The sequence below is a fragment of the Urocampus carinirostris genome, chromosome 20 (genome assembly GCF_059441175.1).
Source record: "Urocampus carinirostris isolate Australia breed hairy pipefish chromosome 20, RoL_Ucar_1.0, whole genome shotgun sequence".
Taxonomy (NCBI): domain Eukaryota; kingdom Metazoa; phylum Chordata; class Actinopteri; order Syngnathiformes; family Syngnathidae; genus Urocampus; species Urocampus carinirostris.
The window spans coordinates 5,314,065-5,431,189 of NC_142368.1; the positions used below are offsets into that span (position 1 = coordinate 5,314,065).

At 40.1% G+C, this 117,125-nt stretch overlaps 6 protein-coding genes across 8 annotated transcripts; 2 read left to right on the forward strand and 4 right to left on the reverse strand.

Annotated features, from left to right (window-relative positions):
• Nucleotides 1-2,894: 2,894 nt before the first annotated feature.
• Nucleotides 2,895-24,166, reverse strand: mmut (methylmalonyl CoA mutase). Its single transcript, XM_088325349.1, has 13 exons — nt 24,071-24,166; nt 19,182-19,592; nt 17,789-18,156; nt 14,968-15,125; nt 11,833-12,004; nt 11,520-11,768; nt 9,721-9,832; nt 9,538-9,653; nt 6,829-6,944; nt 6,586-6,717; nt 6,111-6,258; nt 5,053-5,220; nt 2,895-3,209 (listed from the first exon to the last, which is right to left on the reverse strand). Exons 2-13 carry the CDS (start codon nt 19,558-19,560, stop codon nt 3,081-3,083), a joined length of 2,247 nt encoding a protein of 748 aa, XP_088181475.1. The 5' UTR covers nt 19,561-19,592; nt 24,071-24,166; the 3' UTR covers nt 2,895-3,080.
• Nucleotides 24,167-26,694: 2,528 nt separating this feature from the next.
• On the reverse strand, nt 26,695-42,711 carry fkbp1b (FKBP prolyl isomerase 1B). Its single transcript, XM_088324757.1, has 4 exons — nt 42,444-42,711; nt 39,591-39,638; nt 30,157-30,269; nt 26,695-27,245 (listed from the first exon to the last, which is right to left on the reverse strand). The coding sequence occupies exons 1-4, from the start codon at nt 42,478-42,480 to the stop codon at nt 27,117-27,119; spliced, it is 327 nt and encodes a 108-aa protein (XP_088180883.1). The 5' UTR covers nt 42,481-42,711; the 3' UTR covers nt 26,695-27,116.
• wdcp (WD repeat and coiled coil containing) lies at nt 42,019-51,656 on the forward strand. Of its 2 annotated transcripts, none has more exons than XM_088324756.1 (4): nt 42,019-42,067; nt 47,563-49,636; nt 49,890-50,010; nt 51,426-51,656. In XM_088324756.1, exons 2-4 carry the CDS (start codon nt 47,846-47,848, stop codon nt 51,611-51,613), a joined length of 2,100 nt encoding a protein of 699 aa, XP_088180882.1. In that variant the 5' UTR covers nt 42,019-42,067; nt 47,563-47,845; the 3' UTR covers nt 51,614-51,656. The 2 variants fall into 2 exon arrangements, with proteins under 2 accessions (XP_088180882.1, XP_088180881.1); XM_088324755.1 differs by lacking the exon at nt 42,019-42,067 and adding an exon at nt 45,771-45,905.
• A 2,912-nt stretch (nt 51,657-54,568) lies between these two features.
• LOC148346078 (uncharacterized) lies at nt 54,569-63,627 on the forward strand. The gene is made up of 7 exons (XM_088325584.1): nt 54,569-54,709; nt 56,242-56,369; nt 59,170-59,262; nt 59,348-59,436; nt 59,519-59,679; nt 62,883-62,999; nt 63,060-63,627. Exons 2-7 carry the CDS (start codon nt 56,245-56,247, stop codon nt 63,180-63,182), a joined length of 708 nt encoding a protein of 235 aa, XP_088181710.1. The 5' UTR covers nt 54,569-54,709; nt 56,242-56,244; the 3' UTR covers nt 63,183-63,627.
• irak1bp1 (interleukin-1 receptor-associated kinase 1 binding protein 1) lies at nt 59,061-71,711 on the reverse strand. Its single transcript, XM_088325582.1, has 5 exons — nt 71,397-71,711; nt 66,913-66,994; nt 66,135-66,265; nt 65,765-66,067; nt 59,061-59,641 (listed from the first exon to the last, which is right to left on the reverse strand). Exons 1-4 carry the CDS (start codon nt 71,666-71,668, stop codon nt 65,785-65,787), a joined length of 768 nt encoding a protein of 255 aa, XP_088181708.1. The 5' UTR covers nt 71,669-71,711; the 3' UTR covers nt 59,061-59,641; nt 65,765-65,784.
• Nucleotides 71,712-75,272: 3,561 nt separating this feature from the next.
• Nucleotides 75,273-116,710, reverse strand: mfsd2b (MFSD2 lysolipid transporter B, sphingolipid). Of its 2 annotated transcripts, none has more exons than XM_088325580.1 (15): nt 116,584-116,710; nt 113,317-113,636; nt 98,822-98,947; nt 98,620-98,744; nt 88,358-88,481; nt 86,305-86,383; nt 86,046-86,227; nt 85,583-85,673; nt 82,109-82,230; nt 81,906-81,989; nt 78,332-78,415; nt 77,602-77,711; nt 77,387-77,530; nt 77,097-77,273; nt 75,273-75,885 (listed from the first exon to the last, which is right to left on the reverse strand). In XM_088325580.1, exons 2-15 carry the CDS (start codon nt 113,617-113,619, stop codon nt 75,846-75,848), a joined length of 1,791 nt encoding a protein of 596 aa, XP_088181706.1. In that variant the 5' UTR covers nt 113,620-113,636; nt 116,584-116,710; the 3' UTR covers nt 75,273-75,845. The 2 variants fall into 2 exon arrangements, with proteins under 2 accessions (XP_088181706.1, XP_088181707.1); XM_088325581.1 differs by lacking the exon at nt 116,584-116,710 and adding an exon at nt 114,652-114,899.
• Nucleotides 116,711-117,125: the final 415 nt, after the last annotated feature.

A 117,125-nucleotide genomic window follows, 5' to 3' on the forward strand; every position in this document is an offset into this window, starting at 1 on the left:
AAAGATCTTTTATTTCCTTGTTCTTAAATTATTTTCACAAATTCTGTTTATTTCTGTTTATATTTTGTTGCCAAAACGTTGAAAAATCAAGCGGTTTCATCAACACCAGCTGAGGAAAAGTAGCCATTCGGCAAATGCGCATGCGCTGATTGGTCAGTTGTTTATTTTATTTATTTATTTTTGATAAACTAAGATATTAAAAATAAACATTTCAGGGAAGATATTATTGAAAATGTATTTTTATTAATGTCCCATCCATCCAAAAGCAAACTTATATTTAGAAGAAATATTTGTAGTAAACCCTCTTCATGACGCAGTTCGTTTTTCACCGTCTGGCAACTTCACTGATTAGCATCGTGTAATGCATTCTGATTGGCTAAACAGTCTTTATTTACCGAATAGCATTATTTAAAAAAAAAAAAAAGAAAGAAAAAGACATGTTAAAAAAATGCTTGTTTAGAGTTTGTTAAATTCATGATTGGCCATGTAAAATGGTTTGGGCTTTGGGTTGAGTGTGTAATAGAGTGTTTGATTGTCCAATAATTGGAGAAAAAGAAAATTAAAATAAAGTTTTCTACTTCACAAATTTCCCCCATCTTGGGTTCTTTTTGGAATGTAACTCCCGTGAGAAAGAGATCAGATTAAACATGGTAAATGGTCTGCATTTATATAGCACTTTTCAAGTCAATTAAGACGTCCTGAAGCGCTTTACAATGTGCTTCACACTTACCCATTCACACACACATTCACACACCAATAGGGAGTCAGCCATGCAAGGCGCCTACCTGCTTATTGGGGGCATTAGGGATTCAGCGTCTTGCCCAAGGACACTTCGACATGTAACACAGTAGAGCCAGGAATCGAACCTGCAACCTATTGATCCCATGAGCTAAAGCCGATTGTTTTTTTTGTTTTGTGATTCAAATGTTGCGATCAACTCACTGATATGTTTGTATACAGTATGAGTATTTAAAGTGATATCTGGGTACTTGATCATAACCTGTTCGGGATTGGTGTTCAACAGCCAGATTTTTGGGATATTGAACCTTTTTTCCAATACGTAGTCATACTATTTACATTTATACCCTCATACACATTCTAAAATATGAATATAACTGAACCAGTTCAGGGTGTCCCCTGCCCACTGCCCGAAGAGAGCTGGGATGGGCTCCAGCAACCCCGCGACCCTACTGAGGATAAGCGGTGCAGAAAATGGATAGATAAATAAAACTTGGACCGGAACAACCATAAATACCTAAAATATCATAAAAGGGCTACATCAGGGGTCAGGAACCTTTTTGAGCCACAAAAGCAATAATATATATATATATATATATATATATATATATATATATATATTTTTTTATTTATTTTTTTTTTTTTAATAAAACGAAATTCAACAAAACCGCTAAACACGCTGTACGGACAAAAGCTAATTCTTCAATTTATTTTATTGCACTGTGTATTGTTTGATGATTTGACAAAATCTAAGAAATAATGCCAGATCCTGTGTCCCATGTCAATATAAATATACCACTTAAAATGTGTCTCCCTTCGGCAGTTACTTAACAGAGTTACTTAACATTTTAGTCCTAAATAATGGGTTCAAAAAGGTGCAGGCAAAGTTCTTCTGTGAAAATGTCACAAAATACTGCAAACAAGGATACCGATGTATTTACGTTCAGTGCAGATGGCTTTGGGTGGAGAGGAAAGAGGGCCCTGTGTATAGCTCCACCCATTCTTACAGCTCATGCAATCAAATTGCTCAAGGTGCTTTGCTAGAGCTTTTGGGTGTTTACAACATGTTTTGTGGCTTTTCATCATTGTCTCAAAAATGAATATAGATTGTTTGATAAGCTTCCATCTAAAAGATTGTCTAGGTATTTACAGGCAAAACGGGGTATGCGGGTGTGACACCTTGACTGTAAACTGAAGTTAAAATGATCTCCTATATATAGTATACCCAACCCTTTAAGCAGTCAGTATCGTCCCGACTTTCATGTGAGACCATCAGCTCCACACGTGACAATACATTAAATACTTACGCCAATTATATTTTATTTTTGAGTCATATGTACTCATGACGGCAGGGCAGGGGTTAGAGCGTGTGAGGCACAGTTTTGAGGTTGAGATCAAACCTGTGTGAAGTTTGCATGTTCTCCCCATGCTTGCATGGGTTTCCTCAGGGCACTCCGGTTTCCTCCCACATTCCAAAAACATGCAGTTAATTGGTTAATTAGGTTAATTGGCCGGTCCAAATTGTCCCTAGGTATGAATGAGCGAGAAAATTGTCTGAGCGAATGAGTTGTCTGTCCCTGTGTGCCCTGCGACTGGCTGGCAACCAGTTCAGGGTGTCCCCTGCCCGAAGATAGCTGAGATGGGCTCCAGCACGCCCGCGACCCTACTGAGGATAAGCGGTGCAGATAATGGATGGATGTACTCATGAAAAGAACCATAGGTTCCCAACCCCTAGGCTACATGAACAACGATAATTATTTAAATGCGTAGATAATAAATAAAATGATTTAAAAGAAAACAATTTGATCGCATTTACTGCAACTTAGAGCACCCGTTGTATAGGCAGACACTCTTGTATTTCACAATCATTTATTTCACTATTTTCTTCTTTTGCTTCGCTTTTGGAATATTATAGGCAGGAAAAGGCAATAAAACGCACCAAATCACAAGTAGTTCTCAACTCGTATTGTACGACTGAGTCCGCCGGAATAATGCTAGCCAACTCTGCTCGTGTAGCCAAGATGGCCACTCATCTCACTTCAGGTTTCGCTCTTTTGTTCGAATACCGTAGGTAAAAAATGACTACAATATTTGTGTTGAATACTGATTTGAGTACAGAGGGAAAACTCCATCTTACTCAACTGAGATCAAGCAAACACTGTTCTAGCTCTTTTAATTCCAAAAATATTTACAATTTACACACGATTGCTGAAAAATGCAAGCACGTTTTCTCGGATTCTACTCGTTGTTACTTATGTAAAACAGTCGCTTCGTAAGAATGTCATAAGAGCAAGTGTTAAATATTTTCTTCCTGGATTGAAAAAAAAAAAGCGGGCCATGAATCACATGGCCTGTCGGATATTCTCCAAGCTCTTGTGGATGTTTTCCACCACGTCCACGGCGGCCTGCGGGATCCTAGTACCCGGCCCGAAGATGGCGCTCACGCCACTCTGGTACAAGAAGTCGTAGTCCTGTGTAAAAAAAGGAAATCATAAGTGAATGACTGTCTTATAACTTTATTATTGATTAAATGTGTTACTGCAACAAATGACTTTTTTAATAGTCGTCTAGTAACCGACTATTGAAATGATTCGTCAAATAATCCGATTATTTGTAATTGTTTCTCCAATTTAGCATGAAGTTGATTAAGTTATGTGTCAAATGACAATACACACAAGAAAAATGGGTAATACATCCTCTATTGAACATATCGAGGATTCATGGGATGGTGGGTGTAATGATCCCTTCACCACTAAGGAGGTAGGGGCATTATTTCCTGATGTCTGTCTTGGGCAAGTACAGCCAGGTGGCGCCCATCCCTCTCAGGGTTTCAGTCAGTAGAGAGATCAATCCATAAATAAACCTCTGTCTATTTAGGGACAAGAAAATAAATGATGAATTCAAATCAAGTAAACATTTTTTGATCTCTGGTAACAAAGAACAGGCCATTACCAGCAGGAGTGGATAGAACAAATATTGTGTGCATTTATTGAAGTACATTCAGGAAAGTCTGTAACAAAATTAACAGTTTGAAATCAACAACTGACTTTTGTTCACAGGGTTTAAAATCCCTTTTTCAGACACAGTTTGGCAAGATATAATGTTCAGGGATCTCTTAACCACACCACTTTCTGTGGTGTGCCTTGGGCAAGTACAGCCTGCCGGGGCCCATCCCTATCCAGGCCGTTTTTTGCGGTAGGGATTTGCTTCCCCACATGAAACAGATATTCCTGGTTTCCATTGTTTTCAGTAACAGTATAAAGCCTCCTGGTTTGACTCAGATACAGCACTCTCATCTTCTGGTCGCTGTTGTTTTTCAGTCTAAAGCATCATTACGCTCTTCAGAGATAAGCATAACTTCAGCATTGAAAGGGAGCGGCGTGGGACAATATCACAACTGGGAAAAATAATTTTCTTCCGAATTTTTGAGTGTCACATCGCACAATACGCATTGCATCACGTCGGACTTTCATATCTTGTTGAAAAACCAAACTTTGAGGCAATGCAGCTACGTAATTTGCTTCAATTACATATTAAAAGATCAAAGGTAAAGTACTCTGCATTTTGTATATTCTTATATCTGTATTAAAATGAAGTATGCATTCGAATGAATAAATAAGTATGTGGGTTAAAGAATGAATTGGTTCGATCAAAAATAAAATAAATCATTTGAAATAAGTTACAAAAATGCATAAATAAATAATCCAATAAAAATAAAAATACATAAATAAAATGTTCTAATTAGAAATACCTGAATAAATAAATACATAAATAAATAAATACATGTGAAATGAAAACAAACTCAATAGACTCACACGAAATGTGCAATGCATCAAAACCCGATTGAATTGAATGTTACCTGAATCTTACTGAGGCAAGTCAGACTCGATTCTGTTCAACTGTCAAACGTGCTTTTTCTTTAAATGTTTGATACACATGGTCTGCTTTTCAATAAATCTTTTCATTCATCGTATCCAGGCTAAAACTCTCCCAAACTTTCAAGTTTTTGCCCGCGTACTTGATGTTGACGCCGCCATTTTGGTATTTGACTGCTCGACACAGCGATGCTATTGCGCATGAGTGACTCTCAGCAGAGATTATAATCATGCAAGATGCCTCACTCAGTTGGGAAAACGTGTTTGGTGACAATATTCGGTTGGATCACTTTTAACCACAAGGGACATAGGAGCACAATTTCCTGTGATGTGTCTTGGGCAAGTACAGCCTGGTGGCGCCCCATCCTACAATGGAATTCAATGTCCACTCTTTCTATTATCCATTGTGTCCGGTTCATTTTTGGAAGCCTGTGGTTACCTGTGGCGGGATAACGCCCCCGCAGATGACCAGGATGTCCGGTCGCCCCATTTTGCGGAGCTCCTTTACCAGTTCGGGCACGAGGGTCTTGTGGCCAGCGGCCAGTGTGCTTACGCCCACACAGTGCACGTCTGCGTCCACCGCCTGCTGGGCAACCTCCGCCGGTGTCTAAGGGGAGGGAGAGTTATCCAACTTTAGCAAAATTTGCTACTTCTTTTCTCTGATGCATTTTAAAGGAGCTGTACAAAATTTGGAACTTTACTCGCGGGCCGCAATCCCCTGACTGGTGTCATCATTGCAGCCCCTGTCAAAGTCTTTATGTTGCAAATACGAGAACTGGTACGTGCATTCCTTAGATGCCCTCACATAAGCTCTTTTTTTCCCATCCTTGAGTTGGTGTTTGGACTCTACTTAAAAGTAACCTTTTCTTACTTTCACCATTTTCATCATACACTAACAACTAGAGACAAAATAGATAAGAACAGGCATGATGTTACTCTTCACCCCAACCCCTGTGCACCCATTAATCCAATCTAATGTGTTCAGCCCTGGAAAGTTTTGCTAAAAGTAAGATAAAACCAGGTAGGTGTGGTGGGGAAAAAATGACACGGAGTATTTGAACTTAGTTGGGCATTGTTTGGATTCTGTTATAATAATCTTCTCTTTTATTTTTAAGACATTGGAAATTGAAGCCTATACAGTGCTAGGCACTGAATGTGGTGTTTTTTAAAAACTGCACTATTTTCTAGTATGAATTATATATATATTTTTTAAATATAAAATTCAACACTAAACATTGACATCTATACCCGTTCCTGGTACTAATTGTGATTGTTTTTTTCTCTTATTATTTTTTTAAATTATCCATATTGGTTCAGTGTCATTTTGAGGCGGAGAAAAAAATAGCCCTAACCTGAAAAAGCAGACCAATGTAGAATTTATTTTCAAGACATCATTATTATCGAAAATTCATGTTTACACTTTTCTTTTTGTTCCGTTTATTTGTATTTATTCATCGTGGGTCTGTACCATTTTGAGGAGAATGGAATTGGCCAAACCTGAAATAGCGGCCCAATGTCTACGTCAAATCCCAGGTCGGCAAACCCGGTGGCGATGACCTTGGCTCCTCTGTCGTGACCGTCCTGACCCATCTTGGCCACCAGGAGGCGAGGGTTCCGCCCCTCCTGGCTCTTAAATTCAGCCACTCTGTGAAAAATGATTCGGTGACGAATTATTACATGTCTGTAAAAATATTATGCTGTCAGAGTTTTGACATGTATCCCTTAACCATTATGGTCATAGGGGAGCCATTTTCTATGGTGTGTCTTGGGCAAGTACAGCCTGGTTGAGCACAACCCTCTCCAGGAAACATATATTTCCACCCACTTTTGACATAGCTATATTAATTTCCGTTGCATTCTTATGTTACTAAAAAAAATCTACAAAATTTCCCCAGAAAGGATGACTCACCTTTTTATGGTTTTAACGGCGCTTACGTAAATGTGATATTTTGAGCTTGTTAGTGCGTCGTACCTACTGAGAGCCGAAGCGATTTCTTGGTGCTCGCCGTACTCGCTGCGGTAGGCACCGCTCACCATGCGGCTGCTGGCCTTGTGCTCGCCGAAGACTTTCTTCATAGCGTCCGTAATCTCGCCCACTGAACATCTGCGCTTGGCATGGGGGAGAATGACATTTTAAACTGAGATGGGCTGTCGGATACATGTAATTATTTTTCTTGAAAGACGCATTTAGACGAGCTGTTATTTATTTAAAAACCTGGCGCGTGCCGCCTCCACAGCCAAAGCCAGCAGGTTCCCCTGGCCGGTGCGAGCACACTCCTCGATAGCGGCCAGGCACTTGTGAGCGGCGTCTGGGTCCCGACTTTCGCGCACCTGACACGTAAATGGCAAAAAGATAACTTTATTTAGCCCTTGATCACAAGGAGTCTCAAAGGGCTGTACAGTCCACAGATTATTGCAAACCACAGACTCTTAGTACACCATCACCTGATCTAAAACCTTAGCGAGGGCAAGGAAAAACTCAAAACCTCAGCATGAGGAAAATGAAGAAACCTTGAGAAGGGACAGCCCTTGAGGTAATCCCCCTACCAGGATGACCAGGCTGCAATGGATGTTGCAATAACAAAAAATACACAGATATTGTCAACATGAAATATAGGTCATTCATAAGCTAGAGAATAGTGGTTTAAGCCTAGATTTAAGCAGTTCCACTGAGTTAGCAGATCGAATCTTAGGGGCAGAGCATTCCACAACACCGGGCCCTGGATGAAGAACACTCTCGAACCTGCGGATCTCTTCTTGGCTCTTGGGATATAAATGTAAGAAATAGTCTATATTTTTTTCTATATGTAGAAGCAAAATGGCATTGCATTCTAATTGAGCGAGGTTGTCATTGGGGAGTGTCAAAGAGCAGTATGACCGCAAGCAGCTCCAGAGCCACTTGTACACGATAGGAACTGCTTATGGATTTTGTTGGTATTTATTGGGGGAGCCTTGAGACAAAACCTAGCTAAAGGCTTTAAGTATTATCGCATAGATTGTCACGAAAATCGGTTCAGCCGTTTTATAGGCTATAAACCACATACTAACACACAAACATAACCAACAAGCATGCAAATCAGGATTTATATAATAGATGTCTTGAGAAGAAAGATCTAGACTAGATACATTCTGTTTACTGATTATTGTATTATTTGTTAAAAATAAATAACCTTAAAAGTGAATTTAATAAGTCTGTTTTGATGTTGGTATGGTGCCTATACTACAATAAATAAGAAAATTGATACAAATATAAAGCATCATGTACATAAAACATATAATAAAATGTTAAAACATGAATATTTTGAAGTTTTAATTCTTTCTATACACTATATTTATATTTATATTGTATTATAAGCATTTATATTTACTGTAATTTGTTATTTTTATATTTCATGATATTTATTGATATTTACTTTATGATTTATTGCATTTGTATTTGATAACCTCCATTGTAATATACTTATTGATTCATTATATTCATATTTTGTTATAGTTATATTTACACTAAGATTTTTTATATTTTAAATATTTACTCTATGATTAATTATATTTTTATTGTTTAATGTATGATTTTACTCATATTAACCTTCTCTTTAATTGTATTTCCTATCACTCGTTGTGGCGTTGTAGTTTGTTTCTTAAGATATGTCACAGATTTTTCAGCTATTTCTTTTAAACGTCTCATCTCATCTCATTAGCTACACCGCTTATCCTCAGTAGGGTCGCGGGGGTGCTGGAGCCCATCCCAGCAATCATCGGGCAGTGGGCAGGGGACACCCTGAACTGGTTGCCAGCCAATCGCAGGGCACACAACTCACTCGCTCATTTACACCTAGGGACAATTTGGACCGACCAATTCACCTGAAATGCATGTTGGAATGTGGGAGGAAACCGGAGTGCCCGGAGGAAACCCACGCAAGCACAGGGAGAACATACAAACTTCGCACAGGAAGTCTGGAGCTGGATTTGAACCCACGCAGGAGGTTCCCAAGACATGAACTGTGCCACACATGCGCTAACCCTCTGCCCTCTTTTAAATGTCTTTATATATATATATATATATATATATATATATATATATATATATATTTATTGTTACTTTAAATTTGAACATAAAAGTATTTTTAGGTTTACTTTACTTTTTTTTCTAGGTAGGAAAGTAAAATAATTGATATAAGTTCTAATATCAAAAGTTATTTAATTTTGTTTTAATAATAATCTAATGTCATTTTTTTAAAAATAATTTTTTGCTTGTTTTCTTCATTTAAAGGTGTATAATTTTAATATAGGTCTATATTATTTTAAAGACTGTCAATGTCCTTTTTTTAATTTATTTTTTATTTTACTTGTCTTAAAAATTAAAACAAATTGGTCAATTAGTTTTCATCATTATTTTTATAGATTTATTTCAAAACAGTGCACATTTTATTTCTTAGCACATTTTATTTCTTATAGGGAAAGTGTGAAATATTTAGTGCCTCCTAGTGGTACAACAAGAACTTCATTCAGTAAAAAAAGAATAGATTTGAATATTAGGCAAAAACACATGAACTATCATACCATTTAAATAAAATTTTTATTAAAAAAAAATCATATGTGAAGAAATTTGTATTTCTTTTTCATAGTGGATTCCCTAAATAGAAGTCTCCGCCATGTTTGTCTGGCATTTTGCTGCTACGCTGTGCTTTTGGCAATGGTTTCCGTTGGCATTAGAAAATACAGTGCCATCTAGTGGTCAAATATTACACACTTGAACTTTAAAAAATATATATTTTAAAAGTCTGTTCCTTTAAAACCTCAATTTTTTTTTCTTTTTCAAGTCCAAATAAAATGAAGCCAAACATAGAAAAAATGTCTTGGTGATCTCTGAAAAGCCTTCAAGTTTTTAGTATTTTTAAAAAGACGTATCCTGCATTTTTCTTACCTTCTTCAACTTTTCAATTTGCTTCTGTCGTACCAGGGTATTGTCGATGGCCAGCACCTCCACTGTCTCCTCCTTCTCCAGGCGATATTTGTTGACCCCCACGATAACCTCCGAACCTGGGCAGGAAAGGATGTCATTTTCAACTCGCTTCACTATAATGGTACGCAGCGAGAGTCACCCTACGTGAGTCGATGCGAGCCTGCCTGCGTGCCGCGCACTCTTCGATCCGGAGCTTGGGGATGCCCTCGGCCACGGCGCGAGCCATGCCGCCCATTTCCTCAATCTCCTGGATGAACTGCGGGCAAAGATGGCAAGGGCAGGGTTATTTTCTGATTTAACGGTGTAAGATGAAGTATTTCATCAAGTCACATTTATTTGTGTAGCTCCTGATCACAAAAAGTATCAAAGGGCTGCACAGACCAGCATTGCAACATCCGCTGATCAGAAACCTACAAAAGGACAAGTAAAAATTGAAAAAACTCCCCTTCCAGGATGACCAGCAGTCAATGGGTGTTTCAAGGGCATCAACAGAGAATACACAGTCAACATTAAATATAAGTAATAATAGATATGATGCAATAAGTCTAGTTGACAGTCACAAAAAGTCTCAGGTCAACAAAACTTAACCAATAGTAAAGAATCATATTAAATTCATATTTAATGTACTGTAAATCATATTCATCTCTCCATTTTCAGCACCACTTATCCTCAATAGGGTCACAGGGGTGCTGGAGCCCATCCCAGCTCTCTTCGAGCGGTGGGCAGGGGATACCCTGAACTGGTTGCCAGCCAGTCACAGGGCACAGAGGAACAGACAACTCACTTACTCAGTCACACCTAGGGACAATTCAGAACGGCCAATTAACCAGACATGCATATTTTTGGAATGTGGGAGGAAACCGGAATGCTCGGAGGAAACCCACGCAAGCACGGGGAGAACATGCAAACTTTGATCCCATGACATCAGAACTGCGCCGCAGACGCCCTGACCACTTAGCCGCCGTGCCGCCCACATTAAATTCAAAGAGATGAAATATCAACATAAAAATTTTCTGGGGGGCATTTTCGGTCCACTGACAATTTTAAGGTGGACCACAGCAGACGTAAAAAATTGTGATTGCTCAAAACAACATGTTTTACAATGCAAATAAAGTATTCCCAATTTTTAAGTAAACAATTTTTTATTTCTCTAAAAATATTTTGATAATACATTTTTGTTAGAACTTTGACTCTGAAAAAATATTAATTTATTGATTGTACAACAAACAAAGGGGAGAAATTGACTCAATTTTCTGACAAATTTTGATCAAAACAAACTCCCCAAATTGAGTGAATTTATTTTAAAATAACTTGTTTTTTTAAATTATTTAAAAATAACTTTTTAAAAAAACAGGCCAATTTGTTGAAATGTTAGTTTTCTTAAAATAACATGGTGGTCCTTTTTCTACCACGTGTTTAACAACAACCAAAATTGGATCATTTTGTAAAACTGATAACAATAATTGTAGAAAACAAACTCTCTAAAATCAGTCATATACCCTTGTTGACAATTTTCGGACAAAAAGAAAACACAGCATAACTTGACTATTATTGCACACTGTTGTTCGTTAATTTTACTATTACATCTTGCCGCTATCAGACAATTATGTTGCTATTCTTTGATTCTCACACCCATTAGGGGAGATCTGCTTTCGTAGTCTAGGAGATTACTTAAAAAGGGGGGAGTCGTAAAAAACAGGTTGAACTTTTGTTTCTGAATGTTTCTATCCCTGTCCTTCTTGCTAGTTCAAAATCCATTAATGTTTTCTCTCCTTATTTTGAGTGTGTCTACTTAACTTCAAACTTATCACCTGGTTAAAAAAAACCTTACAATTTAAACATTTGAAAAAGGATCCATTATTTTTCTAGTTTGCTATCTAAAGAAATATAAGATTGGAATTCCATATGAATTGAAACCAAATGAAACATTTGAATGCACTCACCTTCAAGGCAGTGTTGTAGAGATCATCAGTGAGCGACTCCATCATGTGCGAGCCCCCCCAGGGATCGGCCACTTTGGGGATGCCCGACTCCTCCTGGATGATGATCTGCGTGTTGCGGGCAATGCGGGCACTCTTGACAGTGGGCAGGCCCAGGGCCTCGTCGAAGGAGTTTGTGTGCAGCGACTGCGTGCCTCCAAAAACAGCCGCCATGGCCTCGATCACAGTGCGGATCACGTTGTTGTACGGGTCCTGGGAACGTCGCTTTTATAAGTTAACAGTCTGGGAAATAAATCCACGTCTGTTCAAGACTTACCTGCTCGGTGAGGGACCAACCGGACGTCTGGCAGTGAGTGCGTAGGAGGAGGGACTTAGCGTTTTGCGGCTGGAACTTTTCTTGCAGTAACGTGGACCAAAGTTTTCTGGCCGCTCGCAGCTTGGCGATTTCCATATAGAAGTTCATGCCGATGCCCCAGAAGAACGACAATCTGAGGATAAACACATATATAACTACTGTAAACACACATGCATACAAAAATACTAAAAATAGGTAAGATCTTAAGCCCGAGGCTGGATCGAAATTGGATCGAAATTCGGGTCGGGTCAGGCCTAAAACGTCAATCATTGCATTTTTTTAATCATCCACTCATCTTTTTGTTTCTCTTCCTTTGAGGAAGATCCGCGCAATGGATTTCGTCCAACTCTCGCGCGAGGCCCCTCGCGTCCACGCGCTCGGACGAGCAGCTCATTTCTTGCTCACAAAGAAAATATAACATTTTCGGTTTGCTTCAGGCTCAGTCCCTGAAATCGAGTTAATTTGTCAGGCTGGGGTTGGTTCGTGCATAAATACCCGCGGGCCATGTTGAGTCGGGCTAGCTTTTTTTTTTGGGACTCAATCTTACCTCTAATATATACTGATACCAATTTTGGATGTGAGGAATGAGTACCTGCAACAGGGACTGTTATCACTATTAGTGGCTTTTTTACAATCAGAAATGAAGGGAAATATTCATATATTTTAAGAATCCGTATTTGGTATTATTGACCGTTTAAAAATTGAGCACGAGTCTGAAGTATCGAAAACACTATAAATATGCTAAATGTGAAATGCATAATACTATCAAAGCTTTTGAAATATCAAATAGACATATTCATACTTAATTTTTGAACGAACTTGTTTGAACCAGTAGCTCTACATATAAACTGCATAGCCAAGATACATGGAAATTCATTGAAAGAAGAAAAGTGCCATCATATTATATCATCAATATACTTGGCATGAAAATGAAACTAAAATAAACATTACATCTTAGTGAAATGGTAATTATTACAGTGTTGTGGATGGATGATGTTATGAGTGCACAGCAGGAAAGCGGTCTAAATCTAGTGTTCTTGTTGGTGATAGGAAGGAGTGGAGAGTTGTTGTAAAAGGATTGTGGGATTGTAGACGTGTTCTAAAGGATGGGCTGGGCACCCATATGATGCGGCAGGGGTAAACCAGTGAAAGCTTTCCGGCCCTGCTGTTGAACTGAAGAGTGTGTTGTGTCACCCTGAACCGAGTGACACGGCTGCTTTCTTGTGTCCCGTTTCATCTGGAGGGACGAAAGCATGACCAAGTTAGGTGCCAAGGTGCTTAACTTGTTTGGGGATTTGGGTTGGCCATGGTACAAAAATGTTTGTTTTTTTTGCGATTTTTTTTCCCTTTTTTTTTAAATTATTTTCTTTGGTATTGTATGTGTTTGTCTTGCTGTCGGTCACCCCTCTTGAGGGATATGACGTAGGTAGGTAGGTAGGTAGGTAGGTAGGTAGGTAGGTAGGTAGGTAGATAGATGGATAGATATATATTTTTTTTTTAATAAATTTATAGAGAAATCTTAATTTAAACTCGAAATACAGTGCTTAAGACATTCAACTACAATCAAATACATGGATAAATAAACAACTTTGAATATAACCACAAAAAATAATTGCAATAAAAAATTACACTGTACACATTAAATAATAATTCTATACTATGATAGCAGCTATAGTAAAATATGGTTACAATTTCATACTGACATGATCCATAAACGGATAACAAGTATGTATGACTTACAAATATATAAATATAAGAATGTTTTACTTGAATAACATTGCAATTTAAATTCTAAATTAATATTTAATTTGAATTCATAAATTAATTTCAATCATATGTAAACATCTTCTTACTTAGTTCTAATTATAATTGCTAAAATTCGGCCTATGCCGTCTCAGCCAGATGCGGGGATTATAATTGTTACCTCTCGTCTCGATTACTGTGATGCACTACTCTCCGGTCTCCCGAAGTCCAAAATCAAGAGCCTTCAGCTGGTAAGAAATGCTGCAGCAACATTTTTAACTAAGACAAGAAAGTTTGATCACATGACCCCGATTTTAGCTAACCTGCATTGGCTTCCTGTTAGCTTAAGATGTGATTTAAGGTTCTGTTGGTATTATACAAAATCATGCATGGACTTGCTCCCTCATATCTTTCAGATTTAATTCCCCTCTATTTGCCGGTCCGAAGCCTTCGCTCTGAAAATGCTGGTCTACTAGTGATCCCAAGAGCCAAGAAAAGATCCGCAGGTTCGAGAACATTCTCCATCCGGGCCCCGGGGCTCTGGAATGCTCTTCCCCCTGAGATTCCATCAGCACCCTCAGTGGAAAGGTTTAAATATAAATTTAAAACACACTTAGATTCTATAGCATATGAATAACCTATAGTTTATGTTGACAATATCTGTGTATTATTTGCCCTCATGTAGATTTTAGATCAGGGGATGGTGTCATAATAGTCTGTGGTTTTCAACTATCTGTGGTCTGTGCAGCCCTTTGAGACTCTGTGATAAAGGGCTATATAAATAAATATGACTTGACTAATTTAAACATTAAATTGAAACAAATTAATATGAAAAATAAACCACAACGTTATTAGTTATTCTTAGATCAAATTTAAAATGTAAACATTGAACTTTTTATAGAAAAGTATGTTGAAATACCATTACTTTAAAATATATTTTTGTTCATTTTAAAATGAAGGGCAAGTTTTATTCAGAAAAAAGAAAATAACTATTACTTATGTGTCCCTGGAAGACTTTGTGGAGAGGAAATTGCCCTTAAAGTTGTCTGTGTCTCAAGTGCGGTCTATTAAAAGCGCCCTGTCTATTGAGAGACCTCACGACTGGCACGTCTGGCTAAGGTCGCCTGTTGAAAGGCGATAATTGCTTAGGTGAGAAAGCTTTTCACTGGACAGGACGTCCGTAAATCGACTGCAGCCTCGGGGAGCGCCATCCCTCATTTCAATTGCAGCTACTGAATGGTGGAGGACTTTGGGATGAAAGCAATTCCAACTTTTACAATTGTCACTTTCGCAGAAACGTACCGCTACGAATTTAAAGCGAATCTCGATTTAGAAAATATCGTGTCACTTCACCTTGGCGCGAACTCGTCAATGGTCAGGCCGGCTTTGAGTCCGGTGCGACAGTATTCCAGCCCATTGGCGATGGTGTAGGCCACTTCCAAGATGGCGTCTGCCCCAGCCTCTTGAAGATGGTAGCCGCTGATGGAGATGGAGTTGAACTTGGGCATGTGCTGGGAAAATTCACAACAGGTCGGGCATTTCATTTCTTAAAAACTCACGGCATATAATTATATCCGGCCCGTGTAATAATTTTATATGCATCTACTATAATGGCTCGGCAGATAAGTCCCATAATGCAGCACTTCAGCTGCCTTGTCGGGGCAAGACTTTCTCGGAGATGTTCCCGCATCGATCGAGTTAGCTAAACAACACAGTTGGAAAAAAAGACCGAGAAGGGTCAGGAAGCGGAGACCAGCTTTTATCCATCACGATGTAACTAGCGGAAGGCAAAACGTAAAAAAGCAGGGTGACCTTTCTCTTGCTGTGGATTACAAGGATGGTAAACCCTCACAGTGGCCTAGAGACAAAATTGATTGAGTCTTTAAAAACCGATGGGAGGCTAAATACTGTATATGTTTACTGACATTGTCGATAAACCTATGTGCTAACGGGCCCATAATTAAGGAATAAATATAATATAAAACTACGAGACAAAACATCAGGATAAGATGAAAAAACCTGAACGCAGTTAAAAAGTTAGAGAAGAATATGAAAATCCAGCCGATGTTTTTCACCAAGTTATTTCACGTTTAGGGTTGTTAAATCTGAAATAACATTCCTGTCTTTTTTCAATTCATATATATGTTAAAAAAACGTCAAGTTTGAGTTTATTCAATAAATATTTATCCTGTTTGGCCCGCGACCGAAGGTGTGGTTTGTGTTTCGGCCCTCTGCGCAATTTAGTTTGACACTAGAGGAAGCCCATGTGCCGTGCTTCATGAGCCGGGTTGTTATAGTGTTTCTGCATTTTACAGACTATAAATCGCACTGGAGTATTAGTCTCGCTAGATCAAAATATGCTCAATTGTGTATATAACAATAAGAACATACTCAAGTCGCATTGGAGTCACACTTTTTTTGTAGCTAACCTAAAGATTAAGCTAAATGACCTAAAAAGACAGCCAAAATCTTGCAATGCTAATTATTAATGTAGAAAAAGAAATGCGAAAGAAGTGTAACAACTAAAAGATTAATCCGCTCCTAAATATAAAATTAATTGACTACTATTTTGCAAAAACAATTCTTACAATGCCTTTTAAATTAGGAATCACACAAATGTTGAGGATTTCATCTTCTGTGAAGTCCTGTTGATAAGACCTATTGTGTTGAATCCAAATCCAACATTTTGCTGAAAGTGTTGGTAGCTTTCATTATTGTTTCAGAAATATAAAATACGAGTCAGTCCTCTAATTTTATACATTAGTTCATATATTCATCAATTAATTTGTATGAATGTCTTTATTCCTTTTTATGTATTCGTTTTGATGTATTTACTTCGAAGTTTATGTGTTTGTTGTATTTCATTGACCATTTAGATTTTATAATTTATTTAAAAAATGTAGACCAATCTAAAGTGTAAAAATTCTACATTAGTATTTAAACATTTTTGGGGTCTCTTTCAAAATTTTGTTTTTATACGATGAACGGATGGACATGAAAATATTTGTAATTTATCCGATTCAGCGATTAACTTTTATATTAATAAACCAACACTGCAAAAATATTCTTGTTCCACTGGTATATAGTTTTGCCCAATTGAAGCGGTATTTATTTTAATTTGAGTATATTTTAACTTATTTTAGTAGTAATATTGAAAAAAATGTTTTGGCAAAATTATCTAAAAAGGCAATGCAGATCATGTATTATTTATTATTATTTTATGTTTACATCTACTTTTTACTGATAAAAGGCTAAATAGAATACAATTTAAAATATGTAAAATATATGTAAAACGAGCTAAAACAACTGCCAGTGAAACGAGATAAAACCAATGAAACAAGACTTGAATCATGCAGGTTTTGTACACATTTTTCATGGCCAAATTCAAGCAATTTTAAGGACTTTCAAATGAAATGTTCTAAATTTTCCTGTACCATTAAAATGAGAAATCCGATGGGTGTTTAGGCGATGACGCTTTATAGAATGCCATACAAACTAATGGTAGCTGCCGTTAATCATGAGGAAAGAGAAAATGCAACGGCAAAGGAGCCACCAGAGAGCGGTATCGGTGTCATTTTTAAGCAGAATCGTGAAACGACGATGTCAAGCATTGACAAGCACTTCGACTGAAATCTAAGAACTTTTTCAGTCTTTGTTAACACAACATTAAGATTCAAGGATGGCAGGGTTCCTACATCTTAAGACAAGTTAAAGTCAAGACGTTTTAAGACTTTTTAAAAGACTTTGAAATCAAATTTAAGACCAAAGTGTCACAAATATTTTTTGAGTTTAATACTCGGTGCTTTGTACTCATTACTTAGCATAGCTTTAAGTTACGGCAAAAACGTTAGTCAGATAGCCACTTCTCATTAAATGTCCAACTTCTGGGCATGTTGCAAAGAAAACATCTCCAACCCAAGTTGCTGTGTGAATCGTGGGTAGACCTAAGACATGCGTCTGCATCAATGTGTTCAATTTTTTTATGACTTACGAAAATTGGATTCAAGACACCTTAATGGCAATTAAAGCATTATTTTTGGATGTTTCAAGGATCCGCGGGAACCCTGCAAGGATTTCAAGCACCCGTACGAACCATGATCATGTGTCAAAGGGAGCGGCCAACCCATGAAAAAGATGTGACTCATAATATTTAAAATAAAACCACCGTACTTACCTCAGACGTGTATGCAAAAATGTCCGCGATGGCGTGCATGGAAGGTTCCGGTGGAAAAATGTAGGTATTCCGCACCATGAACTCCTTCAAAATGTCATTCTGGATGGTTCCCGTGAGCTTTGCCTTGGACACGCCTTGCTCCTCGCCCGTCACGATGAACATGGCCAGCACGGGGATGACGGCCCCGTTCATGGTCATGGAAACGGACATCTTCTCCAACGGAATGCCGTCAAAGAGCATCTTCATGTCCTCCACCGTGTCGATGGCCACGCCCGCCATGCCCACGTCGCCGTGGACCCGCGGGTTGTCCGAGTCGTAGCCGCGGTGAGTGGGGAGATCGAAGGCCACGGATAGCCCCTGCTGTCCCGCTTGGTAGGAAAAATAAGGAAGGTCAGAAAATGAGTACAGTAGAGCCCCGGGATACAACAATCAGTTCTAAGCTGGGGCAAAGTGAAATTGCCATAGAGAGAGATAAAAACCTTTCCTCGATAAAAGGAGAGAAAGTGGTAAACTAAGGCGGAAAGCGGTATTGTTACTGAGTATGTCTTTACGAAGGATATAAGATTGTGAACTGATTAGAGAGAAAGGCATTGTGGGAGGTATTTTAGCCAATAGCACATATTTATTTCATGATGCAAGGGCGAACCGAATAACAGACCAGCATTTTACAGACGTAACTTGTCATAGGTATGAAAGAAGCAACCTTTAAATTTTGTAGGTTTTTGCGCTCTTAAATTAATTGGTTATTGATGCTCTACAGTGGGGGTGTCAAAAAGGTGGCCCGTGGGCCACATCAGGCCCCCTAAGGGATCGAATCCGGGCTGCTCTCTATCTACTCTCTCTGTCTTTTACACTCTCAGTCTCTCTTAATTTCTTTCTTTGTTCTTCTCTGTCTCTTTCTCTCTCTGTGACTTTTTGACCTTCTTTTGCTCTCTCTTCCTTTTTTTCCTTTTCTCTTTATTTTCTCTCTTTCTCTCTCTCTCTCTCTCTCTCTCTCACTCTTGCTTTCCTCCTCTCTCTTTCTCCCCTTTTCTCTTTGAATTTCTCTCTCTCTTTTTTCCCTCCTCTCTGACCATTCCTCTTTTTATCTCTTTTGTTTCTCATGCTCTCTTTTCTCTCTCTCTCTCTTTTCTCTCTTTCTCTGTTTCTCTTTCTTTGTCCCTCCCTCTCTACTTTTCTCTCCCTCTCTTTTTGTCTTTTTTTCTTTCTCTAATCAACTAGTTCGGCCCCAGAGAGAATGTTTGTTCTATCGTGTGGCCCCCCGAGTTAAAAGGATTTTGACACCCCTGCCGTAAAGAGAGGCCAAAAAGAGATCTTATTCCACACCCTGAAACGTTGTAAAGCGGGGTTACCATATAATGAAATGTTTGACACGGCCTGCAGTCCCACTTACCTTTGATGTTATCCCTGTAGAACTTATTACTCTCCTCCACGGTGCTGAACCCCGCATACTGTCTGATGGTCCAAGGCCTGCTGGTGTACATGGTGGGATAGGGCCCCCTGGTGTAGGGAAACACCCCCGGTAATTCGTCTGCGCTGGCTTCCGAGTCGGCCTTGGTGTACACCGGCTTGATGTCGATGCCCTCGGGCGTGTGCCAGATCAAGTCTTCCGGGTTCTTCCCCTTTAGTTGCTTCTTGGCTAGGGCGACCCATTGGGGGTGAAGGCCCACCCGGTCCCGATGTGCGGCAGACGTGTGGATCCCACCACTGCTGTAGAGCGGGACCCTGGCCAAGAGGCGAGCGGCGATGCGCGCTCTTTGTGTCGATAGCATGCTTGTCCTGGTCTCAAACACGCATGGGTGACCTGAAGGAGATGAAGCGGACATTAGGTCGGGGAAAACGTAGTTTTTATCCATTGGATTCCCGTAAATGGCAACAACAACAACAAAATCCTCGTAAAGGACTCATCCGACAACTAATTGGCAAATTCAAGGGTAAATTCAAGGACAAATTCAGCAAATTTGAAAAGAAATGTAAAGAATCTCTAGAGAGAAATCCTTAAGAGAAACTGTTTTTAAAATCCAACATTAAAATTTGAAGATAAATTAAATCTCTATTATGAGTATAGTAACAGAAAAATCAAAAGAAAAATCTTAAAAACAAACAAACTGTTTTTAAAATCCAACATGTTAAGATTTAAAGATATCGTGTGTCCGCTGAAGCTCATAAAAAGTTTCTGCTGTTCTTAGAGGGACAGTGTTTATATGTGTTCACTAGATGTCGCTGTAGTGTAAGGTGCAACCAAAAATGAGTCCAAGGGAGACTACAAACTATGCAGACTGAAAGTGGGCAAAAAGCAGCCTTTTTCTTCCAACGTTTAACCAGTTTTTCTTAACGAAAGATAAAAAAAAAAGGAATATGTTTTTTTTTTGTTAAAAAAGAAAGAAAAAATAGGGAGAAAAGAAGAAAACTGGTATAAAAAGAAAACAAGGGGAAAATAAAGCAAAAAGGGAAATGGAGAAAATGAAAGAAAAAAGAAACGAAAAAAAAAGAACAAGGACAGAAAATAAAAAATTTTGCTTTTTTCTTTGGATTTTTTTTTTAATTCCCATGTTTTTTTCTTTTTTAAATTTTCTTTATTATTATTTTCTAAAGTAACAACGTGTGTTTTGGTCACTCTGAGTCGCCATGTTTTGTCTTCTTAGGATGACAGAATACAGCACCATCTAGAGGGAAAAGAATACACCCTGTCCCTTTAACTTTCATATTAAGGCGGGAGCTTCAAACTATCATCCCGAGGGCCGCAATTGGCCCCTGGGCTGCAAGTTTGAGGCCCCTGATTTAGATCATGACCTTAAAACTGTCCCTACTTTATATCAATTCAAAGAAATATATAATATCCGTATTTTGGATAAATATGCTTAAGAAAAATGAGACAACCGCAGTTTCTTTGGGTGTTAAATATATTAGAAGAGTCACTGGCAATATTAAGTCTAAAATGTCAGTCTGTTTGTTTTCTAATTTCTCAATTGTGTGTTAAGGTTCAGTTTTCTTGTTTTGATTTTGAAGGTGTTGGTGATAGGAATGAGTGGAGAGGTGTTGTAAAAGGATAGTGGGATGTTTGGATGCGATCTAAGGGATGGGCAGGGCACCCGTATGATGCAGTGGGGGTAAACCAGTGAAAGCTGTCAGGCCCTGCTGTTGAACAGAATAGTGTGTTGTGTCACCCTGACCCAAGTGACATGGCCGTTTTCTTGTGTCCCGTTTCATCTGGAGGGACGAAAAGCATGTGCTGAGGTGCTTAACTTGTTTGGCTGTTTGGGCATTTGGGTTGGCCATGGTCTACAAAATTTGTGTGTGTGTTTTTGCTGCTTTTTCCGTTTTTTTATTTTCTTTTTTTGTATGTGTTTGTGTCGGTCACCCCTCTCAAGGGATATGACCAGGGTAGATAGGTAGGTAGATAGATAGATAGATTTTGAAAGAGAAAGTGGAACAGGTGTAAGAACTTAAAAGTTTTAGCTTCGGCCTACTCCCTTTGGGCCGTTTAAGCTTCGGCCTACTCCCTTTGGGCATATCAGATTCAGATTCAGATTCAGATCTACTTTATTGTCATTCTAGTACACGTGTATACAGAACGAAATGTCGATGCATCTGACCCCCACAGTTTCCTTGAATGTACAGATATAAATAATGTTGTATTGTATTTTGGCTACGTTTAGTATTTTACCATAGTGCCGATAGTGCAAGAAGAGTAGCTAACCAGATGTGCAATATGGGCAGTCAGGTTAACAAGTCAGGTACACAGTAACATTAACACTGTAACAATAACGCTGTAATTACAATAGTGCAGAGAGCAATGTGCAAGGAGTGGCAAGCTATAAAAAAAACTGCCAGTAGTGCAAAAGTCAGATTAGCAGCCGTTTAGATTTAAGTTAACTATATGTTAGATTGACCATTTAACAGTCTAATGGCCAGGGGGACTAGACTATTGCGGAGCCTGGTGGTCCTGCACCGCACACTGCAGTACCTCTTCCCAGAGGCTAGCAGAGTGAACAGTCCATGATGGGGGTGAGAGGGGTCCCCGGTAATGTTTTTTGCATGGGATAGGCAGTGCTTCTGGCCAATGTCCTGAATGGAGGGAAGTGTAGTCCCGATTATTTTCTCTGCTGTCCTCGTTACCCTCCTCACACTACCCCAGTCGGTAGCGCTGCAGCCTCCACACCACACAGAGATACAGCTGGTCAGGATACTCTCTATGGTGCCCCTGTAGAATGTAATGAGGGAGGGTGGGGGCAGGTGGGGTCTCCTCATCCTCCGCAGGAAGTATGATATGATAATGTATTTTAATATTTTATTGCACAACTGTTTTTCCGTGCATTTATTTTCTTTTTTTTCCTTTTGTTAATTAGTAGTTGATGTTGTTTTTTCGTGCCGTGTTTAATTGAAAAGCCGCAGGCACACACAAAATAAAAACAAAGAGGTGTAAAGTCTGAATCTATGTGGATGAGAATCGTACAGAATCAGGTACATAAATTTAAGCAAAACAGTCATTTGAACGATCTTCTAAACCAGGGGTGTCAATCACGCGGCCCACGGGCCAGATCAGGCTGCTAAGGGATTGAATCCGGCCCACGAGACAACGCTCAGAGAAGCGCAAGAGAAAAACGAGCTGTAGGTTGAAACAGGTCCACCTAATGTTGCCAAAGCCAGGTGCCTCTCACAAATGCGCTGTACTTGTATCCAACGTTCCCTGTAATTTTCCACGGATCTGAGCGTTCACACAAAGTTGGTGAGCAACGCTTGAAACAACAGTGAGCAACGGGAATCCCATGTGTGGCAACTGAGTCATTATTAAACGTGTCCAAAACTTGACATCACTTTACATTTTGCGGAGCTTCAGACAATGCAAAATTATTTTTCACTTTTGAATAAATTGACTCATGTACTATTGCAAAGGTTGCACGGCCTACAAACGTCATTTGTTTTTACAACAATTCTTTCACAAGATTTTCATTTCTTTTTTTTCCTGGTATCTTTTGTCACATAATACTAACATTTTTGGGGGCTTATTTAGTCGGTTGAACGATACAGAACTGTATTTAATCACATTTTTAGTGGAAGTACAATGTTGGCAACAAGATTGACTTGGTATAATTGGAAATTATTTGAATGCAACACAAACAAGGAAAAACTCAAAAACCTCAGCATGAGGAAAGTGAAGAAACCTTGAAAAGGGACGACACATGGCATAGGATTTCTTTCGATCACATGTCAATTTATTTGATTATATTAAGTACTAAAGGGGGCAGCACGGCGGCGCAGTGGTTAGCGCATGTGCGACACAGTTCATGTCATGGGAACCTCCTGCGTGGGTTCAAATCCAGCTCCAGACTTCCTGTGCGGAGTTTGTATGTTCTCCCCGTGCTTGCATGGGTTTCCTCCGGGCACTCCGGTTTCCTCCCACGTTCCAAAAACGTGCATTTCAGGTGAATTGGCCGGTCCAAATTGTCCCTAGGTGTGAATGAGCAATTGAGTTGTCTGTCCCCGTGTGCCCTGCGATTGGCTGGCAACCAATTCTGGGTGTCCCCTGCCCACTGCCTGGAGATGGGCTCCAGCCTCCCCCAAGACCTTAATGAGGATAAGCGGTAAAGCTAATGAGATGAGAAGTACTAAAGGGAATTTAAGCAGGAAAACATGTTGAGTCATAACCAAATGACAACGCAGGTCCCCCCCCCATAACAGTACCAGTTGGGGCGGCAGTGGCCCAGGAGGTAGAGCGCTCGTCTTGGGATCAAGAGATCGCAGTTCTAATCCTCCGTGTTACATGTCAAAGTGTCCTTGGTTAAGACACTGAACCCCTAATGCCCCCAACAAGCAGGTTAGCGCCTTACATGGCTGCAGGGCCGCTATTGGGAAATGTGAAGCACATTGTAAAGCGCTTTGGGAAGTCTTTATTGACTTGAAAAGCGCTTTATAAATGCAGATCATTTCATTTCACAATAAAATGGTCGCTTTAAGCCATGTTAGCATTGAAAGTTTAAAGCTAGCCGAGAACGTTACGAGACCCCAAAGTAAAACACGAGTGTAAAATGCTACCAGCTTAAGAACAATAACGGTTTAAGTTAAATAAATTTGGTAAAATGTTAACTTTACGTGAAAATGTTTATAGAACACGCATGTTTACATGCAAAGTTAAGCTAGGTGCAGCTGCTACATAACCTTACGTCACTGACAACGAAAATAGGATATTTTATGGAAAACAGAGACAACTTAGCAACGCATTAATCATCCGAAGTCGTTTGTAAAACACAATTAGTGCACATATTTGAAGCTTTTACTGACCTTGTTTACTCTTCTGGTGGCCTTTAAAAGTGGGTGAGAAGCGAGCGTTCACCCATCCAATGGACTGTCGTAACGCCAGGCGTTGGCCAATGGGAAGACGAGTTCATGAAGGCGGAATTAAAAATCCCGGAAGTAAAACCTGTTTTTTCGTGGGCCATATTGGTGCAGTAGTGTGACGTAAAATACTTCTGATAGCAGTTTTTTAATATTTCAATTACATATAATTCCATTCATTTTTGATTCATTTAATTTCATTATTATTATTTTAAATGTATTCAATTCATTGATTTATTCATGTATACAATAACATAATGAAGTATTTTATATACATTTCATGTATTTTGATATTCTATTAAACTTATTAAAAAATATATATTTATTTTTTTTGTATGCGTGTACCAAATATAGTCGTCGCCAGGCTGTACTGCCTATGACACACCACAGGAAGCGGTTAAGGGAAAGGCGATCATCTCTGAAAAGAGGGAAGATGTTTTGTACCGACAACAATGGCGACCAGATGATGAAGGCGCTGGATTTAAGTCAAATCAGGAGGCTTCTCTTGCAACTGGTATCTATGCAAATCCATGACATCCAGTCCTAAATTTTCATGTGGGGGAGCAAACTAAAATAACTGGCGTGGAGGGCTGTGTGCCACCAGGCTGTACTTGCCCGAAGAACCCTGACATTATTTATCTTGACAATGCATGTGAATTATTTTAGACCTATTTTGAGTATTCAACTGTACCTGATTTAAAAAATTCATAATATATTTATGATAAATTGCATTTAACAAGTATTATTTGTGTCACGGTTGTCATGGTGCCCAATCGGCCCTGCCCCTGTGGCGCCAGCAGATTGGCTTTCAGTCCATTTAAGCTCAGTGCTCTCACTCTTCCTTTGTTACAAACCTCTGCCCCGCAAGACGTGGGTTTCGACTCGGTCCTGTTTCCTGTCTGGTATTGTTCTCGTTTATTTTGTTCTGTTTAATATCAGTTTCCAGTTCAATTCCCATCTAGTTTGTAAATGGTCTGCATTTACCATATTTTCCGCACTATAAGGCGCACCGGGTTATAGGGCGCACCCCGAAAAAATAGTTTTTGGTCCTATTTTTGACATACATAAGGCGTACCGGATTATAAGGCTCTACAATGGGAACGTCGTCAAAACAGTCAGATAGTTCAGTCCAACTGATTACCCCCTTAACATTCCGAAAGCTTGCAAAGACGCAAATACGTGTCGAGAACACGTGCGGATGCGGTGTCCGTACGATGTCACTCAAATGCATCGTTCCATCATTCGGAAGGTTAAAGTCTTGGGATTCAAGAAATGCCAACCATTCCTTAGTTTCTATTTTCTTTTTCGCTCGCAACTTTACTGTGCATATGACATTAAACACTTGGAATTGAGTTTAATTTAAAAATAGACACTCCATTCCATCCATTATCTGCACCGCTTATCACAGAAACATCAAGTTCAGTCTAAAACAAGATACAGGGATAATATACAGCCGGAGTAGCTCACCGAAGCCGTTGTGTTCATAATAATGTGGAGCCAATGTCCTCTTATATCCGTGAGTGTAGTAAATCCAGGAGAATAAAATATTTACAAATACAGTATAGTAAAAAATGCTTTCTGTATGCCGTCAACCACGTGCTATACACATTCATCTTTTTCGGCCAATTGCAGGCTTTGTTTTGCCGTTTAAGCCAATGCCAGCCTGTAAATGATAAAAAGGATCCGCCCCTTGACCTCCGAATAACTTAAGCCAATAGTGATCGATTCAAATAATGATTGACACATTGGTTAGCCAATGAAACGCCGGTAAATAAATCCCAGCATACACCGCGGACTACATGGCGTTCGGGGGAAAATCTAGTCGGTGGCTGCAAGTTAGTTGGAAGACTTTGCGACTTAATATTGATCCATAAATAAGGCGCACTGTATTATAAGGCGCAAGGTCAGCTTTTGAAAAAAATAAAGGCTTTTAGGTGCGCCTTATAGTGCGGAAAATACGGTATATAGCGCTTTTTCAAGTCAATGAAGACCTACGAAAGCGCTTTACAATGTGCTTCACACTTTTCCCTTTTACACACTAACGGATAGCAGCATCAGCCATGCAAGGCAACTACCTGCAATCGGGGGCATTACGAGTTCAATGTCTTGCCCAAGGACACTTCGACACACAACATGGAATCGAACCTGCGACCTCTTGATCTCAAGACGAGCGCTCTACCTCCTGAGCTAATGCCGCCTGTTTAATTCCGATATCCTGCTTTGATATAAATCCTGTCTGTCCCGTTGTTTAATATCGGTTTCCAGTTTCGTTCCCGTCAAGTTTGTCCTGTTTATTTTCGATATCCTGTTTTGATATCAATCCTGTCTGTCCCGTCCTGTCCGGTATCTACCCCATCCGTCCGATATCTGCTCGGGCAATTGGTATCGATCTCGTCGGCCTCCGGCTTCCTTTCATTCCACGCCAGACTGCTGCCTAACATGCATGACTCCCCATTTCCCGTAAAATAAAGGCTGGCAATCGTCACGCATTTGGGTCCTGATCCTGTTCATGAAAATGTGTACATTTAATTTATTAAAAAAAAATTCCAAAACTTTAAACACAGGAAACATTGTAGTTAATAACATGCCATTTTATTCGAGAGTTGGTCAACGAAACAGTAAGCAGCAGCAGTTGTGTACGCCATCAGACCAGGTTAAATAGAGAAACCCCACATGCACTAAATGCTTTTTTATCGGGAGGAGAGATACAAATAGTAACCATTTTAGGAGCATTCAGCAGGACAGACCCTGATTAAAGTGGCGTTGCAGTCAGGTCAGTAGTTACTGTGTGTCAGTAAGCGTAATGTTTATATAGAAAATACCCAGCATGGACTTTTGTAATGTGCTTATGCTCTGTTGCAAATACCGTAAGGCAAGTGAGTGTTTCGATTGCAATATCGTATGACTTTAGATGCGTTTAAATAGTAAACGGAAACAAGGATGGCGGCGGGGAAGGGAGTCGGTGCATCGACCGGGACCTGCTGGAGTCTTTTCACTCCAGCTTGAGGAGCTCCACGTCGAAAACCAGGGTGGCGTTGGGGGGGATGACGCCGGGGTGGCCCGTCAGGCCGTAGGCCACGTCCGGCGTGCAGGTGAGTTTCACTCTCTGGCCCAGGCTCATCTGAAGGAGGCAATGCACAGGCCGTCAAGCTTTTTGAAACATTTTTTTTTTTGTTATCACTACCTTAGTATCTCGATTATAAGCCGCACCTGACTACAAGTAGTTCCTGACCATGTGAACAACATCCGAGCAACCCGAGTAGTGGTGGCCATGCTGGTGTGAGTTTAACTCAATATTGTTGTGATTGTCGTTTCAAATATGCCGATCAAAGCTCTTGTTTGACTATTTAAACATTGTAGGCACAGTTACGACAACAAATGTTCACTGATGTACAAATGACACCCATACACGTTGGAGAGAAGAGAAGCGTGTGGTGTAGGGCTTCGGCTTCAAATAAGGCAATCTTGCAGACTGGTTTCAGCCGGTGCACTTCATATGATCATAAGCAAGGCGTTTTAGCGTCCCCCGGCCATCCTCGGGGTTCGTATGGCGTACATTTGGAGCCTATCTCTGCCCACCAGTTACCGGGTAAGGGTGCACTCTTTTTTGCCAGGCTTTGAGGTACACTCGGTCTTTCTTTCAAGCTCATTTCGGCCCGGGAAACGACTCAATTGTTTTGCCTAAGGTTTTTGACGGGCACCCTCCATCTCCGAAGGGCACTTTACAAGTGAGGTTCTTGCTCTGGCCTCCACTCACCAGGCAACTGTGCTTAGAAATAAACATTAAAGTCACAATAACAAGGGTTTACACATTCCTATTTAGTTTCAACTTTCAATAAAATTACTGTTGACCAATAACAACATTGAACCACGTCCGGTGGAACCATCCAAAATGGCCACCTATCACATTCGGTTCTGTGCGTGACGTCACGCGAAAACACTTTTTTTCATACATAAACTGCACCTGACTATAAGCTGCACGTGAACACTTAGGCTTCTGCTCTCTGTGCGTTCACTCGGCCTTCAACTATGTATTCCAGTTCGGGAAAACTGATTCTGAAACCCCTTTTTTTTTTAACTTTTTACACTACTCCAGTTCTTCCTACTGCCGTTCCCAACGCCTCACCATTCAGCAATGCAAAGTTTACGAGCAGCGGTTCTGTTTTTCGGTTTTCGACACCGCAGCAGAGCCATTCACAGTAGCCTTTGTTAGAAGCGGCCTTCTCCCGACTGTGCGGCAGAGAGCGCTGTTTCCCGTCAAACAATAGCGTGAGCTGTATTCAAGTCAAAGCAATTCTCTTTAGTATTATTGAAAAACACAGTGCTTTCTTTTTAATGTGCTTTCATACAGTCATCTACAAGGCTTTTAGGTTTTAGTCAACACATAAAAATAATGTGAATTGTATGGAAGTAAATTTGGATGTAAATATGTAAATGTGTGAGGTGTTAGTTATATGTTAATATGTCCTGTGTTCTGCATCCATAGAGCGCTTTTCAAGTCAATGAAGACCTCCCAAAGCGCTTTACAATGTGCTTCACACTAACCCAGGGGTAGGGAACCTATTGTTCGGGAGCCATATATGGCTCTTTTCATGAGTACATATGGCTCAGAAATAAAATGTAGCTTGCGCATCTCTCTGTGGCGTTCCAAAGTCAAGTGATTTCATCCCGATTTTGGTCCACATAAAGCCGAAGCAACTTAATGCAGAAATTCGATAAGAAACCATTTAAACTGATAAATAAAAACGCTGGCAAACGACTTTGATTGGGTGAGCAGTACAGGTGGGCGGATCCCTGCACACAGCGCAAGGCACTTCCTTCTCTCTATCGCTCAGTGCAGTTTACACAACGTTAGTGAATATGACGATATGCTTATTGTTTGCAGTAATATGTGGCATTTTTACAAAAGAACTTTGCATGCACATTGTTTTGAAACCGTTATTAAGGACAAATTTCATGGAAAAAAAATGCCTCAACACTCCTAACTGAAGGTGGAAGACAAATTGTAAATGGCATATTTACATTAATTTGGGAAACAGGATTTGGCATTATTATCATTTTATACGTTTGATTAAATCATCAAATGACACACAGTGAACTAAAATGTGCTGAAGAATTAGCTTTTGTCTAGAGAGCGTGTTTGGAAGTTCTTTCAATTTTGTCTGAAAATATATAATGTGGCTCGCTCAATTTATTTTTAAAACAATTTTTTGCTTTTATGGCTCTTTGGGTCAAAAAGGTTCCTGACCCCTGCACTAACCCATTGTCAGACACTCACATACCGATAGCAGCATCAGGCATGCAAAGCAACTACCTGCTTTTGGGAGACATTGGGGATTCATTGTCTTGCCCAAGGACACTTCGACGTATAACACGGAGGAGCTGGGAATCGAACCAGTGATTTCTTGATCCCAAGACGAGTGCTTTCCCTCCTGAGTTACTGCTGCCCCGAGCTTACATCACCGGTTATTCCCATCCAGGTACTAACCAGGCCCGACCCTGCTTAGCTTCCGACATCGGTTGTGTTCAGGGTAGTCTGGCCGTAAGCCAAGTAGCCGTTAAACCCAATATGCATTTTTAGGAACTCAAATTAGGCACAATACAGAATCCTGTGTTTTTTCTAAGAAAACACAACGTTGCAATCTTTACTCAACTCCCTTTTTCCCCAAACAGTTTTTCCTTTGTTAATTAGAAATGCGAGTTTCTCTTGTCAACAATATTTTTATTCTTTTGTTTGATCCAATAGTTAGATAGAATCCAACCACTCGTATTATTAGTTTGTGTGTGTCTACTATTTTCCTACTGGATACACAGGAGATCTAGCTGCAACACAATTATTAAGGAAGTCGAAGGGGAATTAAATAAGCATATGTTTCTTCCTATTCCTCTTAGGACATGTTACGTTAACATTGTTTTTGTTTTTTTTGACTTTTTTGTAATGTTATTTGTTTTTCTCACGTTGGAAATAAAGTTTCATTCAATCATAATTATTACAAAATAATAAAAGCAAGCAACGTCTGAGTCGTTCTCACCTGGGCCACACCCTCTTCCCAGCCTTTGATCACCTCGTTGCGTCCGATCTTAAATTTGAAGGGTTTGTTTCTGTCCCGGGATGAATCGAATTTTTTGCCGTTTTGCAGCATGCCTGTCGAGAAAAAAACAAATGTCACTATGGTAATTATCTGCAAATGTTAAATTGGAGGCATTAAAGCGAATTGGGGAGGCCGGGACTTGGGAGTAGGGAGGAAGCTTTTCATCAGGATCCTGGCTGGGTTTCATTAGTCCCAAATGCACAGAGGCGGACTCGGAATCAGGAAGCGGTGGCCTGGTTTATTGGAGTATTTTTAAAGTTAACAACTAGGCCATTTCTTGTCTGTGTCGAGGGAGGAAAGAAGGAATGGAGCAACACAGTCAAAAACAAATTGCATTTATTACCTTTTTTAGTTATAAGATCAACATTTCCCCCCCAAAATCTGACTCCATTATTAGATAATTGTTGCTCATTATGTCAATATTATTAAACGATTTGTTTCTATGTATTTCTCCAGTACAATGGTCTCCTACATGGAGCCCACAGGCACAACATAGCCCGGTAAGACCACTTGAGTAGCCTGTGGACTGGTTCTGAAAATATATCATGGGTCATTGGGATTTTCTAGGCAATTTGATTTCTAACTTAAAATGTTTAGTGGTTGACTGACCCTAATTTACCCTCTAATAGTTACAACTTGGTAATAACATAATAATAAGTCATTTACGAAATGCTTGTCAAACGAGTAGCTCTTTGCTCCAATCAGTAACTAAAAGTAGCTCTTAAGCTTCAAAAAGGTTAGTGACCCCTGCTCTAGTATTATTTATTATATAAATCATTAAGTCAAGGGAAAACAAAACCTATAATTGTCTGACATGTGCCCTACCAAATATATTTGGTCTTATTTAAGGACTACTTTCTCTTTTTTACTTAAGTTTTAAAAATGGTAAAATAAGAAAAATAATCGTTAAAATTGACCATTTGCTTCTAATGGGGTAATATTTTTTTCTGTTTATTAGGATTAGTATTGTTCACAATATACACTCCTGGAGGTGGGGTCCGCTGGCGAGCGCCTGGTGGCCGGACCCTTACCCACGGGGGCCGGCCGGGCACAGCCCGAAGGGACGACGTGGGACCCTCTTCCCATGGGCTCACCACCTGTAGGAGGGGCCAAAGGGGTCGGGTGCGCAGAGAGCTGGGTAGCAGCCAAGGGAGGGGTCCTTGGTGCGACGATCCCCGGCTACAGAAACTGGCTTCTGGGACATGGAACGTTACCTCTCTGGCAGGGAAGGAGCCCGAGTTGGTGCGTGAGGTTGAGAAATTCCGACTAGATATAGTCGGACTCACCTCTACGCACGGCTTGGGCTCTGGTACCAGTCCTCTCGAGAGGGGTTGGACTCTCTTCCACTCTGGAGTTGCCCGTGGTGAGAGGCGCAGAGCCGGTGTGGGCATATTAATTGCTCCACGGCTCGGCGCCTGTACGTTGGGGTTCACCCCGGTAGACGAGAGGGTAGCCTCCCTCCGCCTTCGGGTGGGGGGACGGGTCCTGACTGTTGTTTGTGCTTATGCACCAAATAGCAGTTCGGAGTACCCACCCTTCTTGGGGTCCTTAGAGGGTGTGCTTGAGAGCGCGCCCCCTGGGGACTCCCTCGTACTGCTGGGAGACTTCAACGCTCACGTGGGCAATGACAGTGAGACCTGGAGGGGCGTGATTGGGAAGAACGGCCCCCCTGACCTGAACCCGAGTGGTGTTTCGTTATTGGACTTCTGTGCTCGTCACGGTCTGTCCACAATGAAGACCATGTTCAGACATAAGGGTGTCCATATGTGCACTTGGCACCAGGACACCCTAGGCCGTAGTTCGATGATCGACTTTGTCATCGTTTCGTCGGACCTGCGGCCGCATGTTCTGGACACTCGGGTGAAGAGAGGGGCGGAGCTGTCAACTGATCACCACCTGGTGGTGAGTTGGCTTCGATGGTGGGGGAAGATGCCGGCCCGACCCGGCAGACCCAAGCGTGTTGTGAAGGTCTGTTGGGAACGGCTGGCAGAATCTCCTGTCAGAAGAAGTTTAAATTCACACCTCCGGCAGAACTTTGCCCATGTCCCGAGGGAGGCGGGGGACATTGAGTCCGAGTGGACCATGTTCCGCGCCTCCATTGTCGAGGCAGCTGATCGGAGCTGTGGCCGTAAGGTAGTCGGTGCCTGCCGCGGCGGCAACCCTCAGACCCGTTGGTGGTCACCGGCGGTGAGGGATGCCGTCAAGCTGAAGAAGGAGTCTTATCGGGCCTTCCTGGCCTGTGGGACTCTGGAAGCAGCCGGCAGGTATCGGCTGGCCAAGCGGAATGCGGCTTTGGCGGTTGCCGAGGCAAAAACTCGGGCATGGGAGGAGTTTGGCGAGGCCATGGAAGACGACTTCCGAACGGCTTCGAGGAAATTCTGGTCCACCATCCGACGTCTTAGGGGGATGAAGCGGTGTGCCATCGACACTGTGTATAGTGCCGATGGGGCGCTGCTGACCTCGACCCGTGACGTTGTGAATCGGTGGGCGGAGTACTTCGAAGACCTCCTCAATCCCACCGACACGTCTTCCTCTGGGGAAGCAGAGCCTGAGGACTCTGGGTTGGGCTCTCGTATCACTGGGGTTGAAGTCACCGAGGTTGTCAAAAAACTCCTCGGTGGCAGGGCCCCGGGGGTCGATGAGATCCGCCCGGACTTCATTAAGGCTCTGGATGTTGTGGGCGTGTCATGGTTGACGCCCCTCCGCAACATCGCGTGGACATCGGGGACAGTGCCTCTGGACTGGCAGACTGGGGTGGTGGTTCCCGTCTTTAAGAAGGGGGACCGGAGAGTGTGTTCCAACTACAGGGGAATCACACTTCTCACACAGTAGTGCCCTGAGATAAGAGTTCATTTAACCTCATGGCCATGCTTGAAACTCAAATCAAATGTTCCCTCTGTGACTGTTTTATTCGTAATAGTGACAAAAAAAAACATTTTTTTTTCAGTCTATAATTAGAAAAAAAAGTTTTCTAAATGTATGTATATTGTAAGGTATTAAAAAACTTTATTTCATGACTTCATGCTACAACTCAATTGCTGCTCGTTCTTTTGTTCCAGCCTTGGCCAAAGGGGGCAGTACAACACGACATTATTGTGTTCACCCAAAAAGAAAAGATAGCGCTTTTTATTCTTGTACGGGACTACGTAAGATGCAGTCATGTTTGTCATTAAAAAAAGAAAGCAAAGAAGAGAAAAAAAAGTCGATCTTTTGTCAATCCTTCCATTACTTCCTGATTATTTTTGGTCAGGTCGCAGGGTTTACGGGGTTTTACGACCAGCCAGGTCACGAAAAGATTTACCGCTTCTCTGTGATACTCTTCCGGTAACATCCTTTTAATTTATGTCCGCCCGTGTTAGCTTGGCAAGTGTGAATAGTTGGACGTCTAGAGACGCAGCGTGAACGTCACACTCCGATGGCATAACTCCGTTGGCTCTCTACTTTCACCGGACGTTTAAATTTAGCAGCTCCAGTTTCTAAGTATCGCGCCCGGCTTGCCCGATCTCTGCGGGGGCCAGATTGGTTCCAAACTAGGAAGTTGACACCTGCTATGGCCAACTTGTATGAGTTGTCAGATGGGGTACGAAAAAATACTTTGGAAATATAGTGCATTTAAAAAAATAAATAACTGAAAATGTTTATGTAATTCTGCAAAAATTGGTGAAAAAAAATATACAAGTACGTATGTAGACCTTATAACAAATGTCAAAGATATGACCCCCCAAATTATTTTTTTTTAAATGCCTTGCCCCTGCTAAGTATGCAGCAGGTGTTGTGACAAACACAAATAGTAGCACAAAGTACTTTTTTGTGGTTTCTGTTTTCTGACATTGGTAGGTTGGATCCCTTAACCATGAGGGTCGTAGGTGCACCATTTCCAGTGGTGTGTTTTAGGCAAGTACAGCTTGGTGGTGCCCATCCCTCTCCAGGCCAACATATGTTTGCACGCAACAGGGGACCTTTCGCGTGTTAGGCAAATGGGCCAACCACTGAACTACACTAGAGAACTTTAAATACATTTCTGAACTGATCTTGTAACTGGGGTTATAAAAAGATGCTGTGCTGTCATGATTGACAGCTTTATTATGTACACTTAACGAGAATAATCCGGCTGAAGAAGTAACATGTTAACAGAGTGCCCCAAACTGCAACCCGTTGTTCATTTAGGGCTTGCCAACCATTTTTCAATGGCCTGCTGTGTAATACTTATACATGAATAATCTAGCAATCTAACTACGATGATTAAATCAATGCCATATCTTAATGAGAAAATAATGTATTAATTATTATTTTGTATAATTATAAGCTAACCTTGAAACAAATTAACTAATCTTTGTGTGCATTGTAAGTGTATGTATTTTAAGGGACATTGTGTGTTATTGATACCCAATCCATTTAAATATACATTTATTGATTTGAATGTCAATCGTATGTACATGAACTAACATAAAAACATGCATTGCTTTAAATATTCGTAGGTACGATTTTTTTTTATTTATTCTATATTATGCTCACCTAGAGAGAGAGCTGACATGATTATCTGCCATCTTGTTGCAAAGTGTACCCAGAAAACCCCACTACCTTGTGAAAGGCTGTGCAAAAAAAATGGGAATATCGTATGGTTTGGTCACTTTGAGTCCCTGTAGTTTTTAATCTTCCTTGTAGCACTCGTTTTTGGTTGCACTACACAATAAAGCGAGATCTAGCAATCAAATATTACAAACAACAGTGTCCCTTTATTCTTGTTGTTACCCCAGATGACAAAACTTGGGGCACTAAATTGTGTGGTCATATTTTAATGATCTACGTGAGTTGCACGCCCATATTCAAACCGAAGCCTAAAACCTTTTGATTTTTTTTCCGCTATTGTGACGCATTTCCCACACATTTTCTGTTTGCCTTTTGTTAATCCTTCCTTCTGATACTGTCATTTAAAAGGGGAAAAACGTTTCGTAACACTTATTTTGGACAAAGTCATTGCTGCTATCAGCTAAGGGTGCGGTCGAAGCTCTCCTCCCTTCCCAATCCTAACGCCACCAGTCACTACTCTCAAAAGGAAACCCTGAGCCCCCTACGGCTGTATGGGCACACAAAAAAAAACAGAAAAAGCTTAAGTGCCAACAGAGGCGGGGTTATTTTTACTCAGCGATATCCTGTCTCCCAAATCCACTCCCCACCCCCATAGTCTGGAGGCGCCGCCAACACCCCCCTTCCCCAACTGCTCCCTCCCGTGGATAAGAAAATCTGTGCGTCAGGCTTTAGGCCTGAGCCTGCACTGCAGTCTGCAAGAATGTTGCTTGAGGTGGCTGGGGGGATTTCATCAGAAAAGGGTGGGCCGACAAAATTGGACAAATGTTGGGGTCCGTTTTTGACACAACTGTTTGCTAAACTGAAACACAATTATTCACGTCGATCAAAATGAAACGTCTAATGTTGTCAGTGAACAGAGTTGGGCATGTTACTGATAAAAAGTTCAAAGTTACAGTTACTAGTTAAGTCTTATAAAGATTAATAGTGTTACCCCTCCCCCCTATTCTTAAAGTAAGTAGTTACAAATTACCGTATATACTCACATTGAAGCTAACCCCGAAAACTGCTGAAAAACAGCAACATTATAAAATGAAACAGAACAATTACATAAACTCCTGGAGGTGGTGGACCCTTTATATTTCTGGCTAGTGCACTCGAGAGCTTGTAAACTAACATAGCTGAACCACTCCATATCCATTTTGTCTTTTGTCTTCAAACCCAAGATTACCCTCTCCTTTTCTGGGTAATGTGTAAGATATTTTATCTAGGAATCATGTATTGTTTTACAAATAAAAAGACTGAAATTTGGCACTCTTCAATTGTAGATTCGTACCCATATTTGCTCCACTGATTATATTGTTTGTGTATAAGCCACGCGTGACTCCCAACTACTAATATTTGAATGACTTCCAAACAACAGATTTGTTCCAATTTGAACGGAAAGCCCCACGTTTGAGTCTGGGCGGCTTTTCTCTCGCCTCGTGATGGCGGGTCGGCCGTATTTTGGAATCTGTGCACCCCCTCCCCTCTCTCTCTCTCTCTAGTCACGAGAGGGTCAGCTGCAGCCTGCACGCCATGCGAGCGAGCGTCTGTTGGTGTCTGCGTGGTTCGAATCCCAAAGCGGGGGTCGCCAACTGCCGCGGCGAGCGCTCCCGTCGAGGTCGGCATGAGGTGAGGAGAATGTGGCATTTGGGGAAGAAACATATGAAACACGAAGACTCATTACTTTTATATTTTTATTTGGTTAGCAGGGAAAAAGCTCTAAGTCATCAACAGTCTTAGCTTATAAACCAAAAAGTGGGCCAAGCGTCACCCTTAAAGGTGTCATGGAGGCTTCTGTTTGTGATTATTGATGTTGCTGACACGCTTGATATTAGGTTGCCGAATAACAATCATAATATCACTAGGGCAAGTTAACAAAGCCTATCATTTCCTGTTGAACTCATACTGGCAGTAGGTTGATTTTGAGGACTTTGGTTTACTTAAGTGGGGTCAACTTTTCCCATATAAGATTTTAGACAATATCTGTAGTATTAGAGGTTCAAATTTGATACAGCAAACCCTTTTTTAAGTTTTTGCAGATATGTCCAAAATTAAACGTCAAAACTTGCAGTCTTTCTTTTTCTTCACCTGCAAAATGTTTAGCGAGAGAAATTATATGAAAGTAATATGAAATATCCTTTTCATAATTTCTTTATAGACATGAGTAGAATAACAAAAATACTAGCAGATCATTTTCCTCATTTCTCATTCTTATTTTACGATATCGTTAAAGGCTTTTAATAATAAAAAAAGAAAAGATGCTCCTTTAAAATATTCAAAGCTATGAAATTGAAACCATTTTAAATGTTTGGGTTCATTTTTGCTAAAACATAAGTCTTAAAATACTAAGAAATAAAAATACTGGCATATACTCAGTTTTAGGGAGAGAGTAATTGAATTAATATTTTGCGACATAAACTGAATTTGACACTTTGTTAATTTTTTTCCTTATAAAAAAAATAGATTATTGGCAAAATAAACATACCTAAAATAAGATTTAGTTTTTGCACTTTTGGAAACAGATTTAAACTTTTGAGGGGCTTTTAAGACATAGCATAATGTTTTTTATTTATTTAGATATTTATGTTGACCTGTCAGACTCAACCAGAATTGTTCTTTAATTATTGGTGAGTGATTTAACATTACCGTGTTGGAATAAATGATCTCACGATATAACCCCCAAATTAAAAATGCTTGCAGTGTGCTATAAAATCCGAATTAACCAATCAAAATACTTATGACAAGTTCGACTAAAATAATCTATAAAATAATCAAGGAATATACCAGATTGGCGAGGAAGTCCTGTAAAAACGCCTAAAATACGAATCCAAGACATAGATTGAATGCTGTTTTTGAGCCGCTTAGAGAAATTGAACAGTTTTTGTCTCTTTTTAAAGACAACACACTGTAGTTTTGTCCCAACCTGAAAATCACTGCAAGTGCTACTAACATTGAGTAATGTGAGTTGGAACACAAAGAAATGGGTTTTTATTCTTTCCTGATTTTTTTTTGCAATCAAATGCCGCATATCAGTGTAGCATGGGCTCCTTAGCTGGAAAACAGGTGAGACAATAGCTTGAAGTCTTACCTGGTACCACATCAAATTTGATCACAATCTGGAAAGGGCGTTCCCAAAAGTGGCCATTTGGAGACGACCAGTTTACAGCACTAAAACCTTTGCAACTATTTGTTTTACTTTGGCTAATTTTTTAGACATTTTTAAAGAGTGGTAAATGTTTGACTTCTATTTCCGCATTTCTATCCCTATTGTGCACTTACACGAAATAATGGTCCGTAAAAACAGATGACGAGTGATGTTACGCACATTTATTTTGGTGTCTAATTTGATTACAGTACGTCATTTGACGTATCATTTTTTTCAGAATATTATAGGCAAACCAATTTGTCAATCATCATTTGATTCAGTTATTACTGGCTAAATATATTTGAAGCTAAAGAGGACAGTGTCTGTTTCATCATTACAGGCCCTTATAGGCTTACGAGGGCTGTGGACCGGGAAAAAAGCTTGCCATTGGTCAATAGTGGTGTCAATCAAAAGGTCAGAGGCTACAGGCCATATTGGAAATGATTTTACCAGTCTGTTTATTTGCATCTGGGAATTATGTGGCGAAGCGGACAGATTGCAACAAGGAACGTCCGATGATGCAGAAAACTTTTAGGCGTATGTTTTATTTCTGTCGGCATTATCGTGTGTTTTGGAGTAAAGATTTTACACGGTTGGATTCACTGGGCTGTCCTGGACGTAACGAGTCCATATTTGCAGACAACAGAGGGCGTCATTGGTGAGTTATGCCAGCCTTATAGTTTTCGGATGTGGTAAATAAACTTTGAATAGCGCTTTTAAAATCACATCTTGTTTCTGACTGATTGTGATGTTTCACTGGTGAGTACATCTTGATTCAATATCTTGAATGATATGTGGCATGAATTATTTTAGTGACTGGTGACATCGTGCAATCGCGTCTTTGTGTATCAACAGTCTGACGGCCCGGGTTAATCAGAATATCTGTAATCGTGGATCGGGCAACTCTAGTAATATAAATTTCAGATTAGTTGGTTATCCAACAAGACAGAGCTGTCAAGTACATCCTCTAAACCTCTTTTATAAACATTGTACACCGGGGTTGCAAAGGAGTTTAGTAAAATCGCTTTCATGCTCCCGTTTTGATAAGATGTTTGTCGCTCTTTGAGGCTTGTATGGCTGAAGCGAGGCCAACAACTATCAACATGATGACTTAATGAGTCAAAACGAGGGAGGACGCGGAGGAGTGTGAGATCGCCGAGGATTGTGGGTGACGCACGCCAGTGCAGTCATACAGTCGGCGGACGTGGGGGACAGGGGGTGTAAGGCGCTGACACCGTGTTTGGGAGGAAAACAGCGGTAGCGCAAACTGCATTGTCCCATTTTATACATTCCTCCGGACAAAAAGTTGACCCCAACACGTTTGTAGATTCAAAAGACATTGTAAAACAAAGCCTGTTTGTGACGGCACACAGAGTCTGAGGCCGTGGTTTTACAGCCAGATCATAAACTCGCTAATCGGCAGACAGGGCCTGATAGTGAACGGGCATTATTTTTTTGTTTTGTTTACTTTCAGTCTGACCTAGTTGTCAGTCTGCGCCCGAGGCACGCGCCAACCCAAATGTGCCCCCCTTCCTCCCCATGTTGCGACGGTGCAGCTCACAAAATTAGACAAAGAGGATTGTCTGGCCTGCTGCATGTTTAAGGACAATATTTGAACAAGTGTTACAGTAAGATGGTGCAGAAGGGACTCACTCACCTATGTAATGAACCACACATGTCTGACCCTTTTTTGGAAATGTGCTTCCTGTGGAAAACAAATACAGTTAGATCCCTATTGCAGTGGTCCCCAAATACAGTAAATTATGGTTCGATAATACTTTGTACACAAAACTCCCAAACATTAAAAAGTGATCCTTAGTCTATGGCTAGGTTCACACTGCAGAGCTTAAGGCTCAATTCTCATTTTTTTGGGGTGAAATCCGATGTTTCTGTGAGAACGACATGCGACTTGTATGCCATCTCCTGTGTGAACGGCACAAGTGTCCTGCATGATGTGACGTCACTCGCAATGCGCTCATTGTTTGCGGAAGTACTCATGGATGCAAACAGCATAGCTAATGTATCATTTTGAAAGCTATTGTGCTACCGGAGGCTGAAAATAGTTGTCCCCACCCCAGAATTTTTTATCTCCAAAACCTCACTTTCCCTCCCATGAATGCTTTCAGTGTTTCTGCTCGCCATGGTTGTTGAGTTTGACGCTTCCTTATGGCGCTAAATGACATACAGGTCGCATAAATACGCTCCGACAGTTCACACAGATGTTGCCTTCAAAAAGATCGGATATGTATCGGTTTTGGGACCTCGTATGAATCGGATTTGAGCCGTTCAGACGGACTTTAATAGGTCAGAAACAAGTCACGTCTGTGCAAAAAAATAAAATTTCTTTGCAGTGTAAACCTAGCTTAAGTCACTAACAATGAAACCGCACAGAAAAACCTGCTGTCACTGCAAAAGTCTAGCAGATAGAATTAATCAACGATAAATAGCCAAGGAAAAATCAACATGGTGAATAAAAATAAAAAAAAATACATATTTAAAACTGCAGGTCAGTGTTGCTCATTTTTCTCTTGTGCTTCTCTCAGCATTGTCCCACAGGCCAGATTTAATCTGTTGGCAGAACTGAGCTGGCCCACAGGCCATATTGACACCACTGCACTACTCAATAAAGCAACATCTAGTGGTCTGATGTTACAGAGTGTACCCTTAACCAAATAAATGACAAACAAAATCCAATTTGCCACGTCCGCAGAGCTTGGGTAATTAATCGTTACCCAACATTTTCCCAGGTCGCATCCTACCATTTATCAACCAGAGAACATTTGAGGAAACACTAATCAAACCAAAAGACATTTTCGTAACAAAATGTATCATTCGTGTGTAACTTGCACACCTAATTTTAAAGTAAAATCAGTATCACTTTTTAGCTCAAACTAAGCATTGTAAGTAACAAGCGTTGAATAAGTGCACTCATGATTAAAATAATTTATAAATAACGTTAACTATGAACACAATACTCAAAGTCCGATTTGTCATCAGAAACACCAAAGAGTTGTTTCCCTCGTTGTGCATTTTTTTAAGGTTTTTTTTCTTTCAGGACGACTTGTTGTTTGTTCCCTTTTCTAACATTAGTCTCTAGTACTGTGAATAAAATTAGTGTGATAATGAGATAAAATCAAATGCCTTTATTGTATGTCATTCATATCATTTTTTATCTATTTAATTACTTAAAACGTAGGTATAATTGTACATCTTAAAGGGACTTTCGGGATTATTTAGCGCCTCCTAGTGGCAAAAAAAAACAAATCAAAACAAACCTTATTATTTACTGTAACCGTGCGTTTTTTTTATATATTAGTATGTCGAAAAATGACATCATTTTCTGCCATCGTCTTGCTACAGGAACCCAAAAAGTACAAAAACCACATAAAAGCCCGACCAAGTTGTTTTAAAGAAAATGGTGCAATTGGGTCTCCTTGCCCCTCCGTAGTTTTTAATTCTACCTTGAGCTTTTTAGCACTCATTTTCAGTTTCAGCACAGAACACACTGACATCTAGTGGATTAATAACACACGTTGTCCAGTTAATGCAGTGGTATCCAACGTAGTGCCCGCAAGCACCAAGTGGCCCCTTAAGAACAACTGAGTAGGCCGCACACAGGTTATATAAATAGCTCACCAGTGATGGCTCATTGTGATTTAGTACAGTATAGTATTTAGTATAGTATAGTCCCAACAGAGCAATAACATAAGTTATTTTAGAAATGTGTATCAAACTGGTAGCCTTCAGGCTAATCACTAACAAAAAGTAGCCCTAAGTTTTAAAAAGGTTGGCCGAATTCAAGCACTTTGTAAGGATTTTACAACCCCCAATTAGTCCTGTATCAGTTAAAGAAAAAAATTGACTGTGAATCTTGCATTTTACAAATAAAACTGTGATTTAAATAATATGTTATTCTTAGATCTTGAATAAACCGTGAATATATTTGTTTTCGAAACAGATCTCTCCTCATATATATGTTGAATAAAAATGACTGTCAGGGGGCCGTGAGGCTTTATAGGACAACACCGTACAAACTAATACCAGCTGCAGTTAATCACAATGAAAAAAAAAGACATTCAACGGCAAGACGAAGCCACCAGAGAGCAGTGTCGGCGTCAGTTTGAAGCAAACTAGGTGAGAAACATGGGAACAATTCCAAGCATTTACAAGCACTTCACCCAGAATTCAAGCACTTTTCAATTGTTGAATATATTAATAATAATATCCCCACTGATACATTTTGGCGTGTTTAGGAGTACTTCTTGGAAGAAATATTAGAAAACAATACGTAAAATATATAAAAGAACAGACGTAGACATTTTAGTTGGATTTTTTTCACAGGGTTGAGGGGCGGATTACAAAACCTTTCGATAAAGGAGAGTAGGTGGGCATGATTTTACTTTTTAACCACACAAAAACATGTGAAATCAACACATTATTTAATATATTTATGAACTATTATTTAAGATATAGCGGGAGGCACGGAACTTCATTCGGCGAAGAAACTCACCATCACCGGGTGATATTGTCTCGACTTCCACGCCCATGGTTCAGTGATACGTCGTCGGCGTTCAGCCGCGGAACATAAGTCCTTTCCAGGCTGTTGAAGCGTTTACCCGTTACGGTTCGGTGTCTGCCGAAGGACAGCATGCAGTCGTCGCCCGACTGCCGTCGAGAGCCTCCCAGGCGAGATATGAGACAAGCGAACGAGTTAACGGATTTAGGGGCGACTCGCATGGGCGGGCGGCCACAAGATGGCGGCGCCACACTGCGGCGGCAAGAAGTACTTACTGGACAAAAATGGCAGTTGCTTTTGAATGCGTTCGCTTGGGATTAAATAAAAAGTAATACAGTTTCTTTTTCTGTACTTTTGTGTGAAAATGGGTTCAACCGGTTCGTTTAAAAAGAGAAAAACCCGCGCAAGTTAGAATAAAACTACAACTCCCACCATGCATCTATAAGAGGGATTGGTCATAAACTACATCCGGGTGGCAGCACCAATTAAAAAGGAAGCATACAATTTAAGTACAGTAATTCCTCGGTTGTCGCGGTTAATGGGGACCAAAATCACCCGCGAAAAGTTAAAATCCGCGAAATAGCGATGCTCCTTCAAACATGCTTAAAATATTTTTTTTGTTATTATTATTATTTTTATAATTATTATTTTTTTTGGACCTGCCAAGCTCTGAACCCGCGAATGGGAATCCACGAAGTAGCGACACTCCTTCAAAAATGCTGTAGTTGTTTTTTTTTTTTTAATTATTATTCTATTTTATAAGTTTTCTTTTTTTTAGACCTGCGAAGCCCTGAACCCGCGAACGTGGAACCACGAAGTAGCGACGCCCCGTCAAAAATGCTTAAGAAAAAAATTTAAAAAGATAAAATATATATTTTTTTATTTTATTATTTAATTTTATTATCATAATTTTTAGACCTGCAAAGCTCTGAACCCGCGAACGTGGAACCTCGAAGTAGCGACGCCCCTTCAAAAATCTCATCTCATCTCATTAACCGTACCGCTTATCCTCATCAGGGTCGCGGGGGGGCTGGAGCCCATCCCAGCCATCTCCGGGCAGTGGGCAGGGGACACCCTGAACTGGTTGCCAGACAATCGCAGGGCACACAGGGACAGACAACTCATTCGCTCATTCACACCTAGGGACAATTTGGACCGGCCAATTCACCTGAAATGCATGTCTTTGGAATGTGGGAGGAAACCGGAGTGCCCGGAGGAAACCCACGCAAGCACGGGGAGAACATACAAACTCCGCACAGGAAGTCTGGAGCCGGATTTGAACCCACGACAGGTTCCCATGACATGAACTGTGCCGCACAAGCGCTAACCACTGCGCCGCCGTGCTGCCCGCCCCTTCAAAAATGCTTAAGAAAAAAAAAAATAATAATAATAATATTTATTTTTTTTTCTTTTATTATTTTATTTTATTGTTATTTTTTAGACCGGCGAAGCTCTGAACCCGCAACCGTTGAACCGCAAAGTAGCGAGGTCCCACTGTACTTTAAATTATTCGGCAGAAAGCACCTTTAAACTATATATTATTAATTTGAGTCTTTCTTCCATAATTAGGAGAGTCTGCCCATTTAATATCTGGTAAGTTATCGTGGTGATCTGACTTGGATTTACTTGAATGCCTTAGTAAGTGTAAATACGATAAGTGCAGGTGAAATGCTAAGTCTTTGCTACCCAATGCCTTCTATACACTCTTAATATGCTACTTATCAAGTCATGTTTATCTGTATAGCCCTTAATCACAAGAAGTCTCAAATAACCGTGCAGACTATTATTACACCATCCCCTGATCTAAAACCTACATGAGGGTAAGGAAAATCTCAAAACATCAGTCAAGTCATGTTTATTTGTATAGTCCTTAATCACAAGAAGTCTCAAATAACTGTACAGACTGTTATTACACCATCCCCTGATTTAAGACCTCATGAGGGCAAGGGAAAACTCAAAGCCTCAACATGAGGAAAAAAAGAAACCTTGAGAAAGGGCCGCACGTGAGGTAATCCCCCATTCCAGGATGACCAGGCTGCAATGAATGTTGCAAGGGTATCAACAAACACCACATAGACTTTATCAACATGAAATATAGATCATTCATAAGCATACTACTGGTTTTTGGCTAGTAGACATTTTGTTTAAAAAATGTGCAATAATAATAACATTATTATTTGTTGTCCCACTAACAATGTATTCAAGGTGCCTGCAACCCTTCTTAAATAGTCTGCATTTATCTAGCGCTTTTCAAGTCAATGAAGACCTCCCAAAGCGCTTTACAATGTGCTTCACGCTTACCCATTCACACACACACTCACACACCAATAGCGACCCTGCAGCCACACAAGGCGCCGACCTGCTTATTGGGGGCATTAGGGATTCAGTGTCTTGCCCAAGGACACTTTGACATATAACATGTGAACTAAGCTACAGTACTGTAAATATGATCCTCGGAGACACCGTTTTAATCAATTTAACGTAAAAAGAAAGTATCTTGCTGCTTGCACATACTCTGTGTTTGAGATCTTACTCTCTACGATCTAGGTTCTTTTTTTGTGAATCGGCTGCTATAAACTGACGTAAATTCCGCCATTCTGCCTCAATAATGCCGGGCACAGCTTGGCTGCGTCACACTTGTTCACAAACATGGGAAGCGGTCTATAATCCATTCAGATATTTCTTCAAAGTAAAGGTAGGTCACAGTTTAACCTTAAATTATTTTAAAATATATATACAGGTACAATTTACAATTTTTTTCAACTGTATTTCCTGAGATGCTTGGGTAATCGTTACAAGGAATTGTGCTTAGGCCGTGACTTATTTATAGGTTGGTGGTTGTTTTAAATGGCATGTCACACACTCGTTTTATTCATCAATTAAGTTCAAGTAATTTGAATGTGTATTATTCTGCGGCAATACAAACAAAATGATGTGTAAGTGACTATATATTATTCATTTTATCCACAAATGCCTGGAGTCTTCTTGAACTATTGAGTCCTTCAAACATACAATAAGCTGTCAATATATTTTTCCCCAAATGGTTTAGCCTAAAAAATAAATGAAAGGCCATACGTTGGCCTGGAGAGAGATGGGCGCCACCAGGCTGTCCTTGCCCAAGAGACACCACAGGAAATGATGATGTCTGGTTAAGGGATCGAAACAACCAGCCAATGTTAGATAACAGAAACCACAAAAACGCACTTGAGGCTACAATATAAACACCTGCTGCACGCTTAGCTGGGACGGGGCTTTTTTAAATTTTTTATTTTTCTTACATTTTTTGCACGGTACTAGAAACAATCCAACCAACCACCTATTACAAATTGTCTACAACTACGTTTCCCACAATGCAGTGTTTCTCAAGCATCACTTCCGGGTTAGAGATTTGTCAACATTGACGTCGCAGCATCGTTTAACCGGCAAAATGTGAAGTTCCGCATGACAACATTCTTTGTAAGTGCACTGCGAAGATTTGTTTAAGATAATGTTTTTTGCCTGGGTATTATACGTTTTAACTCTAGTTTAGGGATTCAGGTTTATGCTAGATACTCACTGAGAACACAACGCGTTGCAGGTCTCACACACGTGAGGGAATGTGATCAATGTTTAAATAATTGATAATATTACATAATAGTTCATTAAATGTATGCTTCCAGTACTGATAGTTGCACAGTTTGGTTTAGACACGCATTTCTGACAAATTGGTCAAATGTTGCCTGGTACCTCTAGATTTCTATCTATCTATCTACCTTGTTCATATTCTTCAAAAGTGGTTACCGATAGCAAGAAAAACACATACACCAAAACAAAGAAAAGGAAAAAGGAAACATAAATAGCAAAAAACACAAACAAATATTTTTAGACCATGGCCAACCCAAATGCCCTATCACTCAAACAAGTTAGGCACCTAAGTTAAGTTAAGTTTGAGCCATGTGAGAAGATGTTTACATATGATCGAAATTAATTTATGAATTCAAATTAAATAATAATTTAGAATTAAAATTGCAATGTTATGCAAGTAAAACATTATTATATTTATATATTTGTAAGACATACATACTTGTTATCCGTTTATGGATCATGCCAGTATGAAATTGTAACCATATTTTACTATAGCTGCTATCATAGTATAGAATTATTATTTAATGTGTACAGTGTCATTTTTTATTGCAATTATTTTTTTTGTGGTTATATTCAAAGTTGTTTATTTATCCATGTATTTATTTGTAGTTGAATGTCTTAAGCACTGTATTTCGAGTTTAAAATTAACATTTCTTTATGAATTTATTCTAAAAAAAAAAACTATCTATCTACCTTGGTCATATCCCTCAAGAGGGGTGACCGACAGCAAGACAAACACATACAATAACAAAGAAAATAAAAAAAGGGAAAAACACCCAAACAAGTTAGGCACCTCAGCACCTAAGTTGGTCATGCTTTCGTCCCTCCAGATGAAACGGGACACAAGAAAGCGGCCGTGTCACTCGGGTCAGGGTGACACAACACACTCTTTTGTTCAACAGCAAGGCCCGACAGCTTTCCCTGGTTTACCCCTGCCGCATCATACAGTTGCCCTGCCCATCCCTTAGAACGCGTCCAAACATCCCACTGTCCTTTTACAACACCTCTCCACTCATTCCTATCACCAACAAGAGCTCTAGCTTCCACTAGATTTAGACCTCTTTCCTGTAGTGCACTCATAACACCATCCATCCACGTCAATCGCGGCCTTCCTCTTGGTCTCCTTCCATTTACTTCTGCAGCAAAGTAGATAATTACGAAAAATGTGCATGTGATGGAGAAGACTCAGAGAAACCTCCAAAACATGCAGGACATGGGGCTGTCAAGGACCAGGTCAACGATGCACCAACAGGGGAAAAAAACATGCATTTGAACTGTTTTATATACTCTTTATGTAATTTTGAGCCAACGTGAAATGTATCAATCCTTCAAATTGTGGATTTCAAATGTAATGTGTAATGTGCTTACATTTGGATGTCTGCTTAGAACACATTTTTTTCAGAATATTTCTGCTTGAATAGAGAGGTACAGTCATTTCATACTGTTATTCATTTTAAAAAATACATAATCAGTTTTCACCGCATTGCAGCCCTACATGCCTCCCTGTGCAACTTTGATTGAGAGAAAGACAAAATGTCTTAGCCCCAACATGTGATTAAGTGAGCAACGTCATCGGCCTGGAGTTCCCAAAGGTCCCAAGAGTGTCGAGTCGAGGTCATTCCGCCTTAATCAGCTATTAGTGCTCGTCACCGCGCCCTCGGCTCAGGAGAGCAGATTAAGGCGCCTGCTTGGAAGGCAACCCAGGAGACACCCTTCACCGGTTCTAATCAGCCGGGCTTGGACCTACTGTCCATTCAGACTATTTTGCCGCGATGGACCTGGGTAAGGCCAAGCTTCTCCGGAGTGGCATTAACACGCTGCACCAAGCCATCCACCCGGTGCACGGTGTGGCCTGGACCGACGGCAAGCAGGTTTGCCTGACGTCCCTCTACTTCCAGCGCGGCGAGGTCAGGTTCGGCGACACCAACGTTATCGGACAGTTCGAGCACGTTTTGGGGCTCCACTGGGGCCCACTCTGCTGCCCCGACTCTCCTGCCCTGCTGGCCGTCCAGCACAAGAAGCACGTTAGCGTTTGGCAGTTGCAGCTTAGCGCCTTGGAGCACAACAAGCTGCTGTGTACGCAGACCTGCGAGATGAGCGAGCCTTTCCCTTTGCTGGCGCAGGGCTGCATCTGGCACCCCAAACTGGACATCTTGGCTCTCCTGACCAAGCGGGACGCCTCAGTGCTCTTCTCAGTTCGGGTCGACAACAGGAGGACCAAGGCGGATATCAAAGTAAGTGGGCTGATCCATTGTGCGTGTTGGACGAAAGATGGGACACGGTTGGTGGTGGCTATCGGAACGGCGCTCCACTCCTACACCTGGAACGACATCCACAAAAGCCTGGTGGCCTGCTCATTCTGCCCCGTATTTGACGTGGGCGGATACATCTGTGCTGCAGAGGCGACAGGGGACTCTCAGGTTGCTGTCGCAACAGAGCTTCCTTTAGAGAAGCTCTGCGGGTTGAACGCTGGGATGGCCTTTGAAGTGGAGAACCACATGCCAGAAAATGACCTGTCGCAGGATTCCAGGCGGCTGTCATTTGAGCTGTCTGAAAGGCCCCACACGTCTCCATCTGGTCCCCTAGACCTCACCCACCTCCTGGCCAGGCATCGGCGCTCAGACCCCAGCCCTCTCATCCACTTGCAGCGCAAAGACGGAATGACGGGCTCTGGTCAGGACGCTTCACACCTAGTGCTGATCACCTACGAGCGAAAGGTGGTCACCACCCGCAAAGTCAGCATCCCCGGGGTTCTGGTGCCTGACTTGGTGGCGTTCGACCCCCGAGCCTCCACCGTGGCCGTGGCGTCCAATACCTGCAACACAGTGCTGGTGTACCGCATCACGGCGTCAGCAGTGCCCAACATCCAGCAGATCTCGTTGCAAGCTGCGGAGAGACCCAAGGGAGTTTGTTTCCTCAGCGACAAGGTGCTGCTGATGATGGTAGGCCGGCAGAAGTGCACGGACCCCGCCTTCCTCCCGTCCTCCAACACAGAAAAGTACATCCTGCGCCTGGTGGCCAAGGAGCTGGACGCGGAAGGCGCCCCCTCCCTTTTGAACGCAGAGGCAAATTTGTCACGGATTAGGAGACACTCAGAGCACCTGCCCAAGGACGACATGGAGCGACTGGGGATAAAGGAATTGGTCTTACCCGGGGCGTTAGGAGCCCCTCGCTCCCCCGGGAGCCGACGCAGGTTGGTGGAGGAGGTGAGGAGCCCAGAGCCCAGCCCCGTCGCCACTTCCATCGACTTCTCCCCGCCAGTTGCTGCGGACAACCTGGAAGTCAGCGGTCGTACCACCAGCCTGGCTGTGGCCGGGGAGACCAGCAGGGACTCCAGCCGGGCTGGATCGCCCCGGCCGGAGTCCATAGGGCTCCAGCCATGTGGCCCCTCCAGGGAAAGGGCCCTGGAGCATCTGGTCTTTAACATGGAGCGACTGTTTAGTCGGTTTGCCGACGTGCAGCAGTGCCTGGGAGAGATACGAGAGTATACCCAAAACGGCAAGAAGGTTCAAAGCTCCTACCCGGCTGCGGCCGATCCTCCGTACCTCAACGTCACCTGCCAGGTATTATCACATGTTCAAATACTTTATAAGCTGTGTAAATGTATTGAGAAGACCAACTTGATATGGAAGCCTGTGTGTGAGTGTGTGGGTGAATGCAGTGGGGAACAACAATTATTTCTACAGTGTTAATTAAAAGCTTAGTGCATTCTGGATCATTTCCTTTAAGGATGCCATTTTAAAAGCATTTTTTCTTTCATTTTGCCTTTTTCGTTCAAAATGATCTTATGCTTTGCGTGTTTTTGGGGTCCTTCAGAAGCAGCTATCCGAGAACGTGTTCATTGACGAGCGGCGTCCGGTGCTGCTGTGTGACGGCAAGCTGTGTCTACGCGCCTTGCAGGAACTTTTCAACCTTACCGTCATAGAAATGCTTCATGGTACAAGTTTGAAAGTCTTTTTTTTTTATTGTTTTATTTTTACACAAAGCTTATCAGTCATCTGTTTGTATCAGCCCTCCTTAAAATGTCATCATCAGCTCACCATATCAATTTAAGTGTTTGTTTAAATCTGTCGCTGTCACTCAAGGCTTCTCAACTCTTTTCTTGGTTCGCATTTGTTATGTTAATTTTTAAACGTGCAAAATAAATTTAAAATGACATAAATGAAGACAGGACAGCACGGCGAGGCATTGGTTAGCGCGTGTGCGGCACAGTTCTGAGGTCATGAGATCGAAACCTCCTGTGTGGAGTTTGCATGTTCTCCCCGTGCTTGCGTGGGTTTCCTCCGGGCATTCCGGTTTCCTCCCACATTCCAAAAACATGCGTGTCAGCTTAATCGGCCGGTCAAAATTGTCCCTAGGTGTGAATGTGCGAGCGAATTGTCTGTCCCTGTGTGCCCTGCGACTGGCTGGCAACCAGTTCAGGGTGTCCCCTGCCCACTGCCCAAAGACAGCCCCAGCATCCCCGTGACCCTACTGAGGATAAGCGGTGCAGATAATGGATGGATGTACATTTTTTAAGTTAAATTTTTCAATAATTACAATTTAATACAAATGCATTTTATTGATAGGAAAATATACAATTTCATTTATACATCAAAAGAGAATTAACTCGATTACATTTCCTAAGAATTCATTTTAAACCTTGATGCATTCAGTGTTTTATTTGGTTCAGTCAGTTAAATCATAACGTCATGTTAAAATGAATGTTTTATTAAAAAGCCCCTTTTAACTAGACAGTACATTCTGTAAATTATTGGCCCGTCTATTTGATGCATTTCAATTGAAAAGGGAAGACAATTGGAGCTCTCATCTTGTGATCAAGAGGTCGTAAGTTCGATTCCCGGCTCCTCCGTGTTATATCTCGAAGTGTCCTTGGGCAAGACACTGAATCCCTAATGCCCCCAATAAGCAGCATGGGTGATTCCCTATTGGTGTGTGTGTGAATGGGTAAGTGTGAAGCACATTGGAAAGCGCTTTGGGAGGTCTTCATTGACTTGAAAAGCGCTATATAAATGCGGACCATTTACCATTTAAATGAGCAGTTTCAAAGGAAAAATTTAATAGAAATCCTAATTTACTGTAACATATATTTTTGATGCTGTTATTTTTTACATATTCGAGCTTGGAGCTGGCCTATCGGTCTCCTTTTGAACAATTTGCCCAGCACTTGACTACCATGTAAACACATCACTGCCCGTCACGCATTTGAGCTATAATTGGATGTGATTAGCGGCCCAGGGCGGATTAAACGCTTTTAAACAGAAGCAGCTTACTGTATTGGCATGGAAAAGGTCTAAACCACCGCGCGCTAGCTAACATTAATAACTATGTATTTTTCCCCCCCCACCCCAGGCCCCCAGTGGATCGTGCTAGTGGCCAACGCCGACGGTTTCGTACCTTTGACATTTAAGCCGAAGGATGAGCTCACCGTACGGAACGGCAAGCGCAAATCGGCCCTTCGCACCCCGGGGAGCCCGGAGAACTCCTGCCCGGCCAGTCCGGCGCCCTCCCAATACCCCGCTTCCGACGCCCCCACGTAGTTTAAGGACTCGGGTCACTTTGTGAATAAAGCTGCTTCAAACATTTAATGGTTATTTTTTGGGTTACAAAAAAAAATTAATGTATGAACCTAGTGGCTATGATAACTGAGAAGAAAACTGCTTTTGTGAGATAAGACCGGGGCACTTGCAAGAAAGAGAAGATGGAAGGAAATATAAGTTTATGTTCCTTAATTTATAATGAAACCAATTGAGAAGAGATGTGAAACTCAGTTTGGCTCTAGGGCCAGACCCCGGCCGAATCAGTATAATAATGTCAATTCCAAATCTTTCTTTCTTTTCTTAGTATTATGCTTACATAAGAATACATATTATAATCACGGATGATAAGGTATCCTTTCTTAACACAACAAACGTATTCAAAAACAATGGGAAAAAAGATGTTCATATTTGGCATTTAATGTGTTAACTTGTTTAACAGTTGAGTGAATTCAGTTTTACACCTGAGGCAACTCACCACGCTATGCAAACTCAACATCTTGTAGCGGCCCGAGAGAGTATTTGGTTTGCATTTATTGAAAAAAATCATAACTTTTGATAGAAATGACCTAGAGATTCACCAAAAAAACTGATGGATTTAAACAAAAAAAGGCTAGATAGTTTTCTCTTTAGTTACTGCAGACATGACTTATCGATTAAACCGTAAATCCCTTCTATGCTCTTCTTGTGATATAAAAATCACATTATTTACTGTATGATTTAATTGACCTAATGCAAAAAGGACATTACGAACAATAGTTTGACAAAAAGGCTTAAAACTGTTACATTTTGAAAACAATAGTTGCACGTAGTCTCATTTTTTGAGATTTCCAATTAATTGGTATTGATACCATATAACCGGTTTGTCAAAACAATCGCTAAATAGCGAATAATTATTTTAAATTTAAAAAAATATTCGATTAAATATTTGTCATGAGATAATGACTTGTCAAAATTTGACGAATTTGTAAGAAACATGAACAAAAAAAATATTGGATTTCCTAATGATATCGTATGGGATAATGGCTTTACGGTACGGCCATTATCGCAGACAGGTATGCAAGTAGTTAAGGCAATTATTGCACGCCAACAGTTAATTTATGGAATTTACCAAATTAATAATATCGAAAAGTAAATAAAAATATGAATATCAGAGTTTTCATACCGCCCACGCATAACACTCAGGGCGGCAGTAGCTCAGGAGGTAGAGCGCTCATCTGGGGATCATGAGATCGCAGGTTCGAATCCCGGCTCCTCCATGTTACATGTCGAAGTGTCCCTGGGTAAGACACTGAACCCCTAATGCCCCCAATAAGCAGGCTAGCGCCTTACATGGCTGCACGGCCGCTATTGGGAAATGTGAAGCACATTGTAAAGCGCTTTGAGAAGTCATTGACTTGAAAAGCGCTATATAAATGCAGATCATTTCATTTCATAAAATTGAGGAAAAAAAATTCCGAGGTGCCATTTTGACATGAGGTTAATATTTGACCACGAGATGGCACTGTGTTGTCTGGTGAAAGCAATGGCTAGTGCCACAGAGCACAGTGTGGCAGCAGGATGCCGGACAAACATGTTGGTGACCTAAGTGGGATTTCCAAAAGTGATAAAAGAAATACAAAATTTTGACCAATTTATTTTTTATAAAAATTAACATTCGTATTACAGTTCATGCATTTTTGCCGTGTATTTATATATATGTTAAGTTTTATTCATTGAATGAGTTTTTTGTACCACTAGGAGACACTAAATATTACACACTGTCCCTTTAACAAATTATGTATTCAAAATATCCTCTCAAATAAACTATGTGGATTATTTTTCAAATCTTCGAATCAATTTCTTCTATCTTAAATGATGTAATTGTAGTTTTGTAGTTTATGTAGTTTGAGAGCAAGATATAACATCCAATTAGGCATACAAGTTAAATTCCCTTGCTAATTAGTTAACTTCGAATCCTTTTTTAAAGTCAAATTTAAAGTTTTGTAAATTATTCAAAATAAAATAATGTTGCATTTTTTATTTAGTGTATAACAGGGTTCGGAAACCTATTGCTCGAGAGCCAGTTCTGGTTCTTTTCATGAGTACATATGGCTCAGAAATCAAGGTAAGAAAGATTTAGTCCAGTATATAAAGAGTGTACTTTCCATTACAGTTTACAATCCAGGTGTCTCAGCTCGTTAAACAATTTAGGTTTATTGTTGAGACACTATTATGATGTAAACCCACAGAACAAACACCCAAAACCGCTAGTCAAACACAAAGAGCAATTTAATTTAGTGAGGAGAAGGGGTGGGTGGAACGGTTCACACAGCACACGTCTCTATCCAGCGCCGTCTGCCAGGAAGGTACATACGTAGTGTTTGCAGTATTTTGTGACATTTTTACAAAAGGATTCTGCTTGCACCTTGTTTTAAAACCATTTTTCAAAATGACCTTCAACGATCTTAAGTACAGGGTTCTCGGAGAAATTATAAATTCAAATTTAAAAATGTTTAAGATATCTTTAATGACTGAATGATGTTTGTATGTTGCTGTTGTAGAAAGGGAGAAGGATAAGACACCCTGGGTGCTCAGCACCCCCAAAGCTCTGAACCTAAAATCGCCCATGCTTCACGTTATTTTATTTAGCAATCAAGTGTTGGTTTAAGATCAGGCGATGGTGTGATTGTAATCCTGTGCAGTCCTCTGAGACATTTTTGTGATTAATGGCTATACAAGTAAATTTGACTTGACTTGAGCTTCCCATAATATTTAAAATAACAATTTTGTTGCCTACTTTAGTTTACGCCTAAGCGTTTCCACACGTAACATGGCGTCGTTATAGACGTTTAATTCCCTTGCTAAATAGTGATCCCCTTGTTTTCTATATTCCGTCATGCGCGGCAACTTTTTGTTCCTCCTTTAAACTCTGACGTGTCCCTTCGCCACACCGTTGGTCACGTGCTGTCCGTGGGCCGCCGCTATTGGCCAAAAACCGCCAATGTGTTTCAATATCGACGCCCACTCGTGGCATGTCAACAGACAGGTGGCCATCGTCGAGTCAACGACCCAAAAAATAAAACAAAAGGGAACGGAGAGTTTAAAAGTCGAAACTAGGTGAGAACACAAATTATTTTATTCCTTATATGTGGTTCACAGTTAGGGCCAGAGATTCTTTGCATTTTAGACTTTAAAGAAACAAATAGTTGCGTTTATTTAAAAGGGCAGTGTGTAATATTTAGTGCCCCCTAGTGGTACAAAACACTTTCATCTAGTAAAAAACAAAACATTGATTCGAATACTAGGCAAACATGCATGAATTATCATTCAAATGATAATTTAAAAAAATAAGATCATGGGTCGAGAAATCCGTATTTCTACTTAAGTTTGTGCCATGTTTTTCTGGCATCCTGCCGCCACGCTGTGCCCTGTATCACTGGCCCTGGCCCGTACCAGACACAGAGTGCCATCTAGTGGTCGCATATTGCACACTGGGCCTTTAATATATCCTCTCTAAAATAATTACATTTTATAAACTATAACTATACAGAAAATCAAAATAAAATGTGGTTTGGATTTTAAATAAATTAAAAATAATTGTGTTTACTTGAGATTATCTTAAAGAATAATTACATTTCATCAACTATAAAGGTATATAAATCTATTTTTTAAATGCTATTTATTTTCTTAAAATTTGAGAACTTAAAAAATAAAATGCGTTTGGGAATTTAAATATTTGCATTTATTTGAAATAATCTCTCAAAAATAGTCAGATATTATTCATAATATTATTTATTGATACAAAAATATAGTTCATAAAATCACATTTTTGTCATTTTCAGTCCTATTCAGTCATAGGTGTTTAATATCCTTTTTTAATTCGAGGTAATATTATGGAAAATTGTAATATTTAAGTCATTGTTCTTGCAACGGTAACTACTGATGACATTTGAAAACAAAGTGTGTCATTCAGGGCAACATATCCGATAAAATTACAATGATTCTTACAGTTGAGTAGTGTTTTCCTTGCTTCAAAGATCACTCTTTGAGAAGGTGAGCTGTTGAGATCTATCAACCATTTGCCTGTGGAGTAAAGATGCATTCTTCTGTTTGAAGTTCCCGTGAACACAAATGAAGCTTCCCTTTGTTCCTTCCCCCAACAATTCTGTGTATAAAAAGGGGAGTTGGTGAAGGTTTGAGCAGACGAGAATCAGGCCTAGAACTGACAACATCTCCTCATGAGCTAAATAAATATGTCTTGTCTCTTATTGTGCGTTTTATTTAGAGATATAAGGTGGTAGACCTAATAATATTTCTCACTTGTCATATATACTAAGATTTGATCAACAAAAGCATTTAGATTATTTAGATGATAAGTATGCTTAGTAAAAATGTGTTGATCAAGCTTCTTCACTTTTATATTTTGTATACGTTTTGGGATGAAACAAAATGTTTTTTTACTATTCAATTTACTCGTGGATGTTGTGTTTGTGAGAAAGGTAAAAGCCTCCTGTAGATTTCAGATCAGGGGATGTTGTGATGGTGTTCTGCGCAACCCCTTGAGACTTTTTGTGATTCGGGCCTATACAAATAAATATCTCTTGATCCTTTCTACGATTACAATGTTTTTTGGGGGCGGTGTCCTGCAGGTAATGCCTCAGCTGACGTGGTCCGCAGCTTTGCATCTGGCGGTCCTGCTGTCGGCCTTCCCGGCTCAGTATCTGATCCACAAATGGATCGGCAACACGGCAGAGGAGCGTCTCCACGCCTCGGCACGGTACGTGAAGGAAGTTCCCTAAGGCAGAGGCATCGGGAGTCGGTTTCGGATATCAAATGAAATTTGGGTATCGGGTTTGAATGTTTTGAATAGTTTTGCTCTTTCTTCACTCAAATGGATCTAAGTGGTGCAGGTAAAAGATTAGGACGAAACAAGAGGAAGAGACACACAAGTGTTACACGTGTGTGTGCATAAGGACTTGTTAATTACTATTGTCTCGTTTTCAAGAGCTGCCTGTACCGGTTTGCCAACAGGCAGGTTTACTATTGTGCTCCATTCCTCAAGTAATGCATGAGAAAATCATACAAAAAATTTATACATTTGTTAAGGGAAATGTAAAAGGTCAGGGAATAGGTACAATATATACCGTATTTTCCGGACTATAAGGCGGATAATAGTTTTTGGTCCTATATTTTCCATACATAAGGCGCACAGGATTATAAGGCGCTCCAATGGGAACGTCAACAAAACAGGCAGATAGTTCAGTCAAACTTATTACCCCCTTAACATTTTCAAAGCTTGCAAAGAAGCAAATACGTGTCTCAGACGTGTACAGAAACAGTGTTTGTACGATGTCACCAATCACTCAAATGCATCGTTCCAAATATCATTCGGAAGGTTAAAGTCTTGGGATTTAAGAAATGCCAAACATTTCTTAGTTTCCATTTTATTTTTTGCTGGCAACTGTGTGGACAGCAAAGTAAGAATTTTATTGTGCAGGGAAACGGGGTTCTTTACTCTGCATATGACAATAAACACATTGAATTGAATTTAGTTTAAAAATAGACTCATCACAGAAAAATCAAGATCGTTCTAAAACAAGATACCGGGAAAATATAAATCCGCATAGCTCACCTAAGTTCTCTTGCAGCCATCATGTTCAATAATGATACATAACCATGGTCTTACAACCGTGAGTGTAGTAAATCTAGTAGAGTAAAATATTTACAAATACAGAATAGTAAAAAATGTTTTCTCTATGCCGTAGTGCAACCCAACGTGTGATTCACATTCATCTTTTTCGGCCATTTGCATGCTTTGTTTAGCCCCTTTAGCCTATGCGAGCCTGTAAATGATAAAAAGGATCCGCCCCCTTTACTTCCGAATAACTTTAGCCAATAGTGACTGATTCAAATGATGATTGACACATTGGTTAGGAAATGAAACGCCGGTATATAAATCCCAGCATACACCGCGGACTACTTCGCCTTCGGGGGGAAATCTAGTCGGCGGCTGCTTGCCTTAGGTGCAAGACTTTGTGACTTTTAGGTGCGCCTTATAGTGCGGAAAATACGGTTCTCATTTTGCTTTTTTTTTTTGCACTTTTTTATATGCATCCTTTTATTTTGAATTTGGTGAATAGTTTGTGTTAACCCTTGGATGCATGACATACCAGTATATACACTCTTCCATAAGTGGCGTCGGAAATTAGTGGGGAATAAAACTACGAATGGTATTTCATAAACATGTTTTATGAGGAATACCTGAAGAATTGGGGTCATTTTTGCAATTTCTACCATTTTTTTTTACATTTTTGTCTACCACCTTTTTATTCTATAAATGTATGTTTTACAAAGGGAATACTGTTTTGCAGACAAAGATTAATAAAAAATGTTTTAAAATATATATGTAATATCCATCCATTATATGCACTGCTTATCCTTAGTAGGGTCGCAGGGGTGCTGGAGCCCATCCCAGCCATCTTTGGGCAGTGGGCAGGGGACACCCTGAACTGGTTGCCAGACAGTCGCAGGACACACAGAGACAGACAACTCAATCACCTATTCACACTTAGGGACAATTTGGACCAGCCAATTAACCTGAAATGTCTGCGTTTCACATGTGGGAGGAAACCGGAGCAGGCATGGGAAGAACATGCAAACTACACACGTGGAGGCTGTGGTAGCTGGACTTGAACCCTGAACCTCTGCACCATGGGGCTGTGCGCTAACCACCCATCCGCTGCGCCGCTCTATATATATGTATCAAATTTTACTTATATATATATATATATAAAAAATCAAGAAACTTATTTTTGGTAAAATAATTATCAAAATAACCCGTAAAATAAGAAATACTAAGAATGAAAAAAAAAATCCCAGGCTGTAGTTATTTCTAATAAAATCGTAAAAAAAACAACCAATGTTTTCATGAATCGTGGTTTCAAAACAAGGTGCAAGCAGAATCCTTTTGTAAAAAATGTCACAAAATACTGCAAACAAGTATACTGACGTATGTACCTTCCGTGCAGACGGTGCTGGAACGAGAAGTGTGCTGTGTGAACAGTTCCACCCACCCCTTCTCCTCACCCAATCAAATTGCTCTTTGTACTTTGCTAGAGTTTTGGGGTGTTTGTTCTGTGGGTTATTATAATAGTGTCTTAACAGTCAACCTAAAAATGAAATATAAAATAAGACAACAATACTTTAATTGAGCAGAATTACTTGCCAATAACCTTTTGGGCATTACCACCCCTTTTTTAAAATTTTGTTTTGCAATGTAATTACAAAATTAAACATTTCAATAATAATAAAGACAAAAAAAGCCTTTTTAATCGAAACTTGGCCAAATCATCAGCATTTCAGCCACAGCATAAACATAAATTATAGGCATCACTATCAGACAAGGAAAAAGCACAGCGCCCCCCGAAAAAAAGAGCAGAAGAAAGATAGAAACAAAAAGCACAAAAACAACACATGATACAAATTTATTCCTATTCTTTTACAGTACAAAAATCCGTTTTTTGTCACTTGGCTGACCATATCAATACATTTGATACTAAACTACTGTTGCATTCAAGGTTGATTGAAGCATGGAAAGAGTTGAGCAGCAATCCTTACCTGAACGTTTCTGCGTGGAACGAATGGACCGCGGAACAGCAGTCTAAAATCCTGTGAGGAGCCTCCCCAGTTTCTTCCAAAACGGAGTCAAAGTTCTAGTTTTCCACAGCACCTGAACTCAGCGTCTTTTCCATGAAGGTCCGCGCTTGGGTTGGACACAGATGAGGAGGACGAAGACATCCCCGTGGAAACTTTGCTTCTTCACAATGACCAGGGATACTTTGGAGGTGTGTACTCATCCTGTGGTACCTTGATTCTTATTTGGAGATGCCATCTCACAGCAAAATGTATTTGCTTTTTCCGCCACAGCATCGAAGGCAGTGCGAAGTCCGCGGCCGCCTTACGTCTTCCTGCGGGTGGGCGAGGTCGTGATGGAGCGCAGGGGCCACCGGATCGGTGTGGTGGTGAGCTGGGACACCGAAATGAGAGCCCCTGCCGAGTGGAAGGATAAGATGAAAATCAGACAGGAGGTCAGTGAGCCAGACTGCATGCATCCATCCATTATCTGCACCGCTTATCCTCAGTAGGGTCACGGGGGTGCTGGAGCCCATCCCAGCTATCTTCAGGCAGTGGGCAGGGGACACCCTGAACTGGTTGCCAGCCAGTCACAGGGCACACAGGGACAGACAACTCGCTCGCTCATTCACACCTAGGGATTGGCCAATTCACCTGACATGTATGTTTTTTGGGAATATGGGAGGAAACCGGAGTGACCGGAGGAAACCCATGCAAGCACAGGGTGAACATGCAAACTACACACAGGAAGGTTCAATCTCATGACATCAGAATTGTGTCGCACACGCGCTAACCACTGCGCCGCTGTGCTGCAAGCCAGACAGCAAAAAAGTAGCTATAAACTACATAAGCAATTTTGCCATCTAAGCTGCGTTTAAGGTCAACAGGCAAAAAAAAAATCTTGGGGTGCACAATCAATTTCAGACCAATATTTATAATGGCAAAAACAATTAAGACATGAATTTGGGTAAGAAAATAATAACTAAGGACGGGGGAACCCCAATCTCAGACTTATTTAAAAGTAATGGCACTCTTGTTGGTCGTCAATATCAGTATTGTCTGCGGTTGAGTGGCTGTTTTACCAGATCAAGAAAATCAAGATTAAAAAGAATATTAATCATGATTAATCCCTACGATTTCAATTAAAAAGAGTAATACATTTTTAATCAAAAGCAAAAAGTAGCTGTACTATATTTATAATGAAGAAAAAAAACTATTGTTTTGCGTGTGAAAATAAAGTCTAGGGGATAGACGAGCACTGATACCGGACTTATTTTAAGGTATTGGTAATTTTAAACTTTTTAAGGACGCCTCAAACTGCTTGCCCTACCATCAAACTGAACAAAATTTAAGAACACAATGTTTTGTTATATATGTACATATACAGGACTGTCTCAGAAAATTAGAATATTGTGATAAAGTTCTTTATTTTCTGTAATGCAATTAAAAAAACAAAAATGTCATACATTCTGGATTCATTACACATCAACTGAACTATTTCAAGCCTTTTATTATTTGAATATTGCTGAATTTGGCTTACAGCTTAAGAAAACTCAAAAATCCTATCTCAAAGTATTAGAATACTTCCTCAGACCAAGTAAAAAAATAATTTTATAACAGCAAAACTAAATCAAACATTTGAAAATGTCCATTGATGCACTCAGTACTTGGTTGGGAATCCTTTTGCACGGATTACTGCATCAATGGCATGGAGGCAATCAGCCTGTGGCATTGCTGAGGTGTTATTGATGCCCAGGATGCTTCGATAGCGGCCTTCAGCTCATTTGCATTTGTAGGTCTGGTGTCTTTCATCTTCTTCTTAACTATACTCCACAAATTCTCGATGGGGTTCAGGTCAGGGGAATTAGCAGGCCAATCAAGGACAGTGATGCCATGGTCAGTGCACCAGTTACTGGTGGTTTTGGCACTGTGGGCAGGTGCCAGATCATGCTGGAAAATGAAATCCTCATCTCCATAGAGCTTTTCAGCAGATGGAAGCATGTAGTGCTCTAAAATCTCTTGGTACACAGTTGCATTTACTCTGGACTTGATGAAACACAGTGGACCAACACCAGCAGCTGACATGGCTCCCCAAACCATTGCTGACTGTGGGAACTTCACACTGGATTTCAAGCAAGTTGGATTTTGCTCTTCTCCAGCCTTTCTCCAGACTCTGGCGCCTTGACTTCCAAATGAAATGCAAAACTTGCTTTCGTCTGAAAAGAGGACTTTGGACCACTCTGCAACTGTCCAGTGCTCCTTCTCCATAGCCCAAGTCAGACGCTTCTTCCGTTGTCTTGAGTTCAGAAGTGGCTTGACCATGGGAATACGGCTATTGTAGCCCATTTCCCGGACACGTCTGTGAACTGTGGCTTTTGATACCTGGACTCCAGCTTCAGCCCACTGTCTTTGAAGCTCCCCCAAATTCTGGAAGTGGCTCTTCATCACAATTTTGTTAAGGCTGCGGTCATCTAGTCCGAGTCATTCCTAAGACTTAAAAAGTGGTCGGCGGCGCCCTCTGTTGGCTGCGGCTGCATCGGCTCGCTACAACGGGTCAGGTGCAATCGACATTTCGTTCTGTGTACATTGTTACACAGAATGACAATACAAGGAAATTATTATTATTATTATTATTATTATCTCTCTTGGTTGTGCAGCGTTTCCGGCCACATTTTTCCCTTCCAACAGACTTTTTGTGGATATGCTTTGAAACTGCACTCTGTGAACAGCCTGCTCTTTGAGAAATTTCTTTTTGTGTCTTACCCTCCTGATGGAGGGTATCAATGATGGTCCTCTGGACAGCAGACAGATCAGCAGTCTTCCCCATACTTGTGATTTAGTTTACTGAACCAAGCTGAGTGTTTTTAAGGCTCAGGAAACCCTCGCAAGGTGTTTCGAGTTAATTAGATGATTCAGGTGATTAGTTGAATAGCCTACTTGTATACTTTTTCATGATATTCTAATATTTTGAGATAGGATTTTTGAGTTTTCTTAAGCTGTAAGCCAAATTCAGCAATATTCAAATAATAAAAGGCTTGAAATAGTTCAGTTGATGTGTAATGAATCCAGAATGTATGACATTTTTGTTTTTTTAATTGCATTACAGAAAATAAAGAACTTTATCACAATATTCTAATTTTCTGAGAAAGTCCAGTATTTTTTTTTTTTTTATTTATTTATTTTTTTAATTTCTAGAGTAATACTAATAAGGGATGGGCAGGACAGCCGTATGATGCGGCAGGGGTAAACCAGTGAAAGCTGTCAGGCCCTGCTGTTGGAAGGACGGAAGGAAGGAAGGAACGGAGGTAGTGAGGAAGGAAAATACAATTCCCCCTTACATCATGCCATTTTAAGTACCCAAATTTTTTCATAGCATGTACTTCAAAAACAAGGAAAGGAAAAAGGTGGTGTTTAATCTGAACACAATTTGTAAAGTAGTGTAGTAAAAAGTAGTTACTTTATGGAGGTCAAGGTAAAAGTAAATGAACAAAACTTCACTCAAGTACAGTAAGTGCTTTTCTTTTGATAGTACACCACTGCTTGTGTTTTAAAGCTAATAACCGTTTCTAACAGAAAGGGTTTGTATTTGATTTCACTGTAATTTTCTTTTTTGTGTGTTCTCAATAATTCTACGCTCATGTTCTTTGATGTTCCCCAGGGCATGTCAGCCGAGAAGACGCCCCACTACAAGGTTCTGTTCGGTGGGCCTTCGCCCAAGCACATCATGGTGGCCTACCTTCCTCAGACTCAACTCAAGCGCGTCACCGGGAAAAAGGTAAGAACCCGAGCGCCACAGCACACATAGGCACCCGCTTTAGCATGATGTCTTTACCAGCCCAACATCGGCAACCTGGACGAGTACTTCACTCATTTCGACGGCGACCGTTTTCTGCCTCTGCCGTGGCTGAAGGAGATTTTCCCAGAGGACGATATTGTGGACACGTCACGGCTCCATTGACGGAATTTTTTTTTGCTTTAATAGGAAGTAGGGCGGGACTTGAGATACCGTGTTCCAGGTAGCATTTTTTCAGGGCTTCGTTCTCCCTTTTGACGCTTTTGGGCTGAGCACTTTCGAACCCGAGGTGACCAACGTTGTCTCTTTGGATTAGGAGTTTCTGCTGTGATTTATGAAAATAATAATAAATTACATCAGCTCCCACCGATGACTTCTGCAGGGTGCTAAACGTGCACCGTTTCGAATGTATGATTAGCAATGTAAAATGTCATATACGTTCCAATGCTCTCGAAGAAATATACAAATCGGAAAAAGAATATTGAACCGTTAAACGATGTAAGTCCCTAATACAATTTAACAATATTGTGTATGAATCATAATTTAATTTTCCCTTGCTTTCGCCATGTGGGACAGTATAATAAAAACAGTTTTATTTATGTCAAGTCAAGTCATGTTTATCTGTGACGCCCTTATTCACAAAGAGTCTCAAGGGGCTGCACAGACCACAGATTATTGCAAACCACAGACTATTATTACACCATCCCCCGATCTAAAACCTACATGGGGGCAAGGAAAAATTCAAAAACCTCAACATGAGGAAAATGAAGAAACCTAGAGAAGGGACCACACATGAGGTCATCCCCCTTCCAGGATGACCAGGCCGCAATGGATGTTGCAATACGTATTTCTATCTATCTAGAAGTGTGTTTTAAGCTTAGATTTAAACCTTTATGGATCCACTTCAAGTAGTAATCATGACCACTTGAGTACCAATACCATCTAAACATTTTTTTTAAAATGATATCTATATTTTTCTGACAACGGATGAGGATCCTGCCATGAAAGACCTTTAGTATCGGTTGAGGTTCAAAAAGACTGGCATCGACACAATACGATATCTTGTTGGAATGTTTGACCCGAGAATAATAATTAGTCATCAATACCAATACCATTAATATAAAAATATCTCTTCCTTCTGCAAATAAGTTCATATTTCAAAATAAGTTTCATTTTAAATGTATTTATTTTACCTTGATATTGAGTTTATTTACAATTCATTTTATTTGTAATTCCTGAATTTTTTTTACCATTACAGACCGCGAAGCTCTGAATCCGCGAACGTTGAACCACGAAGTAGCGAGGCGCCACTGTACAGTATCTGCACCGATGCCTGGTGTCAGTACTCACCCATCCCATAAAAATAGTGTAATGAATAAATGTTCTGAATTCATATAGCGCATTTCAAGTCAATGAAGACCCCCCCCCCTAACCGATAGAAGTGTCAGCTATGCAAGGCAACTACCTGCTATCGAGGGCATTAGGGATTCAGTGTCCTGTCCAATGAAACCTCGACATATAACACTCAGGAGCCGGGAATCAAACATGCGACCTCTTGATCCCAAGACGAGGGCTTTACCTCCTGATCCAATGCCGCCCCATTGTCATACAAAATCACCTCTTCTCCTTCTCCTTCCAAATAAAATGGGAAAATTCAGGTCTGCTTTGGGCTCGGTCAGTCAAAGCATGTTAATTATTCGGGTTCAGGCTGTTTCAGGCTATAATACCAGCGGGCCCGGGTAGGGATGAATTTTTATGCCCGGTTCAACATTTAGTACCCACCCATCCCAAAGAAAAAAGTCCAACATTCTAATTTGTAGTTCTTGAAATGTCAACTAGGGGGCAGCTAATGGTAAATTTTGTAACTGGTCTGCATTTATATAGCGCTTTTCAAGTCAATGAAGACCTCCCAAAGCACTTTGCAATGTGCTTCACACCCATACACACACACACACACACACACACACACACACACCAATCGGTGTGTCAGCCATGCAAGGCGCCTTTCTACTTATTGGGGGCATTAGGGATTCAGTCTCTTGCCCAAGGACACTTCGACATATAACACAGAGGAGCCGGGAATCGAACCTGTGACATCTCAACTCCAAGACGAGCTCTACCTCCTGAGCTAATGCTACCAAGTGTATGTCTAAGTTTTATATAAGTATGTTTAAGGCCTGTTTACGCAACCTGTATTGTTATGTACTAAAAAAATAAACATTTCATACAATAATATGCTGTATAAAGATTAAAAAAAGGTGAGTTTAACTGACTTTTGGAAGATGCGCTTCAAGAGGTAAAAAAAAATGTTCCGACCATTTTCTCGACCGTATCAAGCTTTCTTATTCCCTCCTTTTTTTTTTAAATAAACGGCCCACCTCCTCTTTACACTGGTGGACCATTTTTGGAACACAACTCCAGCAAAAAAACACGTCAAATTTAATCTAATGTCATCCCAAATCTCAGCGACTAGAGCTCGTTAATGAGCAGTCCATTCCGGATTCTGTTCCTGCTCTCAAATTGAGCATATTCAGTGTCTACATCTGTAGTATGCTGTGACTATCTTAAAAACTGTGTAAAGAAATTAATGAATATTGATACATTAAAATAACCTGGTATCTGCACCGATTCTTGGTATCAGTACTCACCCATCCTATAAGAAAAGTCATACAATTTCCTGTGACACCATTATCTGCAATAATATTTGTCATGGGATGCAGAGGATAATTTTAATCACTTTGTCATACCTTCAAAACAGAAGACATTTTTAATATTTCTTCCTGTTCCCGTCATGGATCCTGAAGTGGACCGTCACCCGCGAGGAGGCATTGACGCTCGGTATGCCAGGGAGCGAAGCAGCCATATTGGAGGTGGCGGCTTCTTCGCCCCGCTCCCCTGCGCTGCCGTCCTCGTCCTTATTATAGCTCCTCCACTCTCGCGTCTCGTCTTCTCGCACCAGGGTGGCCGTCCCCAGGGTCTGCCCCAGCATTTGGCTAATCCTGCTAGCCTTTTGCTGGGCGTTCTCTACTGCCGAAACGCAAGCGCTTTGTCTGCACCCGCGGGAGTGTAAAATTACAATTTAAATCAAACACACACGCAGGGAAAGATTGTGTTTACCTGAGACGGTTGAGGCAATCTGCACTGTGGAAAAACCGAGGCTGTCCCACTGAGACGCTCCTGTCCAGTTTCTCCAGCAGGACGCTGCAGGCGTGTTCCATTTTGTCAAAGTCAGAGAAGGTGACGGTCACCTAGGACAAGAAAAGTATCATGACATAGATTTGCCTTAGGATCTTTAGCTACACCGTCCATCTCTATGTACTCATCTATGGTGAAGCCCGTTATAGTAAAATTGAACTTGTTGTTTACAGTTAACCACCTTACGAAATTCCAATTTCATTGTGTGGAATAGGAGGTCATACTTTGGAATTTTCCCCACTATACAACATCAACTGCGAAGCATTTAGTAGTATTTTGTGGTCTAAACATATGATTGTCACTTTTCTCAGGGTTCATACACATTTTTCATGGCCAAATTCAAGCACTTTTTAAGGACTTTAAATACCCAATTTTTCAATGTCTCCAGTACCATTACACAAATATATCTGCAATTCACATATGCGAGTTTTATGCGAGCATTCATTAAGACAAATCATTTTTAGATCTTGTGGCAAAGCAAGGCCACCAGAGAACAAGGTCACTTCATTTTCAAGCAGACTTGTTGAGAAACATGGCAACAATTTCAATCATTTACAAGAGCTTTTCAATCCTTGAAAACACATTATATTCAATATTTTCAAGGATTTCAAGCACCTATACGAACCCTGTTTTCTCCTCGATAAACAATTTGAGGGAAGGTATTTATTAAAGAAAATTGCAGATCTGTTACCTAATTTACCTGTGCATTCATGTGATACATTTCTTGATCCCGGTGAAGGAATTTCCTCACTGTGATGTCCTCTTCTTTGACTCCATGTAATCTACTCATGAAGAAATAACAATAAAAGTTGTCTAATAATCATCACACCCTCTATGTCATTAAACAATCCCCTGAATTGAAATATCTCATTTATATTACTTAATTTATTAAAATAAGCTTGCTACAAATAATAAAAATACATTTTTATGTGTAATACAAATATCTTATGGCAAATCTTGGGTGCACGTTTAATATTTTGTTATGGTGTACAAACATTTTTTAGATTATTGACCCAAATCATTTGTACTTGGGGTTTGCTACGAATTATTATTCTGTCGATGATTTTGTTTAGCGACTGTGCTTAGACTTTTTGTTCATTGCAAAACAGAGAATGATTTCATGTTTTTGCCGGAAATATAGCCTAGATGGTAAGGCGCCCGCTTTGAGACTGGGAGGTTCGGGTTCGCGCCCCGGCCGAGTCATTCCTAAGACTTAAAAAGTGGTCGGCGGCGCCCTCTCTTGGCTGCGGCTGCATCGGGTCAGATGCAATCGACATTTCGTTCTGTGTACATTGTTACACAGAATGACAATACAAGGAAATTATTATTATTATTATTATTATTATTATTATTCAGTTCCTGGTTTGGCGAAGAAACAAAGTGCAAAATGATCATCTGTTTTCAAAGTGAACCAATTAAATCACCAGCGTTGGGCTGAAACCTTTAGTCTCTAAAATAGTTACTTTTAATAGTAAAGATGCACTTTTTCATGCACAAAATTGGCATTTTTACAGTTTAAATTTGCATATATATATATATTTATATATATATATATATATATATATATATATATATCGGAGGCTCCTATGTCAATGTATATATTTTAAAAAACTTAAATATACCAAAAGATTTTGCTCTCCTTAATATATCTCCTGTCAAAAGTAGAAATATGAAAATGCTACACAAATTATTTTGTAAAAACGTCACAACATTCTGAGAACAGGGAGCCTGATGTGCTTACCTTTGGCGCAGACTGAGTAGGGCGAGAGATGGGAGGGAGTGCTTGCACTTTTTGCATAGCTCCACCCATCCCTCCCACTCACCCAATCAAATAACCAAGTTCTCTTCCGGTGTTTTAGCGTATTTACAATTTGTTCCGTGGATTCATCAAAATGTATCTGAACACTGAACACAGATTATATAGTGAGCTCTTATATAAAGGATTCTTTAGTGTTGTACAGCCAAAACGATTTTTTTTTATGTGTGACACCTTGACTGTAAATCGTAGTGAAAACGTGCCCTATAAATTCTGAAAAGTACTGATTATGATCCAGCTTTGGTTTGGCTTTGCGTATATCTGAACAGGATTAATGACGCAAGATTAGAACAAGATGGAGAAAATTTGCATGCACGTAAATTTGTCTCTGAGCCATAGGTACTCATAGAAAATGCCATATATGGCTCGCGAGCCATAGGTTCCCCACCCTGGTGTATAGTATAGTATACGTCATTTATGAAGGAATAGGTAAAGTGACTAAAACGTCTGAATATGATGTTGAGGAATGAGACGGCGTTGTTCATATTGACGAGCCATTAATAACAATAATGTAAAATGGTCTTGCGAGCCGGATATGATTACACGGTGGGCCGGATGTGGCCCGCGGGCCGGGAGTTTGACAAATGTGCCCTAGTGGGAGGTGGCTAAAGTCAAGAACACATTCACACATTTTACTCTTTCTGGGAGATTGAAACAGAGGAAGGCGGCATGGCAGCGCAGTGGTTTCAGTTCTGAGGTCACGGGATCAAACCTTCCTGTGTGGATTTTGCATGTTCTCCCCGTGCTTGCGTGGGTTTCCTCCGGGCACTTTGGTTTCCTCCCATATTCCAAAATCATGCATGTCAGGTTAATTGGCCGGTCCAAATTGTCCCTAGTGAGCGGTCAGTCTTTGTGTGCCCAATGACTGGCTGGCAACAAGTCCAGGGTGTTTCCTGTCCACTGGGATGGGCTCCAGCACCCCTACTGAGGATAAGTGGTGCAGATAATGGATGGATAATACAGAGGAAGGGATTCTCATCTCCCTTGCTCAATCCAACTGATGTGTTGCAACAATTCCGAACCCCTAATGCCGAGCGCCAAGCAGGGAGGCAATGGGTACCAATGTTGTAAGTCTTAGGTATGACCTAGCTGAGGCGCCCACCCCCAAGGCCACCGAGCTCTAGGGGGATATGGCTTCTGTATGTAGATATATATTTGCATGTATGTAAATAAATAATTACAAAACTAATCTGTGGCTGACACTAATTTCTTACAAAATACATTTACCAATCCAACTTGGGGTTTCAATTAGACATTGTTTTTTTACTCAACACATATATGGGAACATTTTTAATCTTTTCTTCCGGCGCCGTCACGAATGGCAGCCACTCCAGCAGCTCCCGTGTTATTTTCGATTGTTCTCGATTGTTCTCAGCTCAGGGATGCTGCTGGAAATGTGAATTTCCCTTCGGGGATGAACAAAGTATCTATCTATCTATCTATCTATCTAGGTCAGGAAAAGTAGAGCGCTCGTCTTAGGATCAAGAGATCATATGTTCGATTCCCGGCGCCTCCATGTTATATGTCGAAGTGTCCTTGGGCAAGACACTGAATCCCTAATGCCCCAAATAAGCAGGTCGGCGCCTTGCATGGCTGCATTGCCGCTATTGGTGTGTGAGTGTGTGTGTGAATGGGTAAGTGTGAAGCACATTGTAAAGCGCTTTGGGAGGTCTTCATTGACTTAAGAAGCGCTATATAAATGCAGAACATTTACCATAATGTAAAACAAAAATAATTGGTCATTAATTCCCATCAAGAAGAATTTCTACGACTAAAGGCATGCAAACTGGTTAATTTTATAGTTCACGATCAGTTCAACATTAAATAATTGTCGATTACAGTGAACCCTTGTTTATTGCTGAAAAAACCTATTGAATCCAAGTCAAATTCTAAATTTGAATCATCAATGTTGCCTGAAAACAGAGACCCTAGCAAATCACAATGCAGAGCACAGTGTAAAACAGAGAATTAAACATACCGTGAAAAACGAACCGCCTTACAGCGAGGGTTAGCTTCAAATCAATTAAATCAGTGCTCCCCAAACTACGGCCCGTGGGCCGGATACAGCCCGCCTCCACATTTGGTCCGGCCCCCTGAACAATACCAGAAAGCATTTTGATTTTTTTTTTTCATATATGTGTATCCGTATTTGATTATAAAGTTGGACTTTTGCATTAAAATGTTCCTTAGTTATGAACTATTTTCATTATTAACTATTAGTTAGTAACTATTTTATACGGCGCAACTAGGGTTGTTGACTAGTTCAAATGTTATATTTTGGGATTTTGGTGTTGTTTTGTAAAGCAGAAAAAGTGAAGTACCAGTTTATCACCACTAGATGACATAGTCTCACAGGTCAGAGAAGGGTGTTTGGGGCAAGTCTCACGGAACCTCACGTGATTTAATGAGACTTGTTCGATAAATCACTCTTAATGGCAACAAGTAAATGGTGTCGTGTGAGACTGACATTTACCATCTATTTTGCAGGTGAGATGTTGATACTGGTAACACACTTACTGTGAGGAGGATAATATGTGGAAATATGTGTGTAAAGGTTGTTTGTGATGTCTGTAAAGTTTTAAAAAAGTGAAATAGTACGAGTGAGTCGTCCGTTAGCAACAGAGTGAAGTATGCTATGTTATGCGGGGCTGGGTTAAGAGTGTACTGTCATGTTAATATGTATATTATCTATTTTGCAGGTAAAACAACAACAACAAATGTGTGTGTATATATATATATATATATATATATATATATATATATATATATATATATATATATATATATATATATATATATAAAAAACAAATGAACCCAGAGAAGGTTATTATTTATTTCCTGGCTTTTTTTCTGTGAAGAGCCTAGAGAGGGTTATTTGGTTATTATTTATTTCATTAATAGTGTTATTTATCTTCTGACTTTTGTTATGTGAAGAATCCAGACAGGGTTATTTGATTGTGGCTTTCTGGAAAACTACATTTTTACATTTAGGCACTCCTGCAATCATCATACTTTTTCTGTTACAAACTGACTCCGGCCCCTCATCAGAGAAGGGAAAAGTTATGTGGCCCTCACAGGAAAAAGTTTGGGGACTCCTGAATTAAATGGTCTGCAATGACTTATTACTCATATAGCTGTTTTTGTATTGTCGTCTTCTATTCTCAATCTAGCATTTTCGGGAAATTACATTATTATTATTATTATTATTATTATTATCTCAAATCAAATTTGGCACATGGCTATTTCGATGTTAACTTATTTAAGCTAACGAAGTTATGATAACGTTTAGCATTCGACAAAAGGACTTGAGTACATTTGGAAACACATGGTATTATTCAATTTATGTTTTCTTTTCTTTTGAATCTTACCTGACAGCTTGTACAATGTATTCCAATCGCCTCGTCACGCTGCCGGTGACCTCGCTAACGTTCGCCTTGCTGCTGCCTAAGCCAAGGCGGACTGAAGCTCTGTCCGCCGGGTAGCTAACTTCCGCCGTGCCGGTCACCTGAAGCTCCCTCGCCTGGCTTACGCCGGAGTTTTGCCTATTCCCGGGCTGTGTCTCGAAGACCCTTTGTTCGACTTCGTCAATGGAAGAATTGGGCCGCATCCCGGGGGTGAAGAGTCGAATTTTGTTGTCCATTGCTATCGCTAGCCACCTTGTTGGCTTCCTGCTGCCATGGCAATGTAGTAAAATGCATGGTGGGATATGTAGTTTGAGTTGAGCTACTTCGGAATATACGCTATTTTCCTCTAAACGTCACGTGTCAAACAGGCGGCCTGCGGGCCAGATCAGGCCCGCTAAGGGATTGAATCCGGCCCGCGAGACAAGACACAGAGAAGCGCAAGAGAAAAAGGAGCTACAGGTTGAAATATGTCAACTCGATGCCCACTCTTTGTCTCTGTCTCTTTCACTCTCTGTGTCTTTTTAACTTATTTTGCTCTAATTCTCTCTCGCTCTCGCTCTCGCTCTCGCTCTCGCTCTCTCGCTCTCTCTCTCTCACCCCTTTTCTCCCACTCTCTGTCTCTGTCTCTTTCACTCTCTGTGTCTCTTCCTTTGTTGCTCTTTGTCTCTGTGTCTTTTAACCTCTTTTCTTCCAACTTCCTTTTTTCCTTTTCTCTCTTTTCTCTTTCTCTCTTCCTACCCTTTGCTCTTTCTTTTCTCTTTTCTCTCCTTCCATCTTTCTATTTCTCTTTGGATTTCTTCCTTCCTCTCCTTTTCTTTTCCCCCTCTCATGACTTTTTATCTTTTATTTCTCACGCTCTCTCTCTCTTTCTCCTGCCCTCTCTTCTTTTTCCTCACTCTTCCTCTTATTTCTTTATCTCTCTTTTTCTTTCTCTTTAATTTACTAGTCCGGCCCACGACAGAATGTTTGTTCGATCGTGTGGCCCCCGAGTTAAAATGAGTTTGACACCCCTGCTCTAAACTAACCCATGCTCACTTTATCTTGAAATTTATTTTTAAAAATGCATTTGTAGTAACATCAAGCAGTGGAATGCATACCGGCAGCGAAAAGCTGAATCCTATTAACATACAGGGTTGGGTAGGGTTACTTTAACTGGATTACTTTCAATTACTTTTGGATTACTCCAATACCAAATATGCTAATAAAAGACAAAAGAAAGTACATATGAATAAAATTACTAAATTTTGTGCAGGCTTGGGGAGTAACGGAACACATGGAACGGCAAAAAGGATGTTGGCAAGCTGTTTGGATTTATTTTCATTTTGTTTCTGTCGCATTTTATGTTAGTTTTGCCGGAGATCAAAGCCAGGAGAGAAAGCTTACCACGTGTGGTGAGTCATAATTGTATTCATATTTAGTTTCTTTTGTCTTTTATTAGCATATTTGGTATTGGAGTAATCCAAAAGTAATTGAAAGTAATCCAGTTAAAGTAACCCTACCCAACCCTGTAATAACATACCTGTCAACCTCCACGGCTCCATGCCCTTACAAAATGTTGTATCTTCCCTTACAAAATACAAAATAATCTTACACCATATTTTTTTTATCAAACATATTTATTTATGTAGTTTAACATGTTATATTGTACATGTGTTGTGTTATATCATATATATTGTTAATTAACATTTTGTTGTGAGATACTGAGTTGCTCGACATGAATGAGGTTTATTATAAAAAAGGTTCAAAAATGAAGTAGCTTGGACGTTCACTGTAGAAGGGAAAAATACATGCAAATAGAATTAAGTAGAATAATACATTTTCTTATTCAAATTATGAATTCATTTTCTGTATTAAATTATTGCTGGTTATATACTGATTAAAGGGATGACCACAAACCTGTCTTTTTTCATTTTCTCCTTTTATACTTCCTTTTTTTCTTAACTTCTTTGTACAACATGATAATTCGTAATATAATGCATCAAAGCAAGTGAGGCGTTTGAAAGCCGGCTCGCTTTAACGAGTTGAGCCGAAAAAGACGGTTCTCTAAAAAGAGACGGACTTCCTTTCACTACACAACTACCACGGAATGATGCTTGATGGGAAATGCCCAGGCGGCAGATGCATGCGCACAGTAGTAGCAAACTGCTCGCTTCGTTTGCAAAGAAAAAAACGATACCGAGATAGAGGCTTCTGCGGCGAACTCGTTTGACTTGATTTGCCCTTTCGTGATAGTCGGTGTATTGCCGGATGGTACCCATAATTGACAAATTTGCGTTTTTCCGTACAGATTTTCTTGTACCTCGTACACGTCTTAAAATGCATAATAAACGTACTTTGTACGGCAAAAACGTACAGGTCGACAGGTATCTATTAATTGCAGTCGCTCGCCGCTTTGTCGGCTTCCTGCTGCCATGGCCATGTTCTAAAATGCATGGTGGGATATGTAGTTTACCATCTCCTACCTCATACGCTGTGTTTTTTTGTCATGTTTTAAGATAAATTTTGATTTTGGACCTAATCTATACCCAATATTTTAATCTATAAATCTGGTACTATTTAAGTCACTTGAAACAACTGGCTTAGTAGAGACGTTTTTTTCCCCCAAAGATATCAATATTACACACAAAACTGTAATATATATATATATATATATATATATATATATATATATATATATCTTGGCGATGTACATTAATTTAATATTCATATTTTTTCCATTTGTTATTATTTTTGAACATTATTTTCAATCTCATTGCACTAGTTTTGATTAAGGGAGATCTAACACTACTACCCTGTAAATTTTACTGTTGCAATATTGAAATGTGTCCCTTCCTTTATTTCGTCCCATTATTCCACTTGTGTTTTATTTTGAAACCAGGCGTGGCTTGGGCTAGTCATATCAAATCCTGTTTGATTAAGTGAATATTTCCACTATTTTAATTTGGTTTTCCTTTAGTTGGTGCTCTTTGGACTGTCCTTTTACTATAAAACAATGTTCAGCCATCTTAGCACTTGCAAATTTTACAACCATTGTCGCTCATATGTGCTCGGAATATTCTGTAATAAAACTTTGAAGGAACAACTCATCCCTCAACCTTTATTTTGACAGTCTCACAAACACATATTCTAGATAGATAGATACTTTATTCATCCCCGCAGGGAAATTCACACTTCCAGCAGCCTCCCTACACTGGAGAACAAAACAATAACAAAGCAAAAAGAATACAATACGCAAATAGCCAATGTGATGTGTTGATGCCCACTGTAGCGTGTTATATGGAGTATCTAGATAATGCTACACAGAATAATAATAATAATAATAATAATTTCCTTTGTATTGTCATTCTTTGTAACAATGTACACAGAACGAAATGTCGATACACCTGACCCGTTGTAGCGAGCCGATGCAGCCGCAGCCAACAGAGGGCGCCGCCATTTTTAACCAATGTTATAAGTCTTAGGTATGACTCTATGCAATGTGGGGGGTGTGGTTTAATGTGGGCCTTTCCTCCGCCGGGTGGAGTTAAAGAGCCTCATGGCATGAGGAAGAAAAGATCTCCTCAGTCTGTCCGTGGAACAAGACTGTGACAGCAGTCTGTTGCTGAAGATGCTCTTCTGTCTGGAGATGTGATGAATTGTCCATGATTGACCGCAGCTTTTCCAGTGCCTGTCCCTCAGCTACTGTTGTCAGGCTGTCCAGCTCTGTGCCCACAACAGAGCTCGCTTTCTTCACCAGTTTATTGAGACGAGAGGCATCTACTTTATTCTACTCTACTCTACTCTACTCTACTCTACTCTACTTACACCCTCACACACACATAAAATGAAAAACAACAGAGATCATCATGAAGAAAGACTTTATTGCAGAACTAATTGACATCAGATGAATGTCATATTACACAATCCAAATCCCGAGATTTTACACACAGCCCGATTGTCTCAGCACCAAAATATGTTGTTATCGTCAGTAAATCACGCTGATTGTCAATTAGTTATATTAAATGAGTGGGGGAAATCTGCCAGGCTAGACAAAATTTCCCTTTTGGGCAGACTTATGACAGCATCTTACCTATAGAGGGACTAGTAACACACTCATAGGAGTTACAAGAGATCACAACAATCTTTAAAAAAATAAATTTTTAATAACTGCGTGATTTTTCTTCTGCATTGCCATCATCTCACATAATTCATAAATAATAAATAACACCAAAATAAACACAGCAAGGAAAAGAGGGGGAGGAATAAAACCCTGATATACATTCATTTGTATAAATTCTATTACTCTATCATGGCTATACAGTACATTTTGAAACAAAAAAAAACAAATTCCCAGTGTAATATACACCAAAGCCACCAATTTCCCAGCATGCACTGCTGGAATACCTGTTGGGCGTCTGGATTTGTGCTCCTTCGTCACATCACGCCCGGTTCGTCTGAACTTCTGCTTTGTTTCCTGTGATTCATAACAATAAATACATAAATAAATGAATATTGCACATGTGTGTTTATTTTCAATCAGATGTAGACAAATAATCACAGAAATGACTGAATTTACAGGGAGCTATGATGTAGCAGTCATAAAAAACTAACCTGCACTATTCAACTAACCACTAGAGAGCGCTAAAACTCCATACAGTATACCCCTGGGATACAGCGTCTCCGCTTTACGACATTTTCGCTTAACTGTGAGGAATTAGATGGTTTTTTTTTTCATTTCCGATGTGGAATAAACTGTCATTTTCAGGCCCTCTTTACGAAATTTTCCCCACTATATGACATCAATAACAAATTATTTCGCGACAAACTTTCAATCTTTGCAGTGTTCGTGTTTATGACGAATTATGGTTTTAAGATGGCTGTCTGCTATTGGTCGATGTCATATCAAATGCTGGTCTGCCATTGGTTAAATTCAGTATGTCGTGTGCTAAGTAGACTTTTAAAAATGACGATACAAGACTGTAATTTTTTGTAATATATTTTTTCACTATGGGCCCTAAAGCTTGCAGAGATGCTAAAGGTAGAAGCAAAAACATGATACCCACGGAAAGGCTTTACCATTATCAAGAAATACGAAGAAGGCAAACAAATATCTACCCTCGCTAATTTGCATGGTCATTACAAATCAATGATCTGGAGTATTATTAAAAATAAAAAGCGATACAAACAAGGACATTTTCTAAGGGATTGACAATCCGAGCTGGTGGAAGTTTAAAAATCTGTGTCATTTTTAATCTGCCGTTGATGTCTCCTCTTTCCATCTGCATCCACCTGCTACTCCTCTTGACCAGCTCAAACTACATTTAAATAACATTTATTTGTTTCCTTTACTTGTATATTTATTTAAAATGTTATTTTTTTAATTCATATGTATTTTAACCCATAAGTAGTTCTTATTGTAATGTTTTTTATCTGGGGTGCCGGGGTTCAGGACCCATAGGTGTCCATTCGCGCTATACGGCAATTTCACATAGTGATCCACACCTTACAAGTGACTAATGTGGTATCTCGGGGTTTACTGTATTTGGAACTTTTTCCCAAAAATTTGAAAAAAATATGACATTATGATGATGGTGCTTTAAAGCAATGTTATCAAAAATGTACTTTAGATGATCTTCTTAAACCATAAATGAGGATTCTACACATAATAAGAACATTTGGTCTCACCGCAGGTCATCCAGGTGTAGTTTATTTCGCAGTCGGACCTTTTCCGTGATTGGGTAAAAGAGCAGGATCATAAGTCCCGTGATAATGAAGGCCACCGGGGCGGCGCCGATGAGCAGTTTGAGCGTGTAGACCACAGATTCCGACTGCTTGCATTCGCCGTTTTTGTACCCTGCAAACCTAGCCAGGGACCGAAGTTTTTTTTGAGATCTCGAGAATTGATGTTTTTGTTCAACGGAAAAAAGTATTTTCTGAAAAATCTGCGTCTCGAAAGGTGAGCGACGGCGTCTTACTGCAGGCAAAGAGTGGACACGCCGAGCGAGACGGCGGCGGCGAACTTGGTGAAGAAAACGTAGAAGGAGTAGAAGATGGCTTCGTGCCCTTTGCAGTTGGGGTTGGCGAGACGGAAGTCGTCCACCACGTCGGGGAGCATGGACCTGATGAGGTTTTTACCGTCAAATTGGCCGACTCGGACACTGGGCCCTGCGAGGAGATAATGGATTCTTACCAGGGGAGAAGGAGCGAGGCGGCAACGCTGAGGCCGGAGGAAACGGCCACCACGTACGCCACCACCACGTTGGGAATGAACACCAGCATCATTGTGAAGGGCATGATCCACTGCAAAAAAACAAAATTGGACCTCTATGTGAGCCTTACTGTTAGGTTGAAACTTTAGTAGACACTCAAAATAAGAGAGGAGACATCAATGGATCTGAACTTGAAAAGGGGACCTGGAGAGGAGCTTTTAGACAAGATAATTAATCCCTCCCTGAAGCCTTCCTCCGAGCCCCTTCATTTTATTTTCAGGGTTACAAAAAACAAATCAGTCCTAAAAAGGCGTGGAATCAAAGAACAGCAACATGATTGGCTGATAGCAAAAATGATGTGATACTCAAAATGAAGAGCGAACAACAATAGTCAAAATAAGGAACTGGAATTTTGTTTGCATTTGTCCAAAATTAAAATTAGAATAAATGTATATGTTACATTACATAATAGGAAATATGGAGTACAAAAAAAAAACAAAATAAAAGCAAGAATGTATAAATGTGGATATGTACACATGTACCCATGTACTGTATGTTCTTATTCAAATGTTGTTGTTTTTCAATTTAAAATGTATATTTTTCATTCAATTTTTATGATTTTTTAAAAATATATTTCCATTTTCTTTTTTGAGCATATTTGGTAGGAAATATTACAAGTAGTTTTTTCAATCAGTGGAGTAATGAACTTACGGTTATTCCACAAAAAGCTGCCGTTTTCTTCCCGAATTTCTGTAGGAACCACTGCCACAACGGGATGCTTACCACGGCAGACACCTGGTAACGCACAATAAGAAGAGAACTGAGGCTGAAAGGATGAATTATGTGTTCAATACTCTACACGGAAAAACAATGCTGGACAGATGATGAAGGTGCTGTATCTGAGTCCGGTTAGGAGGCTCCCCTTGTTACGGGTAACCATTGAAACCAGTTCTATCTGTTTCATGTGGGGGAGTAAACATCCATTCATCTATCCATTATCTGCACAACTTATTCTCAGTAGGGTCGCGGGGGTGCTGGAGCCCATCCCAGGTATATCCGGGCAGTGGGCAGGGGACACCCTGAACTGGTTGCCTACTACTGCGACAGACAACTCACTCGCTCATTCACACCTAGGGACAATTTGGACCGGCCAATTAACCTGACAGGCATGTTTTTGGAATGTGAGGGGAACACCGGAGTAAACCCACCGAAGCACGGGGAGAACATGCAAACTCCGCATAGGGAGGTTGTGGTAGCTGGACTTGAACCCTGAACCTCTGCCCCTGCGCGCTAACCACCCAGCAGCTGTGCTGCCCTGGGGAGTAAACATCCATCCATCCATTAGCTGAACGGCTTATCCTCAATAGGGTCGCGGGGTGCTGGAGCCCATCCCAGCTATCTACGGGCAGTGGGCAGGGGACACCCTGAACTGGTTACCAGCCAGTCGCAGGGCATACAGCGACAGATAACTCACTCGCTCATTCACACCAAGGGACAATTCGGACCGGCCAATTGACCTGACAGGCATGTTTTTGGAATGTGGGGGGACACCGGAGTAAACCCACCGAAGCACAGGGAGAACATGCAAACTCCGCTCAGGGAGGTTGCGGTAGCTGAACCTCTGCCCCGTGGGGCTGCGCCCAACCACCCAGCTGCCGTGCTGCCCCGGGGAGTGAACAACTACACACAAAAAAACAGCCCGAAGAAAGATGGGCGCCGCCAGGCTGTACTTGCCCAGGACACACCACAGGAAGTAGTTCCCCGACATGAACAGTGAACCGTATTATATATTTAAAAAGTGGCTGACCAACCGCCATCATTTTGACTGCTGCCGCTCGGGAGATTTAAACGACTTTTATAATATTTACAAATATATAAAAGGCGAAGGTAAACTGAGTTCCATTCAAAGTGTGGAGGAAGTCAAACGTCAGCCAGGGTCCATTTGCGGAAGGATAAACACAATTTAATCGAGGTGTTCCGTGGCCACGTCCAAATATGAAAATGTCAACAGGCGAGGTGGCAATCATATACACGAAATTGCTATAAAATAAGAAAAAATAGCTTCTAGTTTTTGCTGTTAAAAAATGCATGTTGTTATATGTAACCTTGCTTTTTAAGCCTACAGAAAATAATGAATATACAGTGTTTTCATTATTTGATTTTTTTAAATATTTTATTGAAAGTTTTGACCTGGATAAATGAATAATTTGTAAAATATAAATATTATGTATTAATTATTAACAGTAATATATGTATTATTACTAACATCACTATATTATTAATGTTATATTATTTACTATGATTGTCTTATTTTACTAGAAAAAATATATAAATCCAGTAAAAAAAAGAAATATAGTAAAACTAATTGTTCTCATTGTTTTAATATGGTTTTGTTATTCTTATAAAAATTTATAATCATGATAAGAATACCGATTGTTAAAATGAGAAAATAATAATTTAAGTAATAAACATGATGTTATGGATTATAATTTATTTTAATAAAAGGTGATTAAGAAAAAATATCCACACTTTTTTTTATATTTTAGTTTTATACGATTGGCAGAAAATCTGCTAATTTGGGTAACTGCACTTTGTTGTATTATTTTCTCCTTCAGCTAGAATACAAATGATAAATAGAGTTTAAAAACATTTTCTTTTACTCGTTTTACTTAATTTTCTATTTATTTATTCTAGTAAAAATGAGAAAATAATTCTAATGACAGAAAATTTGTTAATTTGGATTGCCGTTTTATTTTTTCTATTTTGGTAAAAAAAAAAAAAAAAGAAGATAAATCCCATCGTAAAATTGAAAATATAGTAAATCTGTCCTTTGTATTAAACTTACCATATTATTTATTTGTTCTTAGTGTAAAATGAGAAAAATAATATCTATTAGTAAAACAATAAAACTAGCTAAATTGGATTACTGCATTACTTCCAGTTATATTTTTCAAGTACTGTATTTTTTTCTTATTATGAAAGAAAAAAACAGATAATGAATATGGTAATAAAATTGAACATATAGTCATTTTTTTCTTATTTTACTATATTGTTTGTTTGTTATTATTGCAAAATAAGAAAAATAACACTCACTAAATAACAATCAGTAAAACAATCAAATTGTCATGATTACCCAAGTGGAGCCACCTGGGGTAATCATGTGGCGCGCTGGAATGTGCTTCCTGATTGGTTAATGCTCCCTTTTTAAACGCGTTACGCGGAGAACTCTTGGTCGGAGGATTACTTTTTACCCCGTTTGACTCGCTTGATTTTCCTGTGTATTTTTGACTTGTTTACCTGATTCTGCCTGCCTCCGATCCGACCTGCTTCCGTTCCACGCTACGATCTTCTCTCAAGTCCCGGTAAACTCGACCTGCTTCCGTCCCACGCTACGATTGGCTACGTGTCCCGAAGTTGTCTTCACGGCGTTGCTGCTGACGTTCGACGTTCATCGCGTTTCCCGCTAACCCTTACGTTTCCCAAATAAAAGACTTGTAACGAACGCTCTGGGGTCCCCTGCTCTGTTCTGGTCCTTCCTGACACAAATGTGCTTATTTGGATTGCTACATTTATCTTTTCCTTTTTTATTAGAAGTATTTTTCTCTCATAAAATGATAAATAATGTAGTAAAAAACAGTAAAACAATAAAAAAGCAAAATTCTTAAATTGTCTTTATTTTTTTCATCATACATAGGTAAAATAATACTTATTAGTTAAAAAAAGGAGAATTGCACTTTTTTTCTAATGATTCTTGGTTATTTTACTGGAAAATAAATTATGAAATTTATTTTAAAAATCTTAGACAAATACTTCTTATGATAAAAACACTTATTAGAATAAGAGAATAATAATTAAAATTTTATTTTTTTTCTCATATTATTTCTATTATTTTGCTAGAAAAACATAAGAATAGTAAAAAGAAAGTTATTCTACTATGCTATTTGTTCTCTTAGGAAAATGAGAAAAAAATAATACTTTTTAGTAAATTAAGTAATTTATAATTGCATTTTTAAAAAGTGCTTCAGTTAAATGTACAATGGATGTTTTTCCAATTTTAATAGAAATAAAATAATATCTATATATATATATATATATATATATTTATATATATATACATTAAGAGAAAAATACTTGAAAAAAATTAAATAAAATTAATACAGTAATTAAATAGCCTTTTTTTGCAGTGTGCGTGCAAGCCACGAATGCTTCTATACACCAATGCATTTTTCTAAAACTAGCCCGCAGGAATACAGTCCATTACCGCCAACTGAAAGCGAAGACTCACCAGGATGGTCAGCACGATATTCTGGAAGTGTTCACTCAGGTTTGCCGCGTACGTGCAGAAAAGGACAAAATTGTTCTGCACCAACTGCAAAAAAAAGGCAACAAATCAGTCCGAGGCACTGACCGTAACAGGAATAGAAAGTGGTACTCCATTGATCCACCGGTCCCATTAACATCGATCGGGACGTTTTTTGTTTTTTTTACCTGTATCGCCACCAGGATGAAGAGGAAAGCGGCGGTGAGGATGAGGTAAGGCCCGTGACGCATCACCATCAGGAAGCCGCGGTGGAACGGAATCTGCTTCTCGGTTTTTGGTGCGTACGGATCTACAAAGAAATCACCACGAATGATAAATCAGAAATATATCACTTTTGTGACACCTACGGCTAGCTAGACAATGTTCTTTTCCAGGTACCCAATGTTCGGTTATCAAAGTAAATTCTGGAGGTGAGGAGAAGTTACTAAGAAGGGTTTATTTACAGAATATTCTGGACAAAATTAAATACAGACTATGGTGGAAAACAATTCACACAAGACGAAAGTGGTTGAAAACTATTCTTACTAATAAGGTGGTCCAGAGGCTAAAACAAAATCTAAACTTGGTGTGTGTATTATTCAGCACCTCCAAGTGGTCAATTTTCGAATAAATATTTTTAAATTGAGCCATCTGCCTTGTAACACAATTTTGTTTATTTCAAGGTTTAATTATACACACTCACACACATGTATATGTATATGTATATATAAATATATATATATTTACTATACTTATTTTTGTAAAATTGTTTTCTAGTAAATAAAATACTATAACTATACATAAAATATAAAACATGTACATAAAAAAACAGTGGTATGACTTTACTTTAATTTTAAATCGTTAATAAAAATTGTAATACATAATATTTATAATAATACAAAAAACAATAGTATATGAAAAATATTTAAATAAAAAATGCAGTTCTCCAAATTAACATATTTTCTGCCAATCCGGTAAAATATTTTGGGAGTAAAATTATAAAATACTTGCACACACACTTGAGTGAAAAAAATATAGAAACACTGTAGAAATAAAACATGAAAAATAAAATAAAATTCTTAAAGACCAAATTGTTTAAAGGGACAGTCTGTATTCTTCAGCACCTCCAATGTCTTAATTACTGACTAGCATCACCTGTGCCCGCTCATATGGCGCCAGCCGCTGCGGGCTACCTAATTGGTCCCTGTCCATTTTTAAGCCTAGTCCTGTCATTCTCCGTTTGTCAGTCAGTCAGCGAACATCTGTTGTTACAAGGCAAGCATTTTGACCCTGACTCCCGCCTGTCCCGTTTTTGCACCCGTTTTTCCACCTGTCCGTTCCTGATCTCTCCGTCTGTCTCCGGCTACGACCTGTTTTTGATTCCGACCACGTCTGCTCTCCCGTCCCGGCTTACGACCCTTTTTTAATCCCGACCACGTTTTTGCTCTGCTGTCCCGGCTATCGACCTGTTTTTCCCGTCCCCGACACCGCTATCTCCGGCTACGGAAGATCCCCTTCCGTATTCAGATGAAGATCCGATTTTGTGAGCGGCTTGCTTCCCGCGTCCAGCGAGCACCGGATTGCCCTTCCTCTTTCTATCAATAAAACTTGTGGTTATCGTTACGCAATTGGGTTCTGATCAGGTTATGGTCGTGACATACAATCGTTAAAAAAAAAAAAGGCTGGGCAAAAAAAAAAAAAAGATGAAGTTTGATTACTTTAGCCTCCGTAGTTTGTATTCTTCTTTGTGTTTTTTTGCGTTCGTTTTTGGTGGCATGTCACTATATAGAGACATTTAGTGGTCAAATAACACACCTTACCCTCCTTTTAGGGTACAGCGGTCGAAATTTCCACCGAATAAACTTTTTGTCGAAACCAGTTTTAGCAAGTTGGATATGATAACATTCAAGGCCACTTCTGGCTACTAAATAAGCATACATGAAATTGTAAAGGAGCGAAATATGGAAGAAATTATAAATTCAGAGATTATACAATCCTGACTAAATATAGGCAGTCTCACATTTTAATATAAAACCAACATACAAACGCCAAGGTATCAATATTTACTGTACATGGCAAACTATTTTAGGCAGCGTTCTAAGATCAAATGTAAGGTTTTCCCTGCCAGACAAATAAAAGTGCTTTTCATCCTTTTGAGCTATAGAGAAAGCGCCCGAGGAGTTTCAAAGGTGATTTCTTTGAAATATTTGCCTTCTTTTGATGCTTGACAAAACCACCACCGATTACCGCAGACCACAAGCTAACTGCTAAATTCTTCCCCAAACGCACGTCGTATATTTTTGATGATAAGCATGTCTTTTCTTTCCAGATTTTCCCCATGTCATCTTAGCAGGTTAGTCAGTATTAAAGCAATTTGGTTACATTTGAGTAATCTAGCTATCCAATGAGCAAGGTAAGTTGCTTTGTCTTTGTTTATTTTCCAGTTACCTTTAAGTTAGTTAACATAAAAGCTGTTTAGGCATATATTTAAGTAGGTAGTTTGCTATTTAACCTGTTTGAAAACCAACTCTAAGTATTTCTTTGTCTGGTGTACAGTATTCCAGTCTGTTAGTTAGATATTTTAAACTAAAGCTATCTAAATAGCTACTTTATTAAGTTGCAAACTACCTAATTTCATCGCAGACTCGCTCCGAATTATTTTTTTTAGTGAGGTGTTGGATAACTGGTTGGTTAGTTGTTAAGTTTGTCCGTTTACACTCAAAACATTTGGTTAGTAACTCGCTAAAATGCTAAGGAGCTAACTGCTTACAGAAGTATCTAGCCGCTACTTACTTCTGTAAGTAGTTAGCTACTAAGCATTTTAGCAAGATGGTTTTTTATGTACCGTAACCCTTTTTAAACAGTTAGTTAATACATAAGTTAGTTGGCTTCTGCAAAAGTTATCTGGTTAGTTAGGAAGTTAGCAACCTGCTTTATTTAGTTAATTGGGCATTTTTCTGCAAATAATAATAAGTTAGTTATCTAGTTAGTAGGTTAGTTAGTTGGTTTCTACTCAATTTATTGAAACTTAATTAGTTACTACAACAAATACATAGTTTTTTAGCAACCCACTTGTTCAGGTATTGTTTTCCAGTCCGGTCGGTCGGTCGGTCGGTCGGTCGGTCAGTTAGTTAGTTAATTTAACCCCAAAACTCTTCCTGTTACTTATGTAGTAAGTTAACAACTTAGCTTTTGGTAACCTAATTGTTTAGTTACTTATCTTTCTCGGTTCTTATAGTTAGTTGTTTTCCACTCAAGTTATAAAGCTAATTAAGTAGTTAGTAAGCCAAACATATATTTGTCTTTTTTTTTTAGCAAATTACCTATTTAGTTAATTGTTTTCCAGCATATTATAGGCATATTACAGTTAGTCAGTCAGTTAGTTAGTTAGTTAGTTAGTTAATCAGTTAACCCCCAAACTCTTCCTGTTAATTATGTAGTAAGTTAACAACTTAGCTTTTAGTAACCTGATTGTTCAGTTACTTATCTGTCTAGGTTGTTATAGTTCGTTGTTTTCCACTCAAGTTATAAAGCTGCTTAAGTAGTTAGTAAGTCAAAAATGCATTTATCTTTTTTAAGCACCTCACCTATTGGGTTAATTGTTTTCCAGCATACTATAGGCATATTACAGTTAGTAAGTTAGATAGTTAGATAGTCTTTACCATCTTTCTCTTTGACTCCCAAGAACATAACCACGGTGCAGACGAGGAATATTCCCCCGATGACACCAGCAGCAATCATGTAAACTTCCTTCTGTAAACACAAAAAACAGCAAAAGTTGAAATAACAAAATATACTCTGGCGCCTTGTTGGTTGGTTGTGCGAGGGTGTGTTCCTTTCCCCGCGCAAAATACGGTAGCTCGAAAACAAGGCCAGCAAGTCAGACGCCAGAATTAGCGCTTTGCTCTTTAGCACGTTTGTTTGCTCCCATTTAACGCTGTCATTATTTGCCCATGCCCCGACCGCGAGGAAGCTTTGCCAAAAATGTGTCTGAAAGAGCAAACCGGGCCGGAATAGCTGCGGCCAAAAACCAAAATCCCAATGCATGACCTATGGCGTTCCTTTTCCACACAACATTATTATCATGCGCGTCCTCTTGGACTGGAATAAGTTGTTTCTGCTTACAGCTTGTGACATGTACTCCTCGGAGCGCACCAGACTGCGGACCACTTCGGCCCCCCTGCTGCTGTTGAGTCCATTGGCGGTGATGTTGTGTTGTTCGCAGTGTTTCATTCTGTGGGCCCCTGCCACAATCTGGCCCTGGATGGCGGCCCCGGCCAAGGTGCCCAACACCTCCAGAGTCATACCTGACAAAAAAATATATATACATATATATATATATATATTTACACTATTATTTTATGATGATTGACAGGTAGCTTACGGTAGGCTGTAGCGGAGTCGCGCTCTCTCTGTTCTGTGCTCAGGAACATGGTAAGGGCCGAATAAGGCACGTGGTAGCACTATCAGGTCAAAAATAGAAAAATATTGCGCCAATGAAACACACAAGCTAGCATAGCATGAATCATCACATTTAATTCCCCAAGTTCAAGGATTCTGTCATTCTGAAGATTTATCATAACTGTGTTTGTCCAACTTATTCTTAAGCCAAGGCACACTTTTTAATAGCAAAATACATTTTTAGGCACACAGCTAGTAGAAAATTGTAACAAATTCCAATGTCAGATTGATTTTACGAAATTCTGGCTCCAGTTTTATTGTTTACTGTCTAGATTGACCTGTTTACAGCCATACCACCCTGAGATCGCCCGATCTCGGGAAGCCAAGCAGGGACTAGCCTGGTTAGTACTGCGATGGGAGAAAGTCTGAGAAAACCGGGTGCTGTAAATTGGTCATTTGGCGCACGCTCTGCTGCGACAGCACTGACTGTACCTGGTACTGTCGGTGGAAACTAATTTTCCCTTAGGGGGGCCAAATAAATTGATTTAATTAAATTATTAAGACAGGCTATGTAATTTAATGTAATGTAGTGTAGTACAGTAGAGTATGATATAGTATAATATAGAATAATGTAGTAGAGTAGAATGAAATGGAACCTAAATTGAAAATATGAAGTTTCTCTCATCAAAGTGTCTTCATTAACAATCATTCTGGTGTTATTGTGGGCAGATCATTTTATTTTCAGCTGCTGTTTTTTTTCCGTTTAACTATTTGTTCTGGTTAGATAAGAAATGTGACATTCAAATGAGCAAAATGGTCTGCCAATGGAATTAAAAAATATCACCTTCTTATACTGATCTAAAAGGGTGTATTGACTAATGTTACTAATTATAAAAGAATAGTGGTGTGTCGGGACCAGAACGGAAACAGGACCCAATTGCGTACGTTTCTCACAAGTTTTATCAAAGAAAGAGAAAGGGTTGCCCCCACGATCGCTGGACGCAGGAAGCAGGTCGCTCTGAATGCAGAAGTGGGACTGTCGTAAACGGAAAAACGGTCAGTAGCCGGGGCAGGAGAGCAAAAACGTGGTAAGCGAGTCGTGAGCCAGGAAAGGAGAGTAGACGTGGTCGGGGACAAAAAAGGTCGAAAGCCGAGACGGGAGAGTAGACGTGATCAGGACCAAAAACGGGTCAAAGCGGGGGGACAGACAGGAGCAAAAAACAGGTTGGAGTCAGGGACGAAAAAGGCTTGCCTAGTGTAAGCTGAGGTTTACAGATGGACTGACAACAGGTGACGGATAGACGTGGGTTTAAATAGTGACAGGGATCCAATCAGAGTCCGAGGCAGTTGACGCCAAAGAAGCGGGCATAGGTGCTTCACATCAGTAATCATGACATGGAGCCACACCTTGGAAATATATTAATTTGAATATACTGTTTTATGGAACTTTTAATTCCATTTTTTTAGTTGTAAACCTTATTCCCTTCTGAGCAGATGATTATTAAAAAGTGCTGCCATATACCGATCAAGTAGACTATTGAAACTTCTCTGCTGATCAATGAAAGACAGCACCGATACTCAAATCCTGTGATTATCAATTTGTTTTCATCAATTTAATGAGATTGGATCATTCTAATAGATGGGAGCCCAGGTGAGAAATTGGTAATGTCTTCCAGACTGGGCAGAGAGCAGTCGATGATTTTTGGACTATTTTGATGACTCTGTAAGGTTCTCATGTCTGCTGATCTTAGAGTGATTATTTAAAGTACAATTTGGTTTTTAATACACGCAAACAGCTTTAGGTGGCATTTATCTAACGAGTGTATAACAGAGACGCACGTATAATGTTGATAAAAGGCGCCAGGAATAGCTGTAATTTCCCTTCGAGAGGGGCGGCGCCCCCTAAGCCCCTCCAGGCTCCTCACAAGGGGTAATTCCCCGTTGTGATTACTCCTTCTGTCAACTTTCATTTTCCACTTTCAAGGCATTAAGATAAAATATGACTGTAGATTAAGGGGATAACTTTACGGACTCACCGTGATGAGGGTCTGGTAGAGGCAATAAAAGCCGAGGTACCACACGAACCTCCCGTTGACAAAGGGGGGCACGTACCAGAGGTAGAAGTAGGACACTACCAGGAACGGCGTGCAGCCCAGCATCCTAAGGGAATGGGGATAAGGGGGCATGAGAATCCACAGCTGTCAATCAAACTGCAATAATCCATTATGTAACATCAGAACAGGGTCACTTAACTACGCTAAGTTAAACTGAGCTGTTTGCTTGAAAACTTGTTGTATAATACGAACGTTTGAGGACATATACAGTGCTGTGAAAAAGTATTTGCCCCCTTTCTAAATTCTGTGTTTTTTTGCATATTCATCACTCACGAAGGGTTTCAGATCATCAAACCAATTTTGATATCACATACAGGCAACCCAAGGAAATACAAATTGCAGTTTCTAAATGTTGATTCCATTTATTAAGGCACAGAAAAAAATCTAAACCGACTGGCCCCATGTGAAAAGGGTCTTGTCCCCTGAACCTTATAGCAAGTTGGGCCACCTCTGGCAGCGATAATAGAAATCAAACGTTTACGATAATTGGTAATGAGTCTTTTACAACGCTGTGGAGGAATTGTGTCCCATTCCTCTCTGCAAATTTGTTTCAAATAGGCCATTTTGGAGGTTTTTCTATCGTAAACTGCCCGTTCATGGTCACACCACTGCATCTCAATTGGATTTAAAGCTTGGCCACCTCAGAACCTTCATTTTGTTTGTTTTTTTTAGCTATTCAGATTTGGAATTGCTGATGTGTTTCAGATAGTTGTCCTGCAGCATGATTCAAACATTCCCATAAGTGGTTGACCAAGAATTCTCTTGGTCTTCCAATGAGCCTTGGGTGATCTGTTCTGTGTCAGAGGACAACATACTGCAATTGTGGCAAATGGCTGAAAACATCTACAATGATGAAGACCCAGAAGGAGTATTAGATTCTGAAGTTCAACCTTGAATCCATTCCATCTTCTCTTCCAACCTGTTTATTTCTATGATCTTTTTCCAGCATCTGGTACACAAGCACTTCTTTTAAACTTTACAGTCTGGGCACCTTTGTTTTCAGAGAAAACCAGAACATGATGTTATCAGTCTGACTTGGTTTAACCCTTCAGATGAGTTTGTCAAAATCAGCTGTTCAACCCTGGAGTGAAATGGTCCTCTGTCCTTTGGTGAGTTGAATTGGTTAGCTTGACACATTTCTACTAAGATCCATTTTTATACAAACGTACATAACCAAGGTTTCCACTCTATTTTAGTGAAAGTAGTAAGAAATTTCAAGCTGTGTTTCCTCTCATGCCTTTTCCTCTGCTTTTTTTCTTTTATGTGTCCTTATCTGAACTCTTGTACTTATATTCATAATAACCTTTGACCCTGTGAGGCAGGACCAGGAATAATGAACAGAGCGAGGGTTTTCTGGTAGCGTCCGGGCTGTGTTGCTCCGTGCTCCTCCCGATTGTTTTTGATGACAAAAGATGGTGCACAATGCTGGTGCTGCACTAAAAAGGGCTGCAGTGGGGGGGCTGGTGGACTTGGATGATGGGGGGGGGTCAATGAGGTGCAACTCCAACTCACAGACGGGCGGTGAATGGATTTGTGAATGGTGATAAGCTGCAAGGTAGAAAGCAGCTGATAAGACAATTGCAATTGTTCTTATCGGCTTTATTTTAACCGAGTTAATTAACTGAGAAGCGAAAGAATAGAGGGGATTTAAAAAGTCAGAGTTACTTAAAAGTACCTTGTGTAATGTTTGACCACCAGATGGCACTGTATTGTCTCGTGTGAAGGAAAACCGGTGGCAAGAATGATGGTAGACAGACATGGCGGCCACTACTATGCAACAGAAATTCCAATTTCTCAACCTAGGAATATTCATAAAAAATGTACGGAGGTAGTTCATGCATTTTTGCCGAGTGTTCAAATCAATGTTTTGTTATACTGAATGAAAGGTTTTTTTTGTACCACTGGGAGGCACTAAATATTACAGACTGTCCCTTTCAAGGAATAGCATGTAAAATTTGACCACTAGATGTCTCTACACGGTGTTGTGCAACCGAAAAGAAGTGTTGAAAAGCACAAGGCAGAATACAAACAACAGAGACTCAAAGTGACCAAAACACAATATTTTCTCTCACAAGAAATGAGACAGGAAAATAGGAAAAAAGTGAAAGAAAAAGGAAAGGAAAGAAAGAGGAAAAAGGGGGAAAAGAGAGAAAGAAATAAAAAGAAAAGAAAAAAAGGAAAAAGAAAAGAAAAGGAAAAAAGTGAAGAAAAGAAAAACAGTAAAGGGAAATATGAACAAATGAAAAGGAATAGAGAAAAATAATAATAATAAGGAAAGAAGGGGAAAAATTAAAAAGAAAATAACAATAAAAGAAATAAAAGAAAGAACAAGAAAAACAAATAAAAAAGAGAAAAAAGGGAAAATAACAAAAATAATACTTAAAATGAGCAGAAATTAACACTAGAATTTTTGTCACTGTGTTCTAAATATGTTTTGCTTTTTTTGTGTGAAAAAAATAAATAATTAGAATTATAAGAAAATGAAGAAAAAAACAGGGTAGCTTTGGCATCCATGTCAGCTCCCTTTAAGTGAGGATGTCAAATAAAGTTTTTTATTTGTTCCTATCATTTAAATCAATATTGTTTTTGTTTTTTTAAGTAAAGTTTTATATACCACCAGGGGGGGCTAAATAATACACACTCCCCGTTTAAAGCTATTCTAAAATGTTATTGTATGTCATTTATGTTTATAATAGCATTATAAATATAAAAATACATGTAAATGTAAAGGCAAAAAACCGGTGATTTTGTACTATTGATTGAAATTTTTATTGAATTTTACTACATTTTATAATATATTTTCAATAAAGATTTAAGGATTTAAGGATTCCTTTTCTTGCTTTTTTAATCTATTCTTTACTCAGAAAAAGGGGCAAATACACCATATTGTTAGTTTTTTAAAAACAAATCTTCTGTTGATTTTATGAAACATTTATCAAATATTATCATATAGTTTAAATTAATTTAAAAATGATTTTAAAGGGATAAATCCATTTATGTATATTTTTTCTTTGTTTTTATCCTTTTTTTTAACTCTAAAACTTTATGTTTATTTTCAAAATATTAAATATTCCGTTCATTCCATGGACAATTGGACATTTTTATCAAACATTATTTTATATCAAGAATATTTTTGTAATGAAAAAAATAGAATTATTTATAGATATATGTATTATTTTTCTTTTTCAATCTTTATTATTACTCAAAAAATAGGAAAATAGCACGTCAACCTTGGGTTTACTTTTTACAAGCATCTACAACTTAATGTATTTAATTAGATTTAAACATGAAATATTATTATATTTTAAATAGCTTTTTTAAAAAATATTGTTTGAATGATATATCTTTAAGTATTCCTTTTCTTTTCTGTTTTAACATTTTAATACTTAAAACAAGTCCTGTCACGGTTGCCCATTGCCCTCACTTGGGCCCGCCCATTTGGTGCCAGCTGCTGCTCGTTGCCTGATTGGCTTCCCTCCTATTTAAACTCAGTGTTCTCATTCACTCCTTGTAAGTCCGTCAATATACCTCTGCACTTGCAAGACTTGTATTTTGACTCTGTCCGCTATCCTGCTCGTGTATCCAGTATCCGGCATCGACCTCGTCTGTCTCGTCCTGTCCAGTATCATGCTCCAGTCTCCGGTATTGATCCCGTCTTGTCCAGTATCTTGCTCTAGTCTCCGGGATCTGGTATCTATCCTGCCTGTCCGGTATCTTGCTCCAGTCTCCAGTATCTGGTATCAATCCCGTCAGTCCCGTCCTGTCCGGTATCTTGCTGTTGTATCCAGTATCCGGAATCAATCTCGTCTGTCCTGCCCTGTCCGGTATCAGCACGTGTATTCTGTATCTGGTATCGATAAAGCTTGTCTGAAAACGTTACGCGTCTGGGTCCACTGTCTGTTCTGGTTTTAATTATTTTTAATTATTTTTTATTGAAAAAGATAATAGCTCAGTAGCTCAGGAGGTAGAGCGCTCGTCTTGGGATCAAGAGATCGCAGTTCGAATCCCGGCTCCTCCGTGTTACATGTCGAAGTGTCCTTGGGTAAGACACTGAACCCCTAATGCCCCCAATAAGCAAGTTGGTGCCTTGCATGGCTGCACGGCCGCTATTGGTGTGTGAGTGTGGGTGAATGGGTAAATGTGAAGCACACTGTAAAGCGCTTAGGGAAGTCTTCATTGACTTGAAAAGCGCTATATAAATGCAGATCATTTCATTTCATAATAAAATAAAGATGGCAAATATTATCTGTTAATTTTTGGTCAATATTTTGTTTTTACTTAATTTATTTTTTTATTGTAAAATAAGTGAATGGAAGACAGATACTTATTTTAAGAATTTCTTCCTGAATTAAACGTTTATGTCAACATGTTATAAAGTCACAAAAAGCAACAGAAATGGAGATATGCTTTTCTGACATAACTATAGTCATGCACTTTGTGGTGAATTTTAACTCTTTGTGACAATAAACCAGTTTTTTGTTTTTTTGTTTTCAGAACTGCTGCTCTTTGTGCAATGTCTAACGCCAAACATACTTCAAATTTCTGCCCCCAAGTCAAAGTTAAAAACAATTTAGTGACATCTCCCGCTTCTTTTACGCTATTCCCATCCACTCATACCAGGGAGGCTCACACTTTTTCAGAAAGCGGGCTACTTACAAAATAATCCACCATCGCAAAAAATGGAGATTGAAGAAAGTGTCTTAATCATCCTTTCATCCATCCATTATGTGCACCGCTAATCCTCAGTAGGGTCACGGGGATGCTGGAGCTGTCTTCGGGCAGTGGGCAAGGGAGACCCTGAACTTATCGCCAGCCAGTCGCAGGGCACACAGGGACGGACAATCCGCTCACTCATTCACACCTAGGGACAATTTGGACCGGCCAATTAACCTGACATGCAACTTTTTGGAGTGTGGGAGTGTCCGGGGGGGGAGAACATGAAAACTCCGCACAGGAAGGCTGGTACCGTTGTAGTGTAAATTGATTAGTTAGGGAAAGATTAAATACCTTGTACTCAAACTAGGCAAATACTTGATCAAGATTCCAACATGTACCTAAATAGTATTTAATTAACAGTATTTTTCTTTATCTATTTCTGAGACGTATTGATGAGCTCAAACATCATACGTTTTACGATCAGTGGATGCAAAATAAATACCATTATACCATATTAGGACTCTGAATTATTAAATACTTATAACATCACAAGCAAACAATTGTAATAAATCACACCTTAAATTGACAAATTTAAGAGTTCTTGTCAAGAACCGGAACAGGAGGAGGACCCAGATGCATAACGTTTCTCACACAAGCCTTATTTTACGGGAAATGGGGCAGTCATGCACGTTAACCCAAACGCCAGGGATTCGGCGATCGCTGGGCGGAAGACGTAAGGCAGCAGTCTGGCGTGGAATGTCAGGAAGCCAGAGGCCGACGACATCGATCCCAATTCCACGAGCAAATACCGGACAGATGGGGTCGATACCGTACAGGACGGGACAGACAGGATGGATATCCGACACTGGAGACTGGAGTCCGATAACAAGCAGGACGAGATAGACAGGAACGATACCAGACACTGGAGATCGATATCAAACAGGACAAAATAGACGGGAACGCTACCAGACACTGGAGATCGATATCAAACAGGACAAAATAGACGAGAACGATACCAGACACTGGAGATCGATATGAAACAGGACAAAATAGACGGGAACGATACCGGACAAGAAACACAAGCAGGAAACCGGACAGAGTCAAAACACACGTTGACGGATTGACAAAGAGTGAGTGAGAGCACTGAGCTTAAACAGGAGGGAAGACAATCAGTCAACGAACCGCAGCTGGCGCCAAACGGGTCAATTGGCAATCATGACAGTTCTCCAAATTGCTACTGCTGCTAAGCAACAAGGATATCCATGCCGAAATGCTGCGTTTGACTGTTAGATTTCAGAGTGTCAACAAATACATTGCACTGTATACTTTCCCACAATTTACCAGTCCTACATCAGTGATCCACCGGTAGATCGCGATCTAGTTTGGGCCGGGGGCCACTTTCACATTCTTCTCACATTTCCGATCGCTTCTCAACGAGAGAAGCCAGAAAACAAATAAGTGACGCTCCAAACAACGCGCTCGACTTCGGAAACAAACTCGTCCACATTCTCTGAAATCAGAAGCTTAAATGGAGCCCAGGTTTCTGTCTGCTCCTGTTACTCAGATATCCTCCAAGATTTAGACCTCATGTGTTAATTCAAAGCCCTTGGGCCAATTGTGACCGAGCGCTTCATTTTATGTGGCCCGCGAGACAATGATGAGAGCAGCACAAGAGAAAAATGAGTCAAACGACGACCTGCAGTTTTAAATGTGTCCACTGGATGTCGCCAAAGCCAGGCGCTACTCCAAACCACCCACTGTACCTGTATTTGCTAACTACCATTAATAAACCAGAGAACATTCAGGAAACAGATCCAGATATTATGTTACTTACAACAAAAGTCATGGACGCACTGGCAATACAAGGAATGTCTATGCAGAGGTTTAAAGAAACTTTAGCTCCTTTCTTCAATAAATATGAAATTTAACAGCAAAGGTCCTATATACAAGTAAACATTAAAAAAATCAATTAGCAGAAATAGTTTTAAATAACTGAATTAATCATTTAAAATAGTGTTTGTATGGTATTTTTGTCACTTTCCAGTCTGCAGAAAAAAAACTACTGCACTATTTTTATTCTGACTTATGTTTTGTACATTTTTTATTCCAAACCTTTCTATTTTTTATGCTTACTTTTTTTGACTATTTGTTTTTTTTGTATTTTGCATGCAGGGTAAGAGAAGGTAATTCCGACTGTGCTGTATGTCGTGCATAGAGCATATTAGACAAAAATGTTGATAATGAAGATAATTGTGAGCCTATGAAAAGACTTCCAACCCTCCAGCTAAGGCATAAAGCCATTATTGTACTAGTTTGGCTCCTGTGTGTGTTAGGGTACCTCCTACTAACAGAGGGCCCCAACCAGGGTTTGAACTGGACAGAGGTGTGGCCCATTATCCCGAACCCTGAAAAGGACATTTTGAACAGCAAAATGTGTCGGGTCATTGTGTCATTTTCATTTCACCACCACCAACCTCTCCATATTTTTTTTGCTTCTGTTTCTGGTTTCTTTGTTACTTTATCCTTGCATTTTCCATTTACGGTTTCGGTTTTTGTTTCCTGTTTGGACTCGGTCTGGTTTGATTTTGTTTGGACATGCCGTTGGCTTCGTGCTTCTTTGTTTATTGTTACTTTGGAGGTAAAGCGCTCGTCTTGGGACCGAGAGGTCGCAGGTTCGATTCCCGGCTCCTCCGGCTTCAATGTCGAAGTTTCCTTGGGCAAGACGCTGGACCCCTAATGCCCCCGATAAGCAGGTAGGAGCCTTGCATGGCTGGCACCGCTATCATGGGTTAGTGTGAAGCACATTGTAAAAAGCTTTAGGAGGTCTTTAGTGACAAGAAAATGGTAGATAACTGCAGACCATTTACCATTTGGTCCTAGTTTTATTATTAAATGTAATCCTTTGGTTTGAGCAGTGTCTGAAACTCATGACAAAAAGTAAGCGAACTCCGAAAAGTTCCCTGCCCAGCCATAAAGATTGCCTTTCCCCATTTTTCCCAACTTGAAACACAATAAGATGACTAATCGCAAAAAAAAACATTGTTACAAAGTATTAAGGATTGATAATCAGAATTTATAACAGAAGAACACTTTAAAATTCAGTTTATCATAAATCTACTTATAACATTCATTTCATGTATATGACATCGCTGTTTTCCATCTGCCATCAGTATGTACCTGTATTTACTCATCTTCATTCGTGCTATGTTTGCGTTGCTTCGTCTGCTACAAGCCACGTGAACTCCACGTGACGTTTTGTAGCGTCATCGATTTTGTTAGCTTCTTTTGAATCTTCTGGGGCTGAGGCTTTGGCTTGATTCCTAACCACTTCTCCATTTTTTGTGTTCTCTATGCTTCTACTTTGGAAAATGATATGCAAATGCACGACCTTATAACGCTCTGGAAAGTCCGGAAGCACGAAGTTATTCGATGCAGGCTTCTGATTGGCTGCCTGGTATGCAAATTGCCAAACAAACCGAAATTCCGAAATTTGAAAAATGGGCCGAAATTCTGAAATTTCCAAACCGAACGAACATTTTGAAATCGGAATAAAACAAACGTTTGATTTGAAAAAAAAGTTGTCGGCCACTTGGGCAGAGACGCTTTGTAAATTGTAAAAGATGCACGCCCCAGGCGTCCGATCAGACGTTATGAGGCACCACTGCTTCCATTTCCTGCCTCCCCCACAAGGGTCCATCACCACCAAAACTTAACAATGTGGCTCCCGAGCTAAAATGAATTTGACACACCTGCTTTAGACTACGCAGCACTTTTTTGATTTAAGGACAATAATGCTTAAGCAGCATGAAGTTTATTTACAACAGAAGCCTGTTTCTTAAACATATTGTGACATTAAAGGGCAAGAAAATTCATAGTGCTCGTAACAGTATCAAAAATTGTGGTGTATGTGTATGTTGCCCAAAATTAAAATGAAGCGTTACCTAAACCGGCTGTTGGGTTCAGGGCGCGTCAGGAAAACCGCAATTAAAAAGCCATTAGCCACAGGCAGAGAATTATTCTTGACTTGTCATAAACTAAAAAAAAACAAGAATATTTCCCACCAAAAACCATTTGTTTGTACTATGTGAGTCCGTCATTTATATGCGTTAAAGGAAATAGAATTACATGCAAAATCAATGTTAAAAATATATAAAATAATGCAAATTTTATGTATGTTTTTCTAGTTGATATACTGTAAATAATTTCTAATAAATAAGAATAAATAGTGATTTGAATAATATATTAATTCAAGTGTTATATTTGGACTTTTATGAGATGTTTACTTGTGTTCTGCAACATAAAACCCAGAAATAATAATATATCAATATTTCTATAAAATGATATAAACGTTTGGCCCAATGGCAGCTCCATTTTTTGACACGTTTTAGGGTTTTATTCGTTTTTTTCTAGTGCATTAAGAAGATTCTAGCCTAAATTTTCTAAAACAGAACTTAAAATACGAAAATATGTGGACGTAAGAAGCATTTGATGTCATGATTGCTGATGCGAGGCACCTGTGCCAGCTCCTTTGGCGCCAACTGCCTCGGACTCTGATTGGCTCCCTGTCACTATTTAAACCCCTGTCTTTCTGTTACTGGTTGTCAGTCCGTCTTCGAACCTCAGTTTACGCTAGGCAAGCTTTTCGACCCTAACTCACTCCTGTTTTGGCTCCCGTCTGTTTCCCAGCTTCGGGCCATTTTCTGATCTCGACCACGTTTTTTTGCTCTCTTGTCCCGGCTACTGACCTGTTTTTTCCGCTCTCTGCACCACCATCGCTCGCCACGGAAGTACCACTTCCGCATTCAGAGCAGTGCAATCCTTTCCCTTCTTCCCAATAAAACTGAGAGAAACATACGCAAGTGGGTCCTGTCTCTGTTCTGGTCTTGACATTTGAAATAATACTAAAAAATACATAAAAACAGTAGAATAGTCCACCATTTTGTTTATCAAGAAACAATACGATATGTTTTATCACACAGTTCATGTTTCCCTTAACCACCTTTTCAAATTAATTTTTGTTTAAAAAAAATGTTAAAATAAATAACTAATAACTAATAACTAATAACTATTATTATTATTATTATTATTATTATTATTATTATTATACCTGCAGCCTTAGTGAGGTTAAATGATGCAGCAGATTATTGTTAATATTGTATTAATAATATTTATAAATATTCATCATTTTACTCTATTGTCTAGTACAATTAAAATACATTAAAATAAATGAAATATACAAATTGATTAAAACATGTTATATTTTCACATAATTTTACAGAAAATTAGGACAATAATCCTTAAAAAAATAATAGGAAAAATATTTCTTATATTACGGTAATCCCCGCACACCCTAGTGATAGGGTCACTAAATGTGAGAGGATGTGGAAGTAAAGCGACTGAGTGGAAGAAAGAGGAGATCTGAAGGATGATGACTAAAAGGAAGGTTGATCCTTAAACATAATAGAGAAAAAACCTATTCACTTTTTTTTTTATCTTGCTTTTTTTCTAAATAAAATAAGAAAACTCACCAGGGCATGAGTCTACCGATCCTGGTCCACTTGGTCTTGTTTATTAAGAATCCCACCACGGGGTCCACCATAGCCCCCCATGCCTTCCCCACAAACAGCACCATGGAGGCCTGGAAGGCGTTGATCTGCATGATGGGGAAGGGGACATCACAAGACGTTGATGACATTTTCAAGATGGCAGGCTAGCTCTGTTTTGGCTCACCTTGGCGACATCCAGCAGGTAAATCTGCAGGAAGAAGGCGGTGGCGCTGGCTGCCACCTCTTTGGGAACGCCGCCCACCGCAAAACAAAGCTTGTTGCACACCGTTAGCTTCTGAGACAGGTCAGTCTGAAGAGGAGAAGCATCACAGGAATCTAAATGAGCATATACTCTAATCCCGCATCAAAATATTCCCTGATCCAATCAACCTTAATGTCGTGGAGGTTAGGGTTAGTGTCAAATTTGGAGCAGTGTTAGTCTTTAAAGTGACCGTGCGTAATATTTAGTGCCTCCCAGTGGTACAAAAAAACCTTCTTAAAAAAATGTGCAGGTTTTTTTAGCTAGCTATCTGGCTACTTTTTAGCTTTATAGCTAGCTATCTTCGTACATTTTTGGCTATTTAGCGAGCTATCTACCTAGCTTTTTACATTTTTTTGCATGCTATCGAGCTAATGTTTTATCTTTTTTTAAATAATTTAGCTAGCTATCTAGCTCCCATTTAGTTTTTTTTACCTGAGTATGTACTTTACATTAAAATATTATTATCTTTTATACTATCATATTTGGCATTTGGATTCTATGTAAACCAAGTTACATATTTAATTTTTGCATATTTTGCTTCATATATTTCTGTTCGTACAAAAATATTGTTATATTGTACTACTGGTAGTTATTTTGTTGTTGTTGTGCTCTGTACAACCCTTTGAGACTTTTTGTGATAAAGGGCTATACAAATGAATATGACTTTACTTAACTCGATCCATTATCCCTGATAGCATATTGCACCTGAACGAGGCAACAGAGTACACTTTTGTTGGGGCTGGCAGCCCTTTTCTGCAGTTATTCCTGCTTAAAATGAACTGCACTTGTGTGGCCGCTATCCATTATCCCCGATACCGTTTTGCTGTTAGCTGGGACTGGCGAGTGCACTTTAGTCGGTCAATGTGGCTTTTTTTCTGCTGTTGATTTTGTCTAAAATCAACTGCACTCGGGCGGCAGCGATCCATTATTCCTAATTGAATATTGCCGCGTGCGGAGATCGTCGAAGCAAATTTTATAGGGGGTGGCGGCTCTTTTTATTTGTCAATGTTCAACATTAACTGCACTCGTTTGGCTACAATCCATTATCTCTGATCACATAGTGCTGCAAGTGGGGACCGGCGGAGTACATTTTGGTGTGGCCCGGAGGCTCTTTTCTGGTGATTTCTGGTGTTTTGCCCACTAAAACCTAAACTGCACTTGTGTTTTTCCAACCGCATAGTTCTGTAAGCCTGGATAGCTGAGCACATTTTTGTCAGGCCCAGAGGCTCTTTTCTGCCCTTCTGTCCATCAAAAAGTGAACTTCCCTCGTGCTATCACCATCCATTATCTCTGGTGCAACAGGGATGTCAGTGCAAACTTGTCAGGACTGGTGGCTGTATTTTTGCTATTTTGTCATTCAAAAGGTGAATTGTATTTGTGAGGCCAAGATCCATTATCCCTGATCGCATATTGCTGCAAGCGCGGCAGATTTTTTTGGGTCCGGTAGCTCTTTTTTTTGCCATTTATTAATATTAACTGCACTCGTGCGGCTACAATTCATTATCTACAATCACATATTGCTGCAAATGGGGACTGGCAGAGCACATTTTTGTCAGACCCGGCGGCTCTTCCTGCCCTTCTTTCCATCAAAAAGTGTGCTGCACTCATTGTTTGCTGCAAGCGAGGACAACGGAGAAATATTTTGTCAGGTCTGACGGCTCTTTTTCACTATCCTGTCTTTCAAAAAGATAATTGCATTTGTGCAGCCAAGATCCATTATCCCCGATAGCATATCGCTTTGAGTGGGAACTGGCATAGAAAGTTTTTGCCTGGCATGGTTTTTGCCATTTTTTGCCACCAAAATGTGAACTGCCCTCATGCTGCCACGATCCATTATCTCCAAAATTGTTGAAAATTGTTGCTAGTGGAGACGTCACAGTGCACTTTTGTTGGGCCTGGCGGCTTTTATTTGCCATCAATTTTGCCTGAAATTAACTGCTTTTGTGGGGCCACAATCTGTTATCCCAAACTGCTGCAAGTGGGGAACGGCAGTAGACACTTTAGTGGGGAGGCATGCTGTTCTGGCCCGCTCAAATGAAATGCACGGTTGTGACTGGGATACATTATCCCCAGTCGACTATTGCTTAGAACAGAGGCTGCCAAATTGTTTTTTTCTCATTCGGGCCACTGAAGCATGTCCTGCCTAAAACAACCTGCACTGTTTTGGACATAATCCTTTATTCCCAGTTGACAATCGCTAAGACCAGGGGTGGAAAGAGCAAACTTTTGCAATGCATGGTGGCCATTTTTTTTCTTTTTTTTCCCCCTGCTGAAAATGAATAGTATCTACACGTGCAGCTGCGATTCATTATCCCTAATCAACTATCGCTGTGAACAGTAGCCGGCAGAGTGCATTTAAAAAATTTGCAGGGGCAAACTTGCCCACTATTTGGGATAATCGTCTCTGCGGGACAGTTCCTTGCATCCGTGTTTAAAAGTGGTGGGATGCTCGGTTCAGGCTGAGGCTGCGGAAGTGAAAAATGATGAGGCAGCATTTAAATAACAAGGCGTGTCTATTGATTCAAACTGTTTGCTCAGTATATATTTTTGTTTTTTTTCAGCAAACAGTAAACACCTCACACCTCAAAACACCTCCTCAGTAGGGTCGCGGGGGTGCTGGAGCCTATCCCAGCTATCTTTGGGCAGTGGGCAGGGGACACCCTCAACTGTTTAACTGGTAGCCATCCAGTATATATATATATATATATATATATATATATATATATATATATATAAATATACACATATATACATATATCTCATCTCATCTCATTAGCTGCATCGCTTATCTTCAGTAGGGTCACGGGGGTGCTGGAGCCCATCCCAGAAATCATCGGGCAGTGGGCAGGGGACACCCTGAACTGGTTGCCAGCCAATCGCAGGGCACACAGGGACAGACAACTCGCTCGTTCATTCACACCTAGGGAAAATTTGGACCGGCCAATCCACCTGAAATGCATGTCTTTAGAATGTGGGAGGAAACCGGAGTGCCCGGAGGAAACCCACGCAAGCACGGGGAGAACATACAAACTCCGCACAGGAAGTCCGGTAGCTGGATTTGAACCCACACAGGAGGTTATCAAGACCTTAGAACTGTGCCTATATATATATATATATATATATATATATATATATATATATATATATATACATATATATATATATATATATACATACATACTGTCAAGAGACCAGAACGGAAACAGGACCAAATTGCGTACATTTCTCACAAGTTTTATTGGAAGAAAGTAAAGGGTTGCCCCCACGATCCGGTGATCGCTGGGCGCGGGAAGCAGGTCGCTCTAAACGCGGAAGTGGGAATTCCGTGGCGAGCGGTGGTGATGTCATGAACGGAAAAACGGGTCAGTAGCCGGGACAGGAGAGCAAAAACGTGGTCGGGGTCGTAAGCGAGTCGTAAGCCAGGAAAGGACAGCAGACGTGGTCGAGGACAAAACAGGTAGAAAGCCAGGACGGGAGAGTAGACGTGATCGGGATCAAAAATGGATCGAAGCAGGGGGACAGACAGGAGCAAAAAATTAGTTGGAGTCAGGGTCGAAAAAAGGCTTGCCTAGTGTAAACTGAGGTTCGCAGACACACTGACAACAGGTGACAGAAAGGAATGGGTTCAAATAGGGACAGGGAGCCAATCAGAGTCTGAGGCAGTTGGCACCAAAGGAGCGGGCACAGGTGCATCACATTGGTAATCATGACACATATATTAAGAAGCAAAACCTATTTCATCCATCTTATCATATCATTAGCCGTTTTGCCAATTGCTGTGAACCGAAATTGACATAGAAATTTCTTAACAACGGTAACAGCCAATATATATATATTTTTTAAAATCGTTGTTTGTCATTGATACTGATACCACGTACTCATACCTTTAGTACATACATTTTCTTTCATTCTGCAACAATGACAGGTATATTTCACATCAAAATAGGCATTTTTTAGGCAAATAGTTTTTGTTTCATACCACATTTTTTCAAGCTATATCAGATAACAAAATTGTAGTAATTATCAATACCGCTTAATAGTACACTTACTCCATAAAATTCGTTTTCCTTCTACAACAATGAGAGATATCAGTACTGGCTTATCCCTAGTTATTTTGTCAGCCTAAAACCTAAAACACACTTACACCATATTTCCAAAGTTTGGGGGTTAGTTTCCCTTTCATTTTGAAAAGTAAATCTTATTTATTGAGAAGAAGAATGTCTAAAAACAGAACTTCCTCAGAGCAACAATTAGTCATTCTTTTCATTTAAGCGTAATCGTTCACAGGTCAAGTGTGACCCAATTTCCATTCTATTATTTCTATTTTTGACGACACTTGTGTCAAAATGTGTCACTTTATATAATGGATGGTGAAATGTGTTGTTTTTACCACTGACTAAGTATTCCAAGAAATAAGTTGATGAAATGACGTGTAAAAAAAAGAGGTTACAACAAACACAATTTCAAATGTTTACTCTGAAGTATGTTTTTGGGACCAATACAAATACTCAGGTATTGTTTAGTCAATGATACTGATACCTGACCATAGATACCGATATATTATGTTTCCTTAAACTGCATATGATTGATTAGATGTACTGAAATATTGTTTTTATTTAATTTTACATAGTAAATCAGGCACAAGTTGTCAGAACCAGAACAGGAGGAGGACCCAGTTGCGTAACATTTACTCACTATTTTATGAAGAAATAAAGGAAAACAAACGCCAGCGATCAGGTGCTCGCTGGACGAGGGAAGCAAGCCGCTCACGGAATCGGAGCGTGATCAGAATGCGGAAGTGGATCTTCCGGAGCGGGAGATCGTAGCGTGGTCAAACGGGCAAAGCGTGTCGATAGCCGTAGCGGGGGATCAGAGCGTGGTCGGTGGTCAAAAACGGGTCGTAGCCAGAGCGGGGGATCAGAGCGTGGTCGGTGGTCAAAAGCGGGTCGTCTAGCCCGCGTGGGAGATCAGAGCGTGGTCAAAAGGAAAAAAACGGGTCAATAGCCGGAGACAAACGGGGAATCAGATGAGTGGTAAACGGATGAAAAAAAACGGGACCGACGGGAGCCAGAGTCAAAGTGCTTGTGTATGCAGAGGTTCGCTGACGGACTGACATGGAGTGACTGGAGCACTGGGTATAAAAACGAGGGGAATTAATCAGGCAACCAGCAACAGCTGGCGCCAAACAAGCGGGCACAGTTGAGGGCAATAAGTAATCATGACACAAGTGGCTATTGTCACTAGTACCGATACCCTAGATTAGGGTTGGTATCAGCATTGATACCATACCTGCCCCTAAGTGGTAATCAATATTTTCATTAATAATGAGACAGCCTTTAAATCTACCACAATAGAGAAAAATATTAGCGATTTTTTTTTTCACTCTATGCTTGCAAAGCTTTTGTATAATTTTGGGGATCAAGGATACCAATTGTTTTCAGACGGATATTGATACTCCACTCTTGAGAAGTGATCAATACAGGTACCGATACTGTCATGATTACTGATTCGGGGCACCTGCGAATGCCCCGTTGGCGCCAACAGCCCCATGCGCTGATTAGTTCATGGACCCTTTTTAAACCCCCGGAGGAAGCCGTCAGACCTTCCTGCGAACCTACGCTTTTGCTAAGCAAGCACTGTACCCTCCGACAATCTCCTGCTCGGTTTTCTCCTGCCTGTTACCCGTTGCCGACCTGTTTCTGGACCCGTTTCTGCCCTGCCCTTCCGTCCCGGCCATCGACCTGTTTTGCCCTGTTTCCTGTCCGATACTTGTTGCCGACCTTTTTTCTGGACTCGATTACCGCCCTTGCTCCCCTGTCCCGGCTACCGACCAGCTTTCCTGCCACCCACGACTATCCTCACTCGACGCGGAAGTGCCACCCATGTCCGACGATCATCGGATCGTGGAAGCAAGCACTGCTCTCTATTTCAATAAAACTGAGTTTAACGAGCGCTATTGGGTCTTGTCCCCGTCTCTTACTAGATACCACTAGTAAATGAAATTTAATCCACTAACCCGTAAATCACTCATCTTGAATGAACGTGTAAATTCCGATATTTGTATTAACATATTCGAATACAATAGGATGAAATTAATGACAATATAATATTGATCTCATCTCTAATTCCTGATTTTTAAACGCAACTAAAGAGAAGCTGATACGGTTATCAGCCATTGTCGTAAGTACCAGTGTTGTAAGAACTGGCAAAACCGATACAGATACATGGTATTGGTACTTCACCATCATTAAAACATAGTATTGGTAAACCACTGGAACAAGGGGGTGGGGGGTCTGCTTCATTACGTTTTCACTTTACGGTGTTGATTAAGATTCTTTCAACTCCTCTTTATGGACGTTACCCCTCTATATGATATTAACAATTAATCATTTTGCGCGGCAAATAACTGCCCACCCCAATATTCGAGAACCACTGCCCTATACAGCGTATCCATGATTTTCATTTTAAGTCGAATAACTGGATAGGTTTCCTCAACGTTCTCTGGTTGATTAATGGAAGTCAGCATACAGAGCTACAGTTGGTGCTTTGCGGGTGCCGACAGCCAATGTTTGTTGCGAAGCAGCTCATTTTTCTCTTGTGCTTCTCTCAGCATTGCTTCGGGTGCCACAGAAAATAATGTGGTGGGCCAAAATTGGCCCCAAGTTTGATTTGTGTGATCTAAGTCAATAAAATCACACCAGAAATTTTGAACCAAAAACAATGATTTCGTTTATATTTTCTTACACACAAAAAAAGAATAATATTGGGTGTTTCGATGAAATTGAGAATGTCTGGGGCAGCTGAATTTGAGGGACCGTATGCCCCAAAACTCAATCCCCACCAAAGAGGCCGCATTTTAGAGAGAAACACTGTTATTACCGTCAAATCATAAAGGGCCCGCGAAGCGACAATTACCAGGAGGGAGGCGTGTAATTATTCCATGTGAAGACGAGTTGGGGTCAGAGGTAAGTAAAGGCTGAGGCTCTCGTTGCAATTACGGCTAATTGGAGAGGAAATCAAAGTGTTTTTGCCGCCTTCACGCCACTGATGATGTGCAAAAATATGCCGACGAGTCTTTCTATCACTCTTCTCTCAAGTTTTTCTTATTCTCGCCTTCTCGACTCTGCCGATATCATCAAAGGGGGTAAACAGGATGTCCCGCCTAATGTTATGCAGGATGGGGGGGAGAAATGCAGCGGACAACATTGCCATGCACTTTGTTTTCGGAGTCTATTTATTGGTCCGCTGCAAAAATTGAAGGACAATATTCTGAGAGAAAAGCTGTAAAGTTCATTTACCGTAAATTCCGGACTATAGAGCGCACCTGATTATAAGCCGCACGCACCACATTTTACGGACATTATTGGTTTTGTCCTTACACAAGCCGCACCTGTGTATAAGCCGCATGCGCCCACATAAATACCTGTAACACAGTCACAAAATTATCCCAAATCTGACATTAAGTGCAGCGATTGTAATTACAAATATAATATACATTCCAAACACCACAGTCGGCAACATGAGTGGAAAATGATATCGGTACTTAGAATTTAATGCAGACCTTTAAAGTCCGGGTCCTGTTGAAAGTAATCCAATGAAAAAAAATGTATATTACCAAAGTCAAGGGTGGGAAAAATATATATCTACTATTGTCCGCTGCAACAACAAACAGATTTAACTCTGCTTTACCCCACTTCCCGTCATCCCGCATTTGCTCCGCCCTTTCTTTTTGATTCGTCCGTAGAAAACATATCACAATAAGTTTCTGAAATAAATACATTACAAAAATACAAATACATATTATACATGGTTACACATATTTACAAAGAAAGACGGAACACCGACAGAGTTTTCAAAGCTTTAATAATAATAATATAACTTTCATCCCAAACCGTGCCTGTGAAAGGTACCAACACGCTACTACTAACGCGCTCGCAACGCATCAAGCATATCTGTTAAAAAAAGCTGTACCGCAATTGTGAAATTCACAGTGAACCATTCTCATCTCTCTCCTTGTAACTGTCGCCAACAAAGGCTTTTTCCTCATTATTGGAAAGAACTTTTGTCATACGGACAAATCGGACGTAAACTAAGAGAATGCAGTCTACCTCGGCGCACTTAATCCACTGGTCTAAGTCTTACCTTTTGTACTCGAGCGCCGCTGGCGGCCGTTAGAAAAATGACATAAATTGGCCGCTTCACTGAATAAGCCGCAGGGCTGAACATTTGGGAAAAAAGTAGCGGCTTATAGTCCGGAATTTACGGTACATATACAGTCGTTTTTGTTTCTGTAGCTTTCACAAATATACTTTATTTTTTCATATTCTACTCTTTTTTTATTGATTTAACGCTGCATTAAAGCCAGATATGATTTATAAATATATTATTTAATAAGAATTCAATTTGTTTTACCAATGTGATTATTGTTCTTGCATGAAGATCCGCATGTCAGGACCAGAACGGAAACAGGACCCAATTGCGTGACGTTTACCAGTAAGTTAAGTTTTATTGAAGAAAGAGGAAGGGCTGCGCCCAGGATCCGGTGTTCGCTGGACGTGGGAAGCAAGTCGCTCTTGGATTCGGACTGTGATCCGAACACAGAGGTGGATCTTCCGTAGTGAGCGATGGCGGTGCCAGTTAAAATGATTTTTTTTTATAAAACTAAAGAAATAGAAGTAATATTTTTCCAATTATTATTTTAATTGTTTCCTCATATTGAGGTTTTTGAGTTTTTCCTTGCCCTCATGTAGGTCTAAGATCAGGGGTTGGTGCAATAATAGTCCATAGTTTGCAATAGTCTGTGCAGCCCTTTGAGACTTAATTACTGTTCCTTGCATTTCATTTCACATTGCAAAACTTCGTAAAATATTTTTTTAAATACGAAAAATGAAAGTAGTCAAATGAAAAAAGAATATGTAGAAATGTGGAAAAAAATCTAGTCATTTATTTGGTTTTCTTTCAGAAAATAATTCTAAGTATTGTTTTCTTATTTTACAATTTATGTCACGACCGGTGCAAGCAGAGGACAAAAATGCGTAACGTCTCACACAATACTTTAAGGGATCGGAGAAGCCCTACCGAACGAAGCGTGTTTGGAGATCGGAACAAGTCGGCAGCCGGGACGGGAGACGAAGCATTATCGAAGATCAGAACAAGTCGAGCGGGAAGCCAGGGATCAGGGATCATACAGGAAACAGTATCAGGATACGGGTAGCCGGGACAAGAGAACAAAGCTTGGATTGGGCATCGATACAGGAAACAGAATCAGGAAACGGGTAGCCGGGACAGGAAAACGGAGCTTGGATCGCAGATCAATACAGGAAACAGAATTAGGATACAGGTAGCCGGGACGGGAGAACGGAGCTTGCCATTTTTTTAAACAAAGCCCTCAAACTTAGTAGATGATGGTGTTGGGCAGATCGTGAAAAGTGTCACACTGTCAGTGAAAGTTTTGAATTGAAAAGGTAAGTACGAATTAATTTGTTGTCTATGCGAAATATTATTTTAACAGCACTAAATTATTAAATCTCTTACAAAGCCTGTTCAAACAATGTTTACATAGACAACAAATTAAATTGTCCTCATCTTATTAATCCAAAAGAAAAAAAGAAAAAGAAAATTTAATTCTCATGTTTGTTGACAGTGTAAAGAAATTGCAGTGAGAAATTCACATGTATTTATTTTTTTGTGATGTTGTTCTTCAACAATAAATGTGAAAGGATAACAGCGAGGGAATCAATACAATCTAAAAGACTTTAAAGATGAGAGGAAAAATGCTGACCTTTTTACATTCTTACAGGAAAATAGATTTGTTAAGACGTTTTTAGTGGAGAGGAGAGAGGTTTGTCCAAACCGATTATAGATTATGAGCACAACTCAAAAATGATGATTAAACTAAAGTCCTTGTAGAGGCTTTCCATCAGAATATAAGCGACGATTCGCAATGTGGATTATTTTCTACTTGTAGATTTACAGGCATAGAAGCAGCTGCAACAAAAAAAAATACATGGATAAAAATGGCTAGAATTGGACAAAAGAAAAAAAAGCAAGTTTCAAAAATAACTGTACAGTATATGAAATGTCACAATCTGTCATGATTACCGATGTGAATCACCTGTGCCCGCTCCTTTGGCGCCAACTGCCTCGGACTTTGATTGGCTCCCTGTCCCTATTCAAACCCACTCCTTTTCTGTCCCTGTTTGTCAGTCCGTCTGCGAACCTCAGTTAACACTAGGCAAGCCTTTTTTTTCCCTCCTGTTTTTTTGCTCCTGTCTGTTCCCCTGTTCGACCCGTTTTTGATCCAACCACGTCTACTCTCCTTTACTGGCTTACGACTCACTTCCGACCCGGACCACGTTTTTGCTCTCCTGTCCTGGCTACTGACCCGTTTTTGCGTTCCCGACACCGCCATCGCTCGCCACGGAAGATCCACTTCCGCGTTCAGAGCGACTTGCTTCCTGCATCTAGAGAACGCCGGATTGTGGGCGCAGCCCTTCCTCTTTCCTTTAATAAAGCTTGTGACAAACGTAACGCAATTGGGTCCTGTGTTCTGGTCCTGAGACAATCTGTATCTAGCACGCACAAAACAAACTAATAAACAATGTTCAAGAAAGAAACGGATTAAGCGGATTGGTTATTCTCCCGGGGACGTCACAGAGGTTGCATGAAGGACACAAAGTGGCTGTCGATTGAATCCAACACTGAGGAAATCAGTCCAAAACCAAACAAGGCAGTAACACACAGAGGAAGAAGATTCAAAAAACAATTCAGAAAGAAAATTACGCGTTATGTGAGTCATGTCAATAGTTGTTTCAATGACAAGAACAGGAGGAACCAGAATCTGGCACCATCCAAGAAATGAAAACAGAACTAACCAGAGTGGCAATTAACAGGCTTTTGAATTTATCACGCAACAAAATCAAACAAGTGTTAAGAACATTCTCACAAGTTTTAATCATTAACCAAACAAATTACAACCTTTGGTCAAGAATTTTTCCCAACAACGAGGCACTAATGAGCAACGTATCAGTTTGAATTAATATTCGATGATGCTGTCAAACAAACAATTTCTTCTTCCATTTCTCTTTGTGACAAGCCCACATTTCGATTGACCGACGAGGCACTCAAGTGCGCTCCTTTCGATTTAAATTCAATCCGTGTGGTAGCTGACAAAAAAAAATTACCCTCGTTCTTCTGTCGTTACCTGCAGCATGCGTATACTTGGGGCAGACCATGAGGCACTCTAATGCGGTCATATGAGCGCGTGAACTCAGATTCCTAGTCCGGATACGAACACAAAAAGAAAAAAAAAACAAAGCTTCCCGTTTCTTGTATTTTCTACTTCTGTGTGACATAAGCACAATTGCATCCAGCAACGAGGCGCTCTAACATGGCCTTGCCAGTTTATATTCATAATCATTCGTAAATGAATCCATATGCTTGGTCTTTCATCTTTACCTTAGTAACATACTTGAATTTGGGGAAGATAATGTGGCACTCTAGTGTAATAACGCAAGTTTCAACTTTTGGTTCACGTGCAAGCTTTAAAAACAAAACTCTCTCTTTTCGCATTTCCACATTTTTGTGTGACTGTCATGATTACCGATGTGAATCACCTGTGCCCGCTCATTCGGCGCCAACCGCTGCGGGTTCTGATAGTCAGTTCGTCTGTGAACCTCTGTTTGTACAAGGCAAGCCTTTTTTGACCCTGACTCCCGCCTGTCCCGTTTTTGCTCCCGTTTGTCTTCAGGTACGACCTGTTTTGATCCCGACCACGTCTGCTCCCCCTATGACCCATTTTTGATCCCGACTATGTCTACTCTCCTGTCCTGGCTTACGACCTGTTTTCCGTCCCTGACACCGCCATCGCTCGCTACGGAAGATCCACTTCCGTGTTCAGATCATAATCCGAGTGCGAGAGCTACTTGCTTCCCGCGTCCAGCGATCACCAGATCGTGAGCAAAGCCCTTCCTCTTTCTTTCAATAAAACTTGTGGAAAACGTTACGCAATTGGGTCCCGATTCCGTTCTGGTCCTGACAGTGACATCCACAGACAACGAGGAGCTAAAGCAGCCATGCCAGTTTGAATTCATAATCTATGTGGTAACTTTGCCCCCAAATCCCTCTAATTCTGGTTTCGTCTTTACCTGAGCAGTATGCGTGCACTCGGTGAGGGCAATAAGGCACACTTATGTGGTCATGCAAGCGAAAAATTCTGGTACAAATGCAAACAAAAATTAAAAATTCCTCTTTTTGAATTTCATCAGTGACATCAGGACACTTCAAGCATTTTTTCCTCTTTGAATTCAAAGTGCATATCATAACATTCCTCCCTCAAAATCCCTGAGCAGCATGCAAGCTCAAACTCTGGGTCCAAATGCAAAAAAACAAAGCTTCTTTTTGATAACCTATTTCTCTGTGTGACTCCCCCCCCCCTTATATACTACAACGAGGCACTCTAAGGCATCCAAACTACCCGGTAGTTAAAATTCATAATCCATGAGGAAACTGTAAAGAAAAAAAGAAATCCCTCTTCTTACTCTTTTAAGTGTTATGCGGTTACTCTGGGCAGACAATGTGGCACTCTTAAAAGGTATTACAACGGTTTCAATGAGATTTTCTTTAGTAAATAGTATAGACTTCTTGTCATGATTACCGATGTGAATCACCTGTGCCCGCTCATTTGCCGCCAACCGCTGCGGGCTCTGATTGGCTCCCTGCCCCTATTTAAACCCAGATCTGTCAATCTCCTGATGTCAGTACGTCTGTGAACCTCTGTTTATACAAGGCAAGCCTTTTTCGACCCTGACTCCCGCCTGTCCCGTTTTTGCTCCCGTTTGTCTCCGGCTACGACCGGTTTCGATCCCGACCACGTCTGCTCTCCCGTCCCGGATTACGACCCATTTTTGATCCCGACTACGTCTACTCTCCCATCCTGGCTTACGACTCAATTCCGACTCCGACCACGCTTTGCTCTCCCAGTCCCGGCTACCGACCAGTTTTTCCGTCCCTGACACCGCCATCTCCCGCTACGGAAGATCCACTTCCGTAATCGGATCACAATCCGATTGCGAGAGCGACTTGCTTCCTGCGTCCAGCGAGCATCGGATGGCGAGCGCTGCCCTTTCTCTTTCTTTCAATAAAATAGTGAGAAATTGTTACGCGATTGGGTCTACCCTATGTGCTGGTCGTGACACTTCTTAGTTTTTGACATATTATGTAAAATAAAATTATACTTGTCTTTCAGTTATTAAGAAAAGAGTGTGTAATTATTAGTGGTACATTTTTTTTTTATTCAGTTAAAACGAAAACATGGATTTGATTACTAGGCAAAAATACATATATGTAATTATTATTATAAAAAAATCATATGTCGAGAAATTTGTATTACTTCTACATAGTAGAATTTATCCCTAGAAGTCACCACCATGGTTTTCTGGCATCTTACTGCTAGGCTCTTGGCACTGTTTTTTGTTCCCATTAGACCAGGGGTCGGGAACCTTTTTGACTCAAAGAGCCATAAAAGCAAAAAATATTAATTTTATTTTGGGAAAGAGCCACGCCATATATTATGAGACAAATTTACTAAATTGCTAAACCCGTGCCCCAGACAAAAGCTTAGTCTTCAGCACATTTATTTTTGATGATTTGATAAAAATTATGAAAAGAGAATAATGCCAGAGCCCCTGTCGCAAAATCAACAAACATACCACTTTAAACTTGTCTCTTTCTTGCAATTACTCAAGATCCTTTTGACCCTTTTTTCATATATATTGGTTTCAAAACCAGATGCAAGCAGTTATTGTGTAAAAACGTCACAACATTCTGCAAATAGGGAGCCTGATGAGCTCACTTTTGGCGCAGACAGCGTAGGGCGAGAGATGGGAGGGAGTGCTTGCACTTTTTGCATAGCTCCACCCATCCCTCCCACTCACCCAATCAAATGACTAAGTTCTCTTCCGGTGTTTTGGCGTATTTACAGTTCTGTGGATTCATCATAAGGTATCTGAACACTGAACACAGATTATATAGTGAACTTTTATATAAAGGATTCTTTAGCGTTGTACAACCAAAACGAGTTTTTTTCCCCCTTTTTTTGTGTGACACCTTGACTGTAAATTGTAGTGAAAAACGTGCCCTATATATACTGCAAAGTAATATCGTGATATTTAGCTTTGGTTTGGCTTTGCGTGTATTAGAATAGGATAGACCACTCAAGTTTTAAACAAGATGGAGAAATTTTGCATGCAATCAAATTTGTCTCTGAGCCATAGATAGTCATAGAAAGAGCCATATATGGCTCGCGAGCCATAGGTTCCAGACCCCTGCATTAGACAATATGGTACCATCTAGTGTTGAAATCTTACACACTAGGGCTTCAATATATTCAATCCATTCAAATACGATCGTTTTCTTACCTGCTGAGGGACTTTGGCTTCCAGGAGCGCCTCGGTGGGCTTGAGCATCTTGGCCGCTGTCCCCCCCGAGGTGCTGTGATCCCGGCGGGCCATGGCGGAGAGGCTGTGAGTGAGGCGGCAAGTGCGCTTTTTGTGCGGAGGGGCACCGAAGTGCGTGTGGCTGTGGCTGCGGGTGTGCTCCAGGAGGCGGGGCGGGAATTGAACCTGGCTCTGACTGCGTGCGGGCATGGTTGCCGTCGCCTCCCTCAGGTCCTCCTCCTTTTCCTGCTCCTCCCGGACGACTCGGACGCTTTCTGCCGCCATTCACATAATGCTGAGTTCTGGCATTGGTGATGTTGGGTGTGGGGGGGGGTGCATTGTGTATGACACAGACACGCACACAGAAAACAAAATAGAGTCAATAACAAGTATGCACAACACGCAAGCTCTGGAATGCTGACGCACTTGTGTGCACAGAATTCTGTAATAGACAGATACTATTACACACCCAAATGGTTTAACAATCTCTTCTTCTCATTATCCCTGCAATTCATTTTCAATCGACATAGATTTCTCCGTGTTAATTTGACAAATGGTTATTACATAGAAGTATAAGTTTAAGCGTGATAAACGAGGGAGGTTCGAGACCACATTTTTCCAGACGGATACTCAAATGTTATTTGTCATTTATACAGATACCACATTCCACAGACAGACTGAGGAGATCATTTCTTCCTCATGCCATAAGGCTCTTTAACTCCACCCGAGGGAGTAAAAGCCCACATTAACCCCGACCCCACATTTGCATATTACCCTATTTTTATTACAGTGTGTATTTCCCTACGGGGATGAATAAGGTATCTATCTATCTATCTATCTATCTATCTATCTATCTATCTATCTATCTATCTATCTATCTATCTATCTATCTATCTATCTATCTATCTTTCTATTTATCTAATACAATGAGCACACAGACTACCCTTCCCTCTGCAAAAAAAAACAAGTTATTTAAAAGAAATATTTTCAAATCCCAACGTCATATGTTCCCTTGAAGGGACAGAGTGTGTTTTTGGACTCGTAGATCTCACTTTTTCTTGTCGTGGAACCAAAAGTTAAACTATAATTTCATTGATAACTTCCTCATTCAGTAAGTTTTGTCAGGATTTGCCCATTGCCCTCACCTGTGCCCGCTCGTTTGGATCTGATTGGTTGGTTCCCATCCTATTTAAACACTCTCATTTACTCGGGGTCAGTCCGTCAGTGAACCTCCTCACATGCAAGGCAAGCACTGTCCCGTCCTGGCTTACGAACTTTTTTGTCCCCAACTACATCTACTCTCCCGTTCTGGCTTACCACTCGTTTCCGACCCCGACCACGCCTTGCTCTCTCAGTCCCGGCTACCGACCAGTTTTTCCGTCCCTGACACCGCTATGGCTCGCTACGGAAGATCCACTTCCATTGTCGGATCACAATCCGAGTACGAGAGCGACTTGCTTCCCGCGTCCAGCGAGCATCAGAGCGCGGGCGCTGCCTTTCCTCTTTCTTTTAACAAGATTGTGAGAAACCGCGATTGAGTCTACCCAAATTTCACATCACACTTGTGGCTTTCATATTTTTGTTTACAAACAAACTTTGCAGCGATGACGATACATCCTTTGCTAATGTGACATATTAAAGACTCAAAGGCTCTTTGGTGAAATTGTACGATACCTTGAAGTAGGCTGGTATCGGCACGGATACCGATACAAGGGTTCATTCAGTATTCCCCATCTTTAAAACCATGAATCCCTGGTTAGATGCCGTAAGAACATGGTACTGATTTAAGAAGGGATTCTACGATGTTAAAACAAATAGAAATTCATCAACCTGTATTTTATCCAAATAAACATTGGTCTGATAGTCCCAAAAAATAAAAATAAAAAAAAATGAATCCCTGGTTATAGAAGAGTGTTAAGTAAGTGAGTCAAAAACTCATCATAAAGGTGATTAAGGACATTGCAATTATTTTTAGACCAAGACTAGTTTGAGTACTCCACTCTTGCATCATTCATGTTGCCGATACCTCTGGCGTTTTGGGGGAAAATTATAAAAACAACCGAGTACCGATACCAGGTTCTTCAGTACTTATGTTGGCGATAGCTCTGGTGCTTTCAGCGCAAAAAAATACAAATAAAATAAAAAATAGGCATACGCGGATACAGAATTCGGTTATCTGTTGGTAGGGAATCCGTTACATAACTCATGTTGTCGATATTTTTGCAAAAAGATAAAGTGAGAAGCGATACCTGGTATTACAAGTACTCAATGCTTGTTTAGGTTGCCAAAGACTCTGGTGCTTTCTGTGCAAAATAAATAGGGATATACAAGTACCAGAACCAGGTATCGGTATCAGTTCTTGTGATGGAGTCCAATACACTTCTAGTAGTAATTTAATAATCAGGATCTTGTATTTAAAGGAACGATAAATTGCCAATAAATACATGCAAACATAAGGGACAACATTATTTTGAGATTCAAAGGTAAATCACTTGCTGTTTTCCAGAAAGGAAACTTTAGATAGTAGAATTATCGGTATGTGTTGTCAATATCAATGACGACTGAAGAAATAAGTATATTTATACTAGTGTGAAAATGTGCGGTATCAAACATACCAAAAATCCCCTATTCTTAAAATGAATGGAAATTTTCTTTTGCTTGAATTATGTTTAGTTATGAAAAATGTTTAGTTGTTGGTCATAAAACACTCGCGCAAGGGTCACCTATAAATAAGATTACGTTGGGATAATTTACTAATCTAATTGATACTATTACTAACAGTGCTTTATTAGATGCTTTGAATAGTTTTCCTATTTTTTTGCCTTCACTATCTGTAGATAAAGCACCAAAAACATAATAAAAACACACTGTCTTAAATCCCCCCCTTAACTGCCTATTTTTATTAATTTATTTATCGTTTTACGTGTGGGGGTCTATGCACAGTATTTATGGGATATTAGGTTTTTATTGTACATGAAATGTTTTTATTTAGCACTTTGATTTTAATGTATGTGTCTGAAAAGTGCAACACAAATGCATTTTGATTCGATTCACCAGTCTGTGAATCAATTGTACCAAATGTTTTGTTTTTGCAGCGTGCAAACGGGATGCAATGTGAGTCCCGTGTAACCCCCTCCCCCCCAAAAACGAGTATGTTACTATTCCTGGCATTGCACATCAATAATGTACAATAACAAATTATATAGATCCCAAAAGAAGGAGCAAAAAAATAAAATGGTGCTCTCCTACCTGCTGTTTTGAGAAAATGGGAACGCTCCAGGCAGCGGGGAGTTGCTGGATGTAAGAGCCCGGAATAGAGCGTCGGTGGCCGGGGCGGGATGAGAAGACTGCGGACGGAGGAGAACCCGCACACGGACTGAAAGGTAAAAGGGAAAACGGTCGCTTGTCACTGCAGAAGCGCCCCCGTGCGGTGATGATTGTGTACTGCAACACTCATTCATACAAACATACGAATGGAAACATTTTTTTAAATACGCTGACTGTCGAATGCTCTGCCCTCTGAGATTTGATCTGCAACCTCAGTGGAAGGCTTGAAAACACTTATATTCTATAGCTTATGAATGACCTATGTTTCCTGTTGATGAGGTCCATTTATTGCAACATCCCTTGCATCCTGGTCGTCCTCGAAGGCGTATTACCTCATGTGCGGTCCCCTCTCAAGGTTTCTTCATTTTCCTCATGTACCAAGAACCGGAACAGGATCAGGACCCAAATGCAATACGTTTCTCACACAAGCTTTTTATTTTATGGGAAATGGGGAGTCATGCACG

Bases quoted from the DNA above. Each gene is read 5' to 3' on its own strand.
- mmut (XM_088325349.1), bottom strand. From the start codon at position 19,560: ATGCTATCGACACAAAGAGCGCGCATCGCCGCTCGCCTCTTGGCCAGG. The intron at 9,833-11,519 runs GTGAGTGCATTC...CTTTGCCCGCAG, and splicing joins TCTACAACACTGCCTTGAAG to TTCATCCAGGAGATTGAGGA. The intron at 3,210-5,052 runs GTAACCACAGGC...TTTTTTACACAG, and splicing joins GGGGCGTTATCCCGCCACAG to GACTACGACTTCTTGTACCA.
- fkbp1b (XM_088324757.1), bottom strand. From the start codon at position 42,480: ATGGGCGTGGAAGTCGAGACAATATCACCCGGTGATG. The intron at 39,639-42,443 runs GTGAGTTTCTTC...TGTTTTCCACAG, and splicing joins GACAATATCACCCGGTGATG to GAAGCACATTTCCAAAAAAG. The intron at 27,246-30,156 runs GTGAGAACGACT...TGCCTCCTTCAG, and splicing joins GGGAAGAGGGTGTGGCCCAG to ATGAGCCTGGGCCAGAGAGT.
- wdcp (XM_088324756.1), top strand. From the start codon at position 47,846: ATGGACCTGGGTAAGGCCAAGCTTCTCCGGAGTGGCATTAACACGCTG. The intron at 49,637-49,889 runs GTATTATCACAT...GGGGTCCTTCAG, and splicing joins ACCTCAACGTCACCTGCCAG to AAGCAGCTATCCGAGAACGT. The intron at 50,011-51,425 runs GTACAAGTTTGA...CCCCCACCCCAG, and splicing joins CGTCATAGAAATGCTTCATG to GCCCCCAGTGGATCGTGCTA.
- LOC148346078 (XM_088325584.1), top strand. From the start codon at position 56,245: ATGCCTCAGCTGACGTGGTCCGCAGCTTTGCATCTGGCGGTCCTGCTG. The intron at 59,263-59,347 runs GTGAGGAGCCTC...TTTTCCATGAAG, and splicing joins GAACAGCAGTCTAAAATCCT to GTCCGCGCTTGGGTTGGACA. The intron at 63,000-63,059 runs GTAAGAACCCGA...TGTCTTTACCAG, and splicing joins AGCGCGTCACCGGGAAAAAG to CCCAACATCGGCAACCTGGA.
- irak1bp1 (XM_088325582.1), bottom strand. From the start codon at position 71,668: ATGGACAACAAAATTCGACTCTTCACCCCCGGGATGCGGCCCAATTCT. The intron at 66,266-66,912 runs GTAAATTAGGTA...TTCTTGTCCTAG, and splicing joins TGTATCACATGAATGCACAG to GTGACCGTCACCTTCTCTGA. The intron at 66,068-66,134 runs GTAAACACAATC...CCGCGGGTGCAG, and splicing joins GATTGCCTCAACCGTCTCAG to ACAAAGCGCTTGCGTTTCGG.
- mfsd2b (XM_088325580.1), bottom strand. From the start codon at position 113,619: ATGGCGGCAGAAAGCGTCCGAGTCGTCCGGGAGGAGCAGGAAAAGGAG. The intron at 77,712-78,331 runs GTAAGTTCATTA...GTTTTTTTGCAG, and splicing joins CAGCTTTTTGTGGAATAACC to TGGATCATGCCCTTCACAAT. The intron at 75,886-77,096 runs GTGAGACCAAAT...TATGAATCACAG, and splicing joins CTACACCTGGATGACCTGCG to GAAACAAAGCAGAAGTTCAG.